This window comes from Grampus griseus (genome assembly GCF_964374135.1).
Source record: "Grampus griseus genome assembly, chromosome: 20".
In the NCBI taxonomy this organism is placed as follows: Eukaryota; Metazoa; Chordata; class Mammalia; order Artiodactyla; family Delphinidae; genus Grampus; species Grampus griseus.
In genome coordinates, this window is record NC_139014.1 from 24056941 (window position 1) to 24194228 (window position 137288).

The window sequence follows — 137288 nt, forward strand, 5'->3', positions numbered from 1 at the left end:
CTCGCACAATCTCTTCCACTCCTATGGCGTTCAATCTCTAGCTCCAGCACAGACCTTCCCCCTGACTTCGTTGTCCCAAAGGCAGCTCAAACTCCATCCGTTGGAAATTGAACTTGCCGTCTTCATCCTAAACATTCTCCTTCACTGCTCCTCTTCTCAGCAACGGCACCATGTCACTCCATGCACTACGCTCCCATCTGCCACAATCAGTCCTTCCCCGAGTGTAGGATCAGTCCTGCCTCCCAAATACCTGTCAATTTTCCCGACATCCCCATCTCACTGCCCTGCCCCCCACCACATATCCAGGCCTCAGCATCCCTCCCCAGGTGTCCTGCACCAGGTCTCCCTCAGCCTGCCCCTCCTCTGTAACCATACTCCAGCTCAAAGCCCTCCAGTGCATCACCTTCACCTTCAAGCCCACACCAGCAGCACTTCAACCCTGCAGGCTCCAGCCCTGCCACGATCCTTGCATTCCCCAGGGGCCAGCTGGGAACACGTGCCCCTCTCGGTGTCTTTCCTCCTTCTTCAGGTGCTAACCCCCTCTTGTCCTTGGAGACCAAGCTCGCCTCCAAGAAGCCTTTTATGATACAGCCTGGTCCCCTAGCTGAGAGCCTTGCCTCTGGCTTCCTAGGTTCTCTGTGCTTTTCTCTTCCCTACTGTGTGCCCGCTGTTGTATTCGACAGCAATTTGGCTTCCTGTGGTAAAACCTCTTGGTTAGACAGTTAGTCTCTCTACTTACCAGTCTCTCCCTCTAGACTGTGAGCGCCGAGAGGGCAGGATGATACCCCTTATTGCTGGCACTGCAGTCAGAGTTTATCACAGGGTTGGCACGTAGTAGGCGCTCATCAATTGTTACGTGGAAGATCGGCGGACCAGGGACGGCAGAGGTTGGCAAACTCTGTAAAAGGCCAGATAGGAAATATTTCAGTCTTTGCAGGTCCTATGGTTTCTGTTACAACAAGGAAGCAGCCGCGGACAATAATAAATAACATGTGTTTGCAAAATCAGGCAGCCGGCTGGGTTTAGCCCATGGATCATAGTTTGCCAGCCCCTGAAATACAGGGATGAGCGCTCCCAGTGCCTGGGGACAACTTCCACCTCACTTTCGTGCCCAGTGAGACCCATGCCTACTTGCTGTTCTGACCAGCATCCCTTCTCAGTCCAGCTCCCAAGGACCTTCCCCCACCTTCCGCTCTCACCCTCCCAACCCATTCCACTCTCTGTGTCTTGTCACCTCCTTCAGGCTGGAAGCTACCTGTGACTCAGGATGCAGCCTTCTTTCCCTGGGGCTCCTCCTGCCCAGACACTGGGACTCCCCATCATTCCCACCTTGACACAATGACTACCCCTTTGGACAAAGGAATGACAAGCAGATATTTACCATGAATAGCATTTCCTCAGCTGATCAGAAGCACTTTCCTTTGCAAAGCAGTTTACCTGCCGTATTCCACTCTTTTGTCAGCCCCTGCCTCTCTTAACCTTTAGCTGGGTTCCCTGAGGTCTTTCCCCTAAAGGCTTGGCCTTCCTGGTCCCCGCCCTGGCAGAGGCATGGCGTGCCAGTCAGCAGCATTGGTCTCCAGGAAGATGAGCGTTTGCAGAAGGTTAGTTGCCTCTCCAGAAAACCGGGGAGGGACAGGTATAGAAAAAGCATGGGGGGGTTTGTTTTATGATAGGCTGGGGGAGTGGAGAGAAGATGTTAGCCAAGGCATCCGTCCTTGCCCAGCCCCACAGCCTAGGCTGAGCTCCTGATTAGGCAGGTGGCAGGAGCATTTATGTGAGAGACTTTGAGCCTCTGAGCCCCAGCACAGCTGCTGTGGGGCCCATGCATCGGAGCTGAGCGCCACTCTGGCACCCAGGGGCTGACAGTTTGAGGAGCACTGGAAGACAGCACCCTGGGAAGGACACTGGTGTTCTCCCCAGGGCACCATCAAGTCCCTTTGGTGTGGTTTTGTGGGCAAAGGAGCTCAGCTGCAGGGGTGGAATGGGGGAGGGGGAGCGGCGTGGGTGCAGTTGGGCACCCACTGCTCGGGGAAATGTTTGTGCTTATTCCTGGGCTTCCCCTCCAGAGATCCTGCTGTCCCCAGTAAAAGTGGGGTCTGTGACCAAGGAGGAAGGGAAGAGTGGTTGTCAGGGGTGGGCAGCCAATGATTTCACCACACTGGGATGTTTCCTTACAGGGACATCTGAGAAGTCACCATTTGTTCTGCAGCTGGCCCTGGGGGTGAAGAGCAAGACGAGGAATGGAGAGGATGGAGACAGCTATGGAAACTGGGCCAGTGGAAGGAGGGGAGACACGCCATAGACGTCAGGCAGAGGCACCCCCAATTATACAGGTGGGGTCGCTGAGGCCCAGAAAGGGCAGGTGACCTGCCCACCGTCACACAGCAACGTCTTGCATCCCCAGGCTGGGCATTTCCCCATGTTAGGGCCACCGAGTTCCTCACAGGCCCTGGGGGGTCCCCCCAGTTATCTGCCTTGTGAGATGAATGGCAGTGTGTCTCTGGGCCCCGGGTGCCCACTGGAGCTGCCCAGACCCTGCAGAGCAGCCTGGAATCTGCCTTCTTTCCTCTGAGGAGGAAGAGGCCAAGTTTTCTCATACAAATGGAGAGAGGCAGGAGCCAACAACCCATCCTGGTACAAACCAGCCAACTTAATATATTTAGAAGTCGAAGGAGAAACCGGCAGACAGACAGAATTCCTGCCAGTCCAGGGCCTGGCCCCTCCTCAGGCTGACCATCCTGTCTGGACGAGGGGACAGGTGCCCTCTCGTCCTCTCAGTCTTCCTCTGTCTTGAGGATAAGAGGTCAGATCATAGGTAGGATTTTCCAAGGAGAAATCTCTTTCCTTGGAGATTTTTAAAAATAAGAGAAAACTGCCTAAGTGTGCCAGAAAAGAAGGGGGTGTGGTCTGGAGGCAGGAGAAGGGTCAAGTGGCCCTTGGATGAGTCTGAACCGTTGCAGTCCAGGCTTCTGCGGTTTGGAGACGGGCGATGCTGGGCCCTGACCGCGTGCTGCAGTTAGCGCAATCACCACCAGGTGGCAGGTCTGTCCACTTCTAACGGATGAGGACTCCGGCTGCTGGGAACTCAGATGGGTTACCGCACTTGTTTATTCATCCATCATTTATTCATTCGTGGTTTTTATTCCCCAAGCACTTTGGACTCCTCACATGTGCCAGCAGGCATTGTGCTAGGTGTAAGGAGGAAACAAAAGTGGCCGAGACAAGGGCTCTGTTCTAGGCATCTCGCACAGCTCCTCTCTACTCAGCAGCCCGTCCCATGCGCAGACGAGGGTCAGTAAGGGCAGCTAGGTGTCTGTGGCTCAGCCCTGCTGCCTCGGTCGCTTCCTACTGCAGCCACGTGGGATGGTGCCCCTTGCCTCTGTTCTGCAGCAAGAACCAACGGGCAGTGGGCCCTGAGCGAGGTTTGGATGGCCTCCCATCCCTGTGTCGGGTCGCTCACAGCGGGTCTCAGGTGTAGCCGCACAGAGGTCCCCGGGGGGCTGCGGTTTTCTCTATCTCTGTTCCGCCTCCAACCAGGCCCAACCTCCAACCAGCAGCCCCTCCCCTCCCCTCGTCCTCCCATGCACGGCTCTGTTCTGGCAGCTTTCCTCAGAAACGTGCATCCAGAGAGCAGAAAGTGGGCCCCTGGGGCAGACCCAGGTCCTGCGTGCCCTGGGGTCACTGTGCGCCTCTGCCTTCCTGAAACCTGGCTCCTACCCCACCCCTGCTCTGGGTAACCAGGGCCAGTGTTTACCTCCAGAGCACTGGTCTCCTGTGTGCTGGAAGCATTGAGGCTTGTCCCTGGTGGCTCAGTGGTTGAGAGTCCGCCTGCCGATGCAGGGGACACGGGTTCGTGCCCCGGTCCGGGAGGATCCCACATGCCGCGGGGTGGCTGGGCCCGTGAGCCATGGTCGCTGAGCCTGCGCGTCCAGAGCCTGTGCTCCGCAGTGGGAGAGGCCACAACAGTGAGAGGCCCGCGTATCGCAAAAAGAAAAAAAAAAAAAAAGAACACGCCTGAGAGTGTCCATGGGTCCAAGTAACTGCCTTGAATTGAATCGGAGGACCCCCTGGACCAACCTCAATGAGGACCGCAGGAGCCCCAGTCTGCTCCTTACACACCGGAACTCCAGACCCAGCAGGGGTGTGGTAGCACCCCTGGGGTCACTTTTTGGACAGGGCCCCCAGATGGCTTCCTTGGCCAGCACCCACGGAGCCCTGTTCTCTGGAAGAGTGCCAGCCACTGTTTGGCCTTGCTTCCCACTCCCCTCTCTTCCTGCTCCAGCTTCCCTGGCAACTGGGAACCCCCTCGCTCAACCCAGCCCCCTGCCTTCTGACACATGGTTCAGCTCAGCTAGAAAGCATCTGGCCATGCCCATGGCCCTGGCATGTGGCCCGTTGCCCTACATGAGGAGCACCCCTCCCTCACACCTTCCGTGCAGCTCCTCCATTAGAATTATATCTATTGGAAACTTCCCGACTCTCAAGAAAATCCCCTCTGTAGGTGGGGGTGGCAAAGCACCCCAGCCCCAGTACTCAGCGCCAGGTAGAGTGGGAGTCCCGATCTTATCGGTTCATCACATTCCTAACATTCCCCGTGGGCAGGGAAGGAGGGGAGGACAGAAGAGGCAAATGCTGCTTGACTTCAACATCCTGTGTCTCTGTTTGCTCCAGTTTCTCCCCGCCACCGCCACCACCACCCCCAGCCCAGGGCCCAGGGCCCCTCCATGTGCCTCCCAGGCCCTCGAATCTTGGACCCCATGTCTAGTTCCTCATCCTTTTCTAGTCTCTTCTGAGAGTTCCCCCAAAGCCCCCTTCCAAACTATGCAGGACCAGAAGTGAGGGTCAGCTTCTCCACCCACCTCCCACCTCTACCAGCCCCAGCCCCCCTCCCTCTCTTGCCAGAGGAGGGGCTGCCTACCCACCTTCTTTACACAGCATCTGTGGATATTCGAACAAAGTTGTCCTTTACCTAAAACACATACACCTCCCTCTGCCCTCTGGCCACCTCCCAACTCCTGGCCAGAGAGCAGTGGCTGAAGGGGGGCTGGGATCCAGGAACCCCGAGTTCTAATTCTGGCTCCTGCCACTAACTTACTGACCTGAAGCTTGTCACCACCCTGTTCTGAGCCTCAGTTTCCCTGAGGAATGACAGGAATGGACTGGTGGTCTCATGTTTCTGAGCCTAAGGGGAACACCTAGTGACCCCTTAGCCTAGACTGAAGCTTGGTGGAGGACGTGAAGGGGAGTTATCAGGGAGGTGCTCCCCCTTTGGAGACAGCTCCGTTTTGGTTTTTGAGTGAGGAGCAGGCCATTCCCAGGGGTGCTCCTCCCCCAAGTGTTCCCCACCCCAGGTCCTCCTTCTCTTATCAGAAAAATGTGTCCAAAATGAAGTACCATGGGGCTTCCCTGGTGGCGCAGTGGTTGAGAGTCCGCCTGCTTATGCAGGGGACACGGGTTCATGCCCCGGTCCGGGAAGATCCCACATGCCACGGAGCGGCTGGGCCCGTGAGCCATGGCCGCTGAGCCTGCGCGTCCTCCGCAGTGGGAGAGGCCACAACAGTGAGAGGCCCGCGTACAGCAAAAAAAAAAAAAAAAAAAGTACCATGAAGAGTATCTCCAAACACACACGCACACACGCACACGCACACGCACACGCACACAGAGCCAACATCAAGCTTCATGGTGAATTACTGTAAACTTTTCTATGAGATCAGGAATGAGACAAGGATTTCACTATCACCACTTCTGACTGGCACTACACTTGGAAGTCCCAGACAGGGCAATGAGGCAAAAAATAAAAGTTATAAGAACTGTAAAGGAAGAAATAAAACTACCAGTATTTTGGGGTGGGGAGGGGTGTTGAATCATTTATCTTATTTTTTTTTTTTTTATTGAATGAAAGATTCTTTAAATTCTATAGTGCTTTACAATTTTCAAAAGTTTCACACACATAATTCATGTAATCCCATAATAACCCTTTTTCTCCCTACCCTTATATTGCCCCTGTCTCCTTCCCTCTCCCCACTGGTAACCACTAGTTTTTTCTCTATATCTGTGGGTCTGTTTCTTCTTTGTTGTATTCACTAGTTTGTTGTAGTTTTTAGATTCCACATATAAGTGATATCATACAGTATTTGTCTTTCTCTGTCTGACTTATTTCATTTAGCATAATGCCCTCCAAGTCCAACCTTTGCTGCAAATAACAGAATTTCATTCTTTTTTATGACTGAATATTCCATTGTGTGTATATGTGTGTGTTTGTGTGTATCACATCTTCTTTATCCATTCATCTGTTGATGGACATTTAGGTTGCTTCCATACTTTGGTAATTGTACATAATGCTGCTATGAACATTGGGAAAACTACTAATATTTAGATGACATATGATACACAGACAAAATCCATAAAATATACAAAATATTAGACTAAATAAGTGAATTTAACAAGGTCACTGGATACAAGATCAGTATAAGAAATCAAATGTTCTTCAATATACTATCAATGTACAATTAGGGAAAGGAATTTTTTTAAAAACACCATTTATACACCTTAAGATTAGCAAATACCTACCTAGAAATAAACCTAACCAAAATAGTGCAAGAATAGTCAATACACAGAAAACCACAAAACATTACTGAGAAATACTTTAAAATACCTAAATTAACAGAGGGGTATACCATGTTCATGGATTGGAAGACTAGATATTGTAAAGGTGTTCATCCTCCACAAATCAATCTATAGATTCAATGCAGTCCCAATCAAACTCCTAGTGAGAACGTGTATGTGTGTGAGTTTGTGTGTGTAACTTGGCCAGTTGATTCTAAATTTACTCCTATAAAAAAAATAAAATGTATACAGAAATGCAAAAGACCAAGAAACACCAAGACACTCTTGAAGAAGAGCAAAGCAAAAGAACTCCAGCACCAGATATTAAGACAGCGTGGTATTAGTGCAAGAATAGACCAGATAGAACAAAATACAGAGCCCCAAAACAGATCCACACAAATATGGCCACATGATTTTTTTTTTTTTTTGCGGTACGCGGGCCTCTCACTGTTGTGGCCTGTCCCCTTGCGGAGCACAGGCTCCGGACACGCAGGCTCAGCGACCATGGCTCACAGGCCCAGCCACTCGGTGGCATGTAGGATCTTCCTGGACCGGGGCACGAACCCGTGTCCCCTGCATTGGCAGGCGGACTCTCAACCACTGCGCCACCAGGGAAGCCCCACCACTTGATTTTTGACACAGATGATACTGCTATGCTATACTGGGGAAAGAATGGTCTTTTCAAAATGGTGCTGGGTCAATTGGATATTCATTTGGAAAAAAAGTATCTTTTAAAAATTGAAGTATAATGGACATACAACATTATATTAGTTTCAGGTGTACAACATAATGATTCTACATTTGTATACATTGCAAAATGATCACCACAATAAGTCTAGTTATTATCTGGAGAAAAGATATCTTGATCCCTATTTCACACCACACCAAAAATAAATTCAGGATAAGTTTAGTTCTAAATATAAAAGGTAAGGAAACTAGAAGAAAGTATAGAATATCTTCATGCCTTTGGGGTGGGCAAAGATTTCTTAAACAGGACACACAAAGTACTAACCATAATGGAAAACAACTTGATAAATTATTCTCCACTAAAATTAAGAACTTCTATTTATCACAAGTCACCATGAAGAAAGTGAAAAGGCAAACTACAGAGTTGGAGAAGATATTTGCAATGCAAAGGGCTTGTGTCCAGGGCTTGTCTTGCAGATCAATGGGAGTAAGATGGACAACCCAATCAGAAAATCAAGAGGCTTGAATAGGCACTTCACAAATAAGGCTTTGCAAATGACCTGTAAGCATCTGGGAAGATGCTCAATGTCATCAGTCACCAGGGAGACGCAGACACCATAAGGAGCTAAAAGGGAAAAGACCAACACTATTAAGTGTTGGCAGGATGTGAAGCACATAGCACTCTTGTACCCAGCCGGTGGGAGTAAGTTGGCACAGCCACTTTGGAAACCTTTATGACAGCATCAACTAAAGCTGAACTTATCCAACCCCTATGGCCTAACAATTTCCCATCTGGGCATGTATCCAACAGAAAGGCATACATTATGCCCCAAAAGACAGGGGCAAGAGTGTTCACCATGGCACTATGGTCAGCAGCCACAAATTTTAAAAGCTGGATGTCCATCAGCAGTAGGATAGACGGATAAAGGGTGATATGTTCACATGATGGTGTATTATACAGCAACTCAAAGGAACAAACTACAACTACAAGAAACGACATGGAGGATCTCACAAGCTTAACAGCTTAACGCCGAACAACAACAAAAAGCCAGACACAGAAGAACACATATTGTACGATGCTGTTGATAGAAAGTTCAAAACCAGGCAAAACTAGTCTGTGGTGGTAGAAGTCAGGGTGGTGATTACCTTTAGGGAAAGCAGAGATTAGGGGGAGGCGAGAGGGGCTTTGGGGGATGCTGGAATTAATCTTTTTTGAGCTGCATTCTGCTTACATATTGTGTTCATTTTTTGTTTTAGAAGTTTGATTTTTTGTTGATGTTGGCCGTGCCGTATGCCGTGTGGGATCTTTTATTTATTTATTTGTTTATTTGGCCGCACCGGGTCTTAGTTGCAGCATGCGGCATCTTTGTTGTGGCATGTGGGGTCTTTAGTTGTGTCATGCGGACTCAGCTGCGGCATGCATGTGGGATCTAGTTCCCGTACCAGGGATCGAACCCGGGCCCCCTACGTTAGGAGTGCAGAGTCTTAACCACTGGACCACCAGGGAAGTCCCACATATTGTGTTCATTTTGTGAAAACCCATGCACTTTTCTGTCTGTATGTTACACTTCAATCAAACATTCACATTACAACAAAATTAAATGGTGGCCCAGAGAGGCCTGTGAACTTGCTCAGGGTCACACAGCTCTTAGACCGGCAGTTAAAGTCCTAGGTTCTTACTCCTGCTTTGTTCCCCCCCCATCTATGTGGAGTGGGAAGAAAACAAAACCACAGTTGCTGTTATAAAAGCTGACAGCAGAATTCCCCTGAGAGGAGGCTATGCTTGGGAAATAACTTGCTGGGCTCTCTCTGGACATGAAAGGAAGAGCAGCATGGCCCCAGCTAACAGCCTGGAGCACTCGGGGTTTCAGGGGAGAGTTTTTGAAGAGAGATGTGGGCGGGGCGGGAGGGTGGGGGGAGACAGAGAGACAGAGAGAGGCTGAGAACCAACAAGATGGTGGGTGACCAGGGTGAGATGAAAATATGGCGGCTGGCCGTGAGAGGAGAGGGCAGCCGTGGGGCTTGAAGACCAGTGGTATCTGATATTCATCACTCCCCTCCCTCCTCCAGCACCCCCACCCCGCAGTTATGATCCTCCACCTTCACTGCCTTGGGTGACTAGTATTCAAGGAGGAATTAAGGAAGGAGGGGGTGCATTCCACACCTGGGCTGACAAAGTGCAGGGCCAACAGCCCACAGGTGAGAGGCAGAGAAGACAATTCAGCAAAAGCCAGACCCTCGGGGTGGGGGGGCTCATGCTCTTCCAGTATGATTCTTTTTTTTCTTTTTTTTTTTCTTTTGCGGTACGCGGGCCTCTCACTGCCGTGGCCTCTCCCGTTGCGGAGCACAGGCTCCGGACGCGCAGGCTCAGCGGCCATGGCTCACGGGCCCAGCCGCTCCGCGGCATGTGGGATCTTCCCGGACCGGGGCACGAACCCGTGTCCCCTGCATCGGCAGGCGGAATCTCAACCACTGTGCCACCAGGTAAGCCCCCAGTATGATTTTTATTGTGAGAAGGGGAAGGGTGAGCCTAGAAATCTGGAGCACTCGAGTTCCCTGGGTGACTGACCCTTGGGTTTCATGTGAACCAGGCAGGGGAGCTTGGATGTGGTTTAGGGCCCATTGCACTCAGCTAACTTCCCCAAGCCCTTTCCTGCACTGGTGCAGGCTGTAGAAAGTCAGACCTTTCAGCCAGATGTTACACAGCTGGAGCATGTCAGTGACCAAAGGCCAAGATGGCTGGAGGAGGCCATGGAGATTCACCTTGCCGACATCTGGGAGCTTGAAGGAGCCCCCCTTCCCAACCCACCCCCACCCCTGCCCTGTCCAGGCCTATCCTTGGGTGGAAGGACTCTGACACTCAAAGAAACAGGGGTTCAAGGCCCCAAGGGAAGAGTCAGCAGCCCTGAGGAGCTGAGACTGAAGGCGGGGGGGGGGGGGCTTCAGCTCCCCCCAGGGCAAGTGGGAGGACGCTTACCACAGTATCTCCTTTGCCTCTCACAATTTAGAAACCCCAGTCACCTGCAGTAGGTCTAGTTTGTTGGCGCAGAGGTGCAGGACCTCTCTTCTCTCAGACCTGTCACTCACAGGACCCCAGTCGATCAGCAGGAAGACTGCAGGAGGCAGTGCTAGACCATTTCTTTCGCACTGATGAGGCTCTGAGAGGCTCCAGCCCAGACACAGCTGGGAAGTCATGGGAGTGCAGGAGAGGCCGGCCCTGGGTGAGGTGGCAGGAGGGCAAGGAACGTGCTTTGCTCCTGGCGGTTAAGGAGGCTCCAGGTCGGTGTGGGCGTGTGGGGGCAGCAGTGGTGGACACAGCCCCCAAGAGAGATAGGACCCTCCTCATGGAGGCCCGTCTCTAAATGTCACCTCCTCCAGCAAGCCTTCCCAGATGCCCTCATTAAAGAGGCTGTCCTCATCCTCATCCCCAACCCGCGCTCCCAAACACAGGCACACCAGCCCCCCACCTGAGTGGAGGGCCTGCTCTGCCTGTCTCCCCACTGAGCACTGAGTGACCTCTGAAGAGCAGGGCCAAGGGCTCCTCTGGGTCTCCCCCAGGCTGCCGAGGTGCGCTCCGCACAGGGCAGGTGCCCACCAGCACTTTCTGGGTCAACCAGAGACGGGTCCACGCCACCTGGAAGACTTCCTGAGGGAGGGGGCCCCGGAGAGGCAGGAGGACCTTCCAGAATTTAGGGGAGAAGAGGGGGTGCTCGGATCTCCTATGACAGCCACATGCCCACCGAACCCTGATTCTAGGGCAGACCTGCCCTTGCTGCCCTGGCTGGGGACCAGCCCATCCCCATAACTAGTCCCAGCCAGGGAAGCCCAGGTCTGGGGAGGAGAGGCCGTGACTGGGCAGAGGGCCCATCCTTCCCTGGAGCCCTTGGACCCACAGGGCCTGGAGCCTCTCAGGCCCACAGCCCCTCCCCCCGCTGGCCAGAGCTGAATGGGGCTCCCCAGGAGGCAGGCGGTGCTGCTTCCCCCTCTGTCCCCAGGGGTGTTATCAGGGAAAGGGTGGCCTTCAGGAAAGGGGAGCAGGTGTTTGCCTGGCTGGGAGAGGCTTGGCTGAAGTTCAAGTTTAGCTACTTAAACATGCCAAGGGGGAAAGAGGTGTTGTTTGCTCCTGTGTTGCTGCCTCAGACCTCCCAGGGCACGGGTGGGGCCGGACGGGACCGAGAAAGCTGGGCGTCTGGGTCCTCAACACGCTATGGGGATGCACAGCCACTTCTCCTGGCCCGGCTCCTCCTTCCACCAGACCTCTCTTGGGTGGGTGGCACCTGGATTCTTGTCCCAGCCTGTCCGTGCAGAGATGAGAGATGAGGAGAGAGGGAACAGAGAGGCAGAGGAAGACAGGACTAGAAGGCAGAGGTGGGTGATGGGGGCAGAGGAGGGGACAAGGGAGAAGGCTCGAGAAGGCTGTCGGGCAGAGGCCCTGGGAGTGGAGCAGGGCTGCCCAGTTTCCTGGCCCAGAGGGAGGGAGCTACACAGGTCTGGCCCCTGTACACTGCCCAGGAAGAGTATCGTAATTTTCTGGGGCCGGCCCCTGCCTCTGGCGCCCCAGGGCAGTTCTGAGGGTGTGTCTGAGGCTGCCACGCATGATGGGGCGGTGTGCCCTGGGTGGGGGCCGCTTGTGAGGCCGACAGGCCTGGGATGGCACCCCCAGCCCTGTCAAGCTCCTTGATTGTTTTTTCCTGTCAGCTCTGCCTTCAGGGACGGCCTCCCGCCCAGGATGTAAGGCAGGCAGCAGCTTGTCTGACCCAGCCTGGCCCTGGGGGAGCCCCCCTCCTAGGGGGCTGAATAACCCAAGCCAGTGTGACAAGAGAGACTCTTCCCACCGTCATCCCGGGAGCCAGGGAGGGCCCCCTCCCTGCCCCCAGCTCTCCGACCTCTCCCCTGAGAGCAGGCCCGGAGCTTCTGGGATGCAACCAGATTCCTGCTGGGCTGGTGGGCTGTGGGAGGATCAGTAGGCTGGCTACTGTTCTCTGCATCTCCCATCCCCCTCAGAGGGTGAGCCAGGCTCCTGCCTCCTCCGGCTTCCCCTCCCCGTGTCCAGGGCCTGCTTGCCTGAGTGAGACAAGAGTAATGGATGCAGCCAGGGCCTGACCCAAGTTCCTTGGCTCTGGGCCCAGCGCCAGGAACACAGTCGGTAAATATTTGGGGAGTGAATGGTGCCCGCCCCTCCCCACACAGCCGACTCATATAGCCACAGAAGGCTTGGTGCCCGTCTTCATCAGCCTTGCTGATGGATGTTCTTCCTAAAATCTAGCCTCCGTCCTTCAGGGGCCCCTTTACTTGGTATTGGGACCGAAATGAACTGGTCTGGCCTTTGGAAAGTTAACCATGGTCCTCATCCCGCTCCACTCTGCCCCCTCCTGGAGAGTTGTCTGCCCGCTGTCACCCTGTCTGGAAGGGCTCAGCCCTGGGTGGGCGCCCCAAAACTCCTTGGGAGTCCCCTTTCCTGCCCTACTGGGAGCCTGGAGGGGAACAGCAGCCTTCAACTCCCCCTCTCCCGTGGCCTCAGATCAAGACAACAAGGATGTCTTTTGAAGGAAGTCTCTGGACAGCTCCCATGCCAGGCAGCTGGGAATTGGAGGGAACCGGCGGCCGCCGGCTGCAGGGGGATGGCTGAGGTAGTCTCAGGATGCTCCCCGCCCGCACTCCTAGAGCCTTGGGACAGGCTACGGAGCAGGAGAGCTGGAGTCGGGGCAGGCAAGAAGGTGCTCGTGTGTGCTCTTCCAATTTTGCTCTGTGGGTCTGCCCTCACTTCATGATACTCCCCTGGCCCACTGTCTTGTCATGCAATATGCATGGGATAGAGTATGCAGTAAGTAGTCAATAAATGTTAACCATTATTACTAAGACTTTTAAGACTCAAAGACCAAGTTCTCCACGTTCCCTCAGCCCTGAGTTCCGGGTGTGCTTCTCATAGCCTGGGGGAAGGAAGGCTGTGTAGGAAATAATATACTTTGGCACTGGACAAACCCCTGCCCCAACCTGCCTGCCCTGAGCAGGCCGACCTGCTCCCAGCCACTGTTGCCCTCCCCACCGGGTTCTCATGGGACCCCAGATCTGGGGTCTTCCTCCATAGTCCTCCAGCCTTGCCAGCCTGGTGCCCATCCCACTTCCAGGAAGAAGGACGTAAACACTGCTGAGATAGATTAGAGCCCCAGCATCCTCTCCGGAAGTACCAGGATACTTGGGGTTCCTGTCTGGGTCAGGGAGGTCTGGGAATTCCTAGGGCTTGGGTTAGGGAGCCCAGGGAGTGGGGAAGCACCCATTCCAGGAGCTAAGGAGAGAGGGAGCAGGGTGGTCCCACCCAAAGGTGGCATTTAGACCCCTACCACCTCTGCCTGCATACCTAATGGGTGTGAAGTGGTATCTCCTTGTGGTTTTTTTTTTTTTTGCGGTACGCGGGCCTCTCACTGCTGTGGCCTCTCCCATTGCGGAGCACAGGCTCCGGACGCGCAGGCCCAGCAGCCATGGCTCACGGGCCCAGCCACTCCACGGCATGTGGGATCTTCCCGGACCGGGGCACGAACCTGTGTCCCCTGCATCGGCAGGCGGACTCTCAACCACTGCACCACCAGGGAAGCCCTCTCCTTGTGGTTTTGATTTGCATTTCCCAGATGACTAACGATGTTGAGCATCCTTTTTTTTTTTTGAGCATCTTTTTTTAAAGCGCTTATTGGCCATTTGTGTATCTTCTTTGGCGAAATGTCTATTCAAATGCTTTTTAACCACCTTGCTGGCACGAAGCCACTAGGCTGTCCTGCCTGCATCCATTCTCCCCGTAGCAGCCTGTCCTTTGCTAAGTGAGGTTCTAGCCAGGCTCTTCCCTGCTTAAACCTTTAATGGCTCCCCACTGCTTACAGCTGAACTTGCCAAACTGTGTCCTGTGAAAAGTGTTTGGGGAGAGGTCAGGAGAGGTTCCTTTGAAGATGGTTCCATGGTCAAATTATGGTCACAATTTGGGGAAATGCTACGTCCTCTCACCCATGCCAGGAGTTTGCCAACACATGTTGGCCCAAGGAAGTCCCAAGGCAAACATTCCCCTCCTTAACTCAACATTTCCCAAACGAATTTGATGATAAATTCACACTCTCCTCACCTTGTATTTTCTTTTTCACAGCTTTATTGAGATAGAACTCACAAATCATACAACTGACTCATTTAAAGCATGCAATTGAATGGTTTTTAGTATCGTCACAGAGATGTGCAGACATCACTAGTATCAATTTGGGAACATTTTCATCACCCTCAAAAGAAACCCCATACCCCAACCTGCCCCCCTTATCCCTCCCTCTCGTCTCTGGACAGCTACTAATCTACCTTCTATCTCTATATTTGCCTGTTCTGGACATTTCATAGAAATGGAATCATACTAGATGCAGCCTTTTGTGACTGTCTTCTTTCACTCAGCAAAATGTTTTCATGGTTCACCCATATTGTAATGTGTATCAGTACTTCATTCATTTTCATGACCAAATAATTGTCCATAGTGTGGATAAGCTACATTTTGATTCATCAGTTGATGGACATTTGTGTTGTTTTTACTTCGGAGCTATTTTGAATAATGCTGCTATGAACATTCATGTACAAGTTTCTGTGGGAACGTGTGTTTTCATTTCTCTTGGGGTATATACTTGGGAGTGGAATTGCTGAGTCAAATGGTAACTCTATGTTTAACTATTTGAGGAAATTCCAGGCTATTTTGAAGCCATTGCATCATTTTACATTCCCACCAGCAGCGTATTAGGGCTCCAATTTCTCCACATCTTTGCCAACACTTATCTGACTTTTTGGTTCTAGCCATCCTTGTGGGTGTGAAGTGGTATCTCACTGTGGTTTGATTTGCATTTCCCTAATTATTAGAGATGTTGAGCATTTCTCATGTGCTTGTTGACCATTTGTATGTCTTCTTTGGAGAAATGTCTATTCAGATCCTTTGCCCATTTTTAAACTGGGTTACTTGTCTTTTTATTATTGAATTGTAAATGCTATTTATATATTCCAGATACAAATCCCTTATCAGATATATGATGGATCAATATTTTATTTCATTCTATGGGTTATCTTTTTGCTTTCTTAAAAGTGTCTTTTTATTTATTTTTATTATTTATTTATTTAGGCCGTGCCACATAGCATGCAGGATCTCACCCATGCCCCCTGCCGTGGAAGCACAGATTCTTAACCACTGGACCACCAGGCAAGTCCTTAAAGGTGTCCTTTGAAGCACAACTTTGATTAAGTTCAGTGTCTCAATCCATTCTGGCTGCTATAATGAAATACCTCAGACTAGGTAGCTTCTAAACAACAGAAATTTATGTCTCACAGTTCTAGAGGCTGGAAGTCCAAGATCAGGGTGTCAGCATGGTCAGGTGAGGGCCCTCTTCTGGGCTGCAGACTTCTTGTTCTAGCCTCACGTGACAAAAGGAGCTAGGGAGCTCTGTGGGCCTCTTTTATAAGGATACTAATCCCAGTCACGAGGGCTTTGCCCTCATGACCTTATAACCTCCCAGAGGTCCCACCTCCTAAAATCATTGCCTTGGGAATTAGGATTTCAACATATGAATATGGGTGTGTGGGGGGTGGGGACACAAACATCCAGCCCACAGCATTCAGTTTATCTATTTTTTCTTTTGTTGTTTGTGCTTTTGGTGTTATAACTAAGAGTCCATTGGCAAATACAAGACCACAAAGACTAACCCCTATGCTTTCTTCTAAGAGTTGTACAGGTTTACCTCTTATATTTAGGTCTTTGATCCATTTCGAGTTAATTTTTCCATATGATCTGATGTAGTGATTCAACTTCATCCTTCTGCATGTGAATATCCCAGTCCTCCCCTGCAGTCCACCTTGTATATTTACAAAACCTCCAGTAGCATCTCATGGAACCCTGGTGCTTCAGGGAACACCAATTGGGAATTGCCAACCTATATGATCAGGTCCAAGTTTCTTAGCCTAGCCAAGGCCTCTCACCATCTGCCCCCAACTGGCCTCTTGCTGTTCCTTAGACTTGCACTGGGTTTTTCTGCCTCCAGGCCTTAGTATATACTGTTCTAACACTGCATCCAACCACTATCGCATTCACACACACCATCCACCTTTTCCTCCTGAAATTCACTCATCCTCTAAGGGATAATAATAGCTAACATTTATTGAGCACTTGCTATGTACCACTTTCCTAAGCGCTTTATTTGTAGTATTATCTCATTTAATGCTTACACTAACCCTATAACGTATATACGCCTATTATCCTCATTTTATAGGTGAGGGAATCGAAGTTCAACATGGGTAAGTAAACTGCCCAAGGTTGCACAGTTAGCAAGTGATGGAGGGAGAATTTAAACCCAGACCGTCTGCCTCCAGAGGCCCTGCTCCAACTAATCACTGCCCTCCAATCAACTTCGTTTATCACCCCCACTCTGCCCACTACTTCATTGGTACCAAAATATATTTACTGAACTCTACTATGTAGTTTGCTGAAATACCAAGTTAGCAAATGAGTAAAAGAATGAATAGAACTGCATTGTCAGAGCTGGAAGGGCCTCAAGCTTCCTGGAATGTGGGGTACACTCCAGGATAACAGGCTCTGTGACCCACCCAGGGTCACAAGGTGGGGCAGAAACCATGTCAGGACGAGGTCTCTACCTCCTGCTGGTAGCTTTGATGCCATGCCTGCTGTGTCTCCATTCAACATGCGTTTATTGAGTTCCTTGCCTGTGCCAGGCCCCAGTCTGAGCCCCATCTGCGACAAACAGAACAAGACCCCTGGGACCCTGCCCTGTCTCTCTCCCCGGGGAAAATGGGGCTTAGGCCTGGCAGGGTTCCTCCAGGGTTTCAAGGGCCATTCCCTGGGCTCCGACCCAGCTTTCCCTGTTCCCTTGGAGGAAGCGCTGAGAATGGGAGATGGCAGGCAGTCAGGGGCACAGAGCTGGCCGGGAGGAAGGGCCCCAGCTCCAGTTCTTTTCCTGGCACCCTTGTTTGCTGCGTGTCCCTGACTTCCGGTGGTTGTTTCCGCCCCACCCATAACCTCCCTGGCTGAGTGGGCAGCTAGCCTGGGACTGGAATTCTCCCACCATCCTCAATTTCAGCCATCTCTCGGATAGGCAGTCCCTCAAAGCCCAACAGACCTGGATGAGAATCTTGCTCCCTCCACCAGCTGCATGACCTGGGGCCTGTCACTTTGCCAGTCTAAGTCTTTGTTTCCTCTTCTGGAAAAGGGGACAATGGGACTGACCTCACAGGTTTGTCATGAAGAATAAAAGACATAATATACATAAGGCGCCTGGCACAATGAGACTTCTAATACAAAATGTTATCTCTTTTCTCAGCCTAGCTCTTCCCACTTTCCTCCTCCAGGAAGTCTTCCAGGATGCCCTCTTTCCCCTGTCTCCCCATCCCTGTGTTGGGGTCCCAGTCTGAGCCCTGGGGAAGGCCAGTTGGGCTCCTGCGTGATGGAGGTGCTATGATGGGGCTCTCCAGGTGCTGATATCTCCATGAGCTCTCAGGTGTCCATTTCTCTCACATAGACGTATCCATGTCTCATAGGGAATGGGGCTGAAGGGGACCCACAGGGAGCTTCATGAGTTTTTCAATGGGCCAGTTCAATTCAATGTACATCATTGACCTCGACTCCAAGCAGAGCACTGTGGTAGGAGCTATTGGCAGGGTGGAGAGAGAGGGGGGTCTGAGCTTACTTTTCCTGGAGTATTGAGCTATAGGGGGGAGAGATAGCCACTGCCACCCCCACACCCATTGCAATGAAAAATAACTTTTATTGAGCTATTACTATGTGATAGACATTGTGCAAATTCTTTTACTCTCCACAATGACTCCATGCTTAGGGTGCAATTTTAAACTCAATTTTACAGACATAGAAACTGAGGCACAAAGAACTTAAGCAACTTTGCTCAAGTGAATAAGTGACATCTGGCCAAATGTGACAAATGCTCTATTAGAGGGAGAAACAGGGTTATGCTGGAGCAGAAAACATCCACTGAGATCCAGGGAGCCTGGGAAGATGATGGGTTTCAGCTGGCCTTGAAGGAAGAGGAGCTGTTCATGGGCAGGAAGAAGTAGGAGCACTGCTTGCAGGCGAAGGCCTCAAGAAGTGGGCGAGGGCTTCCCTGGTGGCGCAGTGGTTGAGAGTCCGCCTACCGATGCAGGGGACACAGGTTCGTGCCCCGGTCCGGGAAGATCCCACATGCCGCGGAGCAACTGGGCCCGTGAGCCATGGCCGCTGAGCCTGTGCGTCCGGAGCCTGTGCTCTGCAACGGGAGGGGCCACAACAGTGAGAGGCCTGCATACCGCAAAAAAAAAAAAAAAAAAAAAAAAGAAGGGGGCGAGCAGGCATTTGGGGGATGAAGATCTGCCTGGCAGTTGGGGCTGTGTGGGGAGGACGGGAGTGCAGAGGGCAAGGGCAGAAGGTGAACAGGACGGTCATGGAGGACCTCAAGCCCCCGGCTGAGGACCTGGGCTTCAGGTTTGGTTCTGCAAGGCAGCCAAGGTAGTGTTTTAAGTGGAGTCAGATCAGAGGAGAGGAGGAGGGCCTCCTGGGGCCAGGTGACAATTGTCTAAGGGGAGAGAAGGGAAAGATATGGTGGGTAGCCCGATGCCAGGTGCCCTCTGGGTATGATCTCAGCCTCCCAACAGTCCCTAGAGGTGGGCATGATCATCACCTCTTTGTAAATAAACTTAGGCTCAGAGCTGACCAGAGGTGGGTTAGAGGCTAATGGCATTGGGGTGGGGGCCCTGTTCCCTAAGGTGAGGCCAGGCCCCAGACCATGTTTGCCCACTGGCGGCGAGGGTGGGTGTGCAGTACTCTGAGGTCTTCTCAGGGTGTCTGTGGGTGCAGAGAGGAGGGTGGGCATGGAATGAATGAGGTGGGGCTTCCGGGGTTACAAATGGGGTCACCAAGAGAGCTAGAACAACAGGGGGTCAAAAGGAAGGAAGGGCAGAGCTGAGGGGCCGGAGCCCAGGGTGCAGGTGGTGAGAGGCCTGCGGGGGTTGGGACCGCAGGGGTTGTCTTCAGTGAGTTTGTGGTGGGCCTGGCTGACCACTGGCCTGATCAACAGCAGAGCTCAGGCTGGTGCTCTTGGGGAAAGGCCTGGGTTTGGGGTACAAACCTCGGGGTCCCTCCTGGCCTCTGGCCTCCATGTCTATCTCTAGCCCTGCCCTGGGGCCTCGGGCAGATTGCCAGCCAGGCCTGCACCTCCACATAGGAGGCCCTAGAGGTCCCCGACTCGCTGGCTGTCCTTACTGCTGACTTCTCCCATGTGCCCTGCATCCCATAGCCACCAACTCCTGCCCACACTCCTCGTCCAAATATCTTGACAGTCCACCTACATCTCTACAGTAAGGCAGCCCCTCACCCCTTCTCACTTCTCTCTCCACATCAGCCCCCAGATGGGTCTCCCTGACTCCCAACCAGAGGAAGCTTTTGAATCCACAAAGGCTGTCAGCTTACTCCAAGGCATGAACCCATCACTTCCCTCCAGTTCCAAGGCCAGCAAGCTGAAGCCCAAACTCCAGCCTCTAGTGCTTTCCCGAGCGTGTCCCTTACAGCCAGCTGTACTTGTGATTACTGCCCAGTGTCCTACCTGCTGCATCTCAGTGCCCCCCACCTCTCCACACTCCACTCGTAAGTTCCCTTCTCAGCAGCCGTGGTGGACTGTGCTCTCACCCATCGCAGAGCTATACCTGTCGGGGGCGTGGTCCAGAGCAGTTCAGCCACTTCGGGAGTGGCCTTCACATCCTCCAAGCCCCATCTGACTCTTTACCTCAAATGAGTCCCTGATGCCCAGGACAACCCCCCAGAGAGAAAAGGCCAAACCCCTGGGGGATTGTTTTACAGGAAAGTGAAATCTCCGTCATTGCCCTCATCATGCTAACAGTTAAGCGAACAGGGCAGTGCCGGGGCCTGTCTGGAACCCCTGCCTGCCCCGCCCACTCCCCACTAAATCATTCTTTGTCCCAGCTCTTCCCCCAGCACCATTTCCTCCCTGCCACCACCACTCCCACCTTCATGGCTGCCTGAGTCATTTTATACCCCAGGGCCCTGGTTTCTGTGTGTGATGCTGTAGCATCCTGCCCCATCCCTGCCAGGTAGGGCTCCCCGCCTTTTAATAGCAACCTTCAGGAAACAGGCCCTAAGCCACAAAAAGGTTGCCCAGTGGTGAGAATTTCTGTGATCCTGGCAGGAAAGGAGAGGGCCATGAGGAGGAGGAATGTCTGCTGTCTCCCAGATCAGAGTCCAGAAGGGTGCCCTGCCTTGCACATCAGACTCTGGGTCCCTAGAGCAGGCTTGCACCTCCCCGCTCCGTCTGCCTTGTAATCTACTCTTTAGCTCACTGAAACTTGCAAGCAGATTTCAAATCAGCGGCAACTCGCCCCACTGCCCTTCTTGCCGCTGGCCGCTCAGGGGTGAGGTCCCAAGTGAGGGGCTGGTTGGGGACGGGGCGGTGCTGGGATGAGGGGCGAGAGCTGGGAGGAGGCTACAACCTGCATTACTCAGGGCCCTGGCCCGTCCGGAGCGGGCGGGGAGGAGGAAGTGAGTCAGTGGGCACAGCAATTCATGCCTCAGAATTCTGACTTTCCTTTTCAACCCACTGAGCCAAGACGTTTGTCCCAACAGGATCCTGCGGTGGAGGAGGGGAGGGGAGGAGAGCAAGAGGGTATTTATGAGACAGAGCTGGCCTCTCACTCACCTCTACCAGGTTCACTTTTTTAGGGCCATAAACAGTATGTGGCCAACTGAATTCAGCCAGACGTGCAGTGGTTGAAGACCTACTGTGTGTGAGGGACTGTCATGGGTGCTGGAAATACAGGTGTAATGGACAGTGAGCACAGCTAGTACTTAGTGAGCGACTTCTGGGTCCCAGTTCTGCTGTTTTTCAACAAACCTGTGAGTCTGGTATCTGTGTCCAATTTATAGTGAGGAAACTGAGACTAAGAGGTGAAGGGACTTGTCCGAGGTCACAGCCCTATCAGTCTCTAATCATACCATGAGCCCAGCCTACAAGTCAGTGCAAGGCCTGGAAGATGCACGAGTGATTACATCCGTGTGTGTGTGTGTGTGTGTATGTGTGTGTGTGTGTGTGTGTGTGTACACAGGGGTGCATGGGGCAGGGGTGAGGGAAGGAAGTGAAAACTCATGAAAGAATTCAAAGAACAAGTGGATATTTCCCAAGTGAACGAGGGGGTGTAGGGAGGCAGAGGTATCAGCAAGTGGCACGGACCAGCCCTGGCGTGTCTGTGGAATCCTGCCAGGAGCAAGGCACTGCGACAGAGGCTGTTACAGGGGAGCAGGCTGTGGGGACAAGGGGGAGGTGCTGAGCCCGTTCTGGACGCTCAGAATCTGGGAAGCCTGTGGGTGGCCAGCTGGAGGTGACTGGCAAGGGTTGAACATCAAGGCTGGAGCCTGGAGGTGCTTGGGTGGGGGTTGTCAGCATGGGGGAGGATGGTAATACACAAAGGGTGATCTGGGGAGGCAGAGGGATGAGCACGAACAGCAGCCCAGGGTGGGCTGAGGAATCTCGCAAGGGGGTGAGGGTGCTGGGCAGAGATAGTGCGGGAGGAAGGCCAAGAGAAGGTGCAGAGGGCAGTCAACAGGGTCACTGCTGCCACCCCAGAGAGGTCAGGGGCAAAGGACCAAAGACGACTACCGGGCGTGCCCCCCAGAGGAGGCTGGTTCCCAAGTGGATAAGGTTTCAGTGAGATGAGGGGGCTGAAACCAGGTTGGGGAGGTAGAAGGGACCAAGATAACCCAAGGGCAGAATCCCTACTCCAGGGAGAGCAGACAGGTGATGATCTCAAGGATGTGACTTCTAAGCTGTGTGTGTCCTGGAAGAACAGAAGGCAGCCAAGATGACTGGGGGATGGGGGAAGCAGGGTGCCTGGAGGAGATATTCACACCTCTTGCACCTTGGGCATCTCAGTATTTTCAGCTGTAAAGTGGGAGACATCTCCACCTCATAAGGTTATTAGAAGATAACATACATAAAGGGCGGGACACACAGTAGGTGCTCAATAAACGTAAGCTTCCCTTCTGAATTCAAATGTTCATAAAACATTCAGAGACACATAGTCACATAGGCAAACAGGTGTGAATGTGCAAGGGACCATGTGCACAGATACATGTTCCAATCAACATAGACAACCACACATGGCCCTCCACCCTTAGCAGTAGCTCTAGGAAGTTAGTAGGAGTGTGTGGAGGAGGCAGATGAAGCCCCCCACCTGTCCAGATTTCCCACCTGGCCAATAAGAACCCTGCCAATAAGAAGGCATCTCCCCAAGAAATGGCAAGGCCCTAGGGGGCTGGTGACTCAGCTCAGCTGGGGCTACCAAGTGGGTCCCCGTGGCCTCCCAAACTTGAAGAGGCCACCTTGGCATGAGGTAGAGAATGCTATAGAGTCCTAATCTCCCAGCCAGGAGGGCAGGGCTTGTGCAGCAAGGCCAGGCCGTGGCGGGCAGCAAGGGGACCATGGAGAGGGTTGAAGGAACTAGAAAGACAAAGGGGTGGGCCAGCAGGGAAGTTTCCTGATGTCTGCAGCCTGCTCGCCAGGCCCCTGTGGGGGTCACTGCCCATTTATCCCTGGAACCCCTCTGCTCTTTCCCTCCCCCACCCGCTGCGTACCCCACCACACATGTACCTGAAGTCCGAGTCAAATCAGCGCCCTGGGTCCTTCTCACTCTCTCCCTCCCTCCCTCTGCCCCTGCCCCTGCTCAGCCCACTTCACCCATTGCCTAAATGATTACAGCAGCCCCTTCCTGCTCCCCAGTCCAGTTCGTCTTGGTAATGCCAGCGTCACGCTGTAGCCAAAATGTTCTTTCTAACACCCCCATTGTTCCATAATCACCAGCCCTGAAACATAATGCAATGTTTAAATTTGAGAGCTTTCAGAACGTGAGGCGGGGATGAAACCCTGCCCTCCTGAAGAAGCCCTCCTTCATCTTTGAACCCCTGAGGGTTCTCAGCTCTGTGCCAGTACATAGCAGGTTGTCAAGGAATGCTTGAAACTGACAGATTCTGAGCCAGAGAAGTTGCCTGGCCTGGATGTCTTTCCACCCCCACATCTGGGGCACAGGAGAAAGGAAATCTGATAAACCCATTCATGCTTCACTGCTCCTCGCTCCCTCCCCAGTAATTTGCATTTTCAGTTCATGTCAGAGATAGAGACCTGAGTCTTAGTTCCATAGCTGAGATTTGGTCCATTTAGTTCAAGGAATATTAGGAGCCTTGGGACACAAGGGATGCCAGGTGAGGAATAATAAGGGATTCCTTCCAGCCTTTCGTTTCATAGATGGGGAAACCGAGGCCTGGAGGAGGAAAGGAACTTGCGCAAGGTGAGAGGGCAGAAGACAGCCTGCATCCAGCCCTCGTGGAACCACAGTTCCACTCCATCCATATCTCTCCATCTCTGCACTGATCTTCCTATGAGAAGTGAGTGAGCAAGTGGTGTGCTCTGGGGCTCTGGGAGAGGGAGATGGGGAGGGGGGGAAGTGTTGTGTGTGGGCGGGGGGAGCAGCAGGGGAGGCTGGTATGAACACAGCAGGCACTGAATAAATGGAAGGTACCTTTACAGAATATGACGTTGTCATGTTACAACTGGGAAAACTGCATCTCAAGTTAGGCCCCAACTCTTCTGCGTTCTTCTCTTGAGGCTCCCTCTTGCTAATAATCCTTTCCTTCTCACTTGTCCAGATACTCCTCCTCCAGGAAGCCTCCCTGACTCTACAGCAGAACCCACAGTTTGTATGTTGTCATGTTTGCCCACAGAGTCAGATGGACCCCATCCAAGATTTGGTTCAATGTCAAGACTGATGATGCCACACGCACACTAAGAGGGAATGAAAAGGTTTATTATTTACATAACTGAGGTCTCTGCAGGAGCAGGGCTGGCTTCTCAAACAGGTCCAAAATGGCTTGAGAGAGCGAGGAAAGGAGATTGGCCTGGGTTTTTACTGTGGTGAGGGAGTGAGGCCAGGTGAGCATTTGTGAGGAAAGTGGCTTGCACGGTTCGAATCTCCCATGGACGCCAAAGGAGGCAGCACAGCACTCAGGCTTTCTTTTTTTTTTTATTACCAAGCTATGAGCTTGTCCAGGTGGGAGGCACAAGGGGAAGAGGGAGAGGGGACGGCTTAAAAGGTGTCAGCAGTCAAACATCAAAAACTGGGCTCAGGGCTTCCCTGGTGGCGCAGTGGTTGAGAGTCCGCCTGCCGATGCAGGGAACGCGGGTTCGTGCCCCGGTCCGGGAAGATCCCACATGCCGCGGAGTGGCTGGGCCCATAAGCCATGGCCGCTGAGACAGCACGTCCGGAGCCTGTGCTCCGCAACGAGAGAGGCCACGACAGTGAGAGGCCCACATAACGCAAAAAAAAAAAAAAAAAAAAACTGGGCTCAGACTCCTCATTACACATGTTATTCTCCTTGTTTACATTTCTAGGTGGGTCCCTTCTCTACTGGGAAGGGTTGGCATCGGTCAACTGAGGGATGAGATGAGGCTGTGGATGATAATGTCACTTACATCAGAGGATTCTGGACCTTTGGCATGAACTGGGGATTTCTCTTTCTGCATCTCTCCAGCCCAGAGACCCCTCCAGTCCCTTCATCCCTCCATTCCCATTCCATCTCCCCCAGATCTGTCTGACACTCCCCCGCATTCCTTAGCTTGGGCCCTCCCCCTACCAGGCACCCGTGCTCCCACTCCCACATTCCCTCTGGACACTCCCCCAGAGTGGAAAAACCATCCCTCATCCCTTTCCTGCTCCCAGCCCTGGGATCGGACATGCTGGTCATTCCTGTTTGGGATGGCCGAAGAGATAACACCTGGCATGGAGCCCATCTGTCATCACAGGACTCTCAAAGCTGTTTCAGGTGGGGCCCCTGTCCACACTGAGTGTCCACCCTGGCCCCTGGGCTCCTGGCCCTGTCTGCTTCCTCCTTCTCTAAGAATGAGGTGGAGGACCCGGCAGCCAGCTGGAAGGAGAGCGAGGTAACTGTTCAACTTCCATCCAGGTCAGCTTCCTGTTCCTTGGCCCCACATGTCCTAACCCCTGGAGACTCTGGGCCGCAAAGCAGACCATGGAGAGAGGCTGGGCAGCTCTGAGAGTCAAAGCTTGGGAACAAATGCTGCTCCAAGGGCAGACAGGGATGAGTGTCCTCTCCCCAAACACCGCAGAGAACGCTGCTATCACAGCTGCTTTTGTTTAGGCATGTCTGGCTTTCTGACCAACATCTGGAGTTTGTCTCTTAAAGACACAGCTGTGGCCAGTGGCCTCCAGTCCTAGCTCTACCTCCCATGAGCTGCGTGACCTTGGACATCCATGTTCCTCCTTAAGTCAAATGAGGAGTCAAATGAGGCCAGGAGAATATGAGAGTCTGCAGGTGAAAGGATTCATAAGCACAAGTTCATCTCGAGTCCCTTCCCAGGCTCTGAATCTAATTCTGTACTCCTAATTCTTTGAATCTGATTTTGTACTCCTAATTCTTTATCTTTTTCCTTAAAGAGGGCTCCAAATTGTACAAGCTTCAAGGCCCCACAAAACCTAGATCTGCCCTGAGTATGGTACAAATGTTAATTATTAGCATAAGTGGTCAAGAAGGGCGGCTCAGATAACACAGGATTAAAATCCGAGTTGCATAGCCTTCAAGTTGCTTAACCTCCCTGAGCCCCAGTTTTCTCATCTTAAAACAGAGATAACACCTCAAAGATTGCCGTGAGAATTTAATTTAATAATATTTATGGGCTTCCCTGGTGGCGCAGTGGTTGAGAGTCTGCCTGCCGATGCAGGGGACACGGGTTCGTGCCCCGGTCCGGGAAGATCCCACATACCACGGGGCGGCTGGGCCCGTGAGCCATGGACGCTGAGCCTGTGCGTCTGGAGCCTGTGCTCTGCAACGGGAGAGGCCGCAACAGTGAGAGGCCCGCGTACCGCAAAAAAAAAAAAAAAATGTAACGCATAGTTTCTGCTGCACAAGCACTACTATATGGTGGTTTTCTTATTATCATAAACTCTCAGAGATAGGGGCTCTAAAATGAATTTCAAGGAAGTAAGAGCTGAGAACTGAACTCCTGGACCAAAATAAGAAAGCTCCTTTAGCCTAGAAAAAAGAATGGTCAGGGGAAAAATGGGTCTTTGTGCTGCAATAAGGGAAATCTTAGTCAGACTCAAGAAAATACAGAGTGATCTCTTTAAGTTCCCTTTCAGTTCGATTCTTCTGCGGATAACCAGGCCTTTGGGCCTCGCCCACCTAACTCCTCCACCTTGGCGCCACCCACTACACACCAGTGGGGGCTGGAGTCCCCTGCCGTCTCCAAACGCTCGGTTGGAGCCTGCGTGGTTGGAGGGGGCCTTTGGAATTCTGCTGGGCTGGGCCCTGAAGGCAAGGGTGGATGAGAAATGGGTCCAGTCTGGGCCCAGCTCCCTGGCCACGCAGACACTCTAAAGAGAAGGGACTTCTTTCCACATCTACCAGACATCCATGATACAAAATAGATATCAGAAGGAGCAGCCCTTTGGGGAAAACGCTGTCTTGTTGCTAATTACAGTTAGCGATGCTTGGTTATTACCAATGCTAAATATCTGTCTGATTTTGTTGAGCGACCATTCCCAGCTCGGATCAGGGTGGGTGGGAGCGAGTGGGCAAAAGAAAGAAATCTTGACAAGGACGGTGAAGAGCTGCGTACGAGGAAGAACGCCCAGAGACCGCTAACCTTCTCTCAGGGGCTCACAGCGCGGCGGAGGCGAGGGCATTCCAGCCAGTGGCTTGCGGATGTCGGCTCCCAGATGCGCCAACGCCGGGGCTCTCCAGCCGGACCCACAGAGGTGGCCGCGTCCGGAACGGCCTTTCCAGCGGCTGTAGCCTCCGCAGCAAAGCAGCGGGACAAATCCCACCCCCCGGCCCCGCCCGTCCAATCCATCTTGCTCGGGAGGCGACGCTTCTCGGGAGAAACAAGGGGCGGGGAGGGGTAATCCAAGCCTTCGGGGGCTCCGGACAGGTGTTTGGGGGAGAGGGCGGAGCCGGGTTAGGGAGGATGGAGAGGGAGGGGCGGTGCTGCCCCTTTAAGAGGAGGCGGCCGAGCCGGGACCTTTTCTCTTTCCCCGGAAGGAAAGCCTAGCCCCGGCTGGGCGCGCAAGGTGGGGAGGTGCGGGGCTGGGCGTGGAGAGGCGGGGCGCGCGCGGTGGGACCCCTCCTTCCCGTCCTCCTTGCTGTCGACAGGTCTGCCTGCCCAGATCCGCTGCCGAGCCCGGATCGGAGGCGACAGTGCGGCCAAGTGGGCGCGGCCGGCACGAGTTGGGGGGCAGGGTGCCCGGGGCAGGGGGGCGGTGACCCGGGACAGTGCAGGCGGGAGAACAGACCCGCGGACCTCAGAGGGGAATCTGAGAGCTCAGACCGTGAGCGGACGTGAAACTGGCCAGGGCTGGGGGCCAGAAATTGATCAGCGCTTCGGGGCTCAATTAAGCGGACGCCAGAGTGTTCTCCGGTGGCGCGGGGGATCAGGTGAACAGGTCCTCACTCCCAGCTCCACGCCCTCACGCGCTCTCGCCCGGGCCCCGGCTCCCGTCCGCAGCCATGGGCCCCGGCCCCAGCCGCGCCGCCCGCGTCCTACGCCCGATGTTCTGCGCGCTCGCCTTGATGGTGGCCGCCAGCGACCGCGTCGCCTCCGCCTTCAACCTGGACACCCGATTCCTGGTGGTGAAGGAGGCCGGGAACCCGGGCAGCCTCTTCGGCTACTCGGTCGCCCTCCATCGGCAGACGGAGCGGCAGCAGCGTTACCTGTAAGTGAAACTGGCCGGGGTGGGATGGGAGAGTGTGTGAACAGGGTGCGGATCCCGAGTGGAGTCCAAGCCCTGGGCCAGCTGGCTTCCAGGCTCGCAGGCCTCCAGCTCTGGGGATAGACGATTAAGGGAGCGGGGACCTAGGCAGCCCTTCTGCTGCCGAGGCTTGGCGGGAAGTAAAGGGATTGGGTGTGGGATGGGGGCAGTAATTATTGGCAAGTGCTGACCCGGCCAGAACCTGTCTAGACTCAGCCCCTCAGGCCTTTAAACCTCTCTTGAGAGTAGAAGTGGGGTCCCCGTTTCCTGACCCCCCTCCCATTCAGTGAACTGGGTGCTTAGTATACCGAATGCCTCTTCTCTCCAGGGCTGGGAACTGGGGAAAACTGCAAGATAAACACCTTTCCCTTTTCCTGGGAAGAACCTACGGGGACATGCATTTAAGCCCGCCCCCACCTCGCACATAGTCTGCGGCCCCGCCAGCCACACCCTCTGCAGAACCACACTGAAGGGCCTTCTCAAATGCTTGGCGGTTGGAAAGTGAAGTGATGGGCGAGTCTGGGCGTTTGGAGCTGTCCAGGCGCTCCTTCTGACCCCTTGAGGATGCAGAAGTAGAAGTGAGAGGAGCTGCTGTCCCAACTCCTGCTTGGTCTTCTGCAACCTGCCCCCACCCCCAGCAGTGATGCCCTCCCACCAGACGTCCTCCTCGCATTCCATGGATTCATGTTGAATCTTCAACCCTGAGTGTGTTTGTTTTGGTCTCAGGAGGGAAATAGTGTTTTTCTCTTTCTTCTGTTCTCCTTCCCCAACAGCTGCAAGGAGGAGAAAGAGCTAGGCAGAGGGGAGAGAGGGGAAGGAGCGCATCCAGCTGCTTGTGTTGCCACCCCCGCCCCCCTTAGTCATGCCCAGTGGGGCATGTCCAAGTTTGAGAAGTTTCTCTGCATGGGCTCAGCGTGCTGAGGTTGGCAGTTAGGGGAAGAGGCCGCTGGGGAAGGTGAGGCTGCCACGGGAGGGAAGGTTGTTAGGACGGGACAGGCAGGCCCTCTTTGGGCAGTAGCCCTTCTGGTTGACCTCCCGAGATGTCAAACCCTGCTGAGCAAGAGGACATGGTCGGATAAAGGGTGTGTTGAAGCCTTTCTCAACTCTGGCTGGAACCTGCAGAAACTTGAGGAAGTTGCAATGTCCAAAGTTCAGACTGCCCCAGCCTTGTTCCCTGCCCTCCTGGTCCAGCCCCTGCCCAGGCCACCTACCTACTTGGCCTCAATTCCATCTAGCTTCTGCAGAGGCTAGGGCCACCACACCCTTCCCAGCCTGGCCCCAGCAGCTGCGGTCTGGCCTTAGCCACTCTTCCATCTTTTGGAGACCCTAAGTGATCATCAGCACACGTTTCTATGTTGGTGCTCTTTCTGCCCCAGCCCAGAAAAAGATTTTCCGATTTTCAGTGCTGAATCTGCATGATATGAGGCAATGGAGTGTAAAGAGAATATCAGAAAAGCAAGGGTAAATAATGCAAAGCTGGAGTAAATCATAGATTCTGTAATCACACACACACCCCCTTTTTTTTTCGCTGTGTGACCTTAAGCAGGATATTTCTCTTCTCTGGGCCAGTTTTCCCCAAGGAGAGGTTGGGTCTGGATCTATGTACTCCTTCCTGCCTCTGTTGGCAACTTGGCACTGTGGAGAAAGAAGAGGCTCCCGAGTCCCATTGCCAGTTTCCTGTCTTGAATCTGTCACTAATACCTGAGTCTTAATTATCTTACACGTCAGGGGGAGGGGAGCCACATGCCTTCTTCATGGGGTGATGGTGGGCTTTTAATGAGATAATTTGTGTAAAATGCTCTGCATCTGCCTTCTTCGCCCAGGGGCAGCTGAGGGCTCTTGTGCTGAAGCTGGGACCTGGATGCGCCCTCACTAACCAAGGACCTCACCCAAGAGGGCTGAGCAGAGGGGTCCCACTTTTCTTCCTGGGCAGCTAGAGATGGCATTAGGCCTGCCAGGAGCCTGGAAGTTTCTAAAACTAATGAATCTCGGAGAGGCAGGTAGTCTAGATAGCGTTCTGGGGGACTCACTTGGGTATCCTCAGACTTTTCCAGGGGTGGTTCTGCATCTTGGGTCATCTCCTCATCTCACTGAATTCTGCCCCGTGACCCTTTGGGAGAATCAGCTGGGCCAGCTGGGCTGAGCTACAGCCAGCTGTATAGCCAGATGTAAACAGCTGCCTGAGTGCACAGCCCAGGGCATCCAGCAAGTCAAGTGGCGGTTTTGTTAGCTTCAAAGTCCCTTTGGAAAAGGGGGAGGGTTCATGATCCTGAGCGAAGTCTTAGCCTGAAGTTCACTGAAGGTTTTCAGGAGATGCAGGGATCCTGGAAAGTGTGTGCAAAATCTTGCGTGTGTGTGCCTTGTTCTGGGGCCTGGAGGAGGGGAGAGCATAGCTTTCGTTATGTTCTCAAAGATGGCCTTATTCCAGGAATGGTTAAAAACCCAGGTGTGTCTTTGTTCCCCATCACCTTCATCTCTAGACTGAGGTTCCATGCCCACAACATCGGAGGCTTACACCTTCATCTCTAGACTGAGGTTCCATGCCCACAACATCGGAGGCTTACTGCAACCCCAGTCCCAATTTTGCAGCCTCTGGAGTGAGGGGTCAGGAGCAGGACAGGGAGCCAAGGTTCTCTGGGCTTCTTGGTGAGATACGTGAGGACCCCTGGGTGAGCAGAGGGACTATTCCTCGGGGAGATGGTCACTGACCTCCCCCCCTTCCCCCAGCACCTGTTCTGTCATTCCCTCCTGGGAATCCAGGTGTCCTGGTCCGGCCTGACCTTGTGGGCTATGGGACATACCTCTGGGGCTCTTGCCTGGAAATGAGGGTGTCTGGGATGCCTGGGGCGGGGGTGGCTGCAGCTCCTGGAAGATGAGGTCATACCTGAGGTAGGCAGGAACTAGGCTTACTTGCTCTCCTAAAACATGTTTCCCTGGGCAGGGTAGGCACCTGGCAGCCTCCAAGGCTCGTGCCAGAGGAAATGGGCATAGCCGCTGTGGCTGCAAGCAGAAGGCGGGGATGCGTAGTGTCCTTTTTCTCTGGCTGTCTCCAATGACCAGGCCAAGCCAGAGAGCTTAAAACTGGGCAGGAGGTAAGGGAAGCCTGATCTTGTAGAAAATGAAGTGAAAGGGGCTTGGTCAGAACTAAACAAAGAAGGAAGAGGTTGGCGGTAACAGCAAGGGAGATTGAGGTTAAATGACATGAAGAATGCCCTAAGGGATCAATGTGGAAAAATACTAAGGAGCCAGGGAAAGGGAGAAGAAATGAGAAAAACAGCCTTGTTCTTTATTGTTGGAGGCTTGAGCAAGGCCTCTTTCTCCTGTCCTCTCTCATTCTCTCTCTTTCTCCGGCTTGTTGCTCTGATTCTAGGGCTGCGTCACCAGAGGGGAAAGGGAGCTGGGGGGCAGCGTAGGGAGAAGTAAGGCGGGGATTGAGAGGACTGCACTTTCAGCGACCGTAGGAGAAGCCTCTGGGGACATGGCTAACTCAGTCAGGGGGATTGGCACAGAGCTGGGATCCAGGCATCTGAGAGCTGCCCCCAACCCACCCCAGGGCTCAGAGCTGGAGTGGGCCCCCTCCCCAACTGGCTTCCTGGCCTAAGGAGTAAGGCATGGGGGCCCGCTGGACCCTCATTGTTAACTGAAGTCTTTCCACTGGGGCTACCCCAGTGCCTTCCTGAGGTGAGGAGTCTGGGAAGTTGAATTCTACAGGCCGTTTCTCTGAGCATCACCCCACCCCAGTATCCCTCAGGGAGCCTTCTTCTCTGGGGTGAGCCAGCCTGGTGCCCTGACACCCCTGGGCCCCATTCCCCTGCCTCCTCTGATTCCACTGCTTTCTACCTGGCTGTTCATTAGCTTTGAGCTGCCCCAGGAAGAGTGATGGGGCAGGAGTGAGAAAGTGCTTCTCCAGAACTTGGGGCTCAGGGGCCTCCACAAAGGCCAGGAGGGGCTGTCTGGCCGGAGCCTAAGGATAGGGTGAAGAGGCAGCTGTTTGAAAGCCCTTGCGAGGTCATTTTATTCATCCCCCTACCTCCTGGAAAGTCACCTGCTCCCACCCAGCCCAGCCTGACTCCAGGAAGGAGGCGGTCCCGTCTCCTTTCCTCCTTGCTCCCAGAGCTGGGCACAGTCTCCCACGTAGCATCCCACTTCTGGCTGCTGCTGGGAGGGTGACCTCAGTGGTGGTTTCAGAGGGATCAGCTTCTCGACTCTTTGATCTGGACCAGATCCAACAGCAGGAGCAATGTGCTCATTTGCATAGTAACTTACATTCATTTACATACCAGTAAGAGCTTTCCCACCCTCTGGATTTTCCCACACCTGACTGTGGCTGGAGGAAGCTGGACCCGGCCCTCTGTGCACCCTCCTTCCCCCATCTACTCCCAGTCCTCTGGCCGTAGACCCATTGGATCCTGGGCTGGGAGCCAGAGGGCCTTAAAGGGCCTCTAAGCAGGCCAAGTAGGAGCTAAAAATACTCCAGGGAGGTGGGAGGTGCTCTCTGTGGAATCTCTGAGGAGGGAGGGGCCTGGGATGCGGGGGGGTGCTGGGATTAGGACCCTGCCCCACCGCCCATCAATGGGCACAAGGCTGGTGCGGGGTGAGAGTGGAGAGGGTATAGGTGGTAAGGGGATTTATGTCAATCCAATTGCTATTCATGCCCAGCTCTGCCTGCTCTGTACCACAGGAGGCAAAGAGGCGGGGACCCTCAGGCCACTCCCTCTAAGATGAGGGAGCTGGGAGGGCATGGCCACCCTGTTCCTCAGCCACCTCCCACCCTGACAACTTGGGCCCAGAGAGCTGTAGGCACGGCAACACTTCCCTTGCATGGCTCGCCCTGGAATGCAACCTGGGCTCTCCAGGGACCCCTTGCCCACTGAGGCCTGGACCCACCCCTTCAAGGTCATTGTAGCCAACCCCCAGCTGCCACCTCCAGCCAAATCTGGGCTCCCACCGTCGAATGACTAGCTGCCAGTGCCCCACCCCAACCTGACTGACTGCCTTAGGCCGTGGATCCTCTGCCCCATCTGAACACCTGAACTAGTCTGCTCTGTGCCTGTGCTTCAGGTCCCCTAACCCAGTGGGGCAGAAATTCCTGGGTCCCCGGAGCAAGGCCTGGGGGTGTGCTAGGGCCAGTCCTGGTACCACAAGAAAGCAGAACGACAGTGCTCACGTTGGCCTTGGCTTCATAGTCGGGAGGCCCTTTCGAAGAATGAACCCACTTTTTCCCCCAACAACCCTGGAGGGTGGTGGGACAGCTGCTGTCCCATTTTACAGATGAGGCACTCACAGCTCAGAGAGGGAAAAGAAATTGTCCCTTGAGGCAGAACAGACCTAGAACCAGGCCCTTCAGCTCCAAGGCTGAGATATTCCTTTCCCACAGGCAGCAGCTCCCCTCTCGCACCTGTCAGGCTGTGGGCGGATGCCCATGGGTGGTCAGGCAGTGGACTCGCTAGGCACCCCACCCAGCCCAGACAGAGGGTGACTAACAGGGCCTGGCTGCCACACTGGCCCCCTGCCAGCCTTCCTGCCGGAGCTCCCAGCCCTGCTCTGCTTAGAGAAGCTCTACCCCTGCCCCCAGGAACCCTTCCCCAGGGTGAGGTCTGAGCTGAGAGGTGAGGTGCAGGCAGAGTCCCCTTCCCGGCACCCCCAGGCAGCGCATTCCTGACACCCAGTGGGCCGAGGCACCCAGGCCCTGGCATGCCCGGGCCCTGCCCTGCCCGCTCCCGGCAGCCCTCACTCTCAGGTCCCAGGCAGGAGCTGCAGGCAGGGCTGTTGCTCTGCACGCGCAGACTCTGGCAGGGGGCCTGGCGCCCAGGTTCTGAGCTGGGCGCCTCAGGTGACAGCACTGCTGGGGCCGGATGGAGGGGTACCTACCTAGGAGGTGCCTGCCACCCAGGAGGCTGGGTCCAGCAGGACTGACGAGGTGGTCTTGGCAGAACGTCCAGAGACTGCAGACAGATGATGCTGGGAGAGCAAGGGGGTGGTAGAGCTGGGTTCTCAAACTGTGGTGTGAATATTTGGGGTGCATGTTAAATAAGCAGGTTCCAGGGCTCCACCCCCAGATTCAGTCCAGGTTGTCTGTGATGGGCTGAGGAATCTGCCTTTTTAACAAATATCGCAGGGATTTTTGATTCTGGTGGTCCAAGAACTGTCTTTTGAGATGATATTTCAAAGCTGATCACCGCCTTCCTCTCCTCTAGTCACCTCTCTGGTATGGGAAGGGCTGCTAGAGCCCTAAGAACCTTGCAGAGACTTGCAGTTGGTGTCCCTAAAGAGGGGTTCCAGGCAGGCTGGGGACAAGGTGATTTTTAGTCCTCACGCATCCCTATTCTCATGCCCAGCAGCAAGAACTCTGCCCCGGGGCCACACTGTCCAAAGTGTCAGGTACCCAGCTCCCCTGCCACCACCCCTGTACCTCATATGTCTGTCTCAACAGGGGTGGGGGGGGACAGTAGACATCGCCCAGGTCACATAAGGGCCCTGCTGACCTCAGCTCACCCAGCTCCGGTTTAGGGTCAGTTGTCCTTTCCTGCCCACATTCTTCAGTGCCCGCCCCCGGATCTAAGTCCTCAGATGTGGCTCAAAGAGGTAGGACCAGGACTCCCCCAGCCTTGCTCTCTTCCCCTCTGGCTTCATCTCAGAGGCCAAGCATTCCTTCCCAAACCCAGATCTGATTATGTCACTCAGATGCCAAAACAGTTCTTCCAAAACCGAGATCTGGCCATGTCGCTCCCTTGCTTGAAATCCCTCCGTGGCTGCCCTTCCCACCCTGCCTCTTGTCCCTCCCCGTGTTTCTGGCCTCCAGCTGTACCGAGGGCCTTGCAGGTCCCTGAGTCACTCTCTTGCTCATGCTTCCCGGCTCTTGCACAGGCCAGACCTTGGCCTACAGAGCCCCTCCTCCCCTTCTTCACCTGGTAAGCCCTGGTCATCAGACTCAGGCCAGGGTCCCCTCTTCTGTGGGCCTCCCTGATTGCCCCCCACGCAGAGTCTGGGCTGGTTTGCTCCCTGCTTTCCTCTCATGAGGCACTGACCACAGGTGTCTGTCTCCTTGCCTGGCTTCCCCTACCCTGGGCACTCCTCGAGGGCAGGGGCGGGGAGCCATTCATCTCCCGACGGCAGAGCCTGGCACAGAGCGGATGCCCGGCCCACGCACATTCAGCAGTGAGTTGTTTGAAGCGGGCTTTGGGGACTATGGGCCCGGGTCTACCTACCTTCTTGCCCCCAGGCTCCTGGCTGGCGCCCCCCGGGACCTTGCTGTGCCTGATGGCTATACCAACCAGACCGGTGCTGTGTACCTGTGCCCACTCACTGCCCACAAGAACGACTGTGAACGGATGGACATTGCAGAGAAAAGTGAGCAGGGGGACAGGAGCCTGGTGGAGGGCGTGGCACAGAGAGGATGACTGGAAGAGACAGAAGGCTCACCCGGGTAGCTTCCAGTCCCTTCTTGTCCGGCTGGGAAGAGGGAGTCCTAGAGTGGGACCAGATGGGATTTGTGGAGCTCGGACTATGATGGGCTGGAGAAGGCGGGGAAGGAGGGCTGCCCTGCTGGAGTGGAAGGTCCGGGAGAGACCAACCCCTGCCCCCTGGGTGCTCTTGATGCTGGGAGGGTGGGGTGAGGTGCCCTGGCTCATGACCCCTCCCATGCCCACAGGTGACCCTGACCATCACATTATTGAGGACATGTGGCTCGGGGTGACTGTGGCCAGCCAGGGCCCTGCGGGCAGAGTCCTGGTAAGTGGGCACTCGCCGTCGGTGTCCCCCTCCAACCCTCTCCTTCGTCTCCCAGGAGCTTCGGAGGGAGGCAGAGGGCAGGAGAAGGGTCCGTTGTGCATGAGCTGGTGCCTTGCAAATGTCCATTTCTGTGGCTGTACGTCTCCACGGCATGTGTGTCCCTTCATCCTGCACTTGTAGCAGGGGCTGGGGGTAGGGAGGGTGTCTGGCACTCTCCAAGGGCCAGCCTGGGTCCTGTCTGAAGCACCCACTGCCCGCCCCCACGGGGGGGGGGTGTTCACCCTCCGTAGGAATGAGCTGAGGGAACTGTGAGATGGAAAGGGCAGAGAGGGCCTCAGGCAGTGCGGCCTGGGCGCGCTCCTTCCGGGGAGGCCGGCTGGTGGAAGAGGCACAGCCCTGCTGCCCCAGCTCACCCGGCTGGGCTTTGGGGGCCCCCTCCCTGCTGTCAGCTGTCACCTCCTCAATTTCTGAGTCCCAGATAGACAATTTATTTTTCATCTTTAAATTCATGTAACATTTACATACAGTGAATGTACAAATTTTGTTTCAGTTGCGTTTTGACAACTGAACTGCGTTTATACAACTGTGTAACCAACACCCACTAAAGAAATAGCATATTTACATCATTCCAGAAAGCCCACTCCTTTCCAGTCAACCGTCACCCCCATAGCCGTCACCTTGGGATCACGTTGTGATTTCTGTCACCTTTGAACACTGTCATAAGCTCTGGGTTTGACCAGTTCACTGAAACACCCTTTCTAGTCTTTTGTTAAGGATGGTGTGGGTCCAGGTTTCCACTTAAGTCAGTTCTAGATCCTGGGTCCTTCAGCAGTTTTCTGCTCACCCATCCATTCATTCAGTCCGTTTTTGGTGAGCACGTCCTGTGTGCCCTGCACTGAGCCCACACTACAAACCTTGTAGTTACCCGGGACAGGCTCAGGCCAGTACGAGCATGGGTTTGGCTCACAGCTGGACGGGGACACAGACGGCGAGCAAACAAGAACTAGGCCTGGTTCTGGGTTTCCCCTGGCCCCTGGCTGTTTTTGCAAATACCCTATTCTGATGGAGCACCTCCCATGTGCAGGGAGAAGCTTCAAGAGAGGCAGCACAGCCTGACACTTAGGAGCTCAGACCCCGGAGCCCCGACAGCCTTCGTTTGAACATCCCCTGCCTCTCTCTAGATGTGAGATCTTAAGCAGGTTTCTCAGTTCTCTGTGCCTCAGTTTCCTTATCTAAAATGGGGAAGATAATTATCCCTACTCCATAGGGCTGGTAGGAGGCTTAAAAGAATGAATATGTGAAGAGCTCAGACTTGTGTCTGGCATACGGTCAGCACTCAGTGAGTGTCAGCCGCTGCTGCTGTGGTTGTTGTTATTCTAATACTGACCTTTCATTAAGAGGGCGAGGCCATCAGGGGACAGCAGAGATGCAAATTCCTAACCTGCTCTGTGTCTAGCTCCTTTTATTTATTTATTTTTTATTATTATTATTTTTTTAAATTTTATTTATTTATTTTTTACTTATTTATTTATGGCTGTGTTGGGTCATCGTTTCTGTGCGTGGGCTTTCTCTAGTTGCGGCGAGCGGGGACCACTCTTCATCGCGGTGTGCGGGCCTCTCACTGTCGCGGCCTCTCGTTGCGGAGCACAGGCTCCAGACGCGCAGGCTCAGTAGTTGTGGCTCACGGGCCCAGTTGCTCCGCGGCATGTGGGATCTTCCCAGACCAGGGCTCGAACCTGTGTCCCCCGCATTGGCAGGCAGATTCTCAACCACTGCGCCACCAGGGAAGCCCTGTGTCTAGCTCCTTTTAGACCCAAGGGCCTGAACCCCACATTCTCTCATCCTTTTCCCTTTTCGTTTTGCCAAGATCCCTCAGCCACTCTCAACTCCAGTACCTTCTGGCCTTCCAGAAGTGTTCTCAGCCTTCAGAGCAGGTTTTTGAATTCTGGAAAGGCAATGCAGGTCCAAGCACCACTGTGGGAAGAAAGAAAAGCTGGGAGACCTCTTTCCACTCCCCTCCTGCAAAGCCAGAGGCGCACAGGGCTGTGGAGACACTGCTCCTGAGTCCATGCCGCGGGCTCAGCTGTGTGCGTTGGGGGGGGCTGGGGTCCCCAGGTCTGTGCCCACCGCTACACCCAGGTGTTGTGGTCGGGGTCGGAGGACCAGCGGCGCATGGTGGGCAAGTGCTATGTGAGGGGCAACGACCTGGAGCTGGACCCCAGTGACGACTGGCAGACCTACCACAACGAGATGTGCAACAGCAACACCGACTACCTGGAGACCGGCATGTGTCAGCTGGGCGCCAGCGGCGGCTTCACCCAAAACACTGTGTACTTTGGCGCTCCTGGTGCCTACAACTGGAAAGGTGGGGACCGTGGGGGGAGGGAAGGGGGCAGAGGCCACCACCCCGTTAGGCCCGAGGGCAGCCTGCCAGAGCCTCCACACGAGAGGGCAGAGGAGAGCATTCGTTTGCCAACACCAGCAGCTACCTCGACCTCTGCTATTTTAAAGTGCTTACTAGGTACCAGAGGCTTTACACCTATTCTCTGAATTAATCTTAAAATACGAGTATTATTATACTCATTTTACAGAAAACTGAGCCTCAGGGAGGTGAAGTAAATCAACAGTAAGTTCTGAAACCTGTATTGGATGCAGGCCTATCTGACTCCAGGTTAACCATTTAAAAACTTAAAAAATAAAGCACGTTCCTGGTACAACTACTAAATGGTACAGTAAAGTAAAGAGGAAAAGTGCCCTTCTTCTCCCCCGTCTTCCTTGTCCCATTTCCCAGTGTATGCTGCTAAGTGTCTTGTGGCTCCTTCCAGACTTATTTTAGAATGTATAGGCATCTTAACACACACACACACACACAATCACATTAAACATACTGTTCTGCTACTTCCTTTTCACACATCGATAAACTGTGGGCATCTTTTCATGTCCGTACATACAGGGCAGTCTTTTGGGAGGGCCGCAGAGATTTCCTTGTATCCAAAGTCATGCTTGTATCTGCCACACCACCTACTGCCTCTCAGGAGTCTGACGGCTCACACCCCCTCCACCTGCCTCTCTCCACCACATAGGCTGTAGCAACAGTGGCCGCTTTTCCCTTACTGCACCTACTATTGCAGAATCAACAGGCAGAGGGAGCCCAGAATCTTGTTTTGCTTTTTTTCATCGCAGTATAGTCGACATACAATATTTTGTTAGTTTCAGGTGTACAACATAGTGGTTCAGCATTTAAATACATTATAAGGTGATCACCCCTATAAGTGAAGAAACAATCTGTCCCCATACAAAGTGATTACGTTATTATTGACTATATTTCTTATGCTCCATGTTACATCCCAATGATTTATTTATTTCGTCCTCTTGACCCACAGGTAGCACAGGGCGTAGTCACCGCTCTGGGCTTGCCCGAGGCCGAGGCCTCTGCTCGCTCTGCTAGTCTTACCTCCCACCCCTTGCTCCTGTAGACTCTTGGCAGGGCCACAGGTACTCTCCAGCAGCAGCCCTGGGGAGCAGGGTAGGGGTAGGCAGCCCGAGTCTGGGGCAGGATTACGAGGAGATAATGGTGTGGAGTCTGGCTTCGGTGTCTAGGGTGAGGGAAATGTCATCTACTATCTGGGTGCCTGGATGACTGGATTCCAGCTGGACAACTAGCTCTCCATCCCTGAGCCTCACTTTTCTCATCTGCAAAATGGGGGTCATCGTTCTACCTCACAGAATTGTTAAAATAAAGAGGAAGTGATTTGCAAATGGCGAAGTACTCACAAATAAAAGGGGTTATTATTATCCTTATCTGGAGGTGGGGGGCCTGGACATAGTGGAGGAAAGGAGTCGTGACTTATACTCCCCCCCTCAAATCCTTGTGAAGGAAACAGCTACATGATTCAGCGGAAGGACTGGGATTTATCCGAATATAGTTACAAGGACCCAGCGGACCAAGGCAACCTCTACATTGGTGAGTCCTGTGGTGGTGGCCCTTTGGGTGGAGAGGAGGAAAGGGGCTCAGTGGCCCTCTCACCTTCAGTGTCTGGTGGAAGAGTGAGGCCAGGGTGCAGTGCGACTAGTGGCATTTAATTCAGCGAGCACGCAGTTATTGAGCACCACCTATATGCCCCCAAGATGCAGAGTCATGACCCTCATGGAGCTCACGGTCCAGTGTGCAGGCAGGACTGGGGGCTGGGCATCCAAGGTCCACCTTCTTGCCCAACTTAGAATAGAGGAACAGAAGATAATGGGGGGATATTGGGAGGTGGGTCCAGAGTAGAAGGGGACAAAACTTACTGGAGCCTTGATTGACCACCTTCCCCGCTTCCCAGGCTACACGATGCAGGTGGGCAGTGCCGTCCTGCACCCTACGAGCACCACCATTGTGACAGGTGCCCCTCGGCACCAACATGTGGGCGCTGTCTTTTTGCTGAGCCAGGAGGCGGGTGGAGACCTGCGGAGGAGGCAGGTGCTGGAGGGCAGGCAGGTGGGCGCCTATTTTGGCAGCGCCATTGCCCTGGCAGACCTGAACAATGATGGGTGAGAATCCAGGGACGTTTCTCTGGGGCTGGGATTATGGTGAGGGGGGCGGGCTTGCCCAAAGCAGGGCAGAGAAATGGAGGTTTGCAGTTGTGCATTTCTTTGCATGCTGTTTGCAGGGATTGGCTAGTCAATTTTGCATGTTGATCTGCAATCAGACTTTATGGGATTCTGGGTATTTGCATGTCAGTTTCATGAGACTTGCATCTCCTCGTCTGTGCCTGTCATCTGTATGGCTCTAGTGGATGTGGGCTGTTTGGGTGTGACCTGTGTCTACATGGCTTCTCCACAACGTGTGTTTTCTATTAGACGGGTCACAGTGACGCTTCCTTGTCCTTCCCACGACCTATGGCCAGAGGCGCCATTTGTAGAGTCACGTGCCCTGCCTGGCACAGTTGTGTCTGCTAAATAAGAGTTACGCTGCATGTCCCATCTCCACCTTCTTCTCTCCTGTGCAGGTGGCAGGACCTCCTGGTGGGTGCCCCCTATTACTTTGAGCGGAAAGAGGAGGTAGGGGGTGCTATTTATGTCTTCATGAACCAGGCAGGCACCTCCTTCCCGGCCCACCCCTCCCTCCTTCTTCACGGCCCCAGTCGCTCTGCCTTTGGCTTCTCCGTGGCAAGCATCGGTGACATCAACCAGGATGGATTCCAGGGTATGAGCCAGCACTCCTGCCCCAGCATCCACTGACTGAGAGCCAGCTGCATACCAGGCTTGACAGGGTCCGAAGAGAAGACAGGCTGGGGCCCAGGTCTGGGGAGCTCACAGCAGTGCTGGAGAGACAGCGTGCAAAGGGAGCCCCCACAGAGGCGAGCTTGGTAGACCTCCTGGAGGAGTGGACGTACCACTGGGCATCAAAGGCTGGGCTGAGTGTGCACAGTGGAGGGAAGAGAAGGGGCACAACGTGAGTGTGGTCCACTTGCCTGATGTGCTCAAATCTAGTAGGTGTGGGTTGTTCGCATCAGAGATGAGGCTGGAGAGGTAGTGTAGGGGTGGGGTGGACGCTTTGAAAGCCAGGCAGAAAAACTAGGGCTTTATATTCGGGTTATGGCAGAGCGGTGTCCAAAAAGATCTGGGGGCAGGGATTTGATATGATAGCTTGGTACCTTGCAAGATGATTCTGGAGGGAGATGTGAGATGGATGGATGCGGGGAGCAAGGCTGGGGGTGTTAAGATCAAGAATATAGTATATCAGGTGTGGGACGTTAAGCGCTGGGACAAGGTAGACGTCCCAGATATAGGGGATGCCATTAGTGCTCTGCAGGACTTGGGGACCAATCAGACCTGGTGTATCAAGGAGAGGGACAAATCAAGGGGTCGAGCCTGGTTGCCACGGGAGCACCTGGCGTATCTGTAAATCATTTCTCTGACAACCTCAACTTCCCAGAACATACCTGAGAACCAAAAGGAAGGCAGAGGCGCCGCTAAAGAGACAAAACAGGTGCTAGAAAGTCTAGTTAATGAAGCCCAAGCACTTACTGATACAAGAGTTGCCCAGTTGTCACTCAGGACCTACTTCCTTTTCCTTTTCTAACAAGCTTGGCTTTCTGGTTACCTAGACCTTATCAGATCAAAAGCAGAAAACTAGAAAGTTTAAGAAGACAAAACGTTTTGGATTTATTTGTGCAAATAATGGTTAGAATTTAAAAGCCTGGCCATTTTAACAAGTAAAGCTCACTAGAGTGTTGTGATTAAAATCCCAGCCCCCACACAGAGACAGACGTGGGCTTAGAGCCTCTTCTCTACTCCTTAGCTGTGTGACTTTGGGTTTCCTGAGCCTTTTTTCTCATCTATGAAGTGGGGACGGTAGTACCTACTGCCAAGAGAAAAAACAAAACAAAGTAGTACCTACTGCCAGTACTCTTGTGAGGACTGGATGACATGAGTGCTTGATAACTACCTGGCAAAGTCACCAACGGATAACACCTGCTTTTGTGGCCCTGCTGGTAAATGTCATTAGAAGGACCAGGTGTCTGGAGGGGCGGTTGGTGGGGAGAAGGAAGGCACTGCAATGAGGGAAAACAAACAACAGCCAGTGGTCAGAAATCTGGGGTTTAGGCCTGCTGGACACATTAACTTGCTGTGTGACTTTGGGTAAGTCACTTCCCTCTTCTGGGCCTAATTTCCCTCATATAAAAGAGGGTGCCCAGTGGTCCCAGTTTTAATCCTGAGCCACAGAGCTCTGTTTCCTGATGCTCTGAGCACTGTCTTGACAGGGAGGTCAATGCCATGCTGGGCTCTGTGGCCTGGAGCACAGGGTTGGGGAACTGTGGGGCCCATAGTACACGGGGTGACCCTGTACTGTATCTCTTCTCCAGACGTTGCCGTGGGAGCCCCTTTCGAGGGCTTGGGCAAAGTGTACATCTACCACGGCAGCTCCAGGGGGCTCCTCAGACAGCCCCAGCAGGTATGGATGGACAGGGACGGAGGGGCCCTTCCTCCTTTCCCTCATCCACCCCTCCCTATTCCCCCTGAGCCCCACTCCCTGGAGCCTACCCCAGAGCCTGTCCTCACCACTTCCCTCTGCCTCCAGGTAATAGACGGAGAGAAGCTGGGACTGCCTGGCTTGGCCACCTTCGGCTACTCCCTGAGTGGGCAGATGGATGTGGATGAGAACCTCTACCCAGACCTGCTGGTGGGGAGCCTGTCAGACCACATCGTGCTGCTGCGGTGAGCCAGGGCGACAGTGGATGGGGGCCTTTCTCTCCTCCATCCCTGTCTGCATGGAGCCCCAGCTCGGTCCACCTTCAGCATCATGTCCGTGCAAACCTGAGCCCCGACCCCAGCCTGGCCTGGGACAGGCCAGAGGCATTGATGTCTGTGGGTTTTCCATGCAGGGCCCGGCCTGTCATCAACATCCTCCACAGAACCTTGGTGGCCAGGCCATCTGTACTGGACCCTGCACTCTGCACAGCCAGCTCCTGGTGAGACCCTCAGGCCCCACTCTGCCCACCCATTCCTCCTGATGTATGGGAAGGCTCTCCCAAAACCCTCCCCTGGCAACTCCTGATATCCCACCATTAAAGGGCTGATTCTTGGGTAAGCATGGCCCTCCCTACCCAACCTCATTAAAAAGCAAAATTCCTTGCAGGAGGTAATGGGTGAATTGGGGGTGGGGGCAATAGGGCACGGTGGTTGAGAGTGGGAGCTCTGACTGCCTGGTTCAAATTCCAGCTATGGCCATTGCAGTGGTGGGGATGGGCTCTGGGGGGTGAGATCCTGGAAGGGGAGGGAAGAGAAAGACAGGTGATGGGATGTGGGGAAGGAGAGAGAACCACCTTGAGCAAATTAATCTCTCTGAATCTCAGATTCCTTGCCTATAAAACAAAGTTAATAACCGATTCACAGGGCTGCTGTGATAATCAAATGAGATAATATACAAATAGCCCTTAGCATGGCTCTCTCTAAACCCTGAGTGCTCAAAAAATGTTAGTTGCTAAGATGGTTACAGTAATGATGGTGATGACCCCAAGGTCTGTGTGTGAATGAGGGTACTGGATCAGAAGGCAGGGGGAGACAGGGCAGGGGAGTGGGGGGCGGGGTGGGGAGGGAGATCTGGACTGGGGATCCTGCCCAAGACTGGGCTGGGCCAACAACTGACTAATGACTTCAGGCAACTCCTGCTCTCAGGGCCTCCGTTTCCCCATTGGTGCCCTCTAACCCTGTTTTCTATGGCTCTGATGAGAGTGGGGAGGGAAGGGGCCAGGGACACCCCAGCCCAACCCTGTGGACTCCCCAGTTCTGTCCCTGCCTTTTCCCTGAAGGGCCCTGTTCCGCCTTGCCCAGGAAAGGGGGTGAAAGCCAGGGCCTGGATATCTGGGTCCCACTGTGACCAGACCCTCCTCCATGTCCCCCTCAACAGTGTGCAGGTAGAGCTGTGCTTTGCTTACAACCAGAGTGCCGGGGACCCCAACTACAGGCGGAACATCAGTGAGTGCTGGGCTGCAGGGGGAGGGGGAGGGCATGCTCACCTGGTCACTTGCTGACCACACTGTGCACCGCAGCCCTGGCCTACACTTTGGAGGCCGACCGGGACCGCCGCCCGCCCCGGCTCCGCTTTGCACGCAGTCAGTCAGCTATCTTCCATGGCTTCTTCTCCATGCCCGAGATGCGCTGCCAGACGCTGGAGCTGCTCCTGATGGTGAGGGAGGGGCGAGGGGTGGCACGTGGGCTCCATGGCCCCAGGAAGAGGTAGCCAGAGTCCCCAAGGTCAAGGGTGAGGGAATGAGGTCTCCCCAGAGACAGAGGTGGCAGGTCGGCCTGGAAGACCATAGGTAAGTAGAGGGTACAGTGCACAGCACCCAGCCCATGGTAGAGGAGAGAGGAGACCCTTGGAGTACGGATGGGGGCCACAGTGAGGGGTGTGAAATTCTTGCCTCAGCTCACCTCTGGGGAAAAGGCATCCGTTAGTAGGGGCAGGCTCAGGCTCTCTCTGGGACATCAGGGTGAGAAGGAAGAACTCAACCTGGGAACCCCAGGGATGAAGGGAAGCTCAACCCTCCCCCCAGAGGGTTCCCTGGAGAGGAGGAGCCCCACCTTCTCACTTGTGGGTCAAGGTGGTACCAGTGGGGTCAATTTGGTGATCAGACGGGAGGGGGTTCAGCCTTACAGGGGGTTTTCAGGGTTGAGGCGGGGTGGGGGCCTTCAGCTCCTCCCTAGGGGTTTAGGATGGTGTGAGGATTCAACTTGGTTTGGAGGGCAGTGCAGAGCTGGGTTCAGCGCGCCTTCCTTTCCCAGGACAACGTCCGTGACAAACTCCGACCCATCATCATCTCCATGAACTACTCTTTACCTTTGCGGATGCCTGAGCGCCCCCGACTGGGGCTTCGGTCCCTGGACGCCTACCCGGTCCTCAACCAGGCGCAGGCTCTGGAGAACCACACGGAGGTGGGTGGGGCCGAAGGACAGGGACCCGGAGAGCTGTGGGGCCAGAGGGCGCTGTGAGTGGTGGGCCCTCCACGCCTCCGACCACCCCCAGGTCCAGTTCCAGAAGGAGTGCGGGCCGGACAACAAGTGCGACAGCAACTTGCAGATGCAGGCGGCCTTCGTGTCTGAGCTGGGGCAGCGGCTGAGCAGGTGCGCTCTGGACCGCGGGGATTGGCCAAGGGTGGGGCGAACTTCACTGGCTTTGGGGAATTGAGGGGCGGGGCCCTATTGGTCTGGAAGAGGGGAGAGAACTGGTAAGATCTGAGGGGAGGTGTCTCAGAGAGAGGCGAATCGGAGAGGAGGGACCTTAATTAGCGGGGTGGGAGCTGTTCAGACTGGCCTTCCCTGGCCAGAAAAGGGGCTTTCTTCTGGGGGGCGGGGCCTAACAGGTCTGGGGCGGGCCCGGGGGCGGGGCTTTGGGCTCAGCCCGGGGCTCCTCCCCTCTCAGGCTCCCATACAGTAGAGACTTCCGAAAACTGCTGCTGAGCATCAACTTGACCAACACCCCAAGCCGGGAGCGGGCTGGGGAAGACGCCCACGAGGCGCTGCTCACCTTGGCGGTGCCTCCCGCCCTGCTGCTGTCCTCAGTGCGCCCCGTGAGTGCCTTCCGCCCCCTCGGAGCCCAATCACGGCTTCACCACGTATATGCATCCTTCATACATGTCATGTACATGTGTTGTCATTTGCCATGTGTTCCCCGCCCCCCCCCCAACTACTCTAGGCTGGGCTTCCTCAGGTGCCTGCAGCGTCTCTGCTGCTAGGGGAACACATGGGTTCTCAGGCCTCTAGGGCTTCAGGCCCTGTACCACAGGAGAGGGGCGGGACAAGCCCTAGTCTGACCACCCAGACCTGATTTGTCTTCTTTCTTCAGCCTGGAGCTTGCCAAGCCAACGAGACCATGACCATTGTTTGCGAGCTGGGGAACCCCTTCAAACGGAACCAGAGGGTGAGCGCCGACCACACCCTCCCAACCCTGTGGGTCCCAGGCTACTCCTCTGATGAGTTCCTTATCTTCACTCTGCCTGCCTGCTTCCCAGGCTTCCTTGAAGCAAAGAGCCAGAGTGGAGGAGGGGGGGATACAGTAGGGGGTGGGGAGAGACCCAGAGACAGAAAAATGGGGCCACTAGGGAGCTATGCGCAAAGCTAGAGCAGGTGGAGGTGAGGAAACCGATTTTGCTGAGCACCTACTATGTGCCAGGCCCTGACCCCAAGGCTGTGCTTCTTTTATATGATATAATTCTCACAACCTTCTGAGGAGGTAGATGCTGATTTACAGAAAGGAAACATGGGCTTACATAGTTTCAGTGATTGCTCAAGGTCATGTGGCTCAAAAGTAGCAGAGATATTACTAACAGAAGAGAATGGGAAAAGGGAAACAGAAGGGGCTAGGAAGGTGGAAAAGTGGAGACAGGTGGCAGTGGGAGACTGCACCCTGAATGGGAGGAGGAGGCCAGAGAACCAACTCCTTAGCGTAGCATTCAGCCCCTCGCTTCCCCATGGCATCACCCCTGCCTGGCCCCAAACGCCCCTCTCTGCCTCCCTCACCCTCATGGCAGATGGAGCTGCTCATTGCCTTCGAGGTCATTGGGGTGACCCTGCACACAAGGGAACTCCAGGCACAGCTGCAGCTCTCCACGTGAGTGACCTCGAGAAGCCAGGCTATGTCGGGGTTGAGATGTCCTGGGCCCCCCCACCCCAGCCTTAGCTGACACATTCCTCCCCTCCCCTCCCCATTCTTTCCCCAGGTCAAGTCACCAGGATGACCTGTGGCCCATAACCCTGACTCTGCTGGTGGACTACACACTCCAGGCCTCGCTCAGCATGTGGGTACCACTCCCCCCAACCCCAGCCTGCTGGGCCTGAGCTAGGGTCTCCCCTCCCTAAGGTGTCTCTCAAGCTCCTCTGAGACACCTCTCCTGGCTTGGTATCCTTAGGCCAAGACATAACAACATCACTATCATTATTGTTACTATTATTATTATTCTCCTTGCAAAGCAGGTAGCAGTGGAGGAATCAGAAACTCTGGGGCTAAGGTGTTGGTGTGGCCCTGCCATTTCATGAGAGCTTGTTGTGCTAAGGATTTTTTTTTTTTAAACATCTTTATTGGAGTATAATTGCTTTACAATGGTGTGTTAGTTTAGGCTTTATAACAAAGTGAATCAGCTATACATATACATATATCTCCATATCTTTTCCCTCTTGCGTCTCCCTCCCTCCCACCCTCCCTATCCCACCCCTCTAGGTGGACACAAAGCACAGAGCTGATCTCCCTGTGCTATGCGGCTGCTTCCCACTAGCTATCTATTTTACGTTTGGTAGTGTATATATGTCCATGCCACTCTCTCACTTTGTCCCAGCTTACCCTTCCCCCTCCTCGTGTCCTCAGGTCCATTCTCTAGTAGTTCTGTGTCTTTATTCCAGTCTTGCCCCTAGGTTCTTCATGACCATTTTTTTTAATTTTAAATTCCATATATATGTGTTAGCATACAGTAGTTGTTTTTCTCTTTCTGACTTACTTCCCTCTGTATGACAGACTCTAGGGGAAGCAACCTAAGTGTCCATCAACAGATGAATGGATAAAGAAGATGTGGCATGTATATACAATGCTAAGGATTTTATATACATCATCTCATTGTCTTCTCACAACAGCCCCATTATATAGTGACCCTGCTTAACAGATTAACCCCACTTTACAGATGAAGAAACTGAGGCTCAGAGAGGATAAATAACTTGTTTGAGGCCATACAGCTAGTAAATGCTAGAGCTGGGGTTTATCTCAGGTCTGCCTGATATCAGAGGAGTTGTAGTTAACCTTGGTGCCCCCGCCCCCGCAAGGGCCCCTCCCATCCCCTGTGACTCCAGCATCTTTCTTACCCCTAGGGTGAGTCACCGGCTACAAAGCTTCTTTGGGGGGACAGTGATGGGTGAGTCTGGCATGAAAACTGTGGAGGATGTGGGAAGCCCCCTCAAGTATGAGTTCCAGGTAAGGGGACCTCTGGGTCCAGGGTCTGAGGGTGTGAGGGTGGGGGTTGGTGAGATGGGGGTGGTTTTCCAGGAGACAGTAGCCATGACACCCCTTGTACCCGCAGGTGGGCCCAGTGGGGGAAGGGCTGGCAGCCCTTGGTGCCCTGATCCTGGGGCTGGAGTGGCCGTATGAAGTCAGCAATGGCAAGTGGTTGCTATACCCCACGGAGATCACGGTCCACGGCAATGGGTCCTGGCACTGCCGGCCACCTGGAGACCTTGTCAACCCTCTCAACCTCACTCTCTCTGTAAGGACACCAGGGGAAGCGTTCACTTGCATCTCATTTCCTTTGCAAGCTGCAGGGCAGAAAGGCCGGCGTCTTCCTCTCCCTCCCCTCCTGCATCTCTGGGGCCTGCCCCTCCACCTGCCCTTTCCTCCTCTCCTCACCTTTGATCCTCCCTCCAGCAAATCACCTTTTCCCCCTCAGGTTCCTGGGGACAGGCCGCCATCTCCACAACGCAGGCGGCGACAGCTGGACCCCGGGGGAGGCCAGGGCCCCCTGCCGGTCACTCTGGCTGCTGCCAAAAAAGCCAAGTCTGAGATCCAGCTGGTGAGTGACGGGGCAAGGTTGGAGGGGATTGAGCCCGCCCATCACAGGGTGGGTGGGCACCTGGGGGCACACGAAGCAAGGGAGACAGGTGCTACGCCCCAGGAGAACCCAGTCTGATGAGGTGATGTGGCCCCTGCCTTCAGGAGCCTCCAGTCGGGGGGGGGGACTCATCTTCTGCCCTCAGAGGGACCCCGCTGCCCTTGCCTTGTGTTGGGGAGCAGCCAGTACAGTGGACTGAAGGAAGCAATACTGATTCTGTTCCCAGGAGCCCCAACCTGTTGGGAGTGATATAGATGCTCAAAGCTTTGATCATTAGGGCTGGGAATGGGGAGAGGCAAGGTGAAGACAGGGTGCAGGGCGCCCTCTGTCAGAAGGGAGAGGGGAGCAGGCCTGGGCAGCAAGTTGAGGTCTAGCTGGGTGGAGAGGGAGAAGTGGCCTTCCAAGTAAAGGGAGCCGGCAGGAACAAAGCCTCAGCGTGGGAAGGCATTGGAAAGGTGGCATTTGGGATTGGGCCCCATTTACACGAACAAGGATCAGATTTCCCGTGCCCCCTGTCGCTGGCATCTATATATGCCTGGCCCAAAGAATGTGCCTTAAACACGTAAGTGCAGTGTGCATGAGTGAAGGGATTAGGGCAGGCCCCTTCAGGTCAGCCATGGGTGGGACAAAGCCAGGGGCGAAGCCTGAAGAATCTAGAGACCCAGACTGTCTCGTGTTCTGTGTTCCCTGCCCACCTCAGAGCTGTGGCAGTGACCACACCCGCTGTGTGTGGCTGGAGTGCCGGATTCCTGATGCCCCCGTCATCACCAACGTGACAGTGCAGGCACGAGTGTGGAACAGCACCTTCATCGAGGTCAGTGCTGGGGTCTGGAGGTCTCCACTGCCACCCCTCCGGGCAGGGAGAGCAACAGGAAGAGGATGAGGCCAGGGTGCATGTGTGTGCCCGAGTGTGTGTCAGTGACTGCCTGGAGATTGATACCTGCTGGGCTGTGCACCTGTTGCTGTGTGCTGTGTCAGTGTTAGTCTGTGCATCTGCGTGGGGGATATGACATAAGTTTGTCTCTAGCCAAGATGACCGTCTCTCACATGTTCATTATTCTGTCACGTGTCCATCGCTTTCCCACCTCCCTGCTTTAGTCCGTGCTGTTCCTTCCCCCGGGATGCCAGCTCGCCTCTGTTATCTCTGCATGTAAACTTCTGTTCAGGCTTCACAGTCTCCCTCAAGAGACCACCAGCGAGGTCTTTTCTGACTTTTCCAGCTGAAAATGACCTCTCCCCTCTGGACACGCACAGAACTTTCTCAGAAACCACGCGTGCCACTCACCATGCTCTGCTCTGGGTTGCAGTGCCAGCCATCTTGTGCCACCTAGACCAAACTTTTTCTGTAAATGACTAGATTAAACGTCTTTTCAGCTCTGTGGGCCACGTGCTCTCTGTTGCGACTACTCAATTCTGCACAGTAGCACGAAGCTGCCGCAGACAATACATAGATGAATGGGCGTGTCTATGTGCCAGAAATACTTTATTTACAAAAGCAGGTCATGGGCCAGATTTAGCCCACAGGCCGGACCTAGACGGTGACCTTCATTGTCTCTGCTGTCCCCAGCATCCAGCACAGGACCTGACGCACGGATGAATGAATGACGTGTGTTCGTGTGTGGAGGAGAGGCCTGGTGTCAGGTCCTTTTGGGTGCTGCTTAAGGATGGGGGGATGGTGTCCTGGGGGTTGTTGTTGACCCTGAGAGAGGGTCAGGAGAGAGGCTCAGAGGGGCTTCAGCTGCTTCTTTTGACCCATCCTTCCCCCCTCCAGGATTACAAAGACTTTGACCGAGTCAGGGTAGCCAGCTGGGCCACCCTGTTCCTCCGAACCAGCGTCCCCACCATCAACATGGAGAACAAGACGGTGCGGGTGAGTGACCGTGCTAGGAGACAGCAGTGCCTGGCCAGGGCATGGGAGAACAGGGCATCTTTCCAGAGCATGTTCGCACGCTTTAGCTATGTGGTCTCAATCTCGGCAGCATGTTGGAATCCTCTGGAGGACTTCTGGTGTCTGGACTACACCCCTGATCAATGAAATCTGAGTCTGTGGAGGTGGGACCCCAGTGTTGGTATGTTAAAAAGTGCCCCCCAGTGATTCTACCGTGCAGCCAGGGTTGAGAACCTCTGCGTGAGCTCATTTGATCTGCATGACATCTCTGTGAAGATGTGCCATCTCCGTGGAAACTTGAAAAGAAAGTTCCCAAACTTGATTCTGAGTTACATGTGGAAGAATAAATATGACAAAATCCCTAATAATTTGTTACGAAAGGGATATAAGTGGAGATATGAAGGGGAGAGGTATAGGAGGTGAATAAAGTTTTGGTTAAATACATTATGATACATTTCCTAAAATGAATTAAGGTAGTATAGGAAGGGCCAGAAAGATCAATGGAACAGGATAGAAATTGACTTTATTATACAGATGGCATTTTTAATCAGGAGAAAAAGGTAAACAAGTAGTATTGGGAGAACACATTTGGAAAGTAAAGGCAAACCCCTGCCCCACACCGTAAACAAAAACACATTTGAGTTAGATTAAATATTTAAATATCGGAAATAAAATCTATTATACCAGAAGAAAATTCAGGAAATAATTTAATAATCTTTAATTATGGAAAAAGGGAGTTATTTTATTAAACCCAGAAGTCACAAAGGAAAAATTTGACAAATTAGACTATATGAAATTTTATTTTATTTTTTAAATTTTTATTGGAGTATAGTTGATTTACAATGTTGTATTAGTTTCAGGTGTACAGCAAAATGAATCAGTTATAAGAGACTATGAAATTTTAAATCTGTGTACAGCAAAAGAGAGTAAGGAAACTAAAAAGGCAAATATATATATATATATATGTATATGTTTTTTTTTGTTTTTTTTGTTTTTGCGGTACGCGGGCCTCTCACTGTTGTGGCCTCTCCTGTTGTGGAGCACAGGCTCCAGACGCGCAGGCTCAGCGGCCATGGCTCATGGGCCCAGCCGCTCCGTGGCATGTGGGATCTTCCCGGACCGGGGCACGAACCCATGTCCCCTGCATCAGCAGGCGGACTCCCAACCACTGCGCCACCACGGAAGCCCAACATATTTTTAATACATAAAGATAAAGGGTGGCATAGAGATAAACAGGCAGTGTACATAGAGTGAAATACCAAGGTTCAATTCAATAGTAAAGAAATAAAAATAATAGCAATAAGATTTTTTTCCTATCATATTAGAAAATATTAAAAAGAATAATGCTGTCCGGTGCTGATGAGGTAGAAGGAAATGCTATTGATTGGAATATAAATTGATGGATTCTTTTTGGAGATGAATTTATCAATATCTATTAAATTTTAATTGCACATTTCCTTTGATCCTGCACATGATAATATATCTTAAGGAGCTAATAGGACAAGTTTGCAAACATAAATATATGGGGATATTTTTATAGCATTGTTTATAATGGCATAAGATTGGAAACAATCTAAATGTCTTTCAGTAGGAGATTGGTTCAATAAATTATGGTACATTTCCTACAATGACTATGCAGTCATCAGAAGAGATTAGGTTGATCTTTATTAATTGACATCGAAAGATAATGAAAAAGGTCGCAGAAGAGTGCATAGAGTACACACAGATCCCATTTATGTGGAAGAAAATATATATATGTTTAACACATACATTTAAAAATATGGAAAGAGGACTTCCCTGGCGGTCCAGTGGTTAAGACTCCACGCTTCCAATGCAGGGGGCGCAGGTTCAATCCCTGGTCGGGGAACTAAGATCCCACATGTTGCACAGCATGGCAAAAAAAAAAAAAAAATATATATATATATATATATATATATATATGGAAAGAGATTCAACAAAATGTTGAAGATAGCTTTTGCTATGGAGTAAAATTACTGGGAACCTTTAATTTTCTTCATGTCATTTTTAAAAAAAATAATCAAAATAACTTTTTGTTGTTGTTGTTTTTTGTTTGTTTTTTGTTTTTGTGGTACGCAGGCCTCTCACTGTTGTGGCCTCTCCCGCTGTGGAGCACAGGCTCCAGACGCGCGGGCTCAGCGGCCATGGCTCACGGGCCCAGCCGTTCCGCGGCATGTGGAATCTTCCCGGACCGGGGCACGAACCCGTGTACCCTATATAGGCAGGCGGACTCTCAACCACTGCACCACCAGGGAAGACCCCTAAATAACTTTTTAAGAAATAATAATGTAGCATCAGAAAAAATATTTTTCCATATATAAATGTATATTTAAAATATATGAAATAACTTCATATTATAAAACATATATATTATATATATATATCTTCATTGTAGAGGAAGAAAAAGTTGTACTGTATGCTATGCACTCTTTGTTTTTTTGTAAATATTTATGGAGTGTTGCTGTGTACCAGCTATTGCTCAAAGCAGTTTCCTCATATTAAACACATTTAATCCTCTCCAGCAACCTGTGATGATGTAGGTATTATTAGCATAATCCCCATTTTATAGATGAACAACAGAGAGGTTAAGTGACTTGCCCAAGGTCACACAACTAGTGAATAACACAGCTAGGGCTTGAACCCAGGTAGTCTGGCCCCAGAACCCATGCTTTTGGTTTTACTTTTGGGTCTCTACTGGATTATGAGGTAGGCATTATGATCCCCTTATCAGAGAGCATGAAATGGAGATTCAGAGAGGTGAAATTACTTGTCCAAGGTTCCACAGCTTGTGAAGGATGGAGCTGGTACCCAAGCCCAGATGTGTGGGTCACAAACCCAGACTACAGGCTGCCTCCCAGATCTGAGGCTGCTCCTGTGGAGAAAGGGGAGGATGGAGGAATCTGTGGCTGTCAGTGGGCGGGCAGGGGCTTTTCCAGTCCCTGAGTTCCCCCTACTGGCAGTAGATCAAAAAGCAGGGTCCTGCGCAGATGTACTAGAGAATGGACTTGAGGACGCTGGGAGGGGGAAGGGTAAGCTGGGACGAAGTGAGAGAGTGGCATGGACATATGTACACTACCAAATGTAAAACAGATAGCTAGTGGGAAGCAGCCGCATAGCACAGGGAGATCAGCTCGGTGCTTTGTGACCACCTAGAGGGGTGGGATAGGGAGGATGGGAGGGAGGGAGACGCAAGAGGGAAGAGATATGGGGATATATGTACATGTATACCTGATTCACTTTGTTATAAAGCAATTATAGTCCAATAAAGATGTTTAAAATAAATACATAAATAAAAATTTAAAAATAAATATGTGCAACTAAAAAAAAAAAAAAAAAGCAGGGTCCTGGGTCCAGCTGGAGCAGGAGGGATGAGCTCTGGGGCTGAGGGCGCGGATACAGGCTGAGCCCCTTCTCACCCCTCCAGTTCTCCGTGGACATCGACTCCGAGCTGGTGGAGGAGCTGCCGGCCGAGATCGAGCTGTGGCTCGTGCTCGTGGCTGTGAGCGCCGGGCTGCTGCTGCTCGGGCTCATCATTCTGTTGCTGTGGAAGGTGAGGACACCCAGCCCGCCACTGCGACGCCCGCTCTGGGACCTCCTGCCAGCAGACCCTCCCCAGCTCTCCCTTCATCTCAGTCCTCACTTCCGTCTCACCCCCCGTCCCCCAAGTCCCCCCTACCTCTTCGCAGCTCCCAGTCGCACCCCCTGCCCCATCCTCATCTCACCCAGGATGCTCCTGCCTGGGTTAATGGGGGGACCTGCAAGCCAGAAAGGGGAACCAGGAGCTCTGGCTCCTGCTACATCACCAAGCTGGGGCTGGGACCCAGGCATCCGGGCCCCCGTTCATGAGTGCTGCTGGCAAGGACCCCCCAACCCCCCCCTGATGGCCCCTCCCCACCTCCTCCCCTCCGCAGTGCGGCTTCTTCAAGCGAGCCCGCACTCGGGCCCTGTATGAAGCTAAGAGGCAGAAGGCGGAGATGAAGAGCCAGCCATCAGAGACAGAGAGGCTGACGGACGACTACTGAGGGGGGCAGCCCCCCACCCCTGGTCCACTGGGTAACGCGGCCTCCGGGCCCCTTCCCCCAAGCCCCCAGCTGGCTGGGGCCTCTGACTCTGTTCTGTCTGCTCCTCTTCCTTTATGGGCCCTCTCTGCACGTCACTCTGTCCCCAGCACCACCACAAAGAACAGGCCACTCTGTCGGCCTCCTTCTCCGCACCCTGGGAGAGCTCGGGGTGTCTGCTCTCACCAGCCTCCCCACTGAGCCCCTCAAGGACTTGGGACCCCCAGAGGGAACCATAAAACCCTCCCTGTGCGCCCTCTGCTTTCTGGGGATCGGGAAAGGGTCAAGGCCAAGGCCAGGCCCCATCTTTGTAGGCCACAAGACAAACTTCAGAGTGATTCCACACCCCCATCCCCACCTCTAGAGAACGAGGGCACTAGTAGAGTCCTTCTTCTGGGAACCAGCCCTCTTCCTCTTGGGAGTCCCCTGGGGTGACAGACTGACCCCTCCCGACACTGTGGTCAGGGTAGATCACCACCCCTCCCAGCCATTCCGTCAGCAGTCTCAGCGACTGCCCCTCTGTCTCCATCTGCCTCTCCCTCTCCTCTCTGCCTTCCTCAACTCCTCCTTCCTCTGGGGCCCGGGATGGGGAACCTTGTCCTCCCCATCTCAGCGCAGGGAGATGGCATTGTGTTTGGGTAGCGGTCCTGGCTTTGAGGACCTCCGGGTGGGGAAGGAAGGGGCTGGGCACATCTTCCCACTGGCGCAAAAGCTGGATGCTAAGGGCCTTTCTCTTCTCCCCTTCTCCAGTGTGACTTCTTTAAGCGGACCCGCTATTACCGGATCATGCCCAAGTACCACGGGGTGCGGATCCGGGAGGAGGAGCGCTACCCACCTCCAGGGAGCACCCTGCCCACCAAGAAGCACTGGGTGACCAGCTGGCAGACTCGCGACCGATACTACTGACATCCTCCCTGATCCCACCCCTGCTCCCCTAGTGTCCCCTTCTTCTATTTATCATAAGTTATGCCCTGACGGTCCACAGGGGCTACTGCCTTTGGCTGGCACCAGCAGGCTCGGGCACACACACCTGTTCAAGTGTATGCACGTGCCCTCCAGCCATGGCCTTCTCCCCGAAGGAGGGCTGGGGCCGTGGATCCTGTATTGCTGAGCACTGCAGCCCTGTGCCCTGGACACATATGAGCACATATGGGTCCTACTGCTTGTGGACTGTGCTTGTGCGCCCCAGATGGTGCATGGACATGCATGTCCCAGCCTCTACCTGTGCCGTAACCACGCCAAAGGGCCTCCACCAGAGCCAGGAGGAAGAGGCCCCCAATGTGGTGACACCTCCTCTGTCACACTGGACCCATCGTGCGCCACAGTCACTGGACTGACTCTGTCCTCAAGATGAAAACTACTGACAGGCCCCCGGTGCAGCTCCCGATACCCATGCCAGAGAGTCGGAGCCTGCCTAAGGTTGTCCAAGGGGGTGTTCACAGGACCCGGCATGCTCAGACCCAAGAGCAGAAGGAACTAGAAGGAAGGTCCCCAGGATGGCTTTCTTTCATGAATCGTTGCGAAACCTCTGTCCTCAGCCATGGCCGTTCCATGCACTAGCAGGAAATTCAGCCCTAAGAAAAAAGATGGACACAGTGCTAGGCAGCCAGGACACACTGTGCTGGGACTGCCCTGGGAGCACAATGGAATCCTCAACAGAAGAGGGGACTGGTCCTGGGCCAGGGAGATGTTGGAAGGATACAGAGCAGATACCACCTTTCAGCCACATTACCATCCTGGCCTGGAGGGACCCCCACAAGATCACAGAGGGAGCGACACTTGAATGTAGAACAGGGAGGGAGCCCCACGATGCCACATCAGCCAGAACCCCCTCTGCCCCCCCTGACCGTGGGCTGGAGACCTAGAAGTGAAGGTCTTGGCTGTCCTTGGCTTTCAGAGCCAGGTTAGCTCTGCCTTCTCCCCTGTGGCCCATTCCAGAAGTTGAGGCTGGTTCCAGAAAGCCTCTCCTGACCCCTGCCAATTGGCAGGCCCCCTCCCCATTGGCAGGCCCCCTCCCCAACCCCTGCCCACTTCCATGGTACTGTAGCAGGGGAGCTCCCTCCCCCTCCTCGTGCCTTCTTTGTATATAGGCTTCTCACGGCAGCCAGTAAAGAGCTCCCAGTTTGTACACACTGCTTCTGCCTCCGTCCACCCCCACGCCTCACCAATGCCATTCGGTCTGACGGATCATGCTACCTAGCCGACCCCCAGGTGGACAAAGCCAGGTGCAGGGCTCATAGAGGTTGGGAGGGTGAAGCTCTATGGCGGAGACACCTGCTCCTGTTCTCAGGGGTGTCCCAGTCTAAGGGATGGTCATGGTCACATAACTGAGATCCAGAACATGAGATGAATGAAAAAGACCCGAGTAGACTGGATGGAACCCAAAATGGCTTCTTGGTGGTGAGTGCGCCAGGCCTGGGGAAGAGGTGGTAGAGGGCAGGGTCTGGAAGAAGCAGGAAGCCACTGTGCTGTAGAAGCAGGTAGGCCCGGGGAATGGTGCAGTGAGGCTGGGTGCACAGGTGGAGAGCCGAGAGCCCTCGTCTGGTGGCTAAATTCAGACAAGAACCTGCTTTACTGCCTCAGTTCCCCCACAGCCAGCCCTAGGCCCCGTGATGAGTCGAGCAAAAGGTGGACCAGTGACCCAAGCCCGGAAAAACTGAAAGGTCATAGTATCCACGTCCTAGCCTCTGGGCGGGAGAACCTGGAGTCTTAGTCAGCGGCAGCTGCTCCAGACGTGCTGCTGTCCTGAGTCCACAGCCACAGTCCACGGCGGGTCAAGCTCTCCGCTGCCTCCTCTGCGCTAAGGTTGTCCTAAATCGTGGCACAGGTCCTTCTGTTAATTGTCCCTAAGGCGGTGACCTTTGGCAAGAAAGAAGGCCGGAAATTACCACCCAGAGAAGCCTAGAGGCAGATCTTCAATTCAGCTACTCAGAGCCCTCAGACCCAGCCGCTGTCTCGGGCTCCTCCTGACGTGTCTGCCTTCCTGTGCCAGCTGTCTGCCCTCCCCACTCTCTACCAGAGCCCACCCCCTCACTTTCTGTGCTGGGATTTGTCACTGATTGACAGTGAAATGTCCAATTCCTCCAGGAAAACCCCAGCCCCTACCCAGAGCTCTCAACCAGTAACTGGAGACCTCAGTTTGTTTTCCAGAATCTGGGTCATTCACTGGGCCAGGAATAATACACGTGTAGGCTGTCAAAGCCCAGCTCAGGTTGAGCAGAGTTCCGTTCAGTTCGGTCCAGTCCTCTGCAACCACTTCCTGCTGAAGAAGGAAGTGGGATCTCCACATCCCTCTGGCCAGCTTCACGGGCCCAGCCCCCCACCTCCTGTGAGCACCTGTTTGGATACGAACACACTGTCTGTCTCACACACACGGTTGTGAGAATAAGTAGTCATTTTCCAGGACTGGTGCAGCTACCCTTTCATGAAAGAAACATACTGGCAGAGATGCAGCAATGTCCGCTTTATAGAAAAGGACCCTTTCTAATGCCAAGCTTCTTGAGCTCCTTGGAGCTGCAGCACCTCCGAACAGTTTCAGAAGAGGGTCTTGGCTTTTATATCACTAAAAGAATCCATAAGGTAATGCTCTTCTCTGGTCACAGGGCTGGATTGCGTTTCCTGGGCCCTCCTGGTTGGATGAGGCCACGTGAGGCCATTCCGGCCGATGACTTGTCAGCCAGAGGGAAGGGGATCAATTCTGGGCTGAGACAGTTCATTGCTGGGGGTGCCTCTCCCAGTTCTGCTTCTCCTAACTCTGCTGCTGTGGAAGCCTGTGTTGAGATAAAGCTTTGTCAGGCCTTGACAGCCCCCCACCAACCCACGTTGTACATTTAGTGGGAAGTTTGGGAATTTGGGGGGTTTTGTTACCTCCCATCACCTAACCTAGCTGGACTGATACACCACACCACTCCCATTACCACCCTTCAGCCATCTCTGCAGGAGGAATTTAATCCAAGCTCAGAGCCTCATTACGGAAGTCCAGCTCTAAGGGGACGATCATGGGAAATCTTTCTGTCGCTTACATGTAGCCTCAGAGGTCATGGCCTTTTCCTTGTTACTTTAGTTTTGATAATAATAGTAATAGCTGCTATTTATTAATTATTTACTGTGTGCCAGGCATAGGGCTTGGCTTTTCACATATAGTATTTCATACACTCTTCTGGGCAACTTGAAGACTGCACTCACCAACGTTGTCAATGACCTAATGGCTAGCCTGAGGGATGTCCAGTGGTCCTCCCTGATACCTCTGTGGCCTGTCTTCCCAGTGACCCCAACTTCTTTTTTCTCCTTCTTTTCCGTTCAATGTGCTGGGTGCTGGGCCTGGTGCTGGAGACAGTGGTGAATAAGACCAAGACAGCCCTGCCCTCGTGGAGCTTAAAGTCTAGTTGGGGAGACGGATGAGTCAGCAGATGATTACCACTTGGTGTGATAAGAGCTAAAATAGTGCTAGATCAGGAGGCCTAAGGAACTTTTGGAGGGAGCCCATAACCCAGCCTGGGGGGTCAGGGGCCTGAAGAAGGGTAGGTGAAAGTGAGAAGAAAGAATGGTCCATGGGTAAGAGACAGCATTAGCAACAGCGGGGAGATTGGAGGCTGGTTCAAGGCAGTAGATAAGTATGGCTAGGAGTTGAGCAGGGAATGTGGAGAGATGAGGCTGGAGAGTTAGGCCAAATCAGATCATGTGAGAGCTAGAAAGGCTCCAGTAAGAAGTGGAGCGCCATCAAAAGGCTGTGAGCAAGAGAAGTAACACCTTCAGATTTGCAGTTGAAAATGATCCCTGAACCTCTTTCCTCATCTATAAAATGGGATAAGAGTAGCACAGTAGAGCTGTCTGGAGAATTAAATGAGATGATGCATGCAAACAGTGCCTGGCACATAGGTTATTATTCATTCAGCTAAGAGATCCCTTCCATCGTGACGCCTTGCACGTAGCTCTGCATTGGCTGTAATTGCATTCTGTTATAACTATTATTTACTTATGCAGCTCTCTCTCAAACTGAGAACTGAAATAATCAAGGGAAAAGACCATGTCCCAATCCTGTCTATGTTTCCCGTTCCCAGCATATAAGCCTAGCACCTGTTAGGCTCTTGGTGAGTGCCAGACAAGGACTGAAGGGTGAAAAACACCTCAAAGGGGAAAACGGGAGGGGTGGAGGGAACAGGACTTACGGCGTTCGACCACAAGAGGGCGCGCTATGTTCCCACGAGAGAGCCGGGCTGCTGGGCAAGGCTGTGCTCTCGGCCTCCAGCACAAAACACCTCAAAGGACCTTTCTCTAAAGAAGCCCAGGGCAGAAAAGGTTGCTTTCTCAGGTCAAATGAGTAGGGAGTAATAAAATAAAAGTGTTTTGAAAAGTTTATTGTAGCCGCCGCTAGGCGTTAGTTAGGGGGTTGGGTGTTTTTTAACTGGAAAAGCAAAATGCCGCCTTTTCCTGAGCGCTTAGATATTTGTGGAAGTGGGTGGGTTGCATATCTATATGAGGGATTAGCGTGGGCTTGCACCCCGAACCCGAAGTTAGCAAACATTCACAGTCTGAGTCACTCATCAGGACTGGAAACCCACCAGACCCCCTGAGGGAAAGCAGGTGCGTGGAATTCAGGACAGGTGAATCAGACCCCTTTGGGAGGAAAGGAATGCGTTGAAAGCTACCCGGACAATCTCAGGGAAGGCAAGTGAAGGAGATTCAGGGAGGGAGCGGGGAAAGGAAGGAGTGTAAGAGGAAAGGGAATAACGGGCCTCTGGGGAGGGAGGGGTTAACCCGGGCTAGGCGCAGAGGAGGAAAGCGCGTGGTGACGCCCGGGAGGCGGGCTCTCGGCGAGGCCTCTCGAAAACACCAGGCCGCTCCGGGTAAACAACGTGTTAAGGGGGTGGGCCCAGGGGCAGCCACGTGCCGGGGCGAGAGGCTACTGGCTCTCCCGGAGTTGTTTGTGAGCCGTCATTGGCAACGTCGGGGCGCCGCGACGAGCCGATTGGCCGGGATTCGGAGACCCGTCAGGGCCAGGGTGGGGTGTAGGCGGCTGCTGCTGCGGCGCTGGGCCCACCTGGGCCGAACGGAGCGCCAGCGCTACCCGGGCGGGGACCGGAGCCCGAGCCCGAGGCGCGGCCGCCGCCGCCGCCATGCGCTGGGTCCGCGCGCTGCTGAAGAATGCGTCCCTGGCAGGGGCGCCCAAGTACATCGAGCACTTCAGCAAGTTCTCCCCGTCCCCGCTCTCCATGAAGCAGTTTCTGGACTTCGGTACAAGTGGGCGGGAGGCGGCTGGCAGCGAGGGCCCGCGGGGGGTGGAGGTGGAGTGAAGGAGTCCTGGCCATGAAGGATTAACGAGGAGGGTAAGGGAGGCCGAGTGACAGGGAAGGTTTGCTTGCAGGGGTCCAGACAGGAAAGGGTTAACGGGGAGGAAGGGGCCGGCCGCCGGGCTTGAAAGGGTTAAGGGCACCGTTACTGAAGAGACTGAACTGTTAGCAGGAAGGGGGGGGGCACTGAGAAGGAAGGGTCCAAGATGTCTTCCCGGGCTTTGTGAGGGGTCTTGGAGAGGAAGGGGCAGTGAGGCGGTGACGCTGGAGCAGGAGGGTGTAACCAGGCACTAAAGGGTTACTGGGGGTTGTCCTGGCGACTCTAAAAGTGAAGGTCAGAGAGGAGATGAGGGGGATGCTGGTGGGGGTAACAAGGCAGCACTGGGAGGCGCAGCCATCTGGAAGGAGACCTGCGCGGGGGTGGGCGCGGAGGGGTCGTTTGGGGGAGGGGGCTCTCTCAGATGAGTCAACAGGAGTGAGGCCCTGGCCGGTCCACCTCCGCGCACTGAAGGAGCTGGCTCCCAGCTGTCCTAGAGGGTAAGGACACTTGCAGATCACATCTGCTGTGGCCTGGCCGCCTTACCCCAGCTGGGCAGGGGTCCGGGGCACCATGAGATGGAGCCAGGTAGCTTGTACCTACCCATCCTTGGCTGCCCCCCTGGGATCCTGGGCCAGGGTCGCCTACCATCAGTGTTCTGGGGGTGGCAAGGCTGTGCCAACGTCGGGACTGAAACAGGCATTGTGTGGACCCTGTCTGTTCACACATGGTGCCAGCTGGAGATCAGGGGGGGTTACCCGGGTCTCTCAAGAGTTGAGGAGACAGAGCCTGGCTTAGGTTACAGCTGTGTCACTGGTGGGACGGGGCGGGGAGGTGGCAGCCATGATACAGGGCATCTGTTCCCCAAGACTTGTCCGCCTACCCCCCTCCCTGTTTGAGCTCCGCCCATGTAGGAAAGCCTCCTGTGCCCACTCCCAGCCCCCAGCATCTGTCCAGTCCAGACTGGACCCCAGTTAACAGAACTGTCACAGGAGGGAGGGGCTCACAGTAGAGTTTGGTCCCCCACTTGGAGTTCAGTGAGGGAAACAGACCTTCAGAAGGATGGTGACATGCACTGGATGACAGTTAAAAGCGGAACCTGGACTTAGAACCCAGGTTTCCTGACTCTAGGTCATGGCCTCATTCAGTCCTCTACTCCCTCTTCATTTTCAAGCCAGACCAAGGATCAAAGTATTTGGGCCCCGGTTCTCAGGCCCTGTCTACCTCACAGGTGGGCGGGCATTAACATAGGGCAGCTCTACAGTGGGCATAAAGACCAGCTGGGCCAGAGATGACACTGGGACCCTGCAGCTGCGGTGGTCCGAGCATAGCTCCCCTCAGCCAGAGGGAGCTCATCCCAAGGTAGGGATGGATTTCCCAGGCCCTTCTGCCCACCTGGATCAACCCCCCCGAAGTGAGTATCTACTAGGAGGGAAAGAAAGAGAAGTGAATAACTTGGGCTGGAGGCAGCTCCCTGTGGGCCCAGGGTGGCCCTTTTCCCTGTGGTTGAAGGCAAGCAGGGTTCAGCTGGGGGTGAGGAGAGGATGCAACCTCTCTAAGGGTTAGGCTGGGTGGTGTGGTGGTCAGTGCAGGGGGGGGTCAGGAAAGACTCCTTGTCCCATGCCTCCATCTCTTCTCTTCTGAACCCTCAAGGAAATAAAGGATGTAGTGACCTGACCCCGCCCCCACCCCCAAGATGTCCTCTGGCTCCAGTGCTTTGTAACTCTGTGAGCTCACCCTTCCCTCTCCCACCAGGGTCCAGCAATGCCTGTGAGAAAACCTCATTCACCTTCCTCAGGCAGGAGTTGCCCGTGCGCCTGGCCAACATCATGAAAGAAATCAACCTGCTTCCCGACCGGGTGCTGAGCACACCCTCGGTGCAGCTGGTACAGAGCTGGTGAGACCCCTGAATAGGTCCCCGCACCTCCCACCCCATTGTCAGATGCCCCCTGCTCCCAGGAACCTTGAGGGAGGCGGGGAAAGAGGAGAGGCACAGGGACTCGGAGAGGTAGGGGGGTTCCTGCGGTCAAGTGGGAATGTTAGGCCAGAGCAGGAACTCAGATCAAGCTCGTGGCCTCCATGTCTAGGGGACACAGCCCTATACTCACCACCCTCCGTTCTCTGGAAACACAGGATCCACCTAGGAAATCATCATTTTCACAGCCCCAAACCCAAATCAGGCTAATGTCGGCATTTGCCACCAGCCCTGGTCCTGAAAATCTGGCACCTGTTGGGTAGTATTTACCTGAGGCAACTTTGTGGGAAGCAGACACCGGAAGAAGCTAACCTTCAAATTATATAATCCAAACACGTCAGCGTGTTTTGGATGTTGGAAAACACTGGAATAGATGCAAGGATGGCTCAGTACCAACTCCAGAGAGCTTTGGATGGGCAAAGACCAAAGGTTTATTGCACAGAGCAGCAGTAGCAGAGAGAAATCCTCAGTAAAGTTTACTCAGAAACTCTGTCCAGGGATAAGTACCTGAATGCCATTAGCCAGAGGCCAGTCACATGGAGAAGGAGCAAGAATTTGCTGTGTAACTGGGTATGTAAATGCGTCATCATGGCTGATCTTCAGTGGCGTGTGTGCAGAAATCTTGCCCTTGCTTCTGGCGGTGGCAGGTGTGGTGTGACTGTGGTTTCCTTTCGGATTCGCGGCATCCGCACCTACTTCGAGCCCAGTGCCGTGTTAGGTTAAACAGGCAGCAGCGGCCCTCAGGGAGCCTGTGATCGCACGGGGGGAGTAGAAGAGGGCAAGCTAAGAGCTACACAGTGGCAGGAGCAGGAAGCCGCTGAAAAGTTAGTTCTATTTAAATTAAAAGCGAAGTGTTATTTTAAAATAACATTGATTGGGTTTTTGCCCCTCGTTGCGGAAGTATGACATGTTCACGTTGACACCTGGAGAACACAGAAAAGTAGATAAAAGGGAATGCCAACCACTACCCTCCACCCCTTAACCACACACTGTTAAGGTTTTGTAAGTGCCCTTTATTGGTGCCCTTCCAGCTTTTTTCTATGCATGAATATGCATATGCGTGACTTACTCTAATTAAATGAGGAGAAGGTAAGGAAGGACCAGGTACATGATGTGTGCACAGTGAATTTCAGTTGAATCAGAAAGTTGTGGGGCAGTTGAAATGGACGCAGAGAGGAGGTGACGTGTCACTTGGCCTTACAGGGTGCCTAACTGAACCCTGACCTAGAAGGGAGGGAAGGGCATTCCAGGCCAAAGGAACTGCTTGTGCAAAGGTGCAGAGGCCGGAGAGGGCCCGGCCGGGGCATCTGAGCGCTCACTTTGTGGATACAGTGCTGTTACTGCAAGCGGTGAAGGTGGACGGGGGGACAGAGGGCAGAGCCTGATTTGCATGTGGCCCAACAAGGTCACCCCTCGCTGGGCCCTGTCCCTTAGAGGTCCAAGACCTCTGAGCCAACTGGCATTTCCTGCCATCGGGCAGTGTGGAAGGCATGGGGAGGGACGGAAGGTACCATCTGTTCTCCCCAGCCCTCCTCCGGCTGAGTCACCTGGCTGCCTCTCCAGCTGGTCCCTGACTCCAGGCCCCTCCCTGGACACCGTGTTCCTAGAAGAGTCAGGGGATGTGGGGAGGGAGGGCAGGGAGCTGCTGAACTGCCCGCGATGCCCCCGAGGCCCCCAGAGTCCCTTCCTGAAACGCGGTTACACATGTCGGGGGGCTTGGCCTGACGTTTTTCTTCCCTCAGAGCTGGGAAGTAATGTCCAGCAGCAGCAGGAGGGAGTGAAGTTAGACAAAAGGGAAGACTTCCCAGTGCATGACTCACTTAGAGGGGAGCAGGCCAAGGTATTGCTAGAGTGTGCTGTCACACTGAAGAGACGGCCTGCTGAGACTGTTCCCGGAGAATGGGCATCAGCTGCAGCAAGAGAGACTGTGGTCTGAGGGAAGGAAGGACTCTCTGAGGCGGCTGCCTGTGAGAGAGGGCAGACCTCCCTATCTGGGGGAACCCCCTTGCCAGCTTGGATGATGGAGGCGGTGGAGGTGGGTAGAGTTTGCAGGAGAGGAGGGGGACGACCTATCAGAGAGCCTGGCAAGAGGCCCGCTAGCCTCAGAGTCTGATGAGTGAGGAGCAAAACCTCCCCTTTGGAAATGGACAAGCCCTGAGCACCTGCTCTCTGGAGGAGCAGAGGTAATAGTTAATCTGTGGCAACAGCTAATGGAGTTTCTATTCAGCTGGGGAAAGGTTCCAGGCAGGAATCACTGTGGGCAAGTGGAGAATTCCTGGCTCTAAACAAACCTGATGTATTATTTCAACCGGACAGACTTGGTGTTGTGGGAACCTGTTTTGGAAGTGACTGGAAGGTAGAGGAAAGCCCTGGGTGGTGGCGCCGGCATGCCTGACTCTGAGGCTTGGCTTTGCTGCTTGCTAGACACTTAATGTTTGGTCAACCACGTGGCCCCTCTGAGCCTCGGCTTCCTCATCTGTAAAATGGGGATCCGTTCTGTTGCTAAGGGTCAGATGCCACTGCTGGATGTGAAAGTACACGGAACTCTCTGAGCGTGATGTCTGCGAGCTTCTGGCAACAGCACCTCCGGGACAAAGACGATGTGCTGTGGCAGAGGTTCTCTTCACAGCATAGTAATAATAATGATGACGATGACAGAAGCAGACATGCCTGGAGCCGTTCTAAGCGTGTCCACGTATTAACTCATTTAACTTCACAACAGCCTGATGAAGTAGGCCTTGTTCTTATCCCCATTTTGTAGACGAGGAAACTGAGGTTCAGAGAGAGTAAGAAACTTGTCTGAGCTCATTCAGGTAATAACTGGCAGAGCCAGGATCCCAGCCCAGGCTGTGTGATCTGGAGGCTGCGTTCCTGAAGGGAAAGGAGAGAACCGCGTTCTGGGACAGTGACCAGGAGTCAGAGATTTCTAAGCTCGCAGAGCAAGTCAGTGGGAAAGTAGATTTTCTTTACAGAGAGGGTTTGATGGCTAGTATTGTGGGGGCACAGAGGGGTAACCTTGCCTCCTCTCAGGAGAGAAAGACAGCCTGAGGAAGGGCGTGGAGTCGGTGGGGATGTACTTCGAGAAAAGGGAGGGTTGAGTGATGACTGCAGAGTAGAATCAAACGACAGCGAGTCCCTCCTGTCACCAGTAGAGCCTTGGCAGGGCTGCAGGGAAGGGGGTGGCAGGGGGTATCACCAGCACCTTCTATGAACTTCTCTTGCGTCAGCAAGTATGTAGACCCCAAACCCAGTCCTTGCCCTTGAAAAGAATGACCACCTCACAGGTTCCGGGCGCCCAGGGCCAAACCCTGCCATTGAATCCCTCAGCCACCACTTAGGTAATCAGAATGGAGACCGGGCACCAGCATCGTCTCCTCTAATCCGCGCCTGCTGCTACGAAGCCCACTTCACACACGGGAACCTGAGTGGCACCGCCAGCAATGGGACCCAGGTCGGCCTGGCTCAGGGCCGTGCCCATCACCCCTCCACAAGCAGCTTCCAGATAGATGGAGGACACGTCTGCCCCCCTCCCCTCCTCGCAGGGCCTTTGCCTTGTTCACACCCCTGGTCCCCAGCGGCTGTGGACACTAGTACGTGGTGCACACACACCCGCAGGCGCCCAGACTCACACATGCTTACCACTCCTCTGCCCCCACGCAAGGCTGCACACGCCTCCTCCCCAGCTGCCGGGCACTCATTCCGACACCCACGCTCACACGCTCACACACACACACACTCACACACGCGCACCCACACACACAAGCACACACGCACACACATGCTCACACCCACGCTCACACACGCGCGCGCGCACACACACGCTCACACACACACCCACGCTCACACAGACGCACGCGCGCACGCACGCGCGCACACACACACGCTCACACACGCGCACCCACACACTCACACACACACACGCTGTCTCGCTCCCTCCTCTCTCCGTTTTCCACTCCCAGCTCCTAAATCCAGGGCTCTGGAATGGCTGGAAAGCCCCAGAGGCAGGGTTTGGGGCTTCCACATTACCTCGGTGGAGGGGAGGGGAAGGAAGCTCTAGATCTCACCCAGGAAGTCCTGGGCGGCCTTGTTTACTGTTGGGGTCGGCAGGCCAGGCCTTCCCTAGGGCGTCACATTGGCCCCACTGCCTGCTCTGCCAGGCCCGGGGCAGGCTGCGCATCTGTCATTGCACCACTGGTCCAGACCAGTGTCCAAGCCCAGCTCTTTCTCTGGCCCTCGGGGGTGGGCAGCCCAGGAGCCAGCGTCACTCCTTCCCCAGCGTCTTTCCCTGTTTAGGACCAAGATCTGGCCCAGGGCTGAGGTCTGGTCTGCCAGGCCCTTGGGAGGCTTCAGGCCAGAGTCAAGGTTCCCCTGGGAGAATCTTTGTCATCCTCTCCTCTTCCTTCCAAGAGTACACTCAGGACCACTGCCCTGAAGGAATGGCCCTGCGAGGGGGGCAGGCAGGGATTCTAAACCCTGCTTCACAGTCAGGAGACGGAGGCCCGAGGCTGCCGCTCTCCCCAGAGCCCTGCCCGCAGGCGCTGCTCGTTGCCAGTCCATCCTGGTGCCCTTTGTTCTACTTCACTGGCCACGTGACAGCGCCCTATGGTTCATTAGGCAGCCCCAGAGGGGCGGGGCCCGCAGCGAGAGCGCTCACCCTACCCTCGCCCCCGCTCCTGGCCAAGCTGGTCAGGGGCCCCTAGCTCTCTCTGCTTACCCCAGGGTCTTGGGAAGGGGTTCCAGGGCCCCCACCCCTCAGCTGGTCTCCTCGCTCTCCTCTCTCTGCCTGTCCCCACCATTGCATACTCGCAGGTTCTCCTCCCAAATCCCCTCTCCCTCTAAGAATCCCATGAGCCTGACGCTTTCTTCTGGGTGTGGTCAAGGAATGAGGGATAACACAGGCCTGTGAGAGAGGATCCCAGCTCTGCATGTTAACTTCCTCATCTGTAAAATGGGTCTAGCGGTAGCACCCCCCCAACACACAGGGTCACTGTGGAGGTCAAAGTAGGGGAACACAGAGCAGAGCCCTGGCACAAGGCCGGCGCCAGTAGATGCTGGGCCGCCTTCACCATCAGCATCGCTGTTGGGACCGGTGTAGACAGTGAGCACTTGACCGTGTGGTGTAGACTTGGCATCAGACAGACCTGGGTTGGAATCCCAGCGCGAATGCTTACTGTGTGGCCTGGGGCATATTACCTGCCCTCTCTGAGCTGGTTTCCTTGTCTGCAAAAGGGGGGAAATACCACATGCTCATGAAGGCTGCTGGGAGATGAGAGACCCTGTGTAGACTCTGAGCTCTAACAGTCACTGGGTAAGTGTCGTCTGTTCTTATTCTCCAGGGAGCCTGCGGTGAGGCCGAAGGAGGGCCGCTCTGTCTGCTGGGGCTGCGGGGGTACTGAGGGGGAGCTGATCTCCTCTGCTGTCGGCTCCGCCTACCAGTGACTACGCCACCTCTTGCCAGGCGTCGTGCCGGGCCCTGGGTGGGGAGGGCAGGCAGGCGCAGCAGGGCGAGCACGGCCCCATTCCTGCCATCAGTGGCCGTCCAGAGCGTGACAGATTCAGACATGGTGTGATTCCGAGTCTTTGCCCAGTACAACCAGGAGAAGTGTGTCGTGTGCCGCCTGGGGACCCAGAGGGTGCACTCAGCTGTTGACAGTGTCTGAACCACTGTTCGAAACAAGAGCAAACGTTTAGAGAGTGCTCACTGTTTGCTGGGCACCGTGTTAATTATCACATTTAATTCTCACCAGAAAGCAGTGACAGCAGTAGGTCCAAAACCCTTCCTTTTCTGATGAGGAAACTCAGGCCCAGAGAGGTTCCATGACTTACCCAGAGCCACGCAGCTCAAAGTGGAAAAACCCAGCCAGGAACTCGGCAGAGCCAGCTTCAAAGCTAGCCCTTTTACCCTCTTCTCTACTGGTTTAAGCAGCAGAGGGGAGAGTAGCAGCTAGTGGGTGGAGGGGGCAGGGCACTCCAGGCAGAGGGAACCGCAGGCCCCACGGGCTGAGCACTTCGAGCAGCCAGCACTGTACAGTGGCAGGTGCGCTGGAGGCCGGTCTTCACTATACTACCTCCCAGCTGTGGAGCTGCTTCAGGCCTCAGTTGAGGAGACTGTGAAATGGGGCTAATTACTGCCGTTCTTACCTGTCAGGGTCAAAGCACTGTGTACCTGGGAATGCTTCCGACTGTGGTGGGGGCCTCTTCTAGAGACACTGTTAGGCCCCGGGGGCCCTCCCCCCCCCCCCGCCCCGGTCAGAGCTCTCGGTGGCCCCTCCTTCCTGCCGGCTGGAAGTGTTTCTGCCAGAGAGAGGCTCAGCTCTCCGCCTTCCCCAGGAGAATGGGCTGTCGCGGGCTGAGGCGTTAGCAGGGAAGCAGTGGCGTCCTGCCTCGCAGTAGGGGCGGGGGGGACAGTGGCTCCAGGTTGGCACCATCTGGGCAGCCCGGGTCGCTTCAGGCTCTCCGTGGGCCCCAGCCCTACCCAGTGTCAGAGCTGGGCATGCCCACCCCACCCCGAGTCCTTCCCACCCACCATTTACAATCCAGTTCCCTAGGAGCCTGCACAGCTCCTGGTGCCTGGAGTCGGGAGTATAAGGCTGTCATCTTCCTCCCGGAACCCCTGCTCTGGGAGAGCTCTGGGCCTCCCTGAACCCCTGCTCTGGGAGAGCTCTGGGCTGGCCACTCTGCCCCCGTGCCCGTGGGATGCAGAAACAACCCTGCGGGACAAACACTAAGATCTGCTTCCACGACGGGCCCTGGGGAGCTAAGTGCCTCGCCCCAGCCTGCCCTCACTGCTGGTCTCGGGCAAGGCCCCTCTCCGGTCTGGGCCTCAGTCTCCTAATCCGGGAGACCTGTGGGTGGGGTGGTCACCAAACCCCCTTTGAGGACTGGTATTCTAGGATGTCAAGCAGAGGCGCTCTAGGTACCAACAAATTAGAGACTTTCTTGCATAACTCGTGGTGTCGTTGGGGAGACTCACGTACGGAGGGAGCAGAGTGAGAGAACCCACGCGGCCCAGCTCTGGGCAGCGCCCACTGGAGGCGCAGGACAGAAGCAGGGTCAGCAGAGTCAGGTGTGCCGGGGCCCGGCGTGGGGCTGAGGCGTCCCCCGCACCCTCCCGCACACAGGTATGTCCAGAGTCTCCTGGACATCATGGAGTTCCTGGACAAGGACCCTGAGGACCATCGGACCCTGAGCCAGTGAGTGAGGCCTCGGCTGGGGGCGGGAAGGCAGGTGTGGGCCACGGCCCCGGGGGCAGAAATGCCAGCGGGATGAAGGAAATGCCCCCACCCTCAGGGGTGTCCAGTCTGAGGGGGCAGACAGCCCCCGATCCTTGGTGTGCCCTGAGTCTGATGGGGGGACCCAGGCCCCGCCCCTGTGGAGCTCCCAGGCCGTCAGGCAGGCGGTGGGAGATTTGGGGTGGGCTTCCGGAGGAGTGGGCTGGGGAGAGTCGAGTGGGTGAAGGCACCATGGAGAGAAGCGGGGTGCTTCTGAGGGTGTCCCAGGGCTGGGGCAGGGTGAGGGCCAACGTGTACCCCCATCGCAGGTTCACCGACGCCCTGGTCACCATCCGGAACCGCCACAATGACGTGGTGCCCACCATGGCGCAGGGCGTGCTGGAGTACAAGGACGCCTACGGCGACGACCCCGTCTCCAACCAGAACATCCAGTACTTCCTGGACCGCTTCTACCTCAGCCGCATCTCCATCCGCATGCTGATCAACCAGCACAGTGAGCGGGCGCGGGGCCGGTCGCTGTTCGCATGTTTACAGAAGGCAAAACCGCGTCGCCTCTTTACGCGGCGTTCGTAAAAGTCTCTTTACGTTAGGACACAGGTGGTTGTCTGGTGTTTCTTACTCCAGGAGTATTAACTATGATTGTTGAGAAATCGTAGCCAGTCATTAATTACACAAGAAGGTAAAAATTATTTTTAAATGTCTAGCAAAAGAGAAGACTAAATATAACGTACAATGTATGGGGAGGAAACTTCTGAGAAGACTTGCTTCAGGCCTACAAAGGTCCAAGACTGGCCTGGGCCAGGGCTGGAGGGGTCAGGGGTCAGGGGAGAGAGGGTGGGGGGGTGCGGCATCAGGGTCAGAAGTGTCAGAAGTAGAGGTGGAGCACTGGAGAACGGGGGAGGGAGCGCTGGGGTTGTGTGGCCCCGCTAACCACGCCCGCCCTCCCCGCCCGCAGCCTTGATCTTTGACGGCAGCACCAACCCAGCCCACCCCAAACACATCGGCAGCATCGACCCCAACTGCAGCGTCTCTGAGGTGGTGAAAGGTGAGCTGTCCCCACCGTGCCTGGCCCACAGAGGAGCCCCAGTGATCCCCCAATCTTACCTGGCCAGACGGTGACCCATTCCCCAGTGGGTGGGGGCCACGTCCCCATGGGTTCAGTGTTGGTGCCAAGAGGACTGCCTGCTGGGGAGAGGTCACCCCATTCCCTGATGACCCCTCTCTTCTCTCAGATGCCTACGACATGGCCAAGCTCCTGTGCGACAAATATTACATGGCCTCACCTGACCTGGAGATCCAGGAGATCAATGGTGAGGGAGTGAGGCTGTGTGTCTGCCTGTCTGTCTGTCTAAGCGCTGGGCACATGGGAGAGGAAAGTGAGGTGGGACTCAGGAAATGAACTGTTACCTGGATGAGGGAGAAGCAGAGCTATTATTGTATTATTATTATTAATTTATCTGGTAAATATTTATTAAGCAGTAAACACAACAGGCAAGGTCCCCGTTCCCACGGAGCTTACATTCTCGGTACTGGGGAGGTTGGGGAATGGGACCTTTAACCAATGAACAAATAACAAACAAGATAACTTCAGGTCATGATAAGTGACAGGAAGGAAACACAATGGGGTAACGTGACAGTGATGGATAGGAGCAGTGTATTAGGTGGGATATGAGTTTGGCTGTCTTCCCAAAATCCAAAAACTGGTTTAATTTGAGAGAGAGGTTTCCGTCTCCCCAGCCCCTGGGGTAGAATGGTGAAAGCTGGCTACCCACCCTCATGTCTCAGTTCCAGCCTGGAGAAGGGGAAAGAGGATGTAGAAGGCAGGGCCTAAGAGCTGAACACAGCACTTTCCTACGTCTCCCAGCTGCAAGGGAGGCTGGGAATTTAGTCTCTAGCTGGGTAGTCACGTGCTAGTCAAAACTTCAGGGGAGGGAGGCATCTATTACTACAAGGAGAAAGGGAATAACGGATACAAGAGGATGGCTACAAGGGTCCTACTTTGGATGGGGTAGTCAAGGACCAGAAGGAACAGTGTGGTGGGGTTAGGAGATTAAAGGGGTGATGGGTGGGAGAGAGGCTAGGCATGCAGGGCCAGTGGACCACAGACAGGAGCTGGGATTTTGAGAACAGCAGAAAGCCACCGGAGGTTTGAAGCCCGGTGATGACAGGATCTGAGTAACATTCTAAAGATACTTAAAGGGGGCTTCCCTGGCGGCACAATGGTTAAGACTCCGTGCTCCCAATGCAGGGGGCCCAGGTTCGATCCCTGGTCAGGGAACTAGATCCCACATGCATGTCGCAACTAAGGAGCCTGTGAGCCGCAACTAAGGAGCCCACCTGCCAAAACGAAGACCCAGTGCAACCAAATAAATATTAAAGAAAAAAAAAAGATATTTAGAGGTTGGAGGAGGCAGGAGAGGACACAGGAAGACCAGTTAGGAGGTCACTGCAGATTCAGGCAAGGGGAAGGGAAGGCAGCAGAGAGGAAAAGAAGGGGGTGAACTGGATAAATACCTTGGAGGTGCAGGGGTGAGGAGGATCAGGGCCTCTACCCTCCCCTCCACCCACCTGCTCCTCAGCCACCCTGGCCTGTGGGCCAGAAACCTGAGGTGTTCACGCCTCTGTGCCTGGAAGTCGCACTGCCCACATCCTAGTCTTTCCTTAAGACCTGGATCAAGTCCTCCTCCTCTGAAAAGCCTTCCCGGACTTCCCAGGAAGAGTTAGGCACCGCCTGCCCCAGGTGTGCCTCTAAATTGCTCTGTTTGAATCACTTGGCAGAAACCAAAGGGCAGAGACAGGCCGCTTTACTTCAGGATCCCTGGGGTCAAGCCCAGGGCCTAGCACACAGCTCTGGGCACAACACCTAATGTGAAAGTCAGTTGTGCGTTTCTCTGTCTAGACTTGAATTTCTGAGAGGGTAGGATTGAATTTTATGCAACTTTATGTCTCCACTGCTCAGCACAGGGCCCGAGTTTCCTTCATTCATTGATCCACTCACATTTACTGAGCTGCTGCTACATGCAAAGCTCTGTGCCAGGCACCAGGAAGAGACACTCAGTCTATAAAACCAAGAAAACTCTCCAGGATAGAGTGATTCTTGGGAAGTAGGATGCTGGTGTCAAAATCACCTGGGCAGCCCCCTCCCCTCTCCTCTGGGTGAAAAGGCTCTACAGGGGATTCTGGTATCAAGGTGAACGCTAGTAGGCTACATTTAGGATAGACAGATATTATTTGGGTGGATGAATGATGGATAGATGGGTAGATAAACAGTGGATGAATGGAAGGATGGATCTGTACTTTGAATGAATGGATAGATGGGAAAGAGATGTTTGAACAGATACATAGATCGAGGGACAATTGGATGGTTGGGTGGACATTGAATGGGTAGATAGAGGAACGAATAGATATTGAATGGATATGACTATGAATGGATGGATAATGGATGGCTGGACGGACAGACAGACACTGTACAATGGATGGATATTATACAGAGAGAGAGATAGATGAATGGACACTGAATGAATGGCTAGACGGATGAACGAATGAGCAGATGGATGGACGATGGAGGGACAGTGGTTGGTGGTTGAGTGCTGGGTGCTGGATGCTGGTGAATGAATGCTGAATGCTGACCTCCTGACAATTTCCTGATCTGTGGTTTGGACTTCCCTGGCAGCATCCAACTCCAAACAGCCAATTCACATGGTCTATGTCCCCTCCCACCTCTACCACATGCTTTTTGAACTCTTCAAGGTGAGGAGGCTGGGGGATGGTCCTTTGTGGGGGGTGGGAGTGGTGGGGTCTAGGTTGCTCTCACTGTGTCTTACCCCTTTTCCACCACAGAATGCCATGCGAGCGACTGTGGAAAGCCATGAATCCAGCCTCACTCTCCCACCTCTCAAGGTCATGGTGGCCTTGGGCGAGGAAGATCTTTCCATCAAAGTATGTGACCCTTGACTTTGGGGACCAGAGAGCAGTGGTGTGGAGACTTCCCTCCTGCCAGGAGATGGGCTGAGGGAAGCCCCTGGGGGTGAGGAAGATCTGAGAAGGTCGGGTGGGGTGTGGAGAGAACTGAGGTCTGGAGACCCTGACGTGTCCCACGTCCCCCAGATGAGTGACCGAGGTGGGGGTGTTCCCTTGAGGAAGATTGAGCGCCTCTTCAGCTACATGTACTCCACGGCCCCCACGCCTCAGCCTGGCACCGGGGGAACCCCACTGGTGAGACGGCTTCTCTCTGGCTCCCCCCACTGGCCTCCTGAAGGATGCCTGTTGGCCTTCGGGTCTCTTATCAAATTGTCACTCTTGCCCATCTCTCGCTTCCCTACCTCCCATGGTCCCTCCGTCCTTGTGTGGCTGTGTGTGAGTCTGAGTCTGGGCCTCCCTGCTCTTCCTGTCTCTCCCAGCCTGTACCTACCTACCTACCTGTGGGTGTCTTCTGTCTGTCACTGTTGCTCAACTCTCCCTTCCCCTCTCTCTCTCCACAAGTAACTACCTCTCTCTTGGAGTTGTTCAGCTTACCAACACCTCCCTGTCCGTTCCCAGCAGAGTAGGCAGAGCTGGGTGTGGGAAATTGAGACAGAGAGGTGCCCCGTGACCTGCCCAGACCCCTGGCTACCAGTCCCGAGCCCCTCTCCCTGCCCTGCTTACTGCTCCCCACCCGCCCCATGCTCCGCAGCCTTCCTCCCTCTGCCAGACCGATTTCCTTTATCCCACGGTCCCCACCTTGCCTCAGAGCTGTCCCTTTCTCATGTCCCCTCCCCACCCCAGTTCTGGGAGTCCCCGTGCACGACCCCAGCTTGGCCCTCCTCACTCAGCACATCGGGTCCCTGCAGTTCCAGGAAGCCCAGGGCCAGTGTCTCCTCACGCTCCCTTCTCACCCCCTTGCAGGCTGGCTTCGGGTATGGGCTCCCTATTTCCCGCCTGTATGCCAAGTACTTCCAGGGGGACCTGCAGCTCTTCTCCATGGAGGGCTTTGGGACCGACGCTGTCATCTATCTCAAGGTGAGTGCCCCTGCCTGCAGAGTCTGGCTGGGGGAGTTTGCTGATAGGTCGGGCCTGTTATTAGGTTTCTTTTCCATCCCTCCAACCTTTTCCTGATTCCAAACTGAGAATCAGAGCGAAGCTATAGTTCCCAGCCACCAGGCACTCCTAAGTTGGCAGGCAGTTTCAGGGAGTCTGTGGTTTGCATGAGTAAGACCCTGTTCTGGGAACCCTTGACTTGCTAGACTCAGAAGGAAACGGGGTGGGGGGGCGCTTCCCTGGTGGCACAGTGGTTGAGAGTCCGCCTGCCGATGCAGGGGACACGGGTTCATGCCCCGGTCCGGGAAGATCCCACATGCCGCGGAGCGGCTGGGCCCGTGAGCCATGGCCGCTGAGCCTGCACATCCGGAGCCTGTGCTCCGCAACAGGAGAGGCCACAACAGTGAGAGGCCCGTGTACTGCAAAAAAAAAAAAAAAAAAGGAAAGGGGGGACCACAGATAACTCCTGATTCAGCTCAGGGGGAGACTGAGGCCCAGAGCTGGTGACCTTGTTCAGGGTCACAGAGCCTGGCCTCCTTCCTATCCCTCCCTGACCTTTAAGTGAACAGCCTTCTTGAATGGGCAGGAGCGAGCCACGGAAGGGACAGACCCTCTCATGGGTCTTTCCGGGTTAGTCATCTCAGCCCGTGTCTGGCACTTGGCTGGGCTAACATGTGGGCCACAGTCAGTGGCCACCAGAGTGTACCGGGGCAAGGCTGGAGTGCCGAGGAGGGGGCAAGGCGCAGGGAAGCAGGAGAGGCTGACCCTGATGCCGTCCAGGCCCTGTCCACGGACTCAGTGGAACGCCTGCCCGTCTACAACAAGTCAGCCTGGCGCCACTACCAGACCATCCAGGAGGCCGGCGATTGGTGTGTGCCCAGCACAGAGCCCAAGAACACGTCCACGTACCGTGTCAGCTAGAGGCCGCCCCACTCATCTGCGCCCAGGAGGATGGACTGCTGTCTCTGCATCCGGCCACCATGGTGACCCTCCCTGTCCCCACCCCAGGTTGGGGGAGGCTCTCCCTGATGACCAGCTTCTTGTCTCTGTGGAAATCACTGCGGTGACTGGTCTGTGGTGGCCCCTAAGTGCCAATCTCTGTCCCTGTGGAGACTCCTAGGGGATCTCCCTGGGTCCAGTCTCTGTGGGCAATGCCTGAGGATTGGGGGATGCCTCCACCCTGATAGGGTGTCCCAGAGATACATTTCCATGGCATTCTTTCTCTCTGAGCCCAGAGCTGCCACTTCTCTGCTGGGGGTCCTAGGTCCCCCTCACTGCCTTCCACAGCCCTGGCCTTCCAAGTGGACACCCCTGCTTGCCTTATTCCCTTGGCCCGTGCCGGTACCCTGGCCCTGGTCTGGTGTCAGTGTTAGGAAGGGGCCAGGTACCCGCCACATCTGGCACGGTGGGAGGGGACCCTTGGTTGGGGACCTGGTCCTACAGTCTCCTCCTCCACTGAGTTTAAGGTCAAAGTTAGGGGGGAGGGGTTTCTCACCTGGGGCTCACCCCTAAAGCCGAGGAGCCTGGGAGGACCCAGAGCTTGGCCGTCCAGCCAAGCTGCTTGAAGCCTGCAGGTGGCCCCAGCGATGTTTCTGCCGCCACCCGAGCCCTTCCCCTGCATGTCCTCACATGCGTCCACCTGCCTGCCACACACGGTCCCCCACCGAGCTCCAGACCCCAGTTCCCACTGTGCCCGCGTGTGCTTGGGGTGGCTTTCTCCCTAGAACGTTGTGTGTACATAGCTAGTTTTATAGCCCTTTCCCTTAGCACACAGGGGGTTAAAGTTGTGTGCTCCTCCCAGTGGCTGTGATGGTGACAGTGACATCCACAGTAAAGAGGAGATCAAATGAGACTGCAGCCCTGCTGCTTTCCTGGGGGAGGGAGATCCTCACGTATAAACGCATACAGACTGCAGCCCCTGTGACCAACACATGACGCGCTCGGGACACCTGATCCCGGCTCAGGACATGGTTCAGTGCGTGCCGAGTGTAACAGCGGCCACAGCTGTCCATTCAGAGCACTTGACGGTGCGGCACCCAGGGACGGGACTGTGGCCTCCCACATTCGGGGCCCAGCCCAACCCCCCAGCTGGGGCAGACAGAAAGGTCACTGGCACGTCGTAAGTGTTTATTGAAATAAACTGAGTACCGCCTCCCCCTTCACATGCAGGTGGGCACCCAGATAACTCCTGATGGCTTCAAGGACCTGGGAACTTTTCACCTTCCCCACTGGCCCCTCCTCTGGGCCCAGATGGTACTGATGCCCCCATATCTCAGTCCCCTCTCTGAAGCCCCTCTCCTGGCACAGATAGCAGAGAGGAGGAAAGGACTGAGACCCAGGAATAGGGGTAGCCCTCAGGCCACAGCGCCTGGGCTGGAACGAGGGGAGCAGGCATGCATCGGGTCCTGTCCACCGCTCCAGACGGATGGGAGGAGGAGGGAGGTCTCTAATCAGAGGCCGCTGGCCTCATTGTTAACTCCGGCCAGCGCTCCAGAAGCTGGGCTCGCCGCTGGCCAGCACCGTAGCCGCACACTCCCTCCCTACAAGGACAGATGGCTTGCTCTGGGCTGCTGGGGTGGACTCCGCCCCCACCCAGGGAACCGGCCCCACCCCTCCCTGTGGCCCAGGAACCGGAGCCCGCGCTGTCTGCCAGTTCTGGAACCCACTGAGGCCTCGCTAGGGACCAGGGCAGATGGGGGACGGCTGATGGACCTCTCCAGTTTAGCAGCCTCCGGGGGACCTCCCAGATTCTGCCTCTCTGGCTGGGATGAGGATTCGCCAGTTCAGGACCATCTAGGCATTGGTAGGGGGTGTCTTCCGTGGCCACCAGCTCCCAAGTTTGCTCTGTCCTCAGGGAGGGCCCAGGTGGCCCCTGAGGGAGCAGCAGAAGTGGGCCCAGCTTGGAGAGTGGGTCAAAGACCAGGCTTTGGGCCTCAGGAGGGGCAGACCTGCAAGGGCATTATCTCAACAGAGACCCACAGGACAGGGACAGGGAAAAGGAGGAGCTTTGCCTCCTCCCTTCCTTCTGAAGTCCTCGCAGAGATGATGTGGGGTAGTCATGCTGCTTTCTCTGCCCTCCTGTTGAGGAGTGCAGACTGGGAGCCCACCTTGCATGCAACGTGCTGCAGGCCCACCAGCCTCCCTGCGGAGCAGAACGGGCTCTCCTGACACAGTCACCTGGGAGAGCTGGCAAGGAGCTGCTCTATCTACCTGCTCCTGCAGAGATGCCCGGCCCACCTGAGCCCAGGGCTTCTGGTAGGTAAGCAGGCCTCCTAACTCACTGCTGGTCCCAGGACCACCATGGCCTGAGGGCAGAGGGTCGGAGTGACTCAGGCACTTCTGGGCTCCCAGACTTGCTTCAGCTCTGGCTTCTCTGCCCATAATCTGCCACTTCCCCCAGGAACCCTGTGCCAGACGAGTCCTTGAAATGGGGTTTATTACTGGGTCCTCCCCCTGGGGTCTCCCTTTCTGAGGAATCTGGGTCCAGATAGAAGACAGGGTGAGAGGGCTGTTCCTCCTGAGAGCATGGGGCCAGGCCCCACTTCCCCGGGCGGCCTGTGCCCAGCAGCTGCCCGCCCGTGCCCCTAGCTCCTCTTGGCCGTCTGCTCCCTGCGCCGGAGCTTCTCACGCTGCCGCGCAGCCTTCTCCTGGGCCTTGCGCTCCTTCTCAGCGGCCGCTGCCAGCTCCTTCAACTTCCGCTTCACTAGCGCCCGGTCATGTGAGTTGCTGAGCCCCAGGCTCTGGGGGAGGAATCCAAGGGTGAGGGGAAGAGCCCCGGAGCCACCCAGGCCTGGCCAACCCAAGCCCCGGGTTCTCTGTGCCCCAGGTGTATTCTATCCGGAGCTCTTGCCAGCCCTCAGCCTCCGCCTCCCAGACTTGCTGATGGATCAGAACCCTCAGGGCAAGAATTTGGAATGGGAGTGACTGGGAGAGATGAGGGTAGAGGGTTGGCTCCCATATTCCTCCACTCAGGATTTCAGCCTTGGCATGACCCTGCCTGATCCCCTGAGGCCCAGAGACGGCGAGCAAAATGTCCAAGGTCACACAGCTAGTCAGTAGCTGAGTCCCCTCTCCATCCCAGAGACTTCCTGGGGGACTCTTTGCACCACCGCTTCCCCAAGCAGCTCAGCAGAGGGTGCACAACAGGCCAGAAGCCCCCTGCCACCGCCCCCCACCCCCCCGCCCCGACTCGTTCCCTCCCACAACCACCAGCCTCCAAGATTCTTAGTCTTGGAGACTAAGACTCCAAGAATCAGGTGAGAGGACCGCGGGAGACTGATTAGAGTGAAGAGTCAGAGGATAGGCTAGTCCTCAAGGTCAGAGGTCAACCTGGAGACTTGGGCTGGAGCTTGAAGGTCAAACTGAGGAATTGGGCTGGAGTCAGACTGGGAACCCAGACTAGAGAGCAGCGATCAGGCCGGGGATCTTGCCTAGAGGTCAGAGGCCAGGGCAGTGGTCTTAACGGGAGTGGAAAGGTCAGGATGAGGGGATCCTAATTCTTGAAGGTTGCCTCAGGCTCTGGCTGGGTCGTGGTCCTCGTACTCTGACCCACCTTCAGTTTGCTTCCATCCAGCTGCAGTAGCTGCGGCCCATCCACCTGCCTCGCAGCAAACTCAGCAGCGTACTGCTCCAGGTTGAGGCTGTGCAGCCACTGGCCCACCTGCTGACTGGTCCAGTGGTAGATGGTGGGGAGAGGTTCATCCAGAAACTGGGGCGGAGACCAAGGAGCGTGAGGGGGGAAGGCGTGGCCCGTGGCCCGCACACCTGGCTGCGTCAGACGTCAGGGCCTGCTTACCTCATCCGAAGACTGGGACAGTGTGTGGTAGGGGTAGGAACACTTGGCCGCCTGCCGGGGACCACTTGGAATCTTGGGGCTGCTGCTGGGGGGTGTGGAGTCATCACTCAGAGTGGATTCCTAGACAGGAGGGGGGCACGCTGCTGAGGAGAGAGCTCACCTCCAAGCGCAAGGCAGTCACCCCCGACCCTCCAGCCCCATCCAGAGGAAGCTGAAGCCCAGGGCTGGGCACCAGGAGTTGCTCAGGGCCCTCGCAGTGAGCCAGGAGCTAGGCGGCCACGCAGGGCGCGGCAACCCGTGCGAGACATCGCATCTGAGGCCTCTGGGAGGACGTGGGGCTAGAACTGAGCCAGGCGGAGTAGTTAGCAGGAATGGAGGAGGTCAGACTGGTGTCGCATTCTAGACAGCGGACTGGGATTCCCTCGCGCTGGGTCGGACGTCTCTGCCTTGTGCCTCCCCAGCATGGCCTCTAGCACCCTGGCTCGTAAAAACCTGGTTAGATGTCTTTGTCCTCACTGGACTGTGAGCTCTGTGAGGGCCTGGGCTGTGTCTGTTCACCAGGGCCCAGCACAAGGGAAGGAAGAAAGGGAGGGATCCCTTCTCCCCTGAATTTCCAGTTTTCTGATCTCTGACCAGGCTGCACATAAGGAACAGAATCACAGAACAAGCACAGGGCTGGGAGTCATAGCGCCTGGCACCTAAATCCAACTGAGTCTGTAGGCACATGCCTTCAGTCTGGGCTTGCATTTGCTCATCTGTACAATGGGGGTGAGTGTGTCTGCCTCCCCCACTTCACTGAGCCTTTGTGAGAGTAAAGCAAAAACATGCGCTCAGAGCTTTGTAGACCGTGGAGTCCCGGGGAACGTAAACAGTTGCCCGTTCTTGCTTCTGCTACTCGGTCTCACTTCTCCCACAGCTAGTGCACTTTCTGAGCACTAGCTAGGTTGAGGTCCTGTTCATCTCTGCTTCCCCCAAGCATCACCACACCACACACGTAGCCCAGCTCCTAAGACAGGACATGGGGCCAGAACTGAGCCAGGCAGGAGAGTTAGCAGGGATAGAGGAGCCCTCAGGCCGGGTGTGTACTAGGGGATCCTGGAGGCAGCAATGAACGAATCAATGAAGGAGCCACTCAGCATATAAACAAGTGAATGAGCGAATGCCTGAACTCAGAAACTGGATGAATTAATGGATCACGGAATGGCTCCATGGACAGACAGATGGACTCCAGGAATGCCTGGATCCCAGCCCAAGCCAGGGGGAAGTATGTCTTCATGTCACCTGAGTCTGGGGGCCAGTATGGGAGCCAGAGGGCCACAGACTCACCTGAGAAGCTGACTTCTTAGGGCTGAAGTGCTCGTGTTTAGGGGAGCAGGCCGGGGAGGTGGTGCTGCCAGCACACGCCGAGCCCTTGCCACTGTCTGTGAACCAGGAAAAGGGCAGGAACGGGGAGCCCCCTGACCTGCCGGACCCCTCCACCGACTCCCTGTGGAGAGAGCGCCCTGCATGGGTGTGGGCACCAAGGCAAGGGCTGGGGCCCCCAGGGAGCTGGGGGCAAAAGCTGCGGCTGAGGGGCTGTGGGTACCTCTTACCTGCTGCCCATGGACAGACGGTTGCTGCCCTTCTCCTTCCGGCTCTTGCTAGTGGAGGCTCGGCGTAAGGTGACCCTGTGGGGAGGGCGAGGGGGAGTGGGACAGTGCTGCCCACTGTGCTACCCCCATCCCCAAGCCTTTGTTCTTGGCCCCTCTTCCACTCACCCCAGGTCCAGGAACTTGCGGCGAGTCTTCTTATCCAGGCCGATGGTAGGGCTGGCGGGCTCAGGTGGGCTGGCATCCCGGCTGTCATCTTTTGTGGAAGAGAAGGAAGAAAATAGCCTGGGTGGTGGCTTGTCTGCCTCTTCCAGCTGCCAGTGAGGTGGTAGGAATTCTCTCGACTTAGAATCAGGTAACCTGGCTCTGGTGCCCTTCACTAGCTGTGTGACCTAGGACAAGTTACTACCTTCTGAGCTTCCTGCATCTCAAATACGGGGATAATGACACTGCCTGTTTCATGAGACCTAATAAGATGTTGATGAAAGCCTTAGACAAACCATAAACCACGCTGAAAACGTAGGGACCACTGCTGTTTACAGTTAATTTTATCTTGTCCAACTTGTAGCCAACCTTCTAATCTTGGCTCACATGTCACTTCCTCAGAGAAGCCTTCCAGGATGCTCCCAACTGCTCCCAGGATGCTTTCACGCTGATATATGCTCTCCCACCCCGCGCACTGTTTTCTCACATAGCACTTAATACACCTTGTAACTATACGTTTAATCAATGGATGATTTGATTGTTTCTGCTCGAACCTATAAGCCCCGTGAGGACGAGAACTGCATCTGCTTGCTCTTCTGTGTCAGTGCCCAGCAGTGCCTGGCACATATTAAGGCGCTCGGGAAATGAGTGAAAGAACCGTGGTCTTTATTCCCCACCTTCCCCAGCCACCCTGCCCCTCGGATCCCGCCACGCACTTCGGCGCCCAAGGGACCTCTTGCCAGCAGGGGGCGCCGCGCCGGCCGCCGCTCACCTTCGCTGTGCGGCTCGGCGCGGGGATGGCGGCGCACGAAGCTGGGCGAGCTGTCGGACGAGGGCGCGGAGCGCGGCGGCGAGCAGGAGGCGGCGGCCAGGCCCTCGTGCGAGGCGGCGTTGTGCAGGGGTCGGTAGCGTGCGAGCGGCGAGGGCGGCGGCTCGTCCTCGTCCAGGCTGCGCCGCAACCCCGGGGGCTCCAGGCAGAAGGAGCTCCCGGCTGGGGACCCCGGGCCCGAGTGCAGAGGTGAGCGCAGCCGGTGCAGGGGGCTCCCGCAGCCATCGGTCACCTGGGGAAGGGGCAGCCGCTCACCGCCAACCCTCCTCCCCTCTTCCCGGAGGGGAGCGCGGGCTCCTAGGTCCTTCCGGGACTTGGAGGGAGGGTTTCCTCGTGCCTTGGGCCGAGAGGTGGCTGGGCAGCGAGAGGTGGGAAACGGGACTTCCGGTCACATGGGCTGGGGCTGGATCCCGCCTCCTTCACTTACTAACTGTGTGACTTTGTTAGTGAACCTCTCAGAGCCTCAATTTCGTTGTCTGGAAGATGGGGATAATACCTTCCTTGAAAGGATGAGATGAGCCGGAATTGAACTGCAGCTAATATTTGTTAGCCTTATTATGTCAGAAGTCTAGGGGTGTGGTTTCCCTGGAAGAGTGGTTTGGAGGGACTATCCAGGAGCAAGAAGGGTGGGTTGGGGTATGTGCGATTGGGTGGATTGCCCCAACCTTGCCTCCGGGCCCATCGGAGCCTTCACCATCCTCTGCAGAGCTGGCACTGTCCCGAAGCCTCGAGCGGGAGGGCCTGTGTCTCCGGCCCTTGGCCAGTAGCTGGGCTCGGGCCTTGTGTAAACTGCTGTCCAGTCTGACGGTCTCTGGCACAGCCAAGTCCAGGTCTGCAAACCAGGGAAGAGGGGCAGAGACCAGACACATGAGGACAGCAATCCCGGAGGCCCACCTCAAGTGGCCACCTGTACTCACACCCAGGCATTCAACAAATGTCTCCAAGTGCAGGGCACTGATAGTCCTATGAGATGGAGAGCTGGGTCTTTCACAGTCTCGCAGGGAGCTGGACATATCAGCTCATACATACAGTGTGTGATGGAACCTCTCACGGGCACAGAGGACAGGATGGCTCTGTTTGGATGGGTTGGAGGAGGAAACACCAAAGCTGGGTCTTAAGGTCTGGATGGGAGTTTACAAGAGAGGAGGGTGGCAAAACTGGTATATGCAGTCCTGGGAGGAAGGGAAGCTGGGGGCGGGCACCTCCAGGGCAATGGGAGGGCAGGTTTGTGGAGGGAAGGACTGGAGGATGAGGCCGGAGAGAGCATGGTTGTAACTGCTACCACTGAGGAAGCGCCCACTACACGCCAGGACATACATACAACACCTTGTCTACCTAGAACAACCCGCAGGCTAGGCACAGCTGCTAGGGACATTTCACAGCTGAGCAAACTGAGGATCAGAGAGGTTAAGTCTCTTGACTGAGGCCAGCAGCTAGCAGTGGGCTGGGATTTGAGCCTGGCTAGTCTAGCTCCAGAGATTGGCCCTGCTGGGGACACTGGCTTGCTGTGCCACGCTCAAGGTCATGCTCAGAGACAGCACTGCTGAGCATCTAGAGGGCTCACAGGTAACTGGAGCAGAGGGACCCCCAAAAGCCAGCGGTGGTGGCAGAGAGGAAAGCCTACAGACCCCTGAAGGCTGTCTCTCCCGTCCTGGGGTCCGTGGCCCAGGGCTAGGTCCTGGATGAGGACATGGCGGAAGAGTAGGCAAACCCAACAGATTATGCATAGACCCTCCTGCTCCAAGTTTCACTTTCCGTTTGCTCCACCGGAGAATGCAACCTTCACTCTGCAGTGACCCTGAGCTTCTCCAGGCAGAACAGGTTCTTCCCAGACCTCAGCATGGGTTAAGACCTTTCTTCACCACTCCACCCCTCATGATCTCAGGGACCCCATCCCATCACTCAAGGCCCTGCCTTGCCTGCTCCTCTTTCCCTTGTCTGCAGACACCCCCTAAGCCACCCCAGTGGCTGAACTACTACCTATACCTATTTCCAACTCTGACCCCTCCCCTGAATTCCAAGTCTGGGCACCTCAGCACCTGCCAGGGAACTTACCATGTCAGAATCACCCAAGGACCTCAAACTCAGCCCATCAAACGAACCCACCACCTTGCCTCAAACTGGTTCTCTGTCCCTGGCTCACTGAAAGGCCCCACTGTCCACCCAGTCACTCCTCTCAGACCCAGTTGGTAATTCATGTGTCCAGCTGCCTACTTGACACCTCCACTTGGATGTCCAATGGGCATCTTCAACGTATATGTCACAATTGGACACCTGACCTCCCTACCCCCTAAGCTGCCCGGTCTGCCCAGCTCAGTGAATGGCGTCTCCATCCTTGCAGCTGCTCAGGCCAAACCCCTGGAGTCACCCGTGATTCCTCCCTCTCCCTCTCACCCTGCAAACTGATCCGTCCACAATTCCTGTTAGCTCTACTTTGGAAATATATCTAGACATGCTGAAATATTTATGGTGAAATGACATGATGTTTTGGGTTAGGTTCAAAATAATCCAGGAGACAGGAGTGGAGAGTGGAAGGGGATGTAGATGAAACAAGACTGTCCATGAGTTGATGATGGTTGAGGTTGAGATGAGTACGTAAGCGTATGATGGGGTACATTGTGCTAGTCTCTCTACTTTTGACTTCCCACAGTAAAATATTGTGTATATGTGTCTATACACATGCACTTACATACATGTATACATGTGGGGAGAAGGAGGAGGGGAGAGGAAAGGAGAGGGAGAACACACAGCATTCCTGGTCTAGGTCACTACTACCTCTTGCCTCCATTATTACAGATCATCCCGGCTGGTCTTCCCTCCTCCTCCCTTTCCCATTTACGGCCTAATTTCAACCCGGCAGCCAGAGTGATCCTGATAAAACATGTCAGCCCAGGTCACGCCTCCCTCCGCTCAGAACCCTCCAGTGACTTCCATCTCTCACAGAGTAAGAAGCCGAGTTCTTACCACGGCCTCCAGACTCAGGCAGCTCAGCGACTCTCTCCCTCTTCTTCCCTCTGCTCCAGCCACCCTGGCCTCCTGGCTCTTCCTTACACCAGCTATCCTGCACCTCAGGGCCTTTGCACTTCCTCTTCCCTTTCCTGCAAGGCTCTTGCCACAGATTTCTGCACAGTTCTCTCTCTCACCTCCTTCAAGTCTCTGCTTAAATGCTTTCTCTCACTGAGAGACCACCCAATTTAGAATACCCCCCAAACCCCCACTGCTAAATTTTTTCCTATATCATTTGGCATCCTCTGGCATACCATATATTTTACTAATTTAGTTTATTGTCTCTCCACCCATTAAAACGTCAGCTCCGTGAAGGCAGACGTTTCTCTCTTTTGTTCATTGCACTAACACAGGCATAGAATAGTGTGTGTGTGAGAGAGTGTATGTGTATATGAGTGTTCTGAGCGTTTTACAGTTACTAGCTCCTTTAAACCTCCCCACAACCCAAGGAGGAAGCGACTCCAAGAACCCCCAGGGCAGCCTTCATTTGCCCGAGGGTTAGGGCTGGTGAAGAGCAGGCCAGGGTCATAGGCCTTCGGGCTCCGGCTCCAGGGCTCCGTGTGTAACCACCAAGCCCTCTCTACGTCCTCTGAGGCAGAGATGGGAGTGACTTGTGAGTCCAACCCCTCACCTTACAGGCCCTTACTTTCCTTGGAGAGGAAAGTTTGGCCCAGGGTGCAGAGGGAGTTAAGGACAGTAGGCAGGGCTCCTGGAAGGGAGCTCATGAGCCTCCTCGACCCGTCCAGCGCGCAGCTGGTGCCCAGCCGCCCTGGGCCGTGGAGAAGGGCTCTCTGCACCTGAATCTGGGCCACATCAAAACCATGGTCATCTTACCATGGAGGGTCTAGGGAGCAAAGGAACTCCTAAGGGGCTTGGGGCTTTTTGAGGCAAGGTGGGGCCAGCCTCTCCTCTGGTCCCTTACTCTACCAGGCCCTCATCACCTTATCCATCCCTCCCACCATCTTGCTCTCCCTCTCCCTCTCTCCCTGGGAGTTAGCCCGGCCCTGGGCAGTGGGAAGTCATGAATATTTCATCGCCTTTCTCTTCAGGAAGGCTGCCAGGCAGGCAGCTACCTCAGCAGGTCAGGGAGAAGGAAAACAGGAAGGGTCGGGGGTGGGGGAGCGGAGGCCAAAAAGCCCAAGGAACGGGGAGCTCGCCTCTGCCAGGCCAGGGGTCAGGCTGGGCCTGCGTGGGGATGGAGAGACTCAGAGTCTGAGGCCCAGAGACAGTTCGAGGCTGGGGGCGTCCCCGAGGCAAAGCCTCCATGCACAGGCCCCAGGGAGGCCAGGCCGGGAAGCAGTTCCCCAGGAGCCAGGAGGCAGCAGTTCCGGCGGGCGGCGTTGGCATTGCCGGGGCCTGTGGCAGCCACAGGGGAGAGAGAGGTGAGCGGGGAAGTGGGAGGAGGAGAGGGCAAGGAAGGTAGAGATGAGAGGCAGGGGTGGAGAAACTGGAGGCCCTGTGGCATTCCACAGCTAGGAGCCCCTCCCAGCTGAGAGTCCTGAGGGCTGCATACGCGAGCTTTCTGCCTCCACCGCGAGCTTTCTGCCTCCACCGCGAGCTTTCTGCCTCCACCGCGTCCTCCACCGAACCCAGCTGGTAAACAGCCTTTCCACCCCAGTGCATGCTGGGAGCTGTGCCCCGTCAGTGGTCTTTCTCTAATCCACACAATAGAAAGGCTGCAGGGGGTAAATGATGGAGTGGGGGGGTGTCCATGCACCCCAGTGAGAACACAGGGGGGTCGGTCTGGGGGTGCCCCGAGGGTGTAGATGCTGAGTGTGTGTTATGCATTTTTGATTTCCCTGCACATCCATGCAGATGAGGTCCCTTATTTATGCAGCTCGGAGGTAACCTGTGTCACCTGCGCTGGGGAATACTGGTGTACATACGGCACAGTGGCTGCCAGCAGGGAGTTAGGCAGTCTGGAGTTTTAGTCCCAGCTCTGCCACTAACTTGCAGTGTGATCTTTAAAGCAAGTCACTTCTGTGCTCCGTGTCCTAGGCGTAGGACAAGTGGGCACACTCCTTAGCCTTGTTGTGAGGGTTAAATGATACAGTGCATGTGAAATGGGGGTGCTAGCCTAGTACCTGGCATGAGACAAGCACTTAATAAATGGGGACCCTTATTATCATCGTGTTGTAATTGGATATCTACTCAGATAATGGTGACAAAAAATCAGGCTGTAAGGCCAAAATACACACACACACACACACACACACACACACACACACTCTGAAGTTACCAGGACTCCTCTCCCCCAAGGCCCGATGGCCTTGGCTAGAGATAGAGCCAAACAGAACTTACCGAAAACCTCATCCGCAGGTTCTCGGAGCTTTGAAGAAGCCATGACTCAAGAGAGCTGGGAGGACAAGAGGAGAAAGAGGAGAAGAAGACCATGGATAAGAGGTTCAGGTTGGTGCAGGCAAGGGAGCTGCCAACGGCTACCTGCTCCTAGCCTTCCGGCCCTCACCTCTCCTTACAACTCTTTCTCTGGCCCCTGAAAGAGAAATCATCTGAACCACAGCCCAGATGGTTGGGGCAGGCAGGAGGTAGAAGCGAGTCCAGGGTATAGACACAGGCTGTCCTGCAGCCCGGGTCCAAGCTGATTTGCTGAGTGCCTGCACACGGGTCACTGAACTTCTCTCCCCGTCACTGTCTTGGGCCCTTCCGTCATTAGCATTCCCTAAAAGCTTTTAATCATCATAAGCTGTCCAATATCAAATCTGGGAGAAATCTTGGAGACTATTAAATCCAATCCTCTCATTTTACAAATAAAGAGACAGGAGAATGACTGATCTAAGATCGCATAATAAGTTAATGGCAAGATCAAAATGAGAACCCAGGTTCTTCCATCCACCCACCTACTTACGTCCCTACTTATCCATGCATCTACTTGCCTATTCACCGTCCACTCATTCACCCATCCATCATCTGTCCAAACATCTATCTTTCCAGCCACCCATCCATCCACCATCCGCCCCGTCCAACCATCCACCCATTTTTACATCCGTCAATTTATACCATCCACCCATCCATCTTCCCATCCATCACCCAGTCCTGCCTCCCCCCACTCTCATCACTGGTGCACTCACCACCTGTCTTCCTGAACATGAGCTGTTCAGGAAGCTGGCATCATCAACAGGGCCACTGTTCTTGACAAAGTCACAGTTCTCACAGTTCAAGACAGACTCACAGATGCAGAAGGGTATAAAGAGTACCCATAGCAGAACAGTGTAGAGCAAAATCTCTATGATGCATCAGATAATGTTCTGGGAAGACATATGGATGGACAGGGGTTTGGTTTTGTTTGTGGGAAGTAAGAAAGGGAGGGCAGGTGGGAAAGCAGGATATATGTAGCCGGAACAATTTGGGCAGGCTTCCTAGCAGATGTAGGATTGCAGCATCCCTAAACCAAAGCCTGGGTGTCAGAGAAGCAGGGGAATATCAGATGAGGGGAGAAGGAGGAAGCTCAGGGTCAGGGGCATGCTGCATGCCTGGGACGTAATCTCCAATTACTTCTAACACTCAGGTCCCCATGAGAAGGGCAGAGCACTGCATTAGACCACCCATTTGACGGGTGTGGGAAAGCTACCTCATGCCTGCTTGGTCTTTTCCGATTCTCCTCTTCTGTTATTACATAGATTCATCGCACTGTGAACTGTCCAGGCTCGGGACTCTTAGTGTCCCCACTTTACAGATGGGAAAACTGAGATGCAGGAGCTAAGAGGCAGAACTCGACCTTGACCACAGTCTCCTGCCCCTCAGCTCTATCCTGGATGGTGATCTGCAGTTTGGGAACCTGCTCATGAGGAAAGAACACTGCTGGGAGAAGGGACAGGGGTAGAGGTAAGGGAGCTGGTCCATACCCGCTAGGACCGGATACGCTTCAAAGCTACCTCCACCCCAGGCTCTGCGGGTGCTTGGGGCTGCAAGCAGGAAATGAGGTATGAGAAGGAGCCAGGGATGTGGGCCCTCCAGGAACCCTCCTGCCATTCTTCAACCCTGGGTGCTAGTAACAGAGAAGTTCTAGAACCTCTCTTCCTGTCCTGAAGGGGTAGATGGGAAGAGAGGCTGCCCCTAAGAATGAACTAAATTCCCTCCTTCAATCGCAAAGCTCATCTGACCAGGACCTAGCTGCCACCTCCTCCAGAAAGCTGTCCCAGATAGCCCTCACTCCTCTCATTTGTCTATATAATTTCTAAATCCACTCTTCCCCACTACTAGGAAATGAGTAATTTTTCATACTTCATTGATTCCCTAACTGGGTCATATCTCTGCCACATCAGATGGGAGCTCCTGAGGAGAAGGGGCAGTATTCCCCATCAGAAGAGGGAATCTCTGAAGATAAGAACTGCCTCTCCCATCAGAATGGAGGTTCCCTGAGGGTGCTTCCTCTCTTAGACCACCTGAGAATGGAGAGCCCATGTGCTCTTTATTCAAGGTCCCAGTTTAGGGTGGAGACCCTCTTGTGGATGCCATCCTCTTTCAGGTATGCTCTGGGGTGGGCTGGGGCCTCCAGCTCACATCAGTGCCAAATGAATTCTGATTCAGCACAAACCGCTTTCTTCAACAACTAACTCCCTGGGGGGTGTATGGGGGACCCTTCCTACGCTGTCCCTTGGGGAACTCTGGGAAGCATGACATCAGAATGTCACCAGGCCCTTCCCACCCCCCCTTCCAACACTGAACCTTGGTAAATTAGACATCCCCCCCATTTACACTCCTACAACATTACACTCCTACACACACACACACACACACACACACACACACCCACGCCACACTCATACATGCACATTCAAACCAGGTAACCACTACAAGGTAGAAATGAACCTGTTCTCTGGATGCAGTCTGGGCTCTGACTCTACCAGGCCACTCCTTCCTCCCCAAACTTCCCAATTCCCGGAGAAGAACACCAATAACTTTTGACCCTTCCCTATGAGAAAGGGAGGCAGGTGAACTCTAAGTTTCCTGGGACCCAGGGGAAGGAGAAAGACAAAGAAAGGGTACACAAGCCCTGGAGAGGAAATGGGGAGCAGGACAGAGACAGGTTGGTGGAGAGTCAGTCTACAGAGCTGCAGAGGAAGAAAGAGCAAGAAGGAGATGAGCCTGAGAGCAGCGGCGGCAGCGGGGCCAGGGGAAGAAGCAGTAGAGACAGGGCTCCAGCAGCCCTGAGTGAGGCCCAGGGGAGGGGTGCAGAAGGGCAGAATCGGCTGCCAGGAGAGAGGCGGCCCTCAGTGGGGAAGGAAAGAGGAAAGGGGCCCTGGAAGAGGAGAAGGAGCCCGAGAAAGAAGTGCAACTGGGGAGGGATGGTTGGGAGAGGAGGCTGGGGCAGGGGGAGGCAGTGTGGAGCTAGAGAAAGGGGCGACCCCCTCCCATAAGGCCCAAGCTGGGGGCATCCAGCAAGCACCGCTGGAGATGGGGTGGGGGTGGAGGACAGGGCACCTTCTGCACTCTCGGGGCCCCTATTGCCCAATCAGAGCCAAGTGGCTAGTTCTGTCCGATCCATTAGTCCAACTCCGCACCAGGCAAGAAGGGGTTAAGCTCTCCCCCCTCCCCCAACACCAGTTTTTTAAAAAAATTAATCTCTCCGGACCTCGGGCAAAGGGAGAGGATTAGGGACACAAATCCTATCTCCACCCCATCTCCTAACGGCCCAGAACCCTAGCTCTGTGCGGGCCGCCCTAGGGACAGGGGAAGAAAGGTCCTTGTCTCTTCGCCCTATCCAACCCCACTCGGGTTCCCACCGCAAGCCGGAGACCCCCCAGCTCCGCTTCCCCGTCCAACTTGGGGCTCTTGGGGTCCCAATACCTCACCTCCAGCATCTGTCATCTTCAGCGTCCGGCGCCTCAGAATCCCCTCAGGCCCATGGTGTTTGGGGCTGGGGCCAGGCGGGAGAGGGGCGGGGGACAGTCACCCCGGCCTCGGGGGGCTCCGGGCTGGCTCCATCCGCTCCATCCCGGGAGTAGGGGAAGGGGTCAGCGAGGGGGGTCTTGGAGCCGGAGGGAATGTGGGGGTGGGGGTGGGGGAGTTCGGAGAGAGAAGGAGAAGGTTTGCAGGAAGCAGGAGGCACGGCGGGAGGGGCTGGTCCAGGAGACCTGACGGGAGGATGCTCCGTGCGTGTGTGTGCGTGTGTGTGCGAATGTGTGTGTGTGAGTGTGTGTGTGTGTGTGTGTGTGTGTGTGAGAGAGAGAGAGAGAGGAGAGGAGACGAGAGGAGACGAGAGGAGAGGAGAGGAGAGAAGAGAAGAGAGAGGGAGGGAGAGAGAGAGAGAGAAACCGTCTCCCCGCCCCGCCCGGCTGGACGCGGGGTCCCCCGCCTGGCAGGCGGATACTCTTAGCGTCGTGTCAACGGGGATCCGCGGGGGGTCCCCAGGGAAGGGGCGATGAGGGGGCGCGTGGCGGGGAGGCCGGGCGCCCGGGAGACAAAGAACGGGAGGGAGGGAGGGAGGGAGGGGCGGAGGCAGCGGGAGCACGGGGGAGGGAGGAGGCGGCCCCGGCTGGCGGAGCCGGGCGAGGGGATTCTAGTTACCGCTACTTCTCGGCCCGCGGGAGTCGGGGCGGGTGTGAGCGGACGGAGATGCGGCCCCACCTTAGGACCTACGGGGCTTCTGCCTCCTCTGCAAGGCCTGTGAGGGCTCCTGATTCATCCATTCAACAGAAGCCCACAGAGCAGTCGGATGCGCCGAGGCCGGAGGGGACCGTGGAGAGCAGAGCCGACCCGGTCCGGGCCGTCGTGGCTCTCGCAGCGTTGTCAGGGGGACAGACGAGTGGAGAGGCCCTCAAGAGAGCGGGTGCTGTGAGCCTTGGTTCACAGAGGACACTTCAGCGCGGGGAGAGCACACCAGAGGGAGCCAGGCCTCGCCCGGGGGCGGGTGAGGACCGGGGCGGGGGGCTGTGTGTGGAAGTGATCCAGGAGGATTCCCGGAGGAGGTGACCTGTTGGCTACTTCTGCAGGCCAGGCCAGGGTAGAAGTGCTAGGGGGACTTGTGGGGGTGGGGAGGAAAGGAGAGGAAGATGAAGGATGGGGGGGGGCTTGCACTTTATCCTACCAGCCACAGGGGAAAAAGTAACAGAGGAGTGAGGGGCTCTGATCTGCATTTTAGGAAGAACCCCTCGGCTCCTTTGGAGAAGGCTGCCTGAAGGCTGGGGCACCGCTCATGAGGCTGTTGAGAGGTGACGGCAGTGGGCACGAAGATCAAAGATCGTGATGAGGAAGATTAAGGATGTAGAATTGAAGAAACTGACAGGATTTGGGGACTGGCTGGCCACAGAAGGAGAAGGAGGGGTCTAGATGACTGCAGGCCTTGGCTGGAGGCCCTGTAGGTGGAGGGGGCGTGGGGGGATGAGGTCAGACTTGGACCTGGTGAGCTGGAGGTGGTGGCAGGCCAGCCAGGGGAGAGAATACGATAATCAACAGCTAGCTACGGTCCCGAGATGGTGCAGGGGATGCCAGACACTGTGCTAGGCACTTTTCTCAGATGATTTATGTCACCCTCACGATAAACCCATGAGGTAGGTGTTTCTGTTACCCCCTTTGTCTGTTCAAGAGCAAGTGGTGAGGTTGGGCAAGGGGGTCCAGAGCCCAGGGGAGCAGTGTGCAGTCTGTAGGGATAGAGTTCCCCGATGGCCAAAGTCTCTGCAGTCCCAGGTCTCTGAGGGGCTCTGGGAGGTGGCATGTTGAGCCCGGATGGTCTTAGGACCATGGGTGAGGACAGAATTCATAACCTTTAGGGGCTGAAGATCCAATGAGATCGTGGGAGTTGTGGCATCTCTGGGTGTCTTTAGAATCTGCTGGCAGCCATGGGTTGCTGGCTGGACTGTGGAGATCTGGGGAGGGAGTGGTGACTCTGGAGGTGTTATCGGGGCTGTGTCTGGGAAACACAGTTTGTGGGCATTTGGTGAAATCTGGGTGGTAGGCTGGAGTGAGGGATTGATTATATAGCCCCCGTAGGGAGTGGGGAGATGATAGGTATGTAATGTCAATGTTGGGGGCACATTCTATGGGAGGGTGCCTATAGACCATAAGACTCAGGAGGACCCCCTAAATTTCTGGGAGCTGGGAAACTCCCCTCATCTGATTTCCCTCCCTTATGGCGAATGTTGGGGCTGTGGCAAACCTACGCAAGCTCCTAAGAACTGGGGAGGGGGCAGGGCAGGGCTGGGGTAACGCCTCACACAGGCTTGCCCATGGCTACTTGACATAGCTCACAGGTGAGTCACCTCTCAGGCCTGAGGAACTCGCAAAGCCACACACACCGTCCCCAGCCACGCACCACACTCAGGCTTTGACTTGGGCTACTTTCCAAAGGGATTCCACCTTTTGGAACATACGGGGTGCAAGCCCCTCACCTAATACACAGGACAGACGGGGGCAGGACCCCACCCTGGATGCTCTGCTCTGGTCAGATCAACAGAAGCCCTCATCACAACCCCCGTGTCTGCCTCGCCACCCAGGAAGATCCAGCCACTTCACTCCTTGGGACCTTTTTTTTATTTTAATGAATTTATTTATTTTTGGCCGCATTGGGTCTTCGTTGCTGCGTGCGGGCTTTCTCTAGTTGTGGCGAGTGGGGGCTACTCTTCGTTGCAGTGCGTGGGTTTCTCATCACAGTGGCTTCTCTTGTTGCGGAGCACAGGCTCTAGGTGCGCAGGCGTCAGTAGTCGTAACACGCGGTCTCAGCAGTTGTGGCTCATGGGCTCTAGGGCACAGGCTCAGTAGTTGTGGCGCATGGGCTTAGTTGCTTCGCAACACGTGGGATCTTCCCGGACCAGGGCTCGAACCCGGGTCACCTGCATTGGCAGTCGGATTCTCAACCACTCTGCCACCAGGGAAGTCCTCCTTGGGTCTTCTTGGCCAGGTTGCCTGAGCAGGGCCCAAGTCACCTGTAACTCTGGAGATATGACCTGTGACCTTGTGGTTTGGTGGTTTCTGATCCTGGGATTCAGCCACCTGGATTTGTCTTCCCAGCAGTGTTCCAAGGAAGATCCACTTGTAAGAGAAAACGCCTAGAGGCATGGCCACCATCTCCAGGTTCCCAGGTGATCTTAGGTGGGTGGCAAAATTGGACTGGTTATATATGGCCCTGAGGTGTAGAACTAGGATTTTTGGAATGAAGCTATGGGAAGCCAGAATTTGGCTTGACATGAAGGAGACTTGTGTGACAGAGCCATCCAGAAGGGAGTGGCCACCCCAGGAGCCGACTGCCACTGGGAGTTCTGGTAGAGGCCACTCGTCTCGGGTTTGTCAGGGACCCACCAAAGTGACTTTGAAGGGCCCTAATGTTGGGACTTCCATTCTTTAGGGCAAAGGGGACTGTGAGAATCCTCTTGGTGGCCGGGCCACTGAACACAAGTGTCTTGTACTTTTTTCTCACACATAGCACACAGCTCCCAGAGCAAGGAGAGGCCCCACTGCCCCCTGCTCTCATCTCTGTCTGGGATTTCACTGAAGTTTGTCCCTGGAACCCTGGCATCTGGACTCCCAGACACGTTGGTATTAGAACTGGCGAGTTAGCAACCAAACCTGCTGGCACAGAGCAGAGGTCTAGGACTACTTAAGGCCTCTCTGGCTACTGCCAGAGGGAATCTCTAGAACCCAGGCGACAAAATTGCTCTGACATATCATCTCCCACCCCCAGCTGCACCTCCAGAAAACTAGGGGCTGGGTATCCCCATCAGGTTACACGTCTCAGGGGAGGGACTCAGGGTTCACCTTACTATATCTAACCCATCCTTTGAATTCCATCAGAGACCTTGAAAAAGAGGAAAGCGATGAGCCTAAGGAAAGCTCTAGAAACCCCAGCCCTGCCCGGAAGGGATGGGGGGCGGTGGGGGGATGGTGGCAGATGGAGTTTGCGGGAACAAGCGTTCTCAGTATAAAGATCCTCAGGGTCAGAGGTAGCACTAGCGGGAGACCACTGGGCTCAGACTGGCATCTCTGCCCCCCACCCCCTCCTGCGAATCAAGAAACCAGGCAGCAAGGCTCTGGGGGCTGCTTTTATGGGGACGACCTGACAGAGGGCATGGTCCGTACAAAACCGGGAACAATACATACATATATATATTATATACAGAGACGCAGTCCTGTGGAAGGCGGGACAGAGGTGGCCCCGGCCGGAGAAACCAGAAGCACCCCCCCACGGCCCCGCCCACCCAGCCCCGCCCCCTCCATCTGCTGAGGCCGAGGAGGTGAAGTGCACGGGCCCAGGCACTGAGACAGCCAGCTCCTTCGGGGGTAGGCGCACGTCTGGGGGCAGGAAGTGGGTGCTGAGAAATACTGATCGATGGCATGGTCTATTTACAGGGGACGAGGAAAAGCCAAAATGGATGGAACAAGCGTCGTTTTTTAAAAAAAGAACAAAAACCCAGGCTGAGGCAGGGGCATGAGGAAGAGGCAGAATGAGAGATGTCATCTGAAAGGGGAGGGGACCTGGGGTGAGGGTCTCACCTCCCTTGGTCCAAGCCCCAATTTGGGGTTAAAGTGGGGAAACGGAGTCGATTTCACTTAGAAAGCAGGCTGCCAGCAGGGCAGCCCTGGTCTCCAAAAAGATGAAAAGTAGTAAAATTTTGCCCTCCAGTCAAAACATTGGAAAACTGTGGGTGTGGGTGGGGTGAGGCTGAAACTCTGCCATGTTGGTACAAGGCTTCCAGGTGTGGCCCTGCGTAGGGCAGGACAGGGCCTGGCTCTCCAGTGACAAATGTTCCCCTTGCCTAAAACCAGGCCCCCTAAGCTGACCTCCTGTCCTCCCGCTCATTCCCAAGCTTGGCCAGGAAACCTGGTCCCCAAAGAGGCCGCGGAACAGTTCCAGGAAGAGGTTATGGCTATTTGGCACCTGGGGGAGGGGAGGCACAAGGAGAGACTGAGGGCTGCTGCCCCGAGCAAAGAGGGAGCTGGACATCAGGTGTCCCGGACTCTCCCCTTTTCACGCAGGATACGTGAGAAATCAGTGCAGGGCCAGGCCCAGCCTCCACGCTCTGGGTAGACGCTACCCATCCTGGGAGGGCAGACAGGGATGGGAGGAGAGGTGTAGAGGCAACCCCTCCCAGCAGGAGGGTCAGGATGCAACAGAACAGCACGATGACGGGGGAGCGGGGAAGGGACAGGAAGGTAGACTCAAGTCAAGAGGCCCAGGGGCCGCCTAGGAGCCCCGTGAGCAGGGAGCAGCCTCCAGGTGGTGAGATGCTGGGAGAGCCCCCGGCCCCTTTCCAGTCCAGAGACAAAGGCTGGAGGTTGTAACGTCTGGCAGTTTGGTCTGCAGGTCCTCGTGTCCATCCACCACCCAGGCCAGCCCGTGGCATCCCATGGCCTCTGTGCCTCAGCCCCAAAGGCTAGAAGGAGGCCATCCTTCCAGCCACCTGTCTGCCCGGGGCCACCTTAAGGGGGCCTGTAATATGGGCCCTCTGGTCCCTGAAGCTGGGGGAGGTGGGGTGGAGGGGTGGGGGAGTCGGGGCACCTGTCCCCAGGCTGGTAGGGGGCGGGGTGAAGTATTGAGGACAGGGGAGGGAGGAGGACAATGGGAGGGGATTAATTATTGTCCGGTCAAGGAATGATTCCTGTTAAGTAGAATTGGAATTCCTCAGTGTTTGCAGGTTTCCTTCCAGTTCCGAGATCTGAAAAACAAAGGGGAGAGGGAGTCAGGCCTGGGCGCTGGGCATGGTCCCTGCCCTTCGGGCCCCCCTGAAGGAGACATGACCCTGAGCTCCCAGCCAGCAGCATGACTCCTCTCTCTCCCTGCAGGATCCACAGGGTGGGTGCCAGAGGGGGGCTGACCTGCCTGCCCCTAGGGCACCCCTGGGCCTACCTTGTCCAGGAGCTTGTCCATCTCTTCCTTCCTCGCCAGCTCTGACTCCTCTAGAACCCGGCGCTGTGCCGTCTCCTTTTTCAGGAACTCAATCTCCCTGGGTACCAGTGGGAGACAGACAGTGGGTAAGGGGGTCTGGTCTAGCTTCCATCCAGAGCGTCTCAGGGTCCTCGGCCCCGTCCTCGGCTCCACCTGGGCCGCTTTTGCCGGCTCCTTGTCCTCAGGGCGGGAGGTCCCAGCTCCTCCCAAAGCCTCTGGGGCCCAGTCATTACAAACCCGGGCATCCCCACCACAGGGCCCTCCAACTTCTGTGCTCCTTGCCTCCCGACTTGGCTGGGGTGGGGAGGGAAGGCCACCACAGGCCTCTCAGCCCCCCCAGGCCCAGGAAGCCCAGCCCCAGCCACGCACTTCTGCTGGTAGTCCTTGATGAGGCGCTTGGCCTTGCTGTACTTGCGCTCCAGCGCCTGGTACTGGGCCTGGGTCTCCCGCAGGTGCTCGTCCACGGCCTGGCACAAGCTCTGGGCCTCGCCCCAGTAGCCCTCCAGTTTTTCCATGCGCTCCTTGTTCTCCTCCACACTCTGCTCCAGCTGGGCCTTCTCCAGCCGCCACCTCCCCTTCTCCTGCTCCAGGCTCTGCAGCTGAGAGGAAGAAACACCCCTGGGTTGGCGGGGGCCAGAGTCGCTGGATGATTCCCGCAGATACGGAGCCCACTGCCCCCCAGCTACTGACTCTCCTTGGCTGGGCCTGAGAACCGAATGCTGGAGAGGGACGAGGTGGGACCACAACCTCAGCCTTCCCAGCCAGGGGCCCTGACACGTGCCACACTCCTAGAAGGCCGGAGGCCCAGGATCGTCGCTGATTAGCTCGGGGCCTTGGGGTAAGGCCACTTCTGTCTTAAGCCTTAGTCCTCCCATCTGTAAAGCAGGAGTGATTCCTTCCTTGCCAAGCTCACAGAGGCTGCAGTGAGATGGTGGAGGTAAAGGTGAGGGCAGGTGAGGGCAGGTGAGGGTCACCATTGCCCTCTATCCCCTCTCTGCAGCCCTGGCTTCTGTGGCTTCCTCAACAGTCCTGGCTCCTCTCCCAGCTCCCTGGCCACCCCAGTGCAGACCTCCCAGCGCCCACAGCCCAGTCCTGGGGACTCTGTTCTCTCTCTACTCACCTCCTTCACCACCTCTGTGTACTGAGCCCCGCACCTCCAGCCCAAATTTACTCCCAGCTCCTCAGAGGCACCCTGCCCCCACCCACACAAACCTATTCCTCCTTTTCTGACTAGCCCACCTCCATCCAAAGGTGCCGTCATCTCACTGCCACCCCAGGGCTCAGCTTCAAGCCCCACTGCCTGCCCCTCAAACCTCGTTGGCTGCAAACACCCCTTGCCCTCTGTGTCCCAGCCACACAGGCCTTCGTGCACATCCTCAGACCTGCCACATTCCCTCTTGCTGCAGGGCCTTTGCCTCCCCGTTCCCTGTGCCTGGAATGCCCACACCTACCCTCCCACCGCCTCGTCATTTCCCACTAGCTCACCCTTAGGCCCTCTCCTTAGTGCATCACTTCCCTAGAAGTCTCCCGTGATTCCCCTCTGACAGCACAGCCCACACACAGCCCGGCTGCATCAGGCTCTGCTGGCTCTAGCTCAGCGGCCCTGTCCTCTCCTCTAGAGCCCGGGTCAGCTTCTGTGATACCAGTGTCGGTGCAGAGACTCTAAGCCGCACAAGGGCAAGGATCAAATCTGCTTTCGCCCATCACAGGTCCTAGATGGCGCTGAGCACTTAGAAGGCGCCCAGCAGCTCCTCCCCTTCATGCTCCGCATCTACCCAGGAACAAGGCCTGTCACCTCACCCTAGAAAATGCAACTCAAACCCGCCCTTCCTATCCATTCCCTCTGCCTGTGCCCTGGGCAGCCCTGCCCATCCCTGCCGGGACATCACCCGGGTTTCTAACTGGTTCGCCGGCCTCCAAGTCCTGCTCACCCCCACGCCTCCCACTTTGTCGGCAGTGACCTTCCCCCTCGTGGCCCCATACGGCCAAAGAATCAAGGCTGGAGCCCTTAGCAGGGTGTCAGGACACTGCAAGCGTAGCCCACCCTGGCAGTCCAGCTGTCTCCCACTTCTCCCCCACAGGAACGGCTGCCACAGCCTGTTGGCCTCCTTCCAAAGCCAGCCTCCAAGCTCACGCTGGTCTCCCTGCCAGGAATGCCCTTCCCCTGCCTCAGTCATCTAAACCCTGCCCTCCCCCTGGGGCTGTTTCACGCTCTCCTCTCTCCAGGTGTGCTGGTCTAAGCCCACATGTGGGAGTGCACATGTGTGTACCATGTCTGCACAGTCCCTATGTGCCCCTGCCTCTCCCTGCCACACTGGAAGCCCCAGGGGAACTGGGACTCCTAATGTCCAGGCCCAGCAGGGACCCAGTACAGACTGTGTATCAGAAGTCTGTGTATCTATGCCTGTGAGGGTGTGGGCACCCAGTGTGCTCATGTGGGTGTCTGTACATAGCACATATGTGTGTTTGTAGATGTCACGTGTGTGCACCAACTGGTAGCATCAGCATCTCTGTGAGAATGCGCACGTCCTGTGACACTCTTCTTGTGTCTCACAGCGGACGGACACAGCAGACGGACACAGAGGTATTGCCATGTGAAGCATGGGTCCGTTGTCCCCGTGTTATGTCTGAGCAGAGTGGGTGTCTCTAGGTGTCTGGGTGAGTGAGTCTGTGGGTACCACGTGCCTGGACCCCTGGATGGTTTACGTTTACCGCTGGGCTTGTGTGTAGAGGACACGTGTGGGACTGCGTGAACGTGAAGACATCCACGTTCAGCTGTTAGAATGCTGACGGCTAACAGCACAACTTTTTATTGAGCACCTACTATGTGTCAGACACTGTACTAAGGACTTTACGCGTATTATTCTATTTTATCCTCACAGTGATCCTACGGTGTTGGCACTGTTATCAACCCATTTTACAGGTGAGGAGAATGAGACCCAGAGCAGCAAGTGAGTGGTGGAGAGATGGGTCCAGAGCTTGTGCTCTTAACGCTACCCTCCCTCACCTCAGAGCGGCTGGTTCTGCACGCACCTGTGGGTGGAGGGCAAGGGCCAGCGTGTGCAGTGTGAGGGTGGAGGGGTCGTTCCCCCAGCACCCCACCCCCACTCCCCGCCGCTCTTACCTTTCTTTTCAGCTGCTGGATCTCCGCCTCGGTCACGGCATGCTTGATCTGGAGCTGTGGGGGCAGGGGCACAGGCACTCAGCTCGGGCTGGGGCAGGCAGTACTGCGGGGCTGGATACCAGCCTGCCCTTGCCTTCCACCAGCCCAGGGACCCCTCTGCCCACCTCCTTGAACTTGTGCACCAGCTTCTCAGGCTCCATGTCCACAGGGGACAAGGCATCCTCGTTCTCTGCCAGCTCGAACACCTCGATGGCCATCTCGCCACCTGGAAACGTGGGGCTCAGCTCCTCATCCTCGTCAGTGGCGTATTCTCCTGTCTGCGAAGGGAGACAGGCGGCTGTGCACCCTGCCCACCACAACCTCCCTCAGCCCTGAGGACTGGGGCCTAGGCCAGCAGCAGTCTGCCCATGTCAGACTGGGGGCCACCCAGGGGTGTGGTTCACGCTGCCCTCAGCAGACTGGGGGTCACCCAGGGGCATGGTTTGTGTCTACCCCCAACAGCCTGGAGAGTCCCCAGAAGACAGGGGTAATTCCCCTGTGAGACTGAGGGCCCTGAAGAAACAGCCTCTGCTTTCCCCCTCACACAGCAGGTCCCCTGAGGTCTGGAACTGTCTCCTTCCTCAGACTAGGTCCCCTCAGAGTGGGGGCTCTTAGAGGGAACTACATTTTTCTTGTAGGACCAGGAAGGCTTTCTGAAGACAGAGGGTGTGACTCTTCCATCAGACTAGAGGTTCTTTAAGGGAAAGGTCTGCATCGCCTCCCTCAGACTGGGGGCTCCCCCAGGATAGGAGCGTTGCTCTGGGGTTCTTCACAAGGCCTGGAAAGTGGCAGAGGCAGAGGACGGCTATAATACTCCATCAAGCCACCAGGGGGCGATGACGCTGCCAGCCAGGCGGAGTCCCTACCTCCTCGTCATCCTCCCCGTACTGGGCGTATCTCTGCTCCATCATCTCCCGCTGCCATCGCTCCTGTTCCAGGGTCTGCTGAATTAGCTGGGCCACCTCACTCTGCTCACCCGGCCGCTCCCGGCCAATCATAAATCTGCAGAGGCACCAGCATCGTTCCCTTTGTCTCTGTCCTTGGCCGGAAAATGCCACCATCCTCCCCGCTGGTATTCCCCTCTCCGCATCCAGGTCCTCCCAGGGAGGTGAAATGAAAGAACTGAGTCCAGAGACTGCAGAGTGTTAATAATGAATGGGGTAGCAGGGGGCCCTTATTGGGTTTCCTTCCCAGGAGAAGCAGAGGCCCACTAGCCCTTCTGGCCAGTTTGTGGGGAGGGGAGACGTCAGCCAAACTTCAGGCTAGGCCACAGGGGACAGGAGTTCGGGAGGCGCCAGCGTAGGAGCTCTTCCCTCACCACATGGGAGAAAACGAGGCAGGGGATTGGCGAAGCTGACCCTGGGGCTGTAGACGGGTGTCTTGTGTGCACTCCAAGGCCCTGAGCTTCAGGAAGGGGCGGGATGATGGCAACTAGAGATTAGGATGGAGAGGAAATAGTGGAACTTCCAGGCACCAGCCCCTCCTCTCCGTGGCCACCCACATCCTGTTTCTCTACCACCCTTTTCTGGGGGCATTGCCCCTCTTGGAGGGGGCAGGGAGTGGTCCTTGAATGTTATGCCAGAGAGGAACGTAGGGAGCTTCTAACCCAACCCCTTTAATTGACAGACCCAGGGAGGAGTCTTCACACGAATCACCAGGCTAGAGAGGAGGGAGGGATGAACTGCAATTTGGATGGCATTCTCCCTGCACGTCTTGGATCTTCAATGAATGAGTCAGGACAGGCAGGGAGAAAGGAGAATAAGCCCAAGAGGCCAGTGTGGAGGCATGGTGGACAACGGGCCTTGAAGCCTGAGTGCTGGTGGCTAGCAGCAGTCAGGGGCTAGAGATGCGAAGGCAGACAGGGCAGGGGATAGGCACACAGCAGTTCCTTCTGGCAGGGAGATGGTGAAAGCTCCTCTGTAAGTTGGGCCACCCAGAGTCTTCACTAGGCGTGGGCAGCTGGGCAAAGTGGCCAGATGAGGGCTGAGCCTCCTGTCTGCTCCCACTGCCCACCGCCCCCACCCTCCCGGGCCTCACCGCACACGGCCCTTGGTGTTCCGGAGCACGGAGGCTGCAAAGCTCTGGGTCACTCCCACCAGACTTGTTCCATCCACTTCCACCAGGAGATCATTCACCTGGATCCTAAGGGAGGTGACACTGGTTAGGGGGGGTCACGAGGCAAACTGTGGAGCTGGGGTAGACATGGCCCCCCTCCCATCAGTAACTCAAGGCTCAGTCCCCACAGGGACCTGGTACTTTGTCTGCCTGCATAAGATGCATGAGGCCGGAGGACCAGGTATCAGCCAGGCCCATGGGCAGTGAGACCAGGCATCCAGGACCAGGAATGGTGGCAAGCACACTTGCCATGACAATCACGAGCTATTTCCCCTCCTCCACCACACTCGGCGGACCAGTGCGACACCCACAGAGCTCATCACGGCCATGCACACCAGCAAGGGCCTGCCGCGCACACGTAACACACAGCCGTCTTATGCATCCGTCTCCGTGCAGACCCGAGTCCGCAGATTTCCTCCCAATGCCTGAGACCTGTGTTCTCACACAGCCCCACAGGGTCACCCCCTGCCCCCATACAGGTGCACAGCCCCCAACACGCCCCAGCTGTGGTGCTGGAAGCCCTTGTTCTCCACACAAGGAGATGGGGGTGGTCCAGACAGGCCACCGAGGGGGACGAAAGCGTGGGAGGGACCCTCGGCCACCTCCTTCCTCCACTCCCACCTCCCCCCAGAGTGCCAGGCCTCCCCGCAGGGCTCCCACACAGAAATGGAGGAGACAGCCTACTGTAAACAGCTCACACCAACACGCCCCGTGTGGGGACACTCTCACATGCACACACACTCCCCACCCGGCCAACGAGAGACCATGGGAAAGGCTCTGGAAAGTTCAAATGAGGGGTAAGTGAAAGAGCAGGGATGGCCTTCCTTCCTTTTCTCTGACCCCCCAACCCCAGCCCGCCATGCCACCTGGGCTGCAGCAGACAGAAGCTCCCTGAACGAGGCAACCCCACCTCCAGCATCATGACCCCGGTCCTCACAAGGACACTCACTCACCTCTGTCACGTGGAGGGGTCTGTGCTTAGAGGTACCACAAGGTACCCCTGATATCAGCCTTTAACTTACAATAACCCAGGGGTGCCCTACAGCTGTTCCCGCTCCCCCTCTGCAATCCACACACAGTAGGGAGGCTCCAGAGGGGTCACTGGGCTGCCCGTAACTCCAGGGGGTCTTCCTGAGCCCTCTGACCCACAGAACTCACACCCTCCAGCCTCAGAGGCCAAACACAGGCACACAGGCAAGAAGCAGCCTCCTCCCTGGCATGCCCCCACTGGCTCTTCCAGCCTCACCGCACACCTGATCCCTTGTGGTCTCTAGCTCCAGCTATACCTGCCTGCTTTCGGTGCCCTGCCTGCAATGCCTTGCCTGCCCCACTCCCTCAGCCTAGCTAACTCTTGCTCATGCTTTGGGTCTCAACTCCAACATCACTTCCTCCAGGAAGACTTCCCTGATACCCAGAGAGGTCAAGCCCTCCTGTTTTAGGGTTTAGTGGCACCCTGTATTTTTCTCTGTTTCACCATTTTCTGTGTATCCACTACTCATCCATCTGCCTCACTACACTGCATGCTTCCTGAGGGCAAGGCCTCAACACTGACTCCCCAGCGCCTGGCACCAGCCCTACAACAGGGTCAGAGGCTCAGTGTTTGCTAAACGAAAAAAAAGCTCACAGGTACTCTGCTAGGACAGAGCCTCCACACCCGTGCTCTCCTCCCCATGGCCCAACACACACTCAAAACCAGGACACACACCACCTACACACAGCCCCCTAGCATGCACGTGCCATGAGGGCGAGCACTCCGCCTGTTCTGTTCACTGTACCCCCAGGGCCTGGACCAGCACCTGGCACAGCAGTGCTCCACGAACATCTGAGCCCACACAGGTAGTGGCCCGCCCCATACATGATGGCTGATCAGGGAAGGGGAGGCGGTACCTGCCGTCCCGATGGGCCGCACCGCCTTCAGTCACAGTCTTAACGAAGATGCCCAGCTTCTCCAGGCCCATGTCTGCCCCGGCCCCCATGCCAATGATGCTGATGCCCAGGCCCTCGGAATCTGCGAAGCAGAGGGTGATGAGAAGCAGGTAGGGGGGTGGGGTGAGGAGCTCCAGCCTGGGGCTTGCAGGGGACAGAGTGAGCGACTCCCCATCCCCTACCCTCACGCTGAGGTATGGCCTCACCTCAAGAAGCAGTCTCCACGTGGGGGTGTCCCACACCTGGGGAAGGGACATGGTTCTGGCCACCTCTTCTCTGCCAACTAGGATGCTCTTGGGTCACTGCCTGCCCTCTGCCCCATCCAAAGAACAGACGGGCAGCAGAGGTGCTGAGGGGTACTGTCTGGATGCAGATGCAGGTGTGTGGTGGCCACAGGACCACTGAGGGAGCCACGATGGGGATGATCTCCCCCCTCCCTAAGCAGTCTCATCGCTGCTCACAGCCTTTACAATTCAAGACCTCCTGCTTTTGTCTCCCCCTAGACCCACTCCTCTCTCCACAGCTGCTGCCCCCGCCTGTCTAACGGGCTTCTGACATCCAAACTCATGATCTTCCCCCACAAACAGGCTTTTCCTGTCTGCCACTCCTTCATGGGGCCTGGGAGCCACCTGGATTCCTCCCGCCCCCTCGTACCCTCTGTGGAAGCCAAGTAACCACCGACTCTTGCCGATCCCACCTTCTAAGAAGCTCTCAAGTTGTTCATCCACCTCCTGCATGGCCATCGTCTTGTCCACACCGCAGTGGCCCGTCTCCATCCACTTATAACCCTTCACCCCACAGCACAGCCTGGTGTGGTCTCTCTAGAATACCTTTCCCAGGCCTTGCAAGACTTCCGGTCCATCTTAGAAAAAAGTGGTCTACAAGGCCTTGTTTGCACACCCTTCTTCCCCCACCCTCTGAATCCACCAGGTCTCTCCTCTCTCCCACACTCCCCTGATCTCCTCTTCAGGGCTCAACTCAAGCATCACTTCCTTGGGGATCCCCCCGAGTCTGGTCAGGTTTCCTGTTAAATGCTGTTATAGCGGCCCCTCCCTTCTTTTCCCGGCCCCCTCACTGTACACAAGGACGTAGTTAGATGTGACCATTCCACCCAGGCCTGCCCCCCACCTCCACCGTCGCTCTCCCATCAAGGCTTGGCCCACACAGCCCAGGACCCAGCCCCCAGTGCTCCCGGGGGGCCTGATGACTTCAGAAGCACATAGTGCAGCATGACAGGGGTGGTGGCGGTAGGAGCTTGGGCTGGGCTGAGTCTGTGGGGCCGTGGGGCGCTGACAGAGGCCCAGTTAGAGGTAGAAGCAGAACGTCTCTGTGGAAGCGCCTGAGGGTCCAGGGTGGAAGCTGGCACGGGGGAGGAGGCGCAGGAGGCCCGGCTCACCCTTCTCCAGCTCCACAGGGAACAGCTCCAACCTCTCCACCCGCTTCTCCAGCTCGTACTCAGCAGAGGCTGCCATGGGATCCACGTCCTCGTTGCGGCGATCATAGTCCTCGTTGGAGTAGGTGCTGAACACCTGGGGAGGAGGCCGCCTGTCAGAGGAGCCCGCAGGAGGGCGAGCGCTAAACCGCTGAGAGGGGGCCCAACGGGCAGGCTGCGCCCCCCGCCGCGCTCCCCTCCTGACACAGGCCTCCCCCAGCCCGCAATGACCCCAGCTCAGAGTGGGGGCCCTTCTGGTTCCGGAACTGTGGGGTGAGAGAGAAAGGGAGCCAGCCTTGCCGCATCCACACCATTACTCCCCTGCAGCTCCGACCACATGAGCATGGCCAACTGGAGTAGGAAAGGAAGGTCAATGCCGGAGAAACGGTCACACTCAGGAACCCAGGTCCCCAGGTCACAGAGAGATGGACAGACAGCCCCTGTCCCAGACAGAGGCGAGGGTGGGCACGGACACAGACGGCAGGAGAGAGGAAGGAACAGGATGAGTGGAAGAGGGGAAGAGGAGAAAGAGTGAAGGAGATGCTGGAGGATGCCACATTTGGGGGGTGGCGGACGGGAGTGGAGACGCAGGGAGGGGGAAGGGAGGAGAGAGAGCGGTAGAAAGAGGCAGAGGGGCACCCAGGACCCAGCTGACCTGAACCTGCAGTGGAGGCCAGGGTGGAGGAGGGAGGCAGGAAGGACCACCTCTACCCCCATGGAGAGAGGGCAGGCCAGAGGAGCCCCTATGGCCTTGCCTGCACAGCCAGGCCTCAGTCTCCCTCTAGAACCTCAGCTCTCTGAGGTACGCCCCTATCCCCAGGGCACTAGGAGGCCTGGGCAGAGGTCCTGGGCCCAGTGCCCTGCAGAAAGCAAGGAGAGCGGGAAGGTGGCAGCCTCTGACACTGTCCACAGCGAACCCGGCCTTACTGTCCCCCGTACCCCTCTGCTGTCTCTCAGCAGAAAGGGAAATTCCCCAGCCTGACCCTCCTCCAAAGAGCAGAGAAGTTAGGACAAGGGCTCTGCAGGAGTACCTAATTCTGGGCCCAGGCAGGGTGCCCCTGGTGGGAGGTTAATGAGCACCATTTGGGGTACCATGACGTGTTCCTGCTTCACTGCCTGCAGCGACAGGCTGGTACCACTTGGAGCCAAGCGGGGGCGACGAAGGGTGGCAGCAGCTCTATCAGATGGCTGGGCCTGAGGCCTGAGCAGCTGAAGTGGGGCACCGTCTCCCCCAAGGCCCCTGCCAGGGCCCCACTCCTCCAGGAGCAGGCTCCACGGGCACCCAGGCCGGCAGCGGCACTCTCGTGTCCCAGCCTTGGTTTGGTGTCACCCCCGCGAAGCCCCACCACTCCCACAAGGGGGCTCCTAGCTGGAGGAGTCCATGTGGTCACTTAACTCACTGCCCTCAACTTCACAGCATCAGAGAAAGTTGAACACAAACCCTTAAAAGCTCCTTGTGGATTGTGCAGTAGTCGGGCTGCCCCCCTGACATCTAGCCAGCAGCCCCAAGCTCCTGGGAGGGACGGGCTACCTCATCCACACATAGTGCAAAATGCCAGGTCCGCTGCCCAAGGTCACGGGGGTTAGCCTGTGACAGGGCGGGATGAGACTGGAGGGTGGGTCACTGAGACTCTGTCCCCTTTGCACATATGCCCCAGGCCCTGGGACAGGGGCTGGTGTGTGCCTAGACCTGGCAAACTGGCTTTGGCCCCCTTTTGTACCTGAGTCCCTTTGACCCTCACCCTCTACTCCAGCAGAGATGGTTCCTTCATCCCTCAGTCTATGTGGTGGCCTGGGTCAACAAAACCCCCCCATTGTGTAAGCACACGCAAACACACACACACACACACACACACACACACACACACACACACACACACACACACACACACACACACACACACACACACACACACACACACAGTGACCTCCATAACACCCTCACAGCCTGTCCTGGGCTTCGCCCTCCCCTCTTTTCTCAGCCTATCAAATCCTGCCCCCTGCAGGAAACCCAGGCCTCAGGCTCAGAGGTCCCAGACCACCCCTCACCACTGCCCACCACCATGTGCCCAGCCTACCTCAGGGCCCTGGACCCAGTCCCCCCTCTCCAGGTGACAATCTGGAATTGAGCTCTCTGTCCTCAGCAGAAGCCTCCGTAAAGGCAACAATTGGGTCATCCAAGGGGCACAAGATCTGGACTTAGTATCAATGCAGGGGGCGCAGCAAAGAGAGGGAAAAACTGGGGGGTGGAGGGAGGAAATTCCCAGTAAGGTCAAACGTCAGACACGCACAGGCGGCACCCCACACCACAGGCTCCCACACACAGGCGAGCAACAGTCACCAGGGAGTCAGAGAGCACTGTTCCAAATCATGTGCTATTTTCTACCCAAAAATCAGGGTAAGGTGTCAAATATAGACAGTCAGAGGCCCAGGGCTGAAAGACCAAACTCCAACTGAGGGGATCAGACAGCTCAGAGAACTGCCGGTGGTGGTGGTGGGGGAGGTCCTGACCGGCTCAGTGGTCCCCACCTCTGTCCTCAGTGTCCCCAGAAACACCCATAATCTTCAATTCTCTCCCTCCAGGATGCCAGCACCTTCAGAAGAGGAGAGGGGAGGGGAAAGGGCCTGTGAGGTCACAGCTGGGGGAAGGGGCTGGCCCAGGCGGGGAGTAGCACTTTTCAGGCCCCCTGGGGTGGAGGTGGGAGAGGAACAGAGGTTAAGATGCTGGGGCAGGTGAGAGGAAACTTGGGCAGCTTCAGTGTCCAGGAGTAGTTATGGAAACTTCAGTCAAACAGATGAGGGTTTGACTGGTGAGGGGTAAAGGCTGGACTTTCCTTGGCCTGGACACCCCCATGAAGCAGACTTGGAGTTGGGCACAGCTGAGCCTGGCGTGATGAGAAAGAGCCTTTAGGCTGAATGTGCCAGCCGAGAATGGAGGGTAGTAGGAAAGGCTGTGGTGGTAGGAGGGCTGTGGTTCTTAATTCTCCCAGGGATCTCACCATCAACATTCTCCTGAGGATCTCAGGGCACTGGCACAACCCACAAACCAATCACCAATAGTGTGTGTGTGTGTGTGTGTGTGTGTACACGCAGCTGAGTCCCCAAAAAAGAGGGCACCCAGAGAATGAGGCAAGAGCGCCTGGGCCCTGCCAAGGCCAAGAGCAAAAGCACCTGGGGGTTTCCCAGCCTCACCCCCTCCCTTCTCCACACCCCTCAGAAGGCCTAGTCTCCTCAAAACCCACAGAAAGCGCCTGCTCCCCGTGGAACCCTGTACCCCCACCTCGGGAGCTGGCCCAGCACACACCCCGGGGAACAGGGCCCGAGTCACATGGCCCCAGCTCAGCTCAACCTCACAGACCTGCTTCCCTCTTTCAGTTCTGTAAAGTTGGGGTGAGGGCTACAGACATTGTGGAGGAAGGGCTGCAGGCCACTGCACGTTCCTGCTCCTCCATCCCCCCATGCAGCTCTGGTGCAGGGGGAAAGCAGGGGTGTTTCTAAGCTCCCCAGGCTCCTCCAGCCCAGAGTGGAGTAAGGACCAAAGTGGGGAGGCTCTCCTGAGGACACAGATACACACGCACACACACATACACAGACACACCTTCCCACCACCCAAGCCCACGCCTCTGGCAGCCTCTGGAGGACGAAGGTCTGGGAAAGGAAGGGAAAGCAGGTGTCCCAGGACCCACGCAGGGCAGGGCAGGTGAGCCCCAGAGCTGGGCGGGGCAGCGGGCTCAGGAACCTGAGGGCAGGTCAGAGCAGGCCACCCCGGCTCAGGCCTAAAAATCTTCCCCCTCTGACAAACAGCTGGAAGTCCCCCACGCCCCCCTTAGGGTGGTAACTTCTGGGAAGGGGGCTGGGTGACAGGGCTTGACTCAGCCTGCCAAACCCGGCTGGCTGGCGAGGCGGGGGCGACTGCGTGCACGTGGCAGGGGCGGCGCGGGGGCGGGGAGGGGGTTCACTTACTTGGATGGGCGCCGTGCTGAAATGGATCTTCCGGCTCGGGGCCGGGTCCTCTTCTTCCGAAAGCCCCGGGATCTCCACACACCCCGACTCGGGCTCGTAGGGGGGCTCACCCTCCTCCTCATCCTCGTCGTCGTCCTCCTCCAGGGCACTGCCCCCAGAGTCCTCCCCCAGCCCACTGTAGGCGCTCACGTCCACCAAGTCCGCCTCCGAGAAATCCTCCTTCTTGGACTCGTCCACCTCCTCGGGGGCCACGTCCGGAGCCCGGCCATTGCCCACCCCTCTCTCAGGCGCCGCCACGGTCGCCGCCTCCTCCTCGGGGGCCGCCTGGGCCTTCTGCTCCTCGGGCGCGGGGCTGGCGGTGGTTGCCAAGGCGCTGCCATTCTCCAGGGCCGCATGGACCGTCACCTCCGCCTGGATCACCTCCGCGGGCGCCGCCTCGGCCTCCGACTCCCCGCTCTCCTCCACCTCCACCGGCTTTATCTTGCGCACCTCCCGAGGCTTGGGGGGCGGCCGCGCGGGGGCCACTCGGTGCTGCGGGGGCTGCTGCCCTCCGGGGCCGCGCTCCTTCTCGGCTGGGGCATCCCCCGACGGGGCGGGCGGCGGCGGGGGCGGCTGAAACACCCGGGACCGCCTGCTGACCAGCTTCGAGTTGACCTGGGGCGCCCCGGCGGCCGCGGCCCTGGGCAGCCCCGGCGCGCGGTGGAGGCCGGTCCTCGAGTCGGCCTTCTCAAAGACGGCGCTGAGCTGACTGACCGTCGGCGACACGGCGTCGGCGTCCAGCTTGTCCAGCGCCTCGGTGCTGCCGTTGAAGCGCACCACGACGTCCAGCTTCCGGTCCTGCAGGCCGGCGCGCTCCTGCCTCAGCAGCCGCCGCGCCGCGGCCTCCTTGTCGCCGCCCGCGGCCGCCGGGACGCTCCGTTCGAACAGCTTCCGCGTCTCCTGCAGCCGGGACGGCGGGTGCGGCGGCGGCGCAGGCTGAGCGGAGGGCGCGGGCTTGGAGTCGAAGCGGCTCACGCGCTCCGACACGCTGGTGCCCAGCTTCAGCAGGGCACTATGGTCCACGTTCTCGTTTAGGCTGCTGGCCCGCGGCAGCGACAGGCGCACGCCGCGCTCGGGCGCCCGCAAGGCCTCAGTGGGGCCCGCGCCGCCGCCCGCCTCGCCCGGCGCGCCCGCCGTCGTGCCCATCTGCAGGAACATACTTTTGATGCGGTGGACGTTGGAGCCATATTTCTTGTGGTGGGCCGCCTTGGGTGCCTCGTCTGGCCCGGGCGCGTCGGGCGGCTTCAGAGCCTGGATGCCCGCCTCGTAGGCGCTGCGGTGCGGGGAAGCGCTCCGGAGGGGACCACCGGGCCCCCGCGGCTCCGTCTTCATCATAGTGGGGGGAGCCGGGTTCTCATCCCCACGCTTCCCGCTCCCCCCTTCCAACAGGCGGCTGGCCAAGTCGGGACCACCGCCCCCTCCCCCAGAGAAAAGGAACCCCGAAAGGCCTTTTTTAGCCTCCCCCCAAAACCAAGCTGCTCAAAACAGTTAACCTCGCTTTAAAAAAAAAAAAAGGGAAAAAATATCTCCGAGAGCCCTGTGTGGGTCGCCTCCCCCAGTCAAGCTGCCAAAGACAGCCAGCCCCTCTACCAAAGACCGAGCGGCCTGGAACGGTCGCCCCCACCCAAATTAGAAAAGCGGCGGCCGGGGCCGGTGGGACTGCGAGCCCTGCCCGCGAAGCAGCAGCGGAGGCGCCGGCTCACATCGTCCGAGGCGGTGTCAGCGGGGCTGGTAGCCCCGGCACCCCCAACCCCGGCCGGGGGCCTTGGCTCTTGGGGGGCCCGGCACCAGGGCGCCCATGGCTGCTTGGCCGGCCCGGGCCGCTCCGCCGCTGCACTACCCTCCCTCCCTCCCTCCCCCCCGCGCCCCGAGCCTCGGTCTTTCTCTGGCTCTGCCCGAGCGGCGGCTGCCGGAGACCAAGCGGCTGCCCTTCTCGCAGCCGCCGCTGGGGACTGGCACCTCTGGGTCCTAAAGGGATCGGATTTCCGGGGCCGGAGCCTGTGAGCCCTCCCCTTCCCCTCCACGCGATTGTATTCCCCTCCCCTGCCCGTTCCTCGCCACAGCCTTCCACTGACCCCAGACGCTGGCTTGTACACTTCAACCCTTCCATCCCAACCTCTGACTGTGGCTTTTCACAACCCACATAACCGCACTCCCACTAAATATTGGGGGTTGGCAAGCCAACCACTGTGGTCTCAGTGTGGCCCTCCTCTACCCGAGGTGTGGAGGGAGAACAGTGGGGAGGGGCAAAGGATCATTTCCTTCAAGGTCCTCGGAGCTTCCTAGTATAGTTCACTTTGAAAATTTTTAAAATTCAGATTGCCCTGGAATCTGCATTTTAACAATTTCCCATAGGGAACATTTTGCACCCTTTAACGCGTGAAACCTTGGCCCAGTGTTGCTGGCCTTATGGTGGAGGAGGAAGGGGAAGTGAGAAAGGAGATGGTCCTCATCACCCAGGTGGCAGTCCGAAGCTGGCTTTTGCCCTCTGCCATTCTGAAGAGGGTGTCCTGTCACCTGCCTGCACTGCACGCAGGCTGGGAAAGAAGGGGTGGTATGCCTGTCCTCGCGGCCTTACTAGAGCACTCCTGCCTCTCAAACAGGAAGAAGGAGTTTTGGAGGAGGAATTCTGGAGGCCTCGGGCCAGAGTTTCACCAGTGAGAGCTCTAGCTTGGATCTCTACTCTAAAGGATTCTGGCCACTGTGTGCAAGTGTGTGTGGGGAGGGAGGGGGAAGGGGGGCAGTGACCTATACGTTCCCTGTCCTGGCAGCTGTTTTGATGCTCCCCCCAACCCCCACATACACAACAAGGGGCCTGGGGTTGCCCTCTACCCTTCCCCAGATGCCAGGGCCTGGGAGTGAAGGTCCACCCCCTAGACCATGACAGATCCAGATGCACGGCTTCACTCCACAGATCCCAGAAAATGATGAACATTGTGGACCCTAGGACCCAGAGAACAACTCAGGCACAAAGCCTCCCCCCACTCCCAGCTGCTTCCTGCATCTCGGGCCTTCCGGCAGCCTCTGCCTCCTCCCCCGCCCTCTTCCCTTCCATCCTCTTCCTCTTCTCCCCAATCTCCCACTACCCACTGCCCTTGCCTGGAAGGGCTGTCGAAAGGAATCCTCTCACCTCTCCACTGTTGGGATATGTGTGGGTTTTGTGGGATATAAACTGGTTAGCACGTGCAAAAGAGCGTGGGGGATGGGGTGTGGGAAGCCGCCTGGGAACCCTGAATATTGGGACAGGGAGGGGCGAGGAACCACAGGACTGGATCTTGAGGCTGGCAATCCTGAGGGTAACGGAGAGGAACGATCTGGGTTCTGAGCAGGAGGTTTGGGACTTGGGTTTCCAAGCTCAAGTCTGGGATTTGAACCTCCCCACCCACAGCGCCCCCGCCCCCGGCCCCGCCCCCGCTCAACCTCACTATAGAAGTTGGGTGAGACAGAAGTCTCACCTAGTTGGGGGTTTGGGCGGTGTCCTCAGAAGCTCTTGTGTGGATTGGGGGAGGGCACAGGCCCCTGGGTGTTCCGCCCAGAATCTCCCACACCCTTTGGTGAGTCATTCTAACTGGTCCCAGCCCAAGGGGTCAGTGCCCATGCTTCTGGCCAGGTGGGGAATCCAGCTTCTAAAGGACGAGAGGAGGAGGTGGGAACCAAGTCAGGCCCAGTGGACGCTCCCCACCCCGACCCCCAACAACATCTCCAGCAGCAGCTTGGAGTGGACTAGACTCGGGATGCTTGAGTCCCCCTTGTCCTGAGACTTCCAAGAGTGAAACTCTTTTAAGTACTTCGGGATGCAGGACAGTTGGAGCCAGCCCAGAGCTCGGAGGACTGAGGCTAACGAGGGGGATCGTTATTTCCTGGGCGACACCCCCTGCCAGTATTCCCGAAGAAGCTGTTATGGAGCAATGAGTGCTTTAGCACCTCACTCCTTCCCCGGGGTCAGGCGCCAGGCCGGCTGGCCTGTGAGAGGAGTGGGGAATGGCTGTTATCTTCTCCACCCAGTCCCTGCCTGCCTGAGGCAATAATCACACCTGCAGGGAGGGTGAGGAGGGCGGTTACTTTGGGGAGGGTTACGCCCAAACTGAAGGGTGTGAACCTAATTTTCATTCCTCAGGCTGTGATCCTCAGATCCTTACTTATCTCCCAGGGTAATTTAGCCATTCTTTCTCTACTTTTTCCTTTGTGGAGCTGCCTGATGGTCTTTGAATGGAAGTTCCTTCCTTACCTCTGACGTGGAATAGAGTGGTTCCCAAAGCTGGCGCAGGAGCCAGACTGCCAGAGTTCAAATCCTGGCTCCACCACTTACTAGCTGTGTGACGCTGGACAAATCCCTTAGCCTCTCTGTGCTCTGATAAGGGTAAACTGAGGTGAAAGTGTGGAACACAGAAAATAGGGTGTGTGCCTTCCCCAGTTCTTGCTAAAAAGCCTGGAGGCTTCTATAGGGAGAGGTAATCTTTATTCTCCAGATAAAGCTCCTCCCTGTTTTCCCACCTACCCTCAAATCTGATGGGGGCCCTCTGATCCCAGATGCGCAGGACACGCGGCCATGGCTCACGGGCCCAGCCGCTCTGTGGCATGTGGGATCTTCCCAGACCGGGGCACGAACCCGTGTCCCCTGCTTCCGCAGGCGGACTCTCAACCACTGCGCCACCAGGGAAGCCCGAGGCTTCATAGTTTTAAACACCAGGTGTTAACTGCAAAGACAGGTGATGAAGGTGATGAAGGCAGGGACAGACCTGATTTGTGAGAAATCCCAAGCTCTTAGCACCCTGGGCTCACATCCAGACTGGGTGCCAAGGCTGCCTTCTCTTCCCAGCCCTGGGGCCTTGAGACTCAGCCTTGGAAAGTGGTGTTTCCGTGGCTAGGGTCATCTGAGCAAAGACTGGCCTAGACCCCGCTCTTTGGTCGTTTTGTAGTGAGCCAGTGGCCCCTGCCCCAATCACTCTCCTTCATCTGTCCTCCTTTGCCAGGGACTTGGGCTAATCCAAGGATGCTGGAAAGGCTTGCCTATGCGTACATGTTTTATATACAGGAGAGCTCAAATCCAGGATGTCAGTGTTGAAGGGCCTTTAGCGGCCCTTGGCTGACCCCTTCCCAGGGGGAATGAGGAAGGCTGAGACTTGAAGGGGGAAGTGACTTACCAGTTTTGGAGGAAAGAGACCAGGGTTCACAAGGTCTGAACCGAGCGCTAGCTCTACCCATTTGCTGAGTGACCTTGGGCTAGTTGTTTCCTCTCCCTAAGCCCCAATTTCCTCAACTTGCTCAAATTTGAATGTCTGAGTGTGTCTCCCGAGCATAGGTGATCCTGGTTGTTCCCAATTCTGGAACAGAGCAGAACATGGGCTTTGCAGCCAGACCATCTTTGTTAGAATCTCCAACCTGCCACTGCCCAGTTAAGGGACTTCAACAAATTTCTTCATGTGTAAAATGGAGATAACAGACCAATCTCATAGTGTTGTGAGAATTAAATACATTTAGAACAGCTCCTGGCACAAAGTAGGAGCTTGGTTGTTATTGATTACATGTATATCTGAACGTGTATGGGTGTGTGTGCACACGTGTACACGTGTGGGGAGGTACGACTGAAAGTGGGCATCGGTATTTGCATCTCCACCTGTGTCTTCATTGGACTATAGGGCCTCTTGTTTCCTTTTAAGGTCTATTATATGAAATTCTGAAATATAAGCACCCCCTGCCTTCAGCTCCTCCAAAGCTTTTGGGATCATCCCTGGAGTGAAGGTGACCTTCCTTCTCTACCTCCCAAAGTGTTTTTCATTCCTTCCTCTTAGTGTCTCAAGTCCCCCAGTGCCCCTGCAGAAAGAGTGCCCCTTGGGGTCCTCCCACAGCTGGGAGACTGGCTTGCCTGGGTCCCTCTGCTCTGCCCCGCTTTCTTTCATCCACCCTCCACGCTTCATTCTAGTGTCACTTGGAAAGTTCAGATACCTCTTAGAGATTCAGGAAGGAGACCAAGAAGGAAGAGTCAGGGTGTGTGTGTGTGTGTGTGTGTGTGTGTGTGTGTTGGGGGCAGGGAAGGGTTAGGACAGAGGAAAGATTTCTCCAAATCATCAGTTGCTTTAAAAGAAAGCCTATATTTAGCTAAGCTTAGAGGGCTTGTAAATATGTATTTTGCAAAGCAGACAGCCATAGCCGTCGGAGCTCCAGAGATATGCAGGGAGGTCAAAGAAAAAAAAATAACTGGAAAGATTGAGCAATATTATTTTGTCATCAGCAGATTCGTAGAACTGCTCCAACTGCTATTATTACACATTCCTGTGTTTTGATGTTGGTTTCTGTTTTTCATCTGCTCTCTGGATCTGCAGTGGATGCCTGGGGAAGAGACTGGCTCTCAGAGTCACCTTCCCACCAGCCTTTGCCTCACCTGCCCCAGGTCAAAGGAGAGAGAATCCTGGCCCTGCCAGCTCCCCTCCCAACTGGTTCCACCGGGCTCGGCCAGGCTGCATGCGCCTGGCCTAGGTACTGTCTGCAAAGCCAGCTTTCAGGCTCCACACTCAATCCTTTGCACTTCAGGTGGCCTTGAGGGCGAGGGTTGGGTGACAAATGTTGCCACTTCAGGGCAGTTCTACTTTGGAGAACTCTTGTTTCTGAGAGAAAAAAAAAAAGAAAAAGAATGTGCACTTACTTTTTTACTTTTAGTTTGAAAAGTTTCTTTAAAAATAAGAAAAGTTCAGGGAATTCCATGGCAGTCCAGTGGTTAGGACTTGGTGTTATCACTGCCATGGGCTCAGGTTTGATCCCTGGTAGGGGCCAAAAAAAAAGAAAAGTTCAGAGAATCACATAACAAACAGAATTTATAAATGCTATCAGAGACTTCCCTGGTGGTCCAGTGGTTAAGACTCCACACTCCCAATGCAGGGGGCACAGGTTCAATCCCCTTTCTCTTTTTTAAAATTAATTAATTTATTTATTTTTGGCTGTGTTGGGTCCTCGTTTCTGTGCGTGGGCTTTCTCTAGTTGCGGAGAGCGGGGGCCACTCTTCATCGCGGTGCGCGGGTCTCTCACTATCTTGGACTCTCTCGTTGTGGACCATGGGCTCCAGACGCGCAGGCTCAGTAGTTGTGGCTCACGGGCCCGGTTGCTCCGCAGCATGTGGGATCTTCCCAGATCAGGGCTCGAACCCGTGTCCCCTGCATTGGCAGGCAGGTTCTCAACCACTGCGCTACCAAGCCCCAATCCCCTTTCTCTTTATCCCCAGTCCTGTTGCCCACCCTACCCACTCTCACAAATTTGGAATGCATCCTTCATAGCCCATAATTTTAAAAATTAATTAACTAATTAATATTTTGGCTGCGTTGGGTCTACGTTGCTGCACGCGGGCTTCCTCTAGTTGTGGCGAGCAGGGGCTACCATTGCGGTGCGCGAGCTTCTCATTGCGATGGCTTCTCTTGTTGCAGAGCACCGGCTCTAGGCGCGCGGGCTTTAGTAGTTGTGGCACGCGGGCTTAGTTGCTCTGCGGCATGTGGGATCTTCCCGGACCAGGGCTCAAACCCGTGTCCCCTGCATTGGCAGGCGGATTCTTTTTCTTTTTTTTTTGCAGTATGCGGGCCTCTCACTGCCGTGGCCTCTCCCGTCGCGGAGCACAGGCTCCGGACGCGCAGGCCCAGCGGCCATGGCTCACGGGCCCAGCCGCTCCGCGGTATGCGGGATCCTCCCGGACCGGGGCACGAACCCGCGTCCCCCTGCACCGGCAGGCGGACTCCCAACCACTGCGCCACCAGGGAAGCCCGGCAGGCGGATTCTTAACCACTGCGCCGCCAGGGAAGTCCCTAGCCCATAATTCTTAAATTACCATTTTTAATTGTCAGATATACATAACATAAAATTTACTATTTTAACCATTTTAAGTGTACAGTTCATTGGCATTAAGTACACTTGCCTTGTTCTGCAACCATCGCCATTATCCATCTCCAGAACTTTTTCATCTTTCCAAACTGAAACTCTCTACCCACTAAACAATAACTCCCTAGGCCCCACCCCCGAGCCCCTGGCAACCACCATTCTACTTCCTGTCTCTATGAATTTGACTACTCTAGGTACAGCATATAAATGGAATCATACCGTATTTGTCCCTTTGTGACTAGTGTATTTCGAATAGCAGGATGTCCTCAAGATTCACCCACGTTGTAACATATGTCAGAATTTCCTTACCTTTTAAGTCTAGCCCATAATTTCATACTTTCCCTACACATTTAAGTATTCATAAAGCAGCGTATGGTAATGTTTTCTGTATTATTAAAATGTATATAATGACCATCATGCTGTGTGTATCATTTTGCGTCTTTTTTTCACTTGAGGTGTTTTCCACGATGCAGCCACATTAATACATGTGGCTTTGGTTCATTCATATTAACTTCTGTTTTCTATTTCATCATATGAATAAGCCACAACTTATTCATCAGTTCCTCTACTCATGGGCCTTTTAGTTGTTTCTGTGTTTTGCTGTTATAAGCAGGGCTGCGATGAACACCCTTGTGCTTGTCTAACCCATCTCTGGAGTGCACAGCTCGGAGCAGGAAGCCAGGGTTGCAGGCACCCTGTCACCTAGACTAGTACTGCCAAGCTGCTCTCTAAGCCAGTTTATGCTTTCACCACCAGCATTTGTACAAGATGTCCTATCTGACCACATCCTTGCCAACATCTGCTCTTGTTAGACTTTCTATTTTTGCCAATCTGATGGGTGTGAAGTGGTATCTCATTTGAATCTGCATTCCCTGCCTCTGAGGTAGAGCATCTTATCATGCTTATTGGCCATCTGGGTTTCCTCCAGGCAAATTGCTTACGTCCACATCCTTTGCTCTCCAGTGCAGCTGTTGATACAAGTTACAGAAAGCCCAACTAGAAGTGGTTTAAGCAAAAAAGGGAATTTTATTATCTCACATAACAAGGAGTCCCAGGTTTGGTTCATTTAGAGACTCAACTATGACATCAAGGAAGAGGTTCTTTCCATCTTTCTATAAGACCCTCCTCATGTTGGTTTGCTTCCTAGACTGGCCCCACCATGGTCCATGATGGCTGCCTCAGCTCCGGGCGTCTCATGCAGACAACAGTGTCCAGAGGCAGAAGAAAGTGGATGCTTTCTTCTCAGTGTCTTTTTCCTAGAGGCCCACAGGAGCTCTTCCTTCTGGTCTCAGTGGACAGAACTGCATCCAGGTCCACACCTAAACTAATCGTTGACCAGAAGAACTGTATTATCATGCTCTATTTAGACCAATCACTGTTCACCTGATGCAGATGGGGAAGGCCCAGCTTCACCCAAAGCCTAGACCCCTGACTTTTGAATCAGGATTCTGTTAGCAAGGAATAAGGGAAAGACTGCCCTTTGGGGTGGCACTCAAAAGTTCTGTGCTTGCTTTATCGATTTGTAGGAGCTCTTTACATATCCTGGATACTAACTTTTTATCTGCTTTATGTGCTGCCGATATTATCACCTAGGCTGTTGCTTGTCTTTTAACTTTGTTTATAACGTCATTTTCATAGAAGAAATCTTTTTTTTTTTTTGGTGATGTAATGAAATCAATCTTTTGTGAGTTGTGTCTCTCATCTAAGAAAACTTTTCCTGCTCTGAGATCTCCTACATTTTCTTCTAATTATTTTAAAGTTTTGTTTCTCACTTTTAGGTCTTTAATCCATCTGGAATTAATATTTATGGATGAAAAGTCAACTGTCACAACACTTTTTATTGAGTTGCCTATTCTCTCTCATTACGTTGCAATGCCACTGCCATCATAAATCACATTTCCACATATGCTTGGATCTGTTTCTGGGCACTCTATTCTATTGATCTCTTTGTCTAGCCCAGCACCAATACCACATTGTTTTAATTACTATCGCTTTCAAATAAGTCTTCGTTTCAGAATTGTCTAGTCTATTCTTGGTCCTCTGCTCTCCCATATGAATTTTAGAATCATTGCTTAGCTCTTTGAAAAATCCTGTTGGAATATTCAGCGGACTTGCCTTGAATCGACATATTTTTATGGAGAGAACTGTCTTAGTGACATTGAGGCTTCTCATCCCTAACCTTAATACATCTCTCAATTTATTCTTTTTTTAGCCTATAGTTTTTATGGTTTTATAGCCTATAGTTTTTCTTCACAAATATCTTCAGATATCTTTTCTAATTTTTCTGGGTTCTGTACAATTTTAATTTTATTGTGAATTATTTCTTTTTAAAAAGATATTACAGTTTCTAATAAATTATTGCTTGTGTATAGAAACACTGCTGAATTTTGTATTTTATTTGTATTTGGATGTTAAACTTTGTCCAGCAACCTTGCTGATCTCTCTTAATAGCTCTGACAACATGCCTATGGAATCTCTTGGGTTTTCTATATAATCATACCATCTGCAAAAAAAAGTCTGAGTCTTTTTTTCCTTTTTTTTTTTTTGGTCCCAAGGTTTACGGTGAAAATATTACAGCACAGCAGAGTCAACTGGCTCCATGGTGTTTTGAAATTCATCCCAGCTGTGGGCTGAGTGACCTGCAGGTTGGACAGATTGCCAAAGTTCAAGAGCTTCAGCATTTCCTTAGTGTCAGGATCTACTTCAATGATCTCCTGATCCAGGGCTGAGACCTCAGGCACATAATTCTCTCTCCTCCTGCAGCTTAATGGAGACACTTCTCACTGGGCCTCTCTGAAACTGCTTCATCAGATGTGTGACATAGCCTGCTTTCTCCCTGCGAAGCTTCTTGCTGGGAATAATGGCCACCTCCTCGCACACACGCTTGTTGGTGCAGAATTCGTTGCCCAGGAACTTGTATTATTTCTCATTGACGACCCGGGCCACCTTCTTCACGGTTTTGGTGTGAACGTGGCCCATGTTGGCAGGTCCTTGGTAAAAGAGTGAGATTTTGTTTCTTTTATTTCCTAATCCTCTATCGCTGAGTGGTAGCTTCTAAATCTGACCTCTCCCAGCTCCTGGGCTGTGCCAGTGGGCTGGCCCTGGGCGGCTCCTGCCTTGCACTGTTATCAATAAAAGACCCCTTACTCTCTCCAGAGCTTTACAGTTTACAAAGCACTTTTTCTTCCGTTATCTCGTGGACCCATATTGCCCCCACTTTACAGAAAGGGAAGGGCTGTAAGCTCCAAGTGCAGCAATCGAGCTGTGCGGAACACTGCGCTGTGAAGCCTCAGACAGTCCCCCTCCTTCTGTGTTTTTCCTCTAAGCTAAAAAGTTTGGCCAGGGATGGTCTCTGGCATGCTCAGACTCATGATTGATAGCTTTGGGCGGCCACGAGGCTCAAGGAACCCCTCTGAAGACTGAAGTTCACCGATAAAAGGGGGGTAAGATTCTGGGTACACTTAGGTCCTCAGGCTGGTGTCCCCAAACGTCGTGGGGGTGGGGAAAAATGGAAGTGTTTCAAGTCGGAGAAATGATATAAATGATGGAGAGAGTGGGAAACAGGGCATTGTCTCCAGTGCCCTGCCTCCTCGCGGGTTCTCCTCCCTGTTTGGAAGAACATCCTCCGGACCCGGAAGGGGAGGACGAGCAAGGGCTAGAGGCCGTGGGTCCCCTCTTCCGTCGCCCCCTCTAGCCGCCGAGCTTAGCAAGCACCTCTGACGCGTATCCGTAGCCTGGGGCGGGGCTCTCTGTTGCCATTCCAACGGGCCACCCGGCTCGGGCCCCATAATGCGCAGGCGCAAGTCCGGGCCTGAACTGGCGAATGCGCCCTCTCGTGGCAGACCGTCAGATCGCACCCTTTGTTATAGTGCTGGAGGCGGCGAAGAGGATGCAGGAGAAAGATGTGGGTGGAGTCTGGGAGGCAGATGCGACAGTCAGATCACAATGACGAGAATCCCTTTCCTTTGTCCCTCATGCCAACATCTAACCCTCCGTTTTAGATGCAGATGAAGAAAATATGGCTCTCAGAGATCAAGAAACAGGTTCATAGAGACGGAAGTGGAATGAGAGAGTTGGGGAGATGATATATTATTCAATCAATCATTCATTTATTCAGCAAACATTCATTGAGATGGGGAGAGACAGGGACAAAGGACCCAAGGGATTAAACTGAGACACTGACAGGCCAAGATGGGGCAGAAAGCTGGGGAGACAGGTGCGGAAGGCAAAGCAGCAGGGACAGAGAATCAGCTAGCTGAGGTCAGGGCTGGAGTAGCAGGAGTAAAGCAGAGGCATGGGAACCTGGGCTGGGCTTTTGGAGACAAGGCTGAGAAAAACCCAGGTGCAGAACTGACCCTCCAGTTCACCTAGATGGGTGCTTCAGCTGGATAGGACAAAATCAGGAGCTCAAGATGGGCTCCTATGACCACCTATGAAGTGGTCTTGCCAAAGAAAGTGGAATATACACCTGATCAGGACTCTCGATCCAACTACAATTTACAAGAAAAAACAATGTCCAGGAGATACAATTTATAAGAAGTACAGAGGTCAGAGGAATATTTTAAAGAACACAGTAGAGATGCAATCAGCAAAATCCAGACTTGGAAATTACATGACAAATGACCTGGTTACCCCAAGGGCAGAGAGAGACAGAGAGTTAGTTGGAGGGAGACTCCAAAGATTTAAAGAGATTTCAAAGAGACTTATCGATCAGTTGCAATGTGTGCATCTTATATAGATCCTGATTCAATCAAGTACATTGTAAAAAAAAAAAAAGACATTTATGAGAAATTGGAAAGTTGAGCACTATAGATCTGATATTAAGGAATTATTATTAACCTTATGGTAAAATAATGTCATTGGGTAGTTTAATTGTGATTATATTTTTAAAAAGTCATTATCTTTCAAAGATTCACACTGAAATATTGACAGAGGAAATTAACTGGGAGGGCTCTAGATGAAATGAGATTGGCCATAAGTTGATCATTGTTGAAGCTGGCTGATTGATATACGGGGGCTCATTGTATTATTCTATATATTTTAGTTTTATTTTAAAATTTCCAGAATAGGTTTAAAGACCCTGTGACACCCGCCCACCACCACCACCCTTAAGCCTCAAGGAACGGAAGGCACTCAATCTGTTATAGCAGCAGATTGCAATCCAGACAGCTCTGAGGTGGGGAGGTCATCTGTGGGGCAGAGGAGACTTTCAAGGGACTTCCAGCTGCCTCCTGGCCCAGTCCCTGGTTCCCTTGATTTTGGGGAGTGAGCGAAGGATCAGTAAGAAAGGCTGGCCTCAGTGGGCCTGGTGGCACTGGGTTCGGGCAATGCCACCTTAAGACAGCTGAGGGTGTGCTTGGGTGGCTCTAAAAATAGCAGGAGAGGCAGCAGCCAGGGAGGGAGGGAATCACATGGAGCCACTGAGGGGCTGAGGCCTGGGCAGCTAGCCAGGCTCTGGCACCTCTGCCTGCTCCCCCAGAGCCCTCTGACTTTCCTCTGCCTCCTTTCTTCCTCTTGCCCTCCATCTCTGAGAAGGCAGAGAGGTACCAAGGTGACTCTGGGACATACCCTGCCCTGTCTGAGAGCCTAAGTGGACACTCATTCTGGAATTTGCTGGCTATCCAAGGACAGGTGGGATGGTCATGTGGGGAGAGACAGGAAGGGACAAGGACTGAGTAACATGCCCACCGGTCACCCCAATCTTCAGGCCAACACCCTCCCTCTCAGGCTGACTCAGGGCAGGTCCCAGATGTCCTTGCCTGGGGCATTCGCCTATGGGGATGAGGTGGCAACCCCCTATGTCTCAAGGCCCAGGAAGAATGCTCACACAGGTACCGAGGATTTTGGAACGCTGGCACCCACAGTCCCCTGCCTCCTTCTCAGGGCATCTGGGGAGAGTGCCCCTCTGCTTGTTCTGAATGGGTGGTCCAGGGAAAGAAGGGCACACTGCTTCCATCACACCTGTACTGAGATCCTTCGGCAGACGCAGGAAGGAAGGGGAAGTGGTACCCCACCGGCAAGGACGTTGGCGGCATCCTGGACTGAGTCAGGCACCGGGCTGAGGTCTTTACATGCATTCAGCTGTCTATAGTGTGGCCTCAGGAAAGTTATACACCCTTCATGCCTCAGTTTTCTCATCTGTAAAATGGGGACAAAGATAATACCTGCTTCATGGAACGGCCATGGGGATGGGATGAGTTACTATATGTAAATCTATGTAAAACCTTCAGCACAGTAGCAGGCAGAGGGCAGCTGTCATCACCTGCTGACGTGAGAGCTCCACCTGAGTAGGGGCTGCTCATCTCTGCCCCCTCAGTGCCTGGCACATAGCAGGTGCTCTGTAATATGTGCTGAATTCACGATTTTGTGGATTCCTCACAAGGACACCCGGAGGAGAGCACTGTTCTTGCCACTTTGTAGTCGTGGAAACAGAGCCTAGGGAGGGCAGATGATTTTTCAAGGCCATATTCTCCAGTGAATGGGTCAAGGTGGGATTCATGTCCAGGCCTGCAGGCCTCCTTTACTCCCTGTCTCTACCTGGTTGGTTCTGTCCAAGGCTCTCTCTCTTCCCGGACCTGGGGGGCATGCTGGGGGTGCCTAGTCTGAGGAGAGGGCTGGGTGAATGGGTGCCCTCACGTGCTGTTCATGAAGCTGTCACCTCGCCCCCTACACGTACTAGTTGCCAGGCCCTGGGCTAGGTCCAGGGATGCAAAGATCATGAGATCCCAGGCCACCCCGCAACACTGTGTGGTTGGCTGTGCCACACAGGAGGGAGGACAGAAAGGCTTCAGAGAGGAGAGGATGCCTGTGCTGCGTCTTGCAAGGTGAGTAGAAGGTAGGATGAAAGGTAGGATTAGGGCAGGAAGGGAGCTCCAGGCAGAGGGAAGAGCTCGTGCAAAGGGGTGTATACTCAGGAGAGATGATCAGGTTGTGGGGCAGCAGAGGGAGGCAGGGCAGAAGCCTGGGGTAGTGTGTGTGTGCGGGGAGGGGGTAAGGAGGAAGAGAGGGGATTCTGGACAGCATGGCCAGGTACAGGCAGGGCCTGAGAGCCATCAGCCGCTGCGGAGCTCAGGGCGATGGAAGCCATTAGGGTTTTAAGGGGGGCCTCAGGCAGTCAGGTTGATGGTTTAGAAAATATACTCTGGCCCTAAGAAGGGGATGATTGGAGGGCCCTCACTCTGTGAGGAGGGTGTCCACTCTAGATTTAGTGCCTGCTCTGGGTGGGGAAGGGGAGGGTCCCGCTGGCTGAAGCCGGGCCCAGCTGCTCTGGGACATCTTCCCGTCCTTCCCCCTCCCTCCTCCCTCCTCCCTCCTCCCTGCTCCCTGCTCCTGTCTCTGTCACTCACAGGCAGGGCCAGGTTGGGACAGCCATGGCAGCAGTGCTAATCTGGATTTCTCTCCTTGTGGGTAAGTTGGGGTCTTCTTCAGGAGAGAGGTCCAGGTTGGGGGGGAGGTGAGAAGTTCCTCAGGGGAGGGGTTGGGGGTCGGGGTGAGGCAAGGGCCACAGGGACTTTGGGGTGTAAATTCCACAGCCCATGGGGCTCTAGGGAACTGGGGCTGGGAGCTGAGATATGGGGTGCTGGCTGGGAACTCTGAGGGGCAAGGTGTCCTAGGCTAGGCTGGGCCTAACTGCACAGGCCCAGAGCGCCATGGGCCCTTTAATGGGCTGGCTTCTTTCTGGGTCCAGGCTAAATTTGGCCCTGGGAGAGTGTGAGGGTCACTGGGGCAGGTCCTCTCCCTGGGGATCTGGGCTCAGACTCCCCTTTGCTCAGCTCCTAGTGGCCTCCAGTGTGGGCCCTCTCCCCTCTGTATATTAGGGGAGGTGGGTGGAGGCCCCAGAATGGCTACCTGCCTCCTCCGAGGGGTCCTTACCTCTCCCTCCCTCCTACCCCCTCCAGCCTCCCACAGTCAGCTTGGGGGCCTTTTCCAAGTGCTCTTAACACACACACACACTCGCACACACAGACACACACTCACACACCCCACACCCCTTTCAGCCAGACATCAGTCCCTGCCCATTGTGACCCTCAATGGAGGCCCAAAATGAGGAGTGAGGGGCTTCTGTGAATCCAAAGCAAACTAAGGTCTGGGTCTTGTCACTGATTAAAGTGTGCGGCACAGCCAGGGCCCCAACCCATCCTGCCTGGGAGCCAGCAAATCCATCTGCCTCCTCTCACACATGTCTCCACTCCCTCAGGGCCACTAGGGGCTGGTGGAAAAGGGGACCTTATTCCCTGGCCAGGACTGAGGCTGGGCCGTGTGTCTGGGGGTCGTGGGTCCCCACAGGTCTCCTGGCAGGGCTGGGGCGCACCGAGGCCCAGCAGACCACCCTGCACCCGCTCGTGGGCCGCGTCTTTGTACACACCCTGGATCGCGAAAACTTCCTGCACCTTCCTGAGCTCGTCGTCTGTGAGAGGGGCCTGAGGGGCACCGGGGTGGGCTGGGGGCGCCTGGCCCAGGGCTGGTGAAGGCTCCTCTTGTGTCTCCAATCCCCTCTCCTCCCTTCCGCCAGCTGTCCCAGCCACCGTCCCTATCACCTACCACGCCCACCTCCAGGGACACCCAGACCTGCCCAGGTGGCTCCGCTACGCCCAGCGCGGCCCCCACCAGCCTGGCTTTCTCTATGGCGCCCCCACCCCAGCAGATCGCGGACGCCAGGTCATCGAGGTACCAGTAGGGGCCCCAGTGGGCTGTGTCGCTTGCAACAGGGACCCGGCGTTCACTCATCTACGTGACTCACATGCCTCTAATTTGGTGGGCTATCTCAGTCTTCTCCCGCCAGGCCCAGCCGCACCACCCGGGGTTAGGGGTTAGGTTCTCTCCTAACCCCACCTCTCAGCCCTCTACCCCATCCTCCAGGTCACAGCCTACAATCGGGACAGCTTTGACACCACCCGGCATAGGCTGGTACTGTTGATTGGAGACCCAGAAGGTACCGCCAGCCCCGCCCCACCCCTACCCCACCAATGCCAGTCTTGGGGGATCTCCCCTGGAAGGTGGGTGTAGAGTGAGTAGTGGGGAGCAGGGCACCCTGGAAAGACTCTGGAGTTGTATTCTCGGCTGCTCTGCTGATAGACGGTGGAGGCTTGGGCGAGTAACTGAGGCTGTGGGTGTGGAGGAAGGGCGTTTGAGGCCTGTGATATAGGGGGTATTAGGGAGGAAGGAAGGGAGCTGAGGGGATACGGGGACCAGCTTGGATGGTGGGAGGCTTAGGAAGGATCCACGCAGGGCTGGGGGCTGGGTGCGGCCTAAGGTGCCCACCTGGCCCTCCCAGGCCCCCTGCTACCATACCAGGCTGAGTTCCTGGTGCGCAGCCATGATGTAGAGGAGGTGCTGCCCTCGACACCTGCCGGCCGTTTCCTCACAGCCTTGGGGGGGCTCTGGGAGCCAGGGGAACTCCAGCTGCTCAACATCACCTCTGCCTTGGACCGTGGGGGCCGAGTCCCCCTTCCTATCGAGGGCCGCAAGGAAGGGTAGGCATGCAGCCCAGGAGGGCTTCCTGGAGGAGGGGGCAGCTTGCCTTTTGTCTAGGCGGTGGGCATAGAACATGGGTCTCCCTAACTTCCAAGTGGGGCTTTACCACTTGCACGCTCACCGTGCGCATCTTTACTTCCCAGCATCACATCAGTGTCCACTTCCTTCTGGCCACCCCCTCATCTCCTCCCTCTTGCCCTTCCTGGGCCCAAACCCTAGTTACCCTGAACTCTGCACTTCCTGGTGCCCATAAGGACATGATAGATCCATCCATCAAAGGACATTCCTGGGGGCCAAGGCCCCAGAAGATGGGTGCTCTGTGTACTCTCACCATAACCCCAGATCTCCATAACCCTCAAATCTCCAGTGCCCAGTGATACCCCCAATTTTCTGATAGTGGTTTCTGTCTGGGCCCAGGGTATACATCAAGGTGGGCTCTTCCTCACCCTTCTCCACCTGCCTGAAGATGGTGGCATCCCCGGACAGCCAAGCTCGCTGTGCCCAGGGCCAGCCTCCACTGCTGTCCTGCTATGACACCTTGGCACCTCACTTCCGAGTTGACTGGTGCAACGTGTTGTTGGTGAGGAGGGACCCTGGTTCTAGGGGTGGGGGCGGGGCATGGCCCCCATCACGGTCTCCTCCATCCCCATCCCATCCCATTTCCGTTTCTTCAATTATCTACTCGCGCGCGTGCGCACACACATGTTCTACCTTCTTCCACAAGAGGGCAACAGAGCCCATGATCCAGACAAGGGATCACCCGCTCCTGGAGCCCCAGCTGTGCCCAACGGAACAGCTAGAACAATCACTCCCGCAGGATGGTTCCAAACTCCTTTCTCCACCTGGGGCCTCTGTGTGACAGCTCTATTTTCCTCTAAGGTGTCACAGCAAATTGGCCTAAAATAAGGGACAGATAGCTCTCACCCCCATGTTATAAACCAAAGATGCTCACTACTGCTCTTTGGGATATTGAGCTGAGGGGTCTAGGGTCCCTAGAGATCTTATTCCCAGGGCTAGGAACCCTTCCTGTGACTTGACCGACAGCACAGGCAGGAACTGGTAATCAACATTCTTGAGCACCTGCCATGGGCAATGCACTATGCAATCAACATGTTTTATCCTCACAACCACCCAGGAGACAGGTACCACTATTAGCGTCCCTACTTTACAGATGAGAAAACCGAGGCACCTAGGGGTAAGTCATTGCAGCATAGCACTTGTCTGAAACAGGATTCAAACCCAGGCAGTCAGACATGAGAGCTGTGCTCTAACCGTTGTGCGGTCCTGCCTCTCCTAGAATTTCTTTCCTGGCACCTAGACCAGTGCTTGTTCTGCTCGGTCACATGAGCTGGGGGAGGCCAGGCAGGAGGAATCCCTGCAGTTGCATTGAGCAGGTTGGCCCCAGAACTCCTGCCCTGCGCCCTGAGGTTCTCTGTGTCTGGCCATCCACTCCTGGGTCAGCCCTGGGCTCTCTGAGCAGGTGGACAAGTCAGTGCCAGAGCCGGCAGACGAGGTACCCACGCCAGGTGATGGGATCCTGGAGCACGACCCGTTCTTCTGCCCACCCACCGAGGCCACAGCCCGAGAATTCCTGACCGACGCACTGGTCACCCTCCTGGTGCCCCTGCTGGTGGCCCTACTGCTCACCCTGCTCCTGGCCTACGTTATGTGCTGCCGGCGGGAGGGACGGTGAGTGTGGGGGCTGAGGGCAGGGAGGGCACTGGGGCTGGTGCTCACGTTGTGGGATTCCTTGTGGCACTGGTGCCACGTGGGGACCCAGATCACTCAGGGAGCAGAGTCCTCAGCCAGGAAGGGAGGAAGGGCCCCTTGCCTGGCCTGGCACCGGGAGGGGTTGTGGATAATAGCTAATCCCCTCCCTTGTTTTTCCAGGTTGAAGAGAGACCTGGCCACCTCTGAGTGAGTAGGGGAAATCTGGGGGCTGGGTGGGAGGTCTCCTAGACTAGCAGGCTGGACCCTCCAACCTCCATGAGCAGCAGACAAACCAAATTACTCTGGGATGATGAAGCTACCCTCGGCCTGTGCGCTCCAGCCCTCGGCTGTTGGGCGCTGGGCCCGACCTGTCCTGGCTTGGTTTTCTCATTTTCTGGTCTCCATGGAGGAGCCTAAAGTGGGACAGGAGAGGGGACCTAGCCAAGCTTCAGGGATCTGCTGCCACCCTGGGAGAAAGGGCTTGAGAAGCAACTTTAGAAAGCAACTTAAAAGGCTTCCAGCGCGTGCACGTGCGCGCGCGCGCGCACACACACACACACACACACACACACACACAACCACGGTTCGCTGGGAGTCAGACACTTGGGTTCCAGGCTGCTTTCTGCCACACAGTTACTGTGACTCTTTCTGGCCTCAGTTTCTTCATCTGCAAGATGATGCGGTTGGACCAGCTAATATCTGGGTGCTTTCAATCCTTCCAGCCCTTCCCAAATCTATCTCACTTTTATTTTGCCCAGGTTTTCCCCACCCATGGCCTTACCTGTCCTCTGTGCCTCCAGACCTCTTTCTGTCCCTCTCCCTTGAACCCCAGAGATTCCAGGAGGCAGGTGTGAAATGTTAGGCTCCTTTTATCCCCACTGCACTGAGCCTGTGGCGGGCCTGGCAGCCCTCCCTGCTTGCCCAGCCTTCCTGGTTAACTGTGGCAGCATTTGGCCGCCCTGCGAACCCCCTTGGCGAGCTTCTTGTGCCCCTGCTTGGAGCCCATGGGCAACCGGCGCTGCCCAGGCCGGCGCTGCCCCGACTGCCACTGCCGCTGCCGTTGCCGTCTCTTTGCCGTCTCTTTGAACTTGGAGGCATGCTTGCTGGCCATGAAGACGGAGCCTGTGGCCCCCTTGCCTGTCACCTGCTTGAGTATGCCCTTGTCCACCAGCCTCTTGAGTGCTCGCTTGAAGCGCCAGGCGCTGCGGGTCATGTTGTAGCCGCTGGTGGCGACGGCCTTCCTCAGGGTAGCCAGGGACACGCGCTTGCGCGCCCCCTTGCTCACCATGACCCCCAGGATCACTTTGGATATGTTGGGCTTCCGGTGGGTTTTGGAGGAGGCGTGGCACCCAGTCCCTCTCTTGCTCGGGAGTCCGGACGTGCTGGCCTGCTGGACTGCACCCAGGGCACTGTTTGAGGCCAAGGGCCCAGATGGGGGTGGCAGCGAAGTGTCTTTCTTCATCTCTTCCTGGGGCCAGTGAAGGGAACTGGGTGCGAGGACCTCCAGGATGGTGGCTGGAAGTCTCCCCTGAGTTACTCCTCGGTGGAGGAGGTGCGTCCCAGTTCCTGGTTCCCTCAGAGGCTTCCCTGTAGGGCTCTGGCCGGAGCCTTGCCCTCCCTGGGTGGCCAGAAGGAGGGCTAAGGATGGTCACCCACGCTGGCCTCAGCAGAGCTGTGCCTCAGGTGCAGAGGGTGGTAAGGTTATCCCTGTGGTGACCTCAGGGGAGCATTGTGAGGTCACCAGAATCTTGTGAGGGTCACAGGAGCCCTGTTGTTCCCCCCTGGGTGGGGCAGACGCCAGGTAGTGTGGGCATCTGACGTGCCAGGGAGCCTGGGGAGAAGGGCTGTGGCTGAGTGAGCCAAGCAGGTGGACCCACGGGGTGTGTATGTCCTCGCCAGCTGACTCTAGGGCGCCTTAACCCCCCCATTTTGACCCCACCATATAAATCCATTGGGTTAAACAATACATTTTTAGAATCAGAATTATACCAACATTTTTGAATTTTTATGGGGAATAAATGTTCCTGAGTGAACATCAATGTAATTCCTTGATCTATCTAAGTCGATTTAATTCCTTGATCAACTTTTTACACAAAGCAATGAAAAAGATTTGCTTTTTTTTCTGCTTTCATTTTTATTTGGTAGAATTTTCCCCCACTGGGATCAGTGATTTTCTATGTAAATTTTACAAGGAGGATTTTATTTCTCAATTTGGGGGCCTGTGCCAAATTTGATGAGTGTCGTCTCCTGCCACTGCGGGGATTCTCTTCTGGCCAGTTACTTCCACCAGGTCTGCCTTTCCTGGGTCAACTTTCTAGCTCTGCTGGTGTCAGGAAACTATGCTTCCTCCATCAGTTTCGAGTCAATAAGCAATTTTACCCTGTGTGCGCGTGCGCGTGGTATCAGCCCTTGTTGGTTTGGATTTTGTGTTGATTTATTTCTACAAAATCCTATTTTTTTTCTTTCTGCCTGTTCAGGTTCATTTTTCGAATGATCCAAAATTGTGATTCTGCTGCCTGTTTTTCACCTACGTCAGATTTTATTGGTCAGAACATCCTCTAGCCCAACCTCCAGCCCAATGACCCTCTCCTGTGATCTGTGTGTCAGAATCAGGGCTCAAGGGGCTGTGCGTGCGTGCGTGCGTGCGTGCGTGTGTGTGTGGAGAGAGAGAATGCCTGCCAGTTGGTTTTTCTGCCCAAGTGCTGATGTGGAAGGACTGCGGAGGAGGGCACCGCGGGTCTGACTTCTGCTGCTGCTCTGGAAAACTGTCCGCAGAACGTTTTTCCACCTGTGTGTGTTACTAGAGTAATGAGACCCAGATGTGGGGCTGGGAGTGGGGAGGAGGCCCATCAACTAAGGCCTCCCCCACCGGAGGGATCATTACCTGCCAGGCTGCCTCCGCTGCCACACGCTTCCTGCTCCCGTCCCCTCTCAGCCTCCCCTTGCCTGCTAATGGAAACTTGTGTTTTGGACAACTCTGCTTGCCAAATTCCAGACTCAATAGCTCATTTGACCCTCCCCGGCACATTCAGTAGGAAGCTAGAAAAACTTTTCTGTAGTCTGATCTCTCAGGCTCTAACTGGAGTCTGTGTCCACGACTTGAGACACGGGCATGGGTAGGGATCATTTCCTCCTCCCAGATTTGATCAGTGATCCAGCAGTAAGTAGGATTGCTTCCACCCTGCCTGGGGCCCCCACCCCTTTAAGAAAACCAGTTCTTATTGTCCGTACTGAAAAGTCCCTGTTGTTTGTCTGACCCAGCAGGTAGTCTGGGAAAAGGTCTCCAGGCTGAGCCCACAAATGTGGGTGGGTTCATGTAAAAGGGCTCGGAAACATCCTTCCACTGGAGGCCAAGTTTATCAGTGGGCCTACTACAATAAAACAGCACCAACGATAATAATAGCCATGGAAGTCTCCCCACAATAATAGCTATCTTTTGCTGCATGCTGACCAGTAGATGTAAATGTTTTTTCTGCATCAACTCACTTAATTCATACAACAACTGCATTACAGTCGAGGAAATGGTGACACAGAGAGGTTAAGTAACTTACACAGGGTAACACAGCCAGTAAGCAGTGGAACTCACACTCAGACCCAAAGCAGGTTCTCATGCTTAACCACTGTGCTACCCTACCCTACTTCTCAAAACGAACTAAAGTTCGGACAGCAGAAAGCAAGCCCATGAGAACGTCAGATGAGAACGAGGCTCAGCCTTCTTAGGGGAAACTGGAGCTAGAGCTCAGGTAGGACTTACTAAAGGGGGTGGTAGTCAGTCCTTTGGGCGCTGCTGGGGCTTCCAGTCCGGTGAGGGTGGGACCTCATTCCAGCCTCAAGGAGCCTTGGTCCGAAACACAGACAGGAAGCAAGACTCTGTGTGTGTCTGGAGCTAAGCAATGCTGGGGACAGCCTGGGGCAGGGTGGGAGGGGGTCAAGTTACAGAGGGAGTGGAGCCCAGGTCTGAGGGTCCAAAATACAGGCAGTCAAAGCCCAGCAGGAAAGAACTTGGGCAAATCTAGGAAAAGGTGAAGGAGGTAGATTTGCCAGACTAAGATGGGGATGACGGGGAGGGGAGGGAGGTTCGGTGCTGGGAGAGAATATTAGAAGAGGGAACTGATTGCTAGAAGGGACACAGGGGATCACCATCAGAATATAAAAACAATATAGAGCCCAGCAAACACTGGCTTCTGGTAATAAATACCACTGTAGGTATCTATTCATGTCTTAGTATCTCAGGAACTCTTACCATGTGCCAGGCACTTTTCTAAACACCCAGCCTGCATTTTCTCATTTAATCTCCAAAACAATCCTAGGAGGTAGGTTCTATTATTATCATCCCCATTTTACAGTTGAGGAAACTGAAGCACAGAATGGTTAAGCAACTTTCAAAGGACACACAGCTTTGAATCCAGGATGTCTGCACCCAGACCCCATGCCTCAGTCACTGGACACTAAGCTGACACCGTAGAACTTCCTGTTTGTCCTCCCCCACCCATCCCGTGTGTGTCTCCCCACACATTGTAGGCGGGGAAGACTTCAGGGTGGCTCAGAGATAATGCCAGGCTGGACCCCAAAGTGGGTGCTGACTCCTAGAGCTGATGATTCTGCTGGCCCTGTGTCCCCAGTATCCAGATGGTCCACCATTGTACCATCCGTGGGAATACAGAGGAGCTGCGACAGATGGCAGCTAGCCGAGAGGTGCCCCGGCCACTCTCAACCCTGCCCATGTTCAACGTGCGCACAGGCGAGCGGCTGCCCCCGCAAGTGGACAGCGCCCGGGTGCCCCTCATCCTGGACCAGCACTGAGGGCCCACACAGGTGGGTCCGGCTGGGCAGTGCCAGCCTCTTTTCTGGGAGTAAGGTGGCCTCCGTCTCAAGGCTGGGGCAGGTGAGGGGGGCGGATGGGAAAGGGCACACAGACCTGTCTGCCCCTCCGAGGCAGTGGTGGGGGGTGCTCAGCAGTGCCAGGTGTGTGGGCCCCAGTGCCAAGCACTTGGACTCAGAGGGTCAGGGTGGGGAAGGCAGGAGAACCGGGGCCTGGTCCTCGCAGACCCCCACCCTCTCTTCTCTTTGCCGCTCCAGTTCCAACCCTGGCCTCATCCTCCCTTCTCTCCCCACGCACAGAGCAGCCACGACCCATGGCCACATCCTTCCTTCCGACTCTAGCTCCTGTCCCAGTGGACCCCAGGCTTGGAATAAGCAGAGAGATGAGGATGGGATGGGATGGGATGAGGGTATCTGGGATCAGGTCGCCCAGAATAAAACCTGCTGTTCTGCTCATCTATCGCTGTACCTTCCTCTCAGCAGCCTCCTTCCCAGCCCTCATTGCCTCTGCTTCCCCTTCTGCCTTGGGGGAGCCCTTCGAGGGAGCCAGGAGCTGCCGCCTTGCCCTCTGGACTCTTGGTCCTTTCTCAAATTCTCTGAAAGTAAGAGCGAAGGACCTGCATATGCAGCCCTGATGTTAATCCTCCCATGAACCGAATGGCGAGGGATATCTGGATCACCATCCCCATTTTATAGACAAGGACACTGAGTCCGAGAGACAATGAGTGACTTACCCAAGGTCACAGAGCAGGCAAGTGGCAGAGCTTGGTTTCAAACCTGGCATGTCCACCTCCACGCCGCCTTCTGGAGGGTTGAGGGGCTCTGGAAGCAGGAGATCCAGGCTCTCACCCATCCAGATCTCCTGGGGGGAGGTCCCTTTGGGAGTCATAACCTAGATATGGAGAGGGGGTTGGGGTGCAGGACCCTGAATCAGTGACCCGGATCAGCGACCCCTCCCGGTACGCTCCTCAGGGACAGGGTCGAGGTCCACAGGACGCTGCACAGCCCTTGTTGAGCTTGGGGTCACCAGCTCAGCTTGGTCCCCACGTGAGCCCTGGAGAGACTGGCTGACCAGGAAGCGGCCACAGCTTGCTTTTCTCAGGTGGCTGCAACCAAAGCAGGCCGGCTCCACCCCTGCCCCTACCAGTCAGGGCACATCCCGTCTCACATCTCATGCTCCCTGGGGAGGACAGGCCAGGGACTAAGCCCCAGAGGGGACCCAGGTAAGGAGGGGGAGGGAGAAGCAGGGCCTTTTGGCCCAGGCCCCTGACGCCGAGGGCAACTCCAACAGAATACAGACAAGCCCACCCTGAGGCCTCGCCACCCCTTTCTACGCCCCTCACACTAGGCCTGGGCCCCACCCGCTGTCCTGATGCTTAATCACCCCTTTTCCCCGTGTGTGTGTGTGTGTGTGTGTGTGTGTGTGTGTGTGTGTGTGTGTGTGGAGGGGGAAGGTAGGGGGGATGCATGGGAGTTTTCTCTCACCTGGAGGCAAGGGCCCAACCTGGGGGCTGAGGGGAGGCTGAAACAGGCAGGGCAGCCCCCAGTCTAATGGCGATGCCCCCAGAGCCAAGGACCCCAGAGGAGGCCGAGTTTCTGAACACTGCATCCCGCTCTTCAGAAATGTATAGGCAAGGGGGTCACGAGGACCCCAAGTTGCTCTCCTTTCTCTCACTTCCCAGAATCCCCACCTTCAAAAAATGTCCTGAATCCATCCACATCTCACGGCTTCCACAACGACCTTCCCAGGCCAGCTCCAGGATCTCACCCCAGACCCCCACAACAGCCTCCCTGTGGCCTCCCTGCCTCCTCCCTGCCCCTTCAGTCTCACCTCCAACACCAGTTGGGCCCATCCTTTAACAAGAAAAATCAGGGAGTCTCGCCCCTCTGCTGTCAACTCTCCTCTGCCTTCCCGTGACACCGAGAGTTAATCCACACTCTTGGCCAGGCGTAGAGACCCCGTCCACCCCCCTGACCTCATCACCACCCCTCCCACTGCTTGTGTGCCCCAGCCGCGCTGCCTTCTAACACAACCCTGTTTCAGGGCCTTCGACTCGCTCTTCCCTCTGCCGGGGACCCCCAGTCCCCATGTCCACACAACTTCCCCTTAGTGCAGTCATTCTGGCCTCTGCCCAAATGGCAGGTCTTTACAGAGGCCTTTCCCCTGCTCAGAGAGAGCCCTCTGCCCAGCCTCCGTGCTCTCCCATAGGATGTGCCCTGTAGGAGCGCCTTGTTGGGGTCCGCTTTGGCCCTAGAATGTAAGCTCCAGGAGGGCAAGATTCTGTGTGCCCCCAGGGGGTGCAGCACCCGCACACAGCAGGCACTCAGGAAGGTTGCTCGGAAGGAATGTGAAGGGAAGACATCAGGTCTGGGCCACTCCGAGCTCTTAAGGAGGTTGCTGCTCCTCTCTGGGCAAAGGGGGTGAGGTGAGCAAGGCCATTGCCAAAGTTTCTACCGTTATCTTGTGGGTGCCTCCCCCTTCCCTGCTGGCCACCTCACACCCATTAGTTAGTTAATCCCAGAAGCATCTGTGGAGGCAGGAAGAGGCTCCGAGCTCGCACCGCGTATGTGCTCAATAAACGTTTGTTGGCTGAAGAACTCTTTAGGTAACAACCCCCAACCACATGGGCTCTCCGACTTCTCATGTGCAAGTTCCTTCCCCCGGGGCCCCTCATCTGGCTGAAACCTGGAGCTGCACAGAATCTGCTCAGATTGGAAGCTCCACTCGGTCAGCGGGCTGTCTGGGGTGGCTCCTCCCTGATCCCTGCCCCCCACCCCGTGAGCAGGGGACCGCCCTCTCCGAGTCTCATGCTGCCACCCTGGGCCTATGCGCTCTTCCTGTGCTGGCCAGGACGGGAGAGTCCGAGGCCCGCGCCACGCTTCCCTTTGCTGCGCGACTTTGCCTTGGGATCCTGGCAGCGCCCCCCTCCCAGCTCAGCTACCAGGAGCACACGAGAGCCTGGCTGCTGGCCGGGAGGAAGTGGCCCAGACAGGGGCTGGGGGCATGGCGTGACTGCGGAGGATAGAGAGCTGTGCCTGGGCTCCCAGCTCCCGGCCACGCTGGCAGCACGCGGGGAGGGCAAGGGGGC

The 137288-nt window shown here is 55.4% G+C and overlaps 6 protein-coding genes, 1 long non-coding RNA gene and 1 pseudogene across 14 annotated transcripts; 4 read left to right on the top strand and 4 right to left on the bottom strand.

The window, feature by feature from the left end:
* The first annotated feature begins 27456 nt into the window (after positions 1–27456).
* Positions 27457–57037, top strand: ITGA3 (integrin subunit alpha 3). Its single transcript, XM_082678822.1, has 25 exons — positions 27457–28080; positions 35339–35466; positions 35768–35847; positions 37963–38212; positions 39725–39811; positions 40173–40380; positions 40839–41035; positions 42699–42787; positions 42914–43050; positions 43218–43304; positions 44243–44310; positions 44385–44521; positions 45118–45267; positions 45359–45456; positions 45755–45902; positions 46178–46252; positions 46863–46942; positions 47052–47129; positions 48187–48289; positions 48396–48578; positions 48759–48881; positions 49621–49734; positions 50692–50790; positions 54251–54376; positions 55635–57037. Exons 1-25 carry the CDS (start codon positions 27875–27877, stop codon positions 55788–55790), a joined length of 3207 nt encoding a protein of 1068 aa, XP_082534948.1. The 5' UTR covers positions 27457–27874; the 3' UTR covers positions 55791–57037.
* Positions 57038–60883: 3846 nt separating this feature from the next.
* On the top strand, positions 60884–77270 carry PDK2 (pyruvate dehydrogenase kinase 2). Of its 4 annotated transcripts, none has more exons than XM_082678203.1 (11): positions 60884–61118; positions 62967–63108; positions 70308–70379; positions 70727–70911; positions 71374–71463; positions 71651–71728; positions 74092–74168; positions 74259–74357; positions 74526–74633; positions 75303–75416; positions 76215–77270. In XM_082678203.1, exons 1-11 carry the CDS (start codon positions 61001–61003, stop codon positions 76353–76355), a joined length of 1224 nt encoding a protein of 407 aa, XP_082534329.1. In that variant the 5' UTR covers positions 60884–61000; the 3' UTR covers positions 76356–77270. The 4 variants fall into 4 exon arrangements, with proteins under 4 accessions (XP_082534329.1, XP_082534330.1, XP_082534331.1 ...); XM_082678204.1 differs by lacking the exon at positions 60884–61118 and adding an exon at positions 61192–61210 and having other exon boundaries at positions 76215–77269; XM_082678205.1 differs by lacking the exon at positions 60884–61118 and adding an exon at positions 61324–61508 and having other exon boundaries at positions 76215–77269.
* A 180-nt stretch (positions 77271–77450) lies between these two features.
* On the bottom strand, positions 77451–92245 carry SAMD14 (sterile alpha motif domain containing 14; the record flags this gene model as incomplete). Of its 2 annotated transcripts, XM_082678202.1 has the most annotated exons (10): positions 77451–79174; positions 79987–80142; positions 80230–80349; positions 81556–81715; positions 81822–81896; positions 81987–82074; positions 82795–83083; positions 83517–83683; positions 88159–88213; positions 91671–92245. In XM_082678202.1, the coding sequence occupies 9 exons, from the start codon at positions 88199–88201 to the stop codon at positions 79019–79021; spliced, it is 1254 nt and encodes a 417-aa protein (XP_082534328.1). In that variant the 3' UTR covers positions 77451–79018. The 2 variants fall into 2 exon arrangements, with proteins under 2 accessions (XP_082534328.1, XP_082534327.1); XM_082678201.1 differs by lacking the exons at positions 88159–88213; positions 91671–92245 and having other exon boundaries at positions 83517–83864.
* On the top strand, positions 88183–98307 carry LOC309837584. The gene is made up of 3 exons (XR_014298273.1): positions 88183–88266; positions 89620–89700; positions 98287–98307. It is a non-coding gene; the product is annotated as an uncharacterized lncRNA (long non-coding RNA).
* PPP1R9B (protein phosphatase 1 regulatory subunit 9B) lies at positions 95853–112139 on the bottom strand. Its single transcript, XM_082678200.1, has 10 exons — positions 110296–112139; positions 106297–106429; positions 104862–104982; positions 102897–103001; positions 101726–101861; positions 100985–101137; positions 100821–100874; positions 98066–98295; positions 97658–97754; positions 95853–97466 (listed from the first exon to the last, which is right to left on the bottom strand). The coding sequence occupies exons 1-10, from the start codon at positions 111667–111669 to the stop codon at positions 97413–97415; spliced, it is 2457 nt and encodes an 818-aa protein (XP_082534326.1). The 5' UTR covers positions 111670–112139; the 3' UTR covers positions 95853–97412.
* Positions 112140–114259: 2120 nt separating this feature from the next.
* Positions 114260–121173, bottom strand: LOC309838347 (small ribosomal subunit protein eS17-like; annotated as a pseudogene). Its single transcript has 2 exons — positions 120770–121173; positions 114260–114297 (listed from the first exon to the last, which is right to left on the bottom strand). The product of its transcript is annotated as a small ribosomal subunit protein eS17-like (transcript).
* Positions 121174–125478: 4305 nt separating this feature from the next.
* SGCA (sarcoglycan alpha) lies at positions 125479–134656 on the top strand. Of its 3 annotated transcripts, none has more exons than XM_082679920.1 (10): positions 125479–125601; positions 126481–126603; positions 126707–126861; positions 127054–127126; positions 127469–127667; positions 128086–128248; positions 129149–129357; positions 129559–129585; positions 134001–134193; positions 134505–134656. In XM_082679920.1, the coding sequence occupies exons 1-9, from the start codon at positions 125565–125567 to the stop codon at positions 134179–134181; spliced, it is 1167 nt and encodes a 388-aa protein (XP_082536046.1). In that variant the 5' UTR covers positions 125479–125564; the 3' UTR covers positions 134182–134193; positions 134505–134656. The 3 variants fall into 3 exon arrangements, with proteins under 3 accessions (XP_082536046.1, XP_082536045.1, XP_082536047.1); XM_082679919.1 differs by having other exon boundaries at positions 134458–134646; XM_082679921.1 differs by having other exon boundaries at positions 125550–125601; positions 134500–134648.
* On the bottom strand, positions 130313–130840 carry LOC309838652 (histone H1.9-like; the record flags this gene model as incomplete). Its single annotated transcript, XM_082679876.1, has 1 exon — positions 130313–130840. One exon carries the CDS (start codon positions 130838–130840, stop codon positions 130313–130315), a length of 528 nt encoding a protein of 175 aa, XP_082536002.1.
* Positions 134657–137288: the final 2632 nt, after the last annotated feature.

What these genes read in the sequence shown, in the direction of transcription:
- ITGA3 (XM_082678822.1), top strand. Translation starts at nt 27,875, where the DNA reads ATGGGCCCCGGCCCCAGCCGCGCCGCCCGCGTCCTACGCCCGATGTTC. An exon ending in TCCTCAGACAGCCCCAGCAG is followed by an intron (nt 42,788 to 42,913) that starts GTATGGATGGAC and finishes CTCTGCCTCCAG; the next exon opens with GTAATAGACGGAGAGAAGCT. An exon ending in TGCTGTCCTCAGTGCGCCCC is followed by an intron (nt 45,903 to 46,177) that starts GTGAGTGCCTTC and finishes TTCTTTCTTCAG; the next exon opens with CCTGGAGCTTGCCAAGCCAA.
- PDK2 (XM_082678203.1), top strand. Translation starts at nt 61,001, where the DNA reads ATGCGCTGGGTCCGCGCGCTGCTGAAGAATGCGTCCCTGGCAGGGGCG. An exon ending in CATGCTGATCAACCAGCACA is followed by an intron (nt 70,912 to 71,373) that starts GTGAGCGGGCGC and finishes CCCCGCCCGCAG; the next exon opens with CCTTGATCTTTGACGGCAGC. An exon ending in TGCTTTTTGAACTCTTCAAG is followed by an intron (nt 74,169 to 74,258) that starts GTGAGGAGGCTG and finishes TTTCCACCACAG; the next exon opens with AATGCCATGCGAGCGACTGT.
- PPP1R9B (XM_082678200.1), bottom strand. Translation starts at nt 111,669, where the DNA reads ATGATGAAGACGGAGCCGCGGGGGCCCGGTGGTCCCCTCCGGAGCGCT. An exon ending in GCGGCCCATCGGGACGGCAG is followed by an intron (nt 103,002 to 104,861) that starts GTACCGCCTCCC and finishes CACCTCCCTTAG; the next exon opens with GATCCAGGTGAATGATCTCC. An exon ending in AACACCAAGGGCCGTGTGCG is followed by an intron (nt 101,862 to 102,896) that starts GTGAGGCCCGGG and finishes GTGCCTCTGCAG; the next exon opens with ATTTATGATTGGCCGGGAGC.
- SGCA (XM_082679920.1), top strand. Translation starts at nt 125,565, where the DNA reads ATGGCAGCAGTGCTAATCTGGATTTCTCTCCTTGTGG. An exon ending in CTGGATTTCTCTCCTTGTGG is followed by an intron (nt 125,602 to 126,480) that starts GTAAGTTGGGGT and finishes GGGTCCCCACAG; the next exon opens with GTCTCCTGGCAGGGCTGGGG. An exon ending in CCTTCCTGAGCTCGTCGTCT is followed by an intron (nt 126,604 to 126,706) that starts GTGAGAGGGGCC and finishes CCCTTCCGCCAG; the next exon opens with CTGTCCCAGCCACCGTCCCT.